The sequence below is a fragment of the Cupressus sempervirens genome, chromosome 2, assembly GCF_028749045.1.
Source record: "Cupressus sempervirens isolate cs-2001-9-10 chromosome 2, ASM2874904v1, whole genome shotgun sequence".
In the NCBI taxonomy this organism is placed as follows: Eukaryota; Viridiplantae; Streptophyta; class Pinopsida; order Cupressales; family Cupressaceae; genus Cupressus; species Cupressus sempervirens.
In genome coordinates, this window is record NC_143119.1 from 159,639,194 (window position 1) to 159,783,372 (window position 144,179).

At 35.1% G+C, this 144,179-nt stretch overlaps 2 protein-coding genes and 1 long non-coding RNA gene across 13 annotated transcripts in view; 2 read left to right on the forward strand and 1 right to left on the reverse strand.

Moving 5' to 3' along the window:
• The first annotated feature begins 14,849 nt into the window (after positions 1 to 14,849).
• LOC149571536 (uncharacterized) lies at positions 14,850 to 68,562 on the forward strand. Of its 11 annotated transcripts, XM_089813042.1 has the most exons (13): positions 14,850 to 15,111; positions 15,234 to 15,309; positions 27,547 to 28,170; positions 28,291 to 28,523; positions 28,635 to 28,787; positions 28,873 to 29,273; positions 29,378 to 29,783; positions 40,761 to 41,104; positions 41,207 to 41,759; positions 43,605 to 43,754; positions 61,939 to 62,142; positions 67,574 to 67,633; positions 67,751 to 68,562. In XM_089813042.1, the coding sequence occupies exons 5-7, from the start codon at positions 28,643 to 28,645 to the stop codon at positions 29,558 to 29,560; spliced, it is 729 nt and encodes a 242-aa protein (XP_089669168.1). In that variant the 5' UTR covers positions 14,850 to 15,111; positions 15,234 to 15,309; positions 27,547 to 28,170; positions 28,291 to 28,523; positions 28,635 to 28,642; the 3' UTR covers positions 29,561 to 29,783; positions 40,761 to 41,104; positions 41,207 to 41,759; positions 43,605 to 43,754; positions 61,939 to 62,142; positions 67,574 to 67,633; positions 67,751 to 68,562. The 11 variants fall into 11 exon arrangements, 9 of the variants coding, with proteins under 9 accessions (XP_089669168.1, XP_089669171.1, XP_089669174.1 ...); XM_089813043.1 differs by lacking the exons at positions 14,850 to 15,111; positions 40,761 to 41,104; positions 41,207 to 41,759 and having other exon boundaries at positions 15,201 to 15,309; XR_016359828.1 differs by lacking the exons at positions 27,547 to 28,170; positions 28,291 to 28,523; positions 28,635 to 28,787; positions 28,873 to 29,273; positions 29,378 to 29,783 and adding an exon at positions 31,183 to 31,397 and having other exon boundaries at positions 15,231 to 15,309.
• Positions 23,849 to 24,651, forward strand: LOC149571537 (uncharacterized). The gene is made up of 3 exons (XR_016359829.1): positions 23,849 to 23,873; positions 23,997 to 24,067; positions 24,190 to 24,651. It is a non-coding gene; the product is annotated as an uncharacterized LOC149571537 (long non-coding RNA).
• Positions 68,563 to 143,338: 74,776 nt separating the features above from the next.
• Positions 143,339 to 144,179, reverse strand: part of LOC149571538 (uncharacterized) — a 1,803-nt gene continuing 962 nt past the window's right edge. The window contains exon 3 of the mRNA XM_089809398.1: positions 143,339 to 143,836. Coding sequence (XP_089665524.1) covers positions 143,506 to 143,836 — 331 coding nt within the window. The 3' untranslated portion in view covers positions 143,339 to 143,505. The remainder of the gene's footprint in view (positions 143,837 to 144,179) is intronic.

Genomic DNA, 144,179 nt, shown 5'->3' on the forward strand with positions numbered 1-144,179 from the left:
AGTATGTTACCTCCCAGAATCCTTATTCAAAAATATCAAGATAAAACATGATATGCATATCTCCTCTACGCAACCCATGAAATCTTTGCAACAAACCCCAATGATAAATACGAGGAGTTAGTAAATCATGTCCAAAGAGACACAAAATGCATAGAAAAAACTTTCCTCCATAAAAAAGGGAACCAATTAGAATGTAAGTATATATCTCCATGGAAAGAATGCATGGAATCCACCTTAAAATGTGACAAATCAAGCCAAAAATCATACAAACCATCAAAAAATGATGATAGATTCACTCCGGTATTCATGACATGATCTTAATATAGAGAGGTAATATAGATTGCAAACCAATAATCATGTACCATATTATTCTCAAATACATTCCCAAGTATGCATCAAAGGTAGAGAGAAAATCATAGACTTGTGTTAATATATTGGTAAGGATTTGCTCACATGAAACATTACAACACCCATTCCTCAAATCATTCCAAAAGTTCATGTCAGAAATTGTTGGACTATATATACATACATACATACATACATATACATACATATATATATATATATATATATATATATATATATATATATATATATATATATATATATATATGAGAACAAGAAATACATCATTTGCTTAAAAAATTATTGCTTTTGATATGAAATCAACAATTTACATTGTTAAATGTAGGTAAAAAGGTTCTCCAACGCCCAAAGAAAATAAATGATGGAAGTGAGATACAATCAAACTATATCCAATCGTACACACAAATACTTGATCAACTAGAAAGGGTAACACTAATTGAATCAACAAGATCTTACACGTATCTTCCTTCTTGCAAAGAATGCCAATGGAGGAAAATAAAAGGACATGCAATAGTACAAGTGTTTCCACAATTTTATACCACCCAAAAAAGACTAAAAGGATCATGAGACATTTTGTTGGAGTGAATTATTATTGTGCACATATCTAAACAATTGATGAATAGATTGAGAAAACAAAAGAAGTCATCAACAATTAGAAGCAAATGAAAGCACAAAGATACACCACATGACATGTTCATAGAATAGAAGAAATTGAAGGTGACATATACAATAATACCTCAATTAATGAAGAAATGAACAATTGAGATGATGTATCATACAAATGAATGAACAAGAACCACTATATTGAATTGGAGTTACTGGTACTATTGACTTAAATAATCTTGTAATGTTAGGTTGACGTGATTTTGACAACAATAACAACTAGGAAAACCACAATGTCCCACTACCTTTGCATGAAACTACACCCAACTTTGTAGGTACAAACAAGACTTATGAATAACATACACAAACAATCATGGATGTGCACACTCAAAACAATAGTTTATCTTTACAATTAGAGCATGCACTCGCTATCATTAGAAATCATTTGCTAGCTATCTTTTCCAACCAACCATTATATATGGTCATACATGGAATAAGAAGAATTGGGAAATCCTATCTCATCAACTACACAATAAACACACTACAAAGACAAGGACAATAAGAAGTAACCCCACTCCTCATTCTTTCTCTAATAGGAATAATTGCATTTTAGTATACAAGCCTCAACAATACATCCAAGCCTAAAGTTCCCAATCAAAGACATGCAACCTTTCCAAGCATAACCATTAATATCTCTCTAGGAAGAGATGAAAAATATAAGATACAGTATCATCGATGAGATGAGCTTCATTGGCATTGGTATCATACTCATAGGTGAATTTGCACAGCTACCACCTATGATGGACAAACCTATCTACACATCTCACACAACTGCAAAACACATAGTGCACAAATTTAATGCTAGTGTAACATTGCAAAAAAATTATAGATAGGAGGCCAATCGAATGCAAGTATAATTTTGATAAAACTTACAAAATATGCATAATGCAAAACCAAAACAATTAGATTGAGAATTGCTAATGACACAAATAAGAACCTAACAAAAAATGAAAAAAAATATTTTGATCTATCCATGCACTTATTCCCAACAAATGAACTTGTGACAACACTATATATATATATTCCAACAACTATAATGGTCTACCATGAGATGGAAAAAACCCAAAAACATTACCAATACAACCAATAACGTGAGGGATTTGTCGAAAAAATTCCTCCATAAATGGCATAGGCTATTACTACACACAAGTCACAAGGCTTGACACTCAAGAAGGCAATGATTGATATTAGTAAAGTCAAACGCAAAGGCCTCAGCTTTACTGCAGTGTCTTGGGTAAAAAAACATATAAGGTCTTTGGATACAACCGCCATTCTCCTTTGACCACTATTCCAAAATAAAAAAGAATCCATACAACATTGTCAGGATAAAAGAAGAGGCTCATCTACAATTGCTTTCAAAATAGCAAGGAAAGGTACAACCAGAAATGTTTGCATCTTTCACAATAATAAAATCATAATTAGCACTCAATTAATACCTATTACTCACTATAATTACTCACTATAATTTGACAAATACTACATTTTATTTTTATAGATCCACTCTCAAACAAAAAGAATAGGGGATGATGAATATTTACGCATAAAAATGTTTGTTTCCTTTATACATTATTCTTTGTTTAATGCTTTCACAAAATGTATTACTCATTTTTCAATTTCAAAATCAATGTTGGAAATGCTTTACAAAACTAACCAAGCATTTAGAAATAAATACTTACCAACTTGTTACATTGATTTTCACTACAAGAAAAAATGGAGATGACTTACATTACAAAGGGCATATAAATAGTTAAAGAACCTAGATTGCTCAGCATTGTATGTCTTCTACAATGGCCACCATAACATCTCTGATACATTCTAAAGGTGATTGGATCATAACCAATATGGTTTAAGTCAAGTGACAAGGAACTACTTTCTCATCTATCTAAGAAGAATCATATAACGACTTTGGATAGAACCATCACACTATTCTCAAGGAGAATTCAAATTGATAAATGGTCGAAACCACACATCTACAGAGATAAAATATCACCTACAATTACCCTACCAATAAAGGTAAGTCATCTAGGAAAAAATAGTTTAACAATATTCAATTGACAAGATTGTATTGTATTATTCTTATTACCTAAAATTGACTATTGCAAATAAAATACTAAGTAGAAGCTCTTCTAGATTAGGTTACTACACACTCTCATTTAGCCAAATTACTCATTTCACCACTATACAAAGCAAGAAAGGGAGAAATACAAGGTTTAATAGCTATTTAAAAAAAAACAAAAATGCCTTGCCACACCATGTTAATACCTCCTCAAAATTTACAAATCATTATTTTAAAACTATTGGAATGACTTTTAGAAGAAACATTTTTGAGGTGACTAACAAAAGTAGGGCAATAACCAACAATACAAAAAGGCATGCTTGAGAATGACGTGATACCAAACAAAATGGTCCCATGTTTACAGTAGCCTACTCGTTCCAAATACAACATATCAAGGGAGACAAAGGTAGCATAAAAAAGTTTCCCCATTAAAAATATTTTCGTAGTATTCATACTGACAAGCTTGTATATTTTGGACTTCTTTATTATTTATTTGATGGGTAAACAACCAAGGCCTTATCATATATAAATTAAAAAATTAAAAAAGAGATCGAGATTCTCCATTCAAATGAACATTGGCAAGAAAGATTGGAGAAGAAAACCTCTAGTCTTGCCTGGGATAGAGGTCCTATATTATTGCATCGAATAAAAGGGATATTACCCTAGTTTACACAAATAAATGAAGGGAATTCCCTTCTTTAATTTTTTATTTTTTGAGAACTAATTTGACATCATTCATAGGTGCCCTTATGCCAATTTAGGGGCTCTCATATTGCACATATTATCTTGCCCACTTTTTAAGCTGAATAACTATATCTCTTGTTAGCCTCTGTGTCAATCAGAAACTCCAAATTCATTGCATATTGTTAGCCTAAATCAATAAACACTTAATGACGCTGAGATAATTGTTGAAATATCTTAATGGAAAGAATGCTTCTAAGAGGTGGGGGGTGAATCAGAAGTGCTAGCTTTTTATCCTATTTTCTCAAATCCGTAATAACATAATATTGAAATGTACATGCATGCATATCAACATTAAACAATTATGAAAAACATATGTGCATCACCACATAACACTAGAAATTTTGGTAACCCAGAAACCCTCCAGGAATAAGAAGGTAAAACTAGGGTGGGGATGATACCCACAAAAATTACTGCAGCAATAATGTTTAACCACTTCTAATGGTCTGCCCTGTTAAAGGCTTTACACTGTATCAATAGTGACCTAGTTAAAGGATTTACAAACACTTTACAAGAAGTGTTACCCTGTTAAAGGATTTAATCACCTATTTAAAGGATCTACAAAGTAGTTGTTAAGCTAACCTATCACCATAGGGTTTCCTTTCTAATACAGTTGCTGGAGAGTATTAGGTAAAATAAACCTGATAGTTTACAATCCTTTGATTGCTGAATACAGGCACTTGATCTACTTTCTCTGATCTTGATCCTCTGAGATCTGATATTCTTCACTCTGAAAAATAGTTTCCCTTACATATCTTCGTCCATCCTCATACAATCAGACTTAGTCTTCCGTATAAAGACATTCGAAGACTTAGGCTTAGATGTGGATCTACGATCCATATTGAATCTATGTTTCTCGCTCATTCCTTGCAATTTTATTATTGATTGCATGCCTTCTCCATTTTTCTTATTGGTTGCATGTAGATTGTATAGGAAATACAAAAGATTTGATCTTATTATTTAATCCTTCGAGATTCGTGATATGTCGGCCATGAAAATGGTTTACATCTAAATTTGTAACGTTACAGACTCATATGTGTATTCTGTATTACTCGGCACTTACTGATCCAGATGCTCAACACATGTAACAATCTGGCTTACTCGGCTCCTTTTGCATTTATGTATTGCTCGGCATCATCTGTGACCCGGCACTCAAATATCACTCGACACTTGTATCATGCTCGACACTTAAAGTCATTCGGCACTTGATCTTCACTCGGCACCTAATCCTCACTCGACACCTGAAGATCACTCGGCACCTGTTGGATTTCCTGACTCGGCTCATGTTGTGGCTTGACATACATAGTGTGCTCAGCTCCAATGTAAAAAATGGTTAAGTGTGATGGCACTCAAATGTCAAAACCATTTTGAGACTAATATTCTCCCCCTTTGACATGAGTGACAAAAACACTTAACTGACCTTATGAGTACATTCAAGTTTTAAAACTTTGATCAAAATTTTGTAATATACAATATATACCTCAAAATTGTTGTAACTCCCCCTGAGTTGATTGTGCCATTATCTGTGCTATCTTGGTATCTAAAATTTTATGCGGTATATCATGCTCCCCTTTTATCTGTCTTCCCCTGTTAACTTCCCCTTTACTCTTGTCTCCCCCTTTTCATCTTGTCTCCCCCTTTTTGATACTGATGTCAAAGGGTTTTAAGGGTTAAGACCATATTTTGCCAAAAATGTGTCGTTTACCTCCGTAATCATCCTGAGAGCTGCATCCCAATTATGCAAAGCAATTTCTAATGACTTGTGCTGGATGTCAGTCTCTGCAGCAAGGTGAATAAGTCCTTCTGAAGTAGAAAGATTAGGATCTTTCTTGAGAACAGTTTCAACATAGACCTGTTCTTTATGGAGTACTTCTAAATGTGGGGTAATGGAAGATTGGAGCTGTATTAGTTTTGCCTTGATGGTGGCCTCTCCTGCTATTAATACAACTATTTCTTTTTTAGTGTGAAGCGTTTGGGCAAAATGCTTCTCACTTTGAGCTGGATACTTGGGTAGCTGCATGCTTGAAACATTCAAATTCCTCTCCAGGCTCATTATCTTTTGGCTAGTTTCCTGTGTGAAGTATGAAAAGTCACACAACTTTGTGTACAATGAGAATATATTCTCAAGTACCTTTTTCACTTTGTTTATTACCTTTGCCAATTCAATATGTGAAAGTGCTATTTCACTAGATATTTTCTCATTAACTTTCCCTTGAAATTTTCTTTCAGACCATTCCATAAGTTTTGCATTTATCTCTTGGTCTGCATTTGTCACTGGGTCAATAATATCTGATAATTGTTCCATGATATGCTTGGACTCATCTGGTGAATGAATACTGAAGGCATCCATAAATATGTCTTTAATTTCATGTAAAGTTTGTTTTTGTTGATACTCCTTCATGGGTATCTCTTGCCTCTTTCTTCTGTTTAATGCTTCCTACACCTCATTGATTTGATCAATGTTTATTGTTTTTGAGTCATAACTTGGTATGACTATCTCCTCATCTAGTTCAAGGTCTCCATAGTGAAGTACCCTTGCAACTTTTCTAGAGCTTGATCCTGGTGCTGATATTTGTAATGGCTTTTGTGAAGGAGTCCTTGAGGTAGGAAAATTTATCAATGTTTGGATTGCCTCCTGCTCTTTAGGGGTTTCCTCTATTTTCTCCTCCTACTATCTTCCTTGATCAATTATTGTAATTTTAGGAAGTGCACCTTGAGTTTGTGTTGTAGGATTAGATGTAATAGTTTGTCCTGTTTGTTCTATTTCTTTGTCTGCTGCTGCACTTGACTTTTGTATTGTTGTGTCAACTATGCCTGATGAAACAACTGTTGGCATTTGAAGTTGACCACTAGTAGCTGTAGAGATGATGGAAGGTGGTTCTTGTGGATTCACCTTATCTCTAATTGTATTTTCTAGTAGTTTTTGTAATTCATCCATACTGACCACTATTGGATCTGCACATAATCTTGCTTGTTGCGTGGATTGGTCAAGGATTCTTTTGAGATCTTCTGTAGCTAATGGATTGATGTTATGAGCAGAAGTGTCAGGAACATCTTGTACTATTACAGTTTCAACAGGTGTGATGGGTACATGAGGAGGGCTAGAAGGTGGCAATTGTGTGTCTTGCACACTCTGGTCATGTTGCTGCTCTTGCTCAACTGTTGTCGTTTCATCTTGCTTTTGTGTCTCCTCCTCTGCTTCTTTCTTTTCTTCTTCCTTCTTTTCTTCTTCTTGTTTCCTTTCTTCTTCCTTATTTTCTTCTTCTTGTTTCCTTTCTTCTTCCTTGCATTCTTCTTCAAGAAAATCTTCAATCTTTTTGTACAAAATCTTCCATGATTTTGTTGTTCTTTGTACAATTTCTTCCATTTTGTTTTGGAGAATGAAGAATGCCTTGTACTTAGGTGTAAACCTAGTATTATGCCTTTTGACTGCTCTCTCTATTTGCTCCTTAGTCAAATCAGGTAGTATGCTTGCTAGGGTTGATTCTCTCATCTCCTTCTCCATTTTTAAACAAAAATGCCATCTGTCTTCTACAATTTTAGACAGTTCATTTGGCAATTGTCCATCCAGTTCAAGAGGAGTATACTTGAACTGTGCCATCATTCCATACACTAATTCTTCTATTCTATTTTTTTCATCTTTAGTGAACTTATTGAAATCAACTTTATTTATGTTGCTTAAATCTCCATTTACAATCTTTTTATATAATGTATCAACTAAAAAATGGCTTACCTTTTCAAATTGATCTTCTTCATTAGTATCAGGTTGAGCCACATATTATCTTCTTTTCCTTGGCTCTTCTTGTGTCTTCTTGATTTTTTTCTTTCTTGTGGCTTCCTCTTTAGCTTTTTGTGCGAAGGCCCTCGTTGCAGCTGGCATGGCCGTTTTCTTTGGTGTGGGCTGAGCTGGAGGCTGTTCTGTTGCCTTTCTCTTCTTTGGCTTAGCTATGGTTGGTGCATCCTTGGCTTCTTCTTCCTCAACACCTTCCTCCTTATCTTCACCTAGGCCTTGAGTTAATTCCATTTGGCCTTGCTCCTGTTCATCCTCATCATCGTCTTCTTCTTCAGCTTCAGCCTCTATTCCTTCACCAAATTTCTTCTTAATTTTCTTCATCAATTTATCTTTCTTTTTCAATGTAGAGGCAGTTTTTAATTTCATATTTATTTTTGACCTTAACACATCATAAGTGCCAAAGTGTGGGGCACTCTTATCTGTCTCTTCTGTTAATAATGCAGTTATGGCTGCAGATGCTCAATCTATGTTAATCTCATAACCAAATGGCCTTAGCCATCTCACCCTTGGAATTGTTGCTTGGATATAGGTGAAGTCAATATCCACTAAGAAGCATATATCATTAATATGTTTTTCCACTAAGGAAACTGGTATTCTCACCCTTTGCTTCATGGATTTCTTGAAATCCTCAAAATAGCTTGTCATCAGGGTATCAAAATTGTCTCCCATTTGTTCTATATATTCATTTATTTGGAATATGATAGTTCAATCACTTCTCCATGTAACTTTGCCAAAAGAGGGAAATTCATTCTGAACATAAAAGAATACACAAACTAGAATTGCTCCAAATTTACATTGAGCACCCTTTGTCCTTCTTATGGCTGCTAGGTTTTCATTTATTTGTTGTAGTTCCAGTTTTGCAAGATCATAAGTATGATCCTTTTTCACCAATTTGTAGCCTACATCTACTGCAATACATGGCACACTGTTGAGTCTACTGGATTGATAAAATTCGTGTGCAAGAACTCTAACAACAAACTCAACTAGAGGATCCTGAATGGTGTGAATTGTCATTCCTCTTTTGTTCCATTGAGCACCAGTGTTCTTTTCAATAACCTCCTTGGATTCACTTCTCAAGGTCTTGTGCCAATCTAGGGTAGGATATCTAGTTACCTTATGAATGATTCTTTTTGTGATTTTGACAGGGACATCTTCTAACCACATACTACCATCATTAATTCTGCTCAACACAAGTCTAATCCATTATGTTTTAAGTATGGTAGGAAAACTCAAAACTCATGTTAAACTCTTCTTTTCAGCAATCTTGAATTCATCTTTCAAGACTCCATCGACACATAGCTTCACATAGGCTTCTCTGATTTCCATGTCTCCTATGGCTCCTATCTTGCAATTATAACATCTCCTCACATTCTGAACCATAACAACATTTGGGGGTATGCAAGAAAGGGCTCCGACAGGATCATTTTTGTATGCAACTTTAGGGATAGGGAAAAAATCAGGTTGCCTAACCTCATTGGATACTAATTGGACTTCAAACAACTCTTTGTCCTGGGTTGTCTTAGAACTCGAAGCCATTTGCGCAAACTAGGGTTTCCTTTTTTACAGAAATGTGAAACTGTGTAACTCGGCACAAATGGAAAATAGCTCAAGATCGATGAAAATGCGTTGTAAGGGGTTGCAATCTGCTTGGAATGTTGGATTCATTGGTATGAAGTCGCTCTGCTCTCTTTCTCTTCTTTGCTTCTTGATCGCGATGAAGAAAAATGATTGAAATCGCGATAATATACCCTATTTCCATCGAATTAAATGAGCTTTTGAAGGATTTTTGACATTACTCGGCATGCACTACATTTCCACTTCACTTGACTTCCATAGGAGTTACTTAACTTAGCATTAGCTATCAACTCGGTCGCTGTTAGGAGCTCGACATGTATTGGAGTTTTACTCGGCATCCAAAGACAACTCAACATCATCATTTAAAATTTTGTTTTGACATCTTGTTTTATGCAGATTTATTCTTTGCATTGCTTCTTCATGGTTTAGGGCTGATGTATGAAACTTTCTTATATGTATCAGACCTATAGTCTCTTTCTTGTGTTTAATTGAATGAGAAATGATCACTTGACCTTGTGGGTGAAGTGACCCTTTCATTGGATGAACTTGATTCATTCTTTTTCTGCCATATTTTCTTCATGTCTATTCTTATGTGTTTCACATCAATCTTTTCTTTGCCCTTGTTTACTTCAATCTTTGGTGCTTTTGACCTTGTAGGACAGTTTCTACTGATATGACCAGTTTTCAAGCAACTGAAACATGTGGTTTGGTTTAAACATCTTTTATAGTTCCCTTTGAAATGTGTTCTTATGCAGTTCTGGGATATATGTCCATATTCCTGACAATAATGACATCTATACCTGGTGTTGTAATCCCAATGGTACTGACTTTCATTTCCTTTTGTTTTTGTTGGTTGATTTGATGCCCACATAGGCTTTGATCTTCATTCAAATGATCTATGTCCATACTTCTTACAATTATGACAATGTGCATCAAATCTTTATGTCCTTGTGACTTTGGATTTACAATCTTGTGTCATATGTCCTTGCATGTTGCACTTAAGACAATAACTCTTGCTCTTGGGTGTGTTTTGTTGATTGAATCTTCTACTCCTGTAAATATTAGCAGTATGCCCCTTTTTATTACAGTAATGACAAATGGGTTTAGGATCCTTACCTTTGTCACCTTTTTGCTCAACATTCTTTGATGATTCCCCAATTTCAGTGCTGTTGTATCCAAGTCCTGATGTATCATGGGTTGATCTTGGAAATTTCATCAACTGTTCAAAGTACTTGATGGCTTCACTTGACTTGTTTAGATTCTCTGCTACCTCTTTTTCTCTGTTAAATTCATTCACTATTTGTTCATTCTGCATCTTTAGAGTAGAGATCTCGATATCTTTCATATTGAGTTCATGATGAAGGTTCATCATTTGGGCAAGTGTATTCATCTACATGTTTGACATTCTTGTCAATTCAGTACATTTTTCTTCACATCTATTTGCAAGATTTCTTTTGTCATCTTCCATCATGACTCTATCCTCAACTGCTCTTTTCTTTTGTTCAGTAATTTCACATAACATTATGGCGTGTGATTCATGTTCCATCTTGAGAGATCTTATCTCTTTTGCTTGAACTTTGTTTTTCTCCATCAGTTCTACTATTGCTGCATCAAACTCTTTAGTGTCTCCATTGGCAAACAGTTTTGTGGTATCAATCTCTTTTTAGTTTATATCATTTTCAGCTATGGCTATATCCTTTCTTCTTTTCAAGGATTTTCTCAATTCCTCCCTTACTTCCTCTGCTTTGTGTAGAGCCAGTTGTACATTAATCACTTGATTGTCAATAATCTTTCCAAGTTTGAAGACTTCCATATTTAGATCTTTTCCTCCAAGCTGTTAGACTTCTTCTTGTGATAACCTTGCAGCTCTGATACCAATTTTTGAAATATCTTAATGGAAAGAATGCTTCTGAGGGGGGGGGGGAGTGTGAATGAGAAGTGCTAGCTTTTTATCCTATTTTCTCAAATCCTTAATAACATAATATTGAAATGTACATGCATGCATATCAACATTAAGCAAGTATGAAAAACACATGTGCATCACCACATAACACTAGAAATTTTGGTAACCTAGAAACCCTCCAGGAATAAGAAGGTAAAACTGGGGTGGGGATGATACCCACAAAAATTATTGCAGCAATAATGTTTAACCACTTCTGATGGTCTACCCTGTTAAAGGCTTGCCCTGTTAAAGGCTTTACACTGTATCAATAGTGACTTGGTTAAAGGATTTACAAACACTTTACAAGAAGTGTTACCCTGTTAAAGGATTTAATCACCTATTTAAAGGATCTACAAAGTAGCTATTAAGCTAACCTATCACCATAGGGTTTCCTTTCTAATACAGTTGCTAGAGAGTATTAGGTAAAATAAACCTGATAGTTTACAATCCTTTGATTGCTGAATACAGGCACTTGATCTGCTTTCTCTGATCTCGATCCTCTAAGATATGATATTCTTCACTTTGAAAAATAGTTTCCCTTACATATCTTCATCCATCCTCGTACAATAAGACTTAGTCTTCCTTATAAAGACATTCAAAGACTTAGGGTTAGATGTGGATCTATGATACATATCGAATCTCTGTTTTCCACTCATTCCTTGCAATTTTATTATTGGTTGCATGCCTTCTCCATTTTTCTTATTGGCTACATGTTGATTGCATAGGAAATACAAAAGATTTGATCTTATTATTTAATCCTTCGAGATTCGTCATATGTTGGCTATGAAAACGGTTTACATCTGAATTTGTAACGTTATAGACTCATATGTGTATTCTGTGTTACTCGACACTTACTGATCCAGATGCTCGGCACATGTAACAAACTGGCTTACTTGACTCCTTTTGCATTTCTGTATTGCTCGGCATCGTCTGTGACTTGACACTCAAATATCACTCGGCACTTGTATCATGCTTGGCACCTAAAGTCATTCGACACTTGATCTTCACTCGGCACCTGATCCTCATTCAGCACCTGAAGTCTGCTCGGTACCTGAAGATCACTCGACACCTGTTGGATTTTTTGACTTGGCTCATGTTGTGGCTTGGCATACATAGTGTGCTCGGCTCCAATGTAGAAAATGGTTAAGTGTGATGGCACTCAAATGTCAAAACCATTTTGAGACTAACAATAATATATATATTTCAGTGATTAATCTGAATACAAAATCCTTTCATTTAAATGTGATATTAATGTTAGTTTGTAATCTTGTTTTAAGCTGGACTTTTAATGCTTGTATCGAGTGATTTAGAAATAGAGCAAAAAATACAAAGAAAGATAAAGATCATTGATTATAGGTATTAATCCACTTTTCCTTTTTGATGAAATAATCATGGTTTATTCAAGAAACTTAGGGATAGGAGTCATATTTGATTTTGACTTCTTTATTACCTAATAGTTACTATTGCTAATTAACTGCTAATTTGAATCTCGTAAAGATCAAATAAAAAAAGGAAAATATTAGAGATCTACTTTGTACCTTCAAAAAGAGAGGTCTATCTCATTTACAATTAGATGTCTACTACAAATTTATAGAAAAATAAATTATAATGGAATTTATTTGTTTTCAATGTAGATAAAGTTTGACACAACTTACAATAGAAGGAAACACAAATTGTAAGAAGTTAGCTCTCCCACAATTCAATAAAATTTGGCATGGCCATAAAACCTCAAAATCTCCCAAAATGAAAAGCATACAAGGTATAGTTTGCTTCTTGAACAAAAATTGCTATATTTTGCAATCATTGTAGTGTCTATTTAATAATTACATATGCATAATTTCTAATATTTTACATTCATTTTAAAAAATAAGACAATTTGAACAAGAATAACAAAAGAAAGACATTACCAAACATGAGAAATCTTTTGGCTTCTTAATGGTGGAAAAAATGGATATGATTTAGAAAAGTTAACTCTGTCGCAAGAAAACCATCAATGATATTCACAAATAAAATTGCAAAACTAAACATTAACTACCACCATATTTCCTATACTTATAGTTCACCAAGTCATTGGACATGGACAAATTCTTGTTTTATTGCAAATCAATTGATGTAGTAATCCTCATGCACAAGGGGAATGTACCCAAGAACATAAATCTCTTTCTTCATACCTGAATTAGACATCAGATTATCTACAATCTATACAATTAATCCTTCCTCCAAGCTATGTACACCAAAGAATTGTCCTTTCTTAGATTGTTTATGGCATAGGATTTTGTTTGACATTGTTAGCCTATAAACTCTTACATCATTTGAGTAGAATTATTATGCATTACATCAAATTCAATGTGCATTATTCATTGCATTTTTAGAGAAAGACATGGTAAATCCTTATATGAGTCAGTATGTTGCCGATCTACATAATCATACTAAGTGAAAGAGTCAAAAGGTCATTCCTTGATAAAATAATAGTTTCCAACCTTGAAATGACTTCAATGTTTACATTTCTACAAGACGATTGACTACAAAAGGAAGTTTGAGAATAAAGGTAATGCAAGTAACTCTACCATGGCTATGAATGCCTAACTGTCAGTAGAGAAATGCCATGTAGAAATTGAGATGATATCATCCCCGGATCTATAAATTCTGGCAACAAAGCACTCTCTGATTTGATATTAGGAATGACCAAACTATGTAGCTTACTACGACAATGGATTTCAAACCATACTCTCTTTGAAGAGGAATGCTTTACTCACATACACACACTAGAATGAATGCGCCATTCAACTCATTTGATGGAATGACATATAAAATCTACCTCTTGATCTATAAATTCGTAGCCTAACAATTTTATACTAATCGTACATATTGGGTATGTCAAATATCATGCATTCTAGTTACCACCACACTCTTCCCCTCATTTGTACGACCATTTATCTTTTCATTCCATGTCACAATTCTTGAACTTTCTTGATTTCCCCTTAATACAAGTAGTTCTTTCTTCTCATCCTTGCACGACCCTTTCAAACCTCATATTTCTCCATCCAAGCCTTGGGGTTGCACAAATATGTAAGAAAAATAAAGATTGTGTAAATCTAAAAAATGTACTCTTCATTGGCACATTCTACAAATAGTGAGTGCAACAATCCATTATAATACAATTGTTCACAAACTTCTTATTGCATAATGAAACATATTACATGCATTCATTTAAAATATATACAAACTATTACTTTAAGATTTAGGGTTATTGCATAATCTAACAGCTACCAGTAACAATAAATATATTTATATTTATATTTGATAACAACATACTATATCATGTCTAAATATTTTAATTTTAAAATTACATTTCAATTACTGACAATTATATTGATATTATCTTAATATTTACTAATTCAACATCTAAACAAAATAAATATCACAAATCTAAATGATACTTAGTTTTCCAAAATCTTGCTAAACATTATAATTGCAAAAAAATTTCATTCTAATTATATAATAATATTTCTTTCAAAGTTGTATAACATGAAATAAATCAATCCTATTCAAAGATTAAAAGAATGCTCAAGAGATCTATGAATCAACATTTACATATTGATCACATAACAAAGATTTTATGTTTAAAAGTTAAGATTAATTAATTCAATCATTAAAATATTCTCAAAAGAGATTTAAATTTACAATAAGTTCGTCACATCCCACATCCCACATCCCACCTCCCACGGCGCAAGTGCAAGCCAAGATCTACATTTAAAAATAAATAAATTTCCTTCCCAATCACAAGGAACCCCAATCCTAGATTTTTCAATGGGGAAGGAACTCGAACCCTAGAATTCGGCGAGATAGAAACCCCGGCCTTGCAAAACCTACGCCATTCGTTTGCTGCAGCTACAGTTTTAGTTTTCGAACGCTTGATGAAGAGAACGGATTGCTAATGGATGAAAATGAAAATGCCCCAATTGCAGCAACCAGGTGTGAAGTTGCACATCCGTTACTCTGTTTTTTTTCCATTGTGTTTGGTGCATATTGCAAAATTTATTAATATTGTTTTTGACAATAATAGGAACCTGAGCTCGCTGAATTTGTTTCAGCAGTTTTGTAGTACGGTTGACGAATCTATCTGGAAGCGATAGTTTTTAGAATGGACGGAATCGGAAAGAAAATACACTGGTATGAACAGTTTTTGAATGCGCATAGATATGTACTTTTATTATTATATATATTTTTTCTTGATTACTAAATCGTGTAGATTCGTGTGTAATAGTCCGTTTTTATTAAATAGCATAGTTGCATTGTTCCAAAGATTATACACAGGTTTATTGGAATCGTTCAGGATAATTACTTGTATATATGTTTATGTTAAAAGTTGTCTAGTTTTATTTTACTAGCATCTTAATTTGTTTGTTATGAATATTCTTGGCTGATAGGCCTTTGTACCGTCAGTTAAACGTAGTTTTCTTAAAAAGGACCAGTTCATGTAGATATGGAGCTTTACTGGACATTAAAAAATTAAAAAAAATTCAAACCAAATTTAGCATTGCAAAATTTAGTAGTTCTTGTCTCACTTAACTGTTCTGTCTCCAGTATAGCCAAAGTATCAGGCAGAACGACTGTTGAATACCTCAAAAAGCTTTATAGAAACGTTTGAAATATCATAGAAATTATGAAAATAATTTAGTAATTCGAGCTGAAGTTGAATAACTCAAAAATCACTACAGAAACTGGGAAATGTCATGGAAAATATCAAGAATAAGTTAGAGCCTGACTACGAGACCAAATGATTGTTGAATATCTCAAGAAGCTCTCTGGAAACTGCAGAAATGTTAGGCCGCGTTTGGTTGCAGGAATTGGACGGGAATAGGAAAATATTAATATCTGCATTGGCCAATTTGTTGTTTGTTGGCAAAATACAAAACTGGAATTAGAATTCACCTATTCTAATTTAACTGCAAAATGGGCATAGCGGAATTCCTTAAAAAAGATGGAATAAGAATAGCTTATTCTTATTCCACTTTTTATTAAAACCAATTTGATGGGTGGTCGGGTCCGTGGCTGCCAAATTGTTTTGCCGCTCAAAATATTGCTTCGTTTGTGAACCATTTTCTCCATCATTTCCACAGAGTTTTCATGAGCAACAAATCTTCATCTTGGCTGTTGATTTTGTTTGAGACCAGTTATTTTGTTTTAGTTTTTACCAAGCCACGGACGTTGAAATTTTTGGAGTTTTGTTTTTCGGAACTGATTTGGGCTTTCCTTGTTTCAGCAGGATTTATTTTCCATTGTCATGGTTTCTCTCCGATAAACCAGGTATGTGTTCCATCATGCGAAGAATGTGCGGGTTTATGGGTGTTAGATTCTTTTTCACTGCGTTTGATGGTGTTTGAGTATTTAGTTTTTGAATGAAGCACTCCAAAACTTTTCTTTTTGCCAATAGAACCTTGTGGATTGGGGTTGTCCACGAAAATCTTTGCAGCTGCTATACGACAGCTCAATCTCCTGTTATTGCAGATGCGGCTCAATCTCCTGTATGGCACTGAAATTTCCCTATAAAAGGGTCTCATGTATGTATAAATGTGTCAAAACATTTCGTCACACACTTCCAAAAAGTCTTAAATGGGTTTGGGCACAACAAATTTACTGTGTTATTATCTAGATTACTGTTTTATTTCCTTTCTTTATTAGGGTTTGGTTTTAATAAACAAGATGAAGCTATGCATAGTCAATGCTACATCTAGACCTCGATATGCACCAATTTTCAAACTTTGTAGCCACAATGTGCGCTAACATTGCCAAGTTGGAGATAATAATTGCAAAGTTGTTTTCAAAAAGAAAAGAAAAACAGCCTAGCTTTTGCTTGGCATTTATGTACTCGCTGGAGGCATGCTACACGGCAATATTGGTAATGAATATGCAAAAGGCAAGTCTTCACACAAATGAACATGGTCACTTGTAACAAATGCTCCTGATTTACATTTCATTTCTACCATATTCTCTAATGTGTCATAAGAAGGATGCTTTATTGGACAGAACATGTATGAATCAAGAACATTCATTTTGTCAACTAGTCATGGAAATTTTCTGCAATTTTTTTAAAGCAAATATTACTCACGTGTAAACAACTATCAGAGAGCATGTGACCTCCTGTGAGGGAAGAGTGACTGGGATTAAGGAGGTAGTAGCACTTCCAATTGTCAACACTGCCAGTCAATTGACCCCTGCTTCTTTTTTGAAATGATTTATTTTGTGCGCCTTATTTTCTGCTTCATTCTTAGCTGAGAAGATTGGAATCACACTCTGACGCTTTGCAACTTTTCAAGTTTTTCCTCTCCAAGTTAAAACAACACTTGTCAGAGCATCTTCAGTGCCTCTTGAACACCACGGCTAAGGGCCATGCTTTGCAAGTGTTCCGCAAGTGCAAACTCCTCTCCAGGATTGACATGACATATCATAAAAACATTATCAAAATTTAACATAGTAATCTAAGCCGCCTATGAATAAATTTGATGGAATGATTGAATTCCTTCACATGGCTACTTAGCCAAGGGAGGGCATATACAAAAAAAATTCAACTTCTGAAAGAATTTGAGGGTCGCCCTAATATTAAAATAGAAATGCCAACATATTTCCATGAATATATATGTATATATAGAAAGCACAGAGATTCAACTGGTCCAGGAGATAAACACCAAATTATGCATAGAGGAAGCACATACATTCAAAACAAAGAGTTGCTAGCTGGAACTAGTGCCTCTATCCAACATCTACCCATATTCAACAATAGATTTCTGCCTCTGCAACTTCATTTCATCATAAAACTTGGCAATAAACAACTTTGCATCACTATCCACTTCCTTTCCTCCAAACTCTCTCATGTCAATCTTCTTCCTTTTTCCTTTCTCTGATTCCTTGCAGCTCAAAATCTTCAATTTAGTCTTGGCTTATTAGACATCCACCTACTCCAAAGCTTAAGTGTCTTCTAGTGATATAGAAAACAAACATTCTTTCCTGTATGAAAACACATTGCATGAATTTAGTGTCTTCTAGTGATATAGAAAAACATTCTTTCCTGTATGAAAAACACATTGCATGAACTTACATATTGGCTGCTGAATCAATTAGAGTTGTTTGCCCATCCTTTTAAGATTTTTGCACAAAGAAAGGATAATTGTTTTATGGTACATATTTAACTACTGAAAGACACCATGGTTAGAATTCCTTGCCCCTGCTAGCACCAAACATCAGCTCTTATTTTTGGAAACCTGTTAATATCTGTGGTAGTCTCAGGTCTATGGCTGAAATCCATGCTAGCGTTGGATGAGCCATGAAATAGATATGACTGGTTTGAACCAGTGTTACGGGACTCGCCGAGTCAGACCAGGACTCTGTGAGTTTGAGGTAGAGTCTCAACTTCCGAGGCAATTTGCCTTTGGACTCGAACTTGGCCGAGTCCTAGTAGAGTCCACTTGGACTCGCTAAGTCCAAGGATTCTCCAGACTCGCTGAGTCCCGAGCCATGGACTCTTGCTGATGACCAAGAAGGAAAAAGGCAAAAAAAAAAAAACAAAAATGCTTTGTTTTATGTTTACCTTTTTGGTTCTTATAACATGTTATTGACCTAAAAAAGTCATTCCACCATTTGCTTGTGCTCACAAGAGAGAGGAAAGAGTTAGAGAAAAATATTGGGGTTTTGAGAGAGAAATCAGCAAACCGGTTGACTCTCCCGTATTGATTGCTAATGGTTTGTGCATCTTTGTAGCTTGCATTAAAGCATTGAGAGGAGCTTAAGGGAGCATTTGGAGGAGGTTTCTACAAACTTGCATTTCCATTGTTTGACTTTGTGCAAATTTGAAGAGGTAAGCTACAAGTTGTATTTCTTTGTGTTGTTTTGTAACATGTTTTAAACTTTTACATTCGTATTTTTTAGTATTTTTACTTCTCATTTTGTTTAAATTTGTTTGGTCTCTACTACTAGTCTACTACTATCAACTATTTTTTCCTTCTCATTTTGTTTACATTCATATTGCAGCAGGTTAGCAACAAACACATTGAAATTTGATATAATGTCTCAGGGTGAGGGAAGTGGAAGTAGGCCTCCATTTAACCCTAATGCAGATCCAAGTGCAATAGCAAGGGATAGAGCTTGGAAACATGTGATAAAGGGCCACACCACCCTTACCCACTCACAATCAAAAGTGCAACAATATGGAGACCAAGAGAAATAAAAAAAATGCTTCACAAGCAATTTTATTATACTTGAAGATCCTTACAACACTCACAAGATGATATCATAGATATGACTTCTTCAAAAAGAAGTTTACAAATTCTTCAACATAAGAGAAATCCCAAATAAGAGTCTTCACACCAAGAGCTTCACCAAGAATTTCTACTTTAAGAGCTACACTTTTAGAGCTTTCACACCTTGAAGTCTTCACACCTTCTAGCTTCTACTTTTCAAGCTTGATTAGAAATGCTCATATGCCTTGCTTAAATAGGCACTTACCACCCAATGCATGACTTATCCACAACCTTCTAGAATTCCACCTACACAATATCTACAATCTTCTAAAACTTCCATAACCTTCTAGAATTACAACTAAGCACCACCATGTGGCCCAATTAGAAAATTACATTTCCTTTATGGATCACAACAAATATTAAATGCAAGATTTAAGAAACTTTCCACAAGTTTCTAAGATGCCACCTACACACCTCGATTAATGTAATGACAACTTTTTTTCTTATTTTTCTATTTATGCCACCGATGCACCTCGAAAATAAAAATCCTCTTTTCCTTTCTTTTCTCCTTTTTATTTTTTTAAAAAATTTCTCCTCTAATTTTTGTCACTTTCTCTCTCTTCCAGATTTTTTTTTTAATTTTTAATTTTTTAAATTCAACATGTCTCCCCTTTATTTTGGATGCAAGATGCTCCTGCATCAACATGCCATCCCGGGGCACAAAAAGGGAGTTGTTACATGTTGGCATTGCGGTGTAGTATATAATGGGGGAGGATTAAATAGATTGAAGTATCACCTAGCACATATACTTAGACGTGATGCTAAAAAATGGAAAGATGTAACCCAAGATGTTATGCGAGATATGCAAACTCTTCTAGAGGAAAAAATGGAGAAAAGAGAATTGAAAAAGAAGCAACATGAAGAAATGGCACAACTAGCCGGAGCCCAACAGGGATCTTCTAGTTTTCGCTCTCCATTATCCCCTACACCTATGGATGCCACTGCTTCTACAAGTGTGACCATTGGGCCTCGCATTTGTAAGCAAAGATCGACACTTGATTCCATATTTGCTCCATGCATGGCTCCGGGTGCACAACCATCGCTTGAGAGCATGGGTTGGAACAATGATAAACATGATTGTGCAAAATTGGCACTTGGAGACTTCTTCATCTATAACAACATTTCATTCAATGCAGCAAAGTACTTATTTATTTAAATTTAAATTTATGTCTTCTTTTGCTTTCAAAGTTTCAACTTTCAACAGAATAATATGCTTATTTTGTTTATTTTAATTTGTATTTTGTTTTCAGATTTATTTATAATATATTAATTTGTTTAACTTTAAATTTTATTCTATTTGTTTTAGGTCCCTTTATTGGCAAATTGGAATCGATGCTGTTGCTGTTTGTGGTTCGGGGTTCAAAGCCCTTAGTGCTAAAGCGCTAGGAGGCCCTATTTTGAACCAAAGGGTGGCTGATGTAGAAGTTGAAATCCAAGAGCAGCGTGAGGTGTGAAAGAGGAAGGGTTGCACCATCATGACTGATGGTTGGATTGATAAAAGGAGTAGAACACTCTTCAACTTTCTTGTCTCCTCATCAGGTAAACCATAATTGTACTTAGAGTCTTAGAGATTAAAAATTTAGAAGTAGAATTTGTACTTAAGGGATTAAGTTTATAAATTATGAATTTATAAATTATGATTCATCATTAATCATTATACTAATTTGTTTCTTTTTTTTTTCTGATGCCATGTTTTTTTGAAATCAATTGATGCTTCAGGAAAAACAAAGAAGGCTGAATATCTTTGTGGGATAATGGATGTGGGTGAGGAGAATGTGGTGTGTAGATAGTTACAGATAATGCAACAAATTATATTGTTGCAGGAAAGCTTCTTATGGAGAGACACCCTCACTTATTTTGGACCCCTTGCGCTGCTCACTGCATTGACCTCATGTTAAAGGATCTTGGTAAAATCCCTTAGATAAAAACAATTATAGAGGGAGGAGGGAGTGTATGCAAATTCATATATAATCATACATGGGTCCTCAACCTCATGAGAAAACACAATGAGGGTGTGGGTGATAAAGGATGTGGGTGAGGAGAATGTGGTGTGTAGATAGTTACAGATAATGCAACAAATTATATTGTTGCAGGAAAGCTTCTTATGGAGAGACACCCTCACTTATTTTGGACCCCTTGCGCTGCTCACTGCATTGACCTCATGTTAAAGGATCTTGGTAAAATCCCTTAGATAAAAACAATTATAGAGGGAGGAGGGAGTGTATGCAAATTCATATATAATCATACATGGGTCCTCAACCTCATGAGAAAACACAATGAACAAAAGGAGTTGTCTCGTCCAGGGGTCACTAGATTTGCAACCAATTTTCTCACATTGAAATCTTTGCTTGATTCAAAGGGAGGTTTGAGACGCATATTTGTTAGTGAGGAGTGGATTGCATCATCATATGCAAAGACCACTGCGAGGATTGTTGTAGCTGATCATGTTTTTGATGAGGCTTCTTTTTGGAAACCGATCGCTGATATTGTGATGGTAATTTTCCTTTTTGTCTTCATTTCAACTTTATTTTGTTTATAAAATTATGGTATAAATTATTGTTCATTTTTTAAAGAAAAAACTTAAAGTTGATTATTTCTTTTCCAACTTTCATAATGATTGCAATTTGTAAAGCCACTTGTTCTTCTACGAACTGCTGATGGAGAGAAGCCCTCAATGGGCTACATTTATGAGGGCATGGATATGGTGAAGGAGGCCATTCGCTCTTTTTTTGCAGGGAATTGAGATAGGTATAGGCCTATATGGGATGTCATTGGTATGGGCACAATCTACTTCACAGGCTTATACATTGTCATGTCCCCTTTTTAGCGGCATAACTTTACTGGGGATTTGCCTATCATCGACTCTCGTAGGCAAAGGGTCATGGGAAGAGGGTCATTTTTGTTTTCCGATAATTACAATTTTTGAGTAAGTGGGGCCTACTCGTCCTGATATTAAATAAAGGTTGTACTCCAACTTTATAAAGTTATTTATTTAATTTTATAAAGTTTTACATCATAAAAGATGATTCCGGAAAACTTCCAGAAACTTCTCAGTGAAGTGAATAAATAGAGGACATTGGGCTCCCATTTGGAACAAGCAGTTTGTGGATTTGATTTCCTATTCCAGTTGGAGCAATTTGTGGTCATGGGTCTGCAAATTCTTCGAGTTATCTCTGGGAACGAAAACTCCCATTGATAAGCAATTGTGAGGGTATGAAATATTGCCCGAATTATTGCATGGCTGGAGGTGACATTGCAGTTACCTCATTTGATTAGAGATCTGTGGCTAATGCCAAATTTTGTGATTCACTGACATCAGAAGAAGTAGCTAATTACGGCGAATTTGGAGGAATTTGGAAAGAGGTTGGAAATACGTTTGAATCCCCATGCTTGGTCGGATTTGCGAGTAAGTTGATCTGCACCCCGACGGCTTGGTCCATAACCGAATTGGCATTGTCAAAGTATTTGTGAGTAATGATCTGCGTTACAGTTTGAATGCTTAATTTTCGAGAGTCAGATCGATGAGCTAATACAACCAGCAAGCGCATCAGGAGCGGATAAACTGAGAATCCGTTTGGGTCCCTTGATCGCACTGGGCGGAGGTATATCTAGACCTTCACACCAATCCACGGGTTCAGCAGGGCGTCACTACCAAACACGATTTAACCTAAATAAATTCAGACCGAGTCAGCTTGAGAATTCCCACTATCAAACGCCGCCGAAATCACCAGGAGTATTGGGGACGCGAAAATGCTGTCCAGACGTCTGTTCGAGTGATTGGGATCAGCGAATTATCTTGCAGATTTCAAACCATTATCACGAAGGGGGCCGACAGAAAGATTTAATGGACAAATTGTAGTTGGTGCACTTGTTGTCCTATCGGCTTCACCTCACGAATTTCCAAATCACCACAGCATCAATAGGGCGGCTTTTCAAACGGTGAACTTTACAAAGGGGTAAGAAATTTTGAGGCCCTTTGGTATCGCTTTCGTTAATTATAGACTGGAGCTTCATTTTCACAAGCAATGTAAGAGCTGCTAGGTTAATGAATGTTGATCAGAATTATCATTGTAAACTCCTGCACTTTCAATGAAATAACTAAACAATCCCTCAAGTTGGCTAATTTATGAGATTTTACTTTATAATAAAAACAAGTGAATAGTGCCCCTTCACGGATTAAGCATTGTTTGTATTAAGATTTTGGTGTTTAAAGAAACAATCAGCCTGTTGAAATTATTCCAGCGGTTTCGAATTTGTTTGCAAATTGCTTGACGAAATGTCTAGGCTTTGAAGTAGTAAGATTTTGGTATTTGGAGGTAGTTCAAGCCGCAGGGGATATTTCATACATGCAGTGACCTACTTCCTTCATCTAGCATATCAATTTAGCCCACTTATTTGCACGAGAGTTGTGCAAGAAAAATAGGACAAAATTGATGCCTGGTAAATACTAAAAATCTTTGATTCTACATCCTAATTTCTAATAGTAATTCTATTACGATATTACAATTTTAATTTGATAAATTCAAAGTTATTGATATGATTCAAAATTTTCTTGTTAGCCAGCCATCTAGTGCATCAGGATGTGAATGTAATTGGAGCCTATTTGAGCACATACACTCAAAGAAGCGCAATAGGTTGGCAGTGAAAAAATTAAATGATCTTGTCTTTGTTCACTACAACCTTCGCCTTCGCCATAGATAGATCTTTGGCATCGATACATCACTGATTGTATTAGAAAATGTTGATCCTCATGCAGAGTGGAACACAGAGAGGGCTGATCCTGTCTTTAGTGATGAAGATGTGGAGTGGGTAGATCAGGTGGATTGAGAGGCTGAAGTAGTAGAAATGGCAGTTGAGGAGGCTAGAGCGCGAGAAGACAGAGTGCAGGACTCTGAGGCTAGGAGTGATGGATCCCAGTTTGATGACGAGGATTATGTGGGTGAGGATGAGGATGATGATAAGGATGAGGATGAGGTTCAGGCTCAGCCTCAGACACAGGGGGAGAGAATGGCTCTAGAGTCTTCCATGACTTACCTTAGGCGCACTCGTAGGAGGACATAGACTACTATGAGCCTTAGTCTTCTAGTTATTATTTTGATATATGTTTTGAACTTTTGAATTTGATACCATGGATTTTGTAATCCATGAATATTGTAGACATTTGAGTCTTTGACATTGGAGTGACACTATGTTTATTACTTTATAGTTTATAACTTTATATTGTGTTATTCAGTTTTTTTCCTTCAGAAATTCACTTTTATACTTATGTGATCTATGCAAAATTGTGTATATGTATTAAGTAGCTTCTATTTATCTCAATTACTATGTATTTGATGTTAATTGACTAAAAGATGCATGAAACAATCATAAAATCCTTAAAAATCTTTGAATTTCATGGGTTTTTCAATTTTTCGAGTCCTTGCTGAGTCCTTGCCAAGTCCGAGTTCGAGTTTGAGTCAGATTTTGACTTTCCGAGTCAAAGGCGAGTCCAAGTCCCATAACACTGGTTTGAACCCAAACCCTTCCATGTCGGGTTGTACTGTTTTTACTAAATTTCTAACTGTTTTTACTTGATTGTCAAGCTTAAATGCATCCTTCAGTTTCTGGATCTGATCATTGTGACAAAAACTAGAAGAGATAAGTTTGTGCATATACTTAATCAAGAAACAAAATAGTTGCAAATGAAAAAATCTCAGTTTCTAGGGTATTCTAACAAGACAATTCATGCTTTACTAAAGATAGGCCTCATTGCTAATGTTATTCATTGAATTTTTTGGTATCTAACATTTCAGAAGTTATTTGATAATTTGAATGTCAGTCCAGAAGAGAGGTAAGAGAGACATTTTCAAGAATTTTCAAGAATCTCGCTAGAGTAAACTAGATATATATTTTTGTTCAACATCTCAAATCTCACAATGTGTTATATGCTATTAATACAAATCTCTGTGCTATTAATACTCTCTCTTGCTATTTTTATGTTAAAAACATTGAACAAATCATACCCAATGATTCATCCTCAAGAACAGAATAATTGTAAATTGGATTGCAAAATCAGTTATATAAAAGGATGGGATGGACTGGTTCTAGAATCCTTTTATATGCTGATTTTGTAACATTTTTTCTTTAATTCTATTCATGGTGATAAAACATTGAACACAAATACATACACAACTTAGAAAAATTCTTCAGAATTGATAGTCTGTGAAAAGCTTGTAGCATTAAGAGCCAAATGTTGGTATCATTAATATTAAGATGGATTATTAAGAAGCATTAGTTGTGAAAATGGGTTATGAAGCACCATTCTATATATATAGATCTGACTTTCCAAATGCCAACTATTTCAGAGTTTTGAAATGGCTGGACATGAAAGATTCCAACTTTTTCAAGCCACACAAACAGATCTACAAACCAATTGTGGGCTAAAATGTGTGATACTAATATTCATGCTTTTGAGTGAGATTGGGTGTAAGTTTATCAGCATCACCATTTCTGATTATACTTAATAATTCATTAGTTCTCTCATCCTAATGATGGATCATTGAATATGATCCCAAACATTGATGTTGAAAAACTCACACACACTCTTTGCTCAAAAGCATGAATATAATATCATTAATTGTGAAAATCATGTTATCGTTAGTATGATATCACTCCCAATGCATCTACAAGATAATCATATTGAATTGAATGGCTCAAAGCTTACCTCAGCCTGTAGTTTACTATTCTCTTCCTTGAGGTTGACATAATGAACCTTGAAGGCCTCATAGTCTTGCTTGAGAAGAGCATAGTCCTTTTCAAGCTATTTAGTTTTCCGCCTTGCTCGCCTAGTCTAAAACCAGAGTGCAATCTACCTTGGGTGGCGGCCTGAACTCCTTGCAAGCTTCAACTTCCTCTCAGGCTCCACCCTCTTCCCCTTCTCAAAGTTCTTCTCCAAAGCCCTCGGCTGCTCCATACTCAACCTCCTACAATGTACCTTCAATCTAGCAAAATAACGACTCTCCTATTAAGATAATCTCAAAAGTCATCTGAAAATCAATTTAGCAAAATAATGACTTTTTTTGTTCATACAATAAATCTCTGCTATGCATTTTGTATAAGAATGCCCAGAAGAGTTTAAGTTGTCAAAATATTGTGTACAATAAATTTTAATGGCATGGTTTCAATTCAGTCTCCATCAAACCCACATTTTGAGCATGGTTATTAACTTATTAGCAGGGAGAGGTTACAACTTTGTCATCTACCATTTGAAGTTTCATTTGTGGGGTCATTTTGTTTTTTATTCTTTTTGTCTATTGTTGTGCTAGTTTGTTGACTTCGTTTGAGAATTTTAAATATGCCATGTGCCATTTCTATTACTATATGACTAAGCTATTCACGCGCTCCATTTTTTGAGCTATCTTACAGTCATAAATTATCATAGTAACGAGAATCGCCCAAAAATCGCTTGAATCGGCGATTTCGCGACCAGATTCATGCTGGGCGATTTTTTTTGCATCATGTATCGGTATCGCCGATTTCTGTGCCATGAATCGCCTGAATCGGCGATTGAGGCGATTCATGTAAAAATCGCCAAAATCGCTTGTAAAAATCGGGTATGAATCGCCTGCGGCATGTAAAAAGGGAAGTTGAAATTTTTTAAAAAATCACTTGTTTTTTTCACTTTGTTTTTGACCTATTTTCTTTGTTATAACCCTAAAGGGCCTTCTATTTGTTAAGCATGAGTAGAAGAGAGGAAAAGTGAGAGAGAAGAAGAGAAAAGAAAAGCCATAGGTTTCCAACCGGCAAGAAGGAAGAGCACCAAAGAGATTAGCAGGCTATTTGAGGAGCCTATCAATTGCTTTGGGAGCATTAAGGAGCCAATATCAACACTCCTCAACTCATTTGCAAGAGGTAAGTGCTTATTTTTTTCTTGCATGTTAGTGTATTATGCATTTTTTGTTAAATTTTTAGTGTATTATGCATTTTTTTGTTAAATTTCTATAGTTTTCAAAAATTTTAGTGTAAATCTTGAATGTTCTTTATTTTTACTAAGTTGCAAGCTAGAGTTTGTTGTTTTCTAATTTTTATTAGCTTCAAACTTTGATATTTTACATAATTTTTTTTATTGCAGCAGCCTTTGCTCTCGTTTTTCGCAAATTCCAATGGGTAAAAAAGATGAATGTTGGAAATATAATGAAGAGTTTCTTGGAAGAACCAAATATCAAACAAAATGCGTGTTTTGTAAAGAAAAAATAACTTCTGGGGGTATTTATAGATTGAAATTCCACATTGCTGCTATACTTGGACACGATGTTACAGTTTGCACTCACCAAACTCTTGAGGCAAAACGCACTTGCTTAATGGCATTAGAAAAAATTGAAAAAGACCAAGCAAATAGGAAAATGCAAGTTGAAAGGTTAAGGGGTATTGGCTCCCATGTTCTCGCATCCGCAGCCGCATCCACATCTGCATCAACTTCCGCATGTGTTGGAGAGGGTTCTTCTAGGCCTCCTTTTTATCTTAGTTCTTTTGCTCATGCTAGTGCTAGTCGGTCACATATTGAGACAGAGTCCCACACCAACCTATTGCAGCCTAGAGTGCGGAAAAACAGAATGGATAGTTACTTTGTGCCCTGCACTACCCCTGGTTCCCAACCCACGCTTGAGGCCATGGGTTTGAACAAGGAGATTCACGATGCTGCTTGAAAGGAGATATGCAAATTTTGGTACTTTTGCAACATTTCATTTATTGCAGCCAGGTAATTGATTCTTTTTTTTTTTTTTTTAAAAGTTAAAATTAAAAGTAAAAGTAAAACTTTAATTATATCTACTTGTTTTATAATTTGAGTCTTTGACATCTAACCTTTTATTTGTGACAGGGCTCCTTATTGGCAGAATATGATAGATGCGGTTGCTATTTGTGGTTCGGGGTTTAAAGCCCCAACTGAAGTTGAGTTGAGCGGATACCTCCTAGATGAGATGGTAGAGGACATGAGGGTTGACCTCGAGGAGAACCGAAAGGAATGGATTGCAAAGGGTTGCACCATCATGATTGATGGTTGAACCGATAGGAGGAATAGAACACTCCTCAATTTTCTTGTGTCTTGTGGAGGTGATTGATCATTCTACTTTCCTACATACATAATTGTAAATTTTGATTTGTTGAATGCTAATTCGTTAATGATCCATTTAATATTATAATTCGTTGTTTTGTTACTTATAGGATATACCATGTTCATAAAATCCATTGATGCTTCCGCACATGTGAAAAATGCCACATATTTATGTGAGGCTATTAAGGAAGTTATAGCAGAGGTGGGGGAACAAAATGTGATCCAGGTGGTGACGGATAATGCAACAAATTATGTTGCAGCAGGTAAATTTTTAACTTTTCAAGTTTTGAAAATAAATTTATTTGAATTTTGAATTTTGAGTTTCTAATTGACTTAAAATTGTTGCAGGTAAATTTTTGATGGAGAGGCACCCCACCATATTTTGGTCCCTTTGTGCGGCACACTGCATTGACGTCATGTTGGAGGAAATTGGCAAACTTGAGTTTGTCAAGTCATGTGTAGAAAGGGCAAAAAACATATGCAAATTCGTTTATAATCATGCATTTGTCCTTAGCATAATCAAGAAGTACACAAAAGGCAAGGAGTTAGCTCGCTCAGGTATCACGAGGTTTGCCTCGAATTTCATCACCTTGCAGTCCTTGTTGACATCAAGGGATGGATTGAGGAGCATGTTTGTTGGGCAGGAGTGGATTTGCTCTTCCTATGCTACGACCACTGTAGGGATAGATGTGGCGGATTGCATATTTGATGAGGATGGTTTTTGGAAACCCGCTAGAGAAATCCTTAAGGTAAATTTATTGCAATTTAACATTTAGTATTTTGCTTTTACTTTAAGTTATATTATTTTATATTTAAGTTTTGACTCAATTTTTTTGTTTTACTTTATATGTAGGTCACTGAGCCCTTTGTAGCTTTGCTACGAACTGCTGATGGGGAGAAGCCCTCTATGGGCTACATTTATGAGGGCATGGATAGGGCCAAAGAGGCTATCAGAGCCCAATATGCAGGAGTGCAGGAGAGGTATGGCCCTATTTGGGACATCATCGATAGGAGATGGCAGAATCAGCTCCATTGACCCATCCACGCAGCAGTTTACTATCTGAATTTGGCATTTCGTTTCCGTCCTGAGTTCAAGGCGGATGCGGAGGTTCTCACTGGCTTATACACAGTGATTCAGAGATTGAGTAGCGATGAAAATAGCACTACTACGATTGTTGAGCTAGACCAGTTCAACAATAAGGAGGGGCCACTTTTCTCTGGCAGGATGGCCATAAATGCTCAGACAACACTACAGCCAGGTAAAAATTAAATAATATATTCAATGTTCATGAGTCTAAAGTCTAAACTTAAAGTTGATTATATAATGCATTAATTTTAGAGTTGTAATTTGTAAATGAGACTTATTGTTTTTGTTTTTTCCTTATTTCAGATAGATGGTGGCAAATGTTTGGGGCCACAACCCTAAACCTTCAAAAAATTGCCATCCGCATTCTAAGTCAGCCGAGCAACACTTCTGGATGTGAGCGCAGTTCGTCCATGTTCGAGCACATCCACTCGAAGAGGAGAAACAAGTTGACAGTGCAGAGGTTGAATGATCTTGTCTTTGTTCATTACAACTTCGTCTTAGGATCAGACAGATTTTGGGCGCTGACTCCTCTCCGATCAGTCTGGAGGAGATTGATCTAGAATTAGAGTGGATCACAGAGACCGTGGACCCAGTCTTCACTGAGGAAGACTGCGCGTGGGTTGACCAAGTGGATGTAGAGGCTGAGGCTGTGGCCAAGGCAGAGGAGGCAACTAGAGCACGTTCAGGCATTGGTAGACGTACACGTGCACGCACAGACGCAGGCCCTAGCGATGTTATTCATGAGACCATTGCCCATGCAGGGGACATGGCTCAGCGGTCCTCTAGGACCTACCTTACATGCCTTTCTCATATGCAAATTGGATACTCAAAGGCTGAGGTTAAGGCTGCAGCAAAGCTAGAGGATGATGATGAGGATGATGAGGCTTGAGCTGGAGCTTTGTTTTTATATTTTGTTTACACTGTATAGATATTGATTGTGATACTGGATCACTGATAGACATATGTTTCAAACTTTCATGGATCTTCATCTTAGAGTTATACATACATTTATGATTTGATGTCTTATAGATCTTCATGATTTCATCTTATTGATTCTATGATTTGAATCATTATGATCATTTGATTTTTATTTACTTCAGCTAGCATACACTTTACATTTTAGTACATAATGATAACATAGTTATGTATGTGATGGATTTTATGTTTCATGTTTATGTATGTTAGATTCTATTGATGATGTTATAGTGTTTTTAAGTTATATTCAATAAAGGGTGCATGAAATAAGTCTTAAATTGTTAAAATTTTTACATTTAAAGGGTTTTTTCAAATTTGCCGATTCATTGCCAATTCACCGGCGATTCACCTCCGATTCACGATTCGATTTGGCCGTGTTGATTCCGATATGATTCAGATTCACGTTACTTTGTAAATTATACACTGTACTTTAGAATATGTTTGTTTTAAATGCAAAAGTAATCAACAATAGAAGACTTGCATTTTGTGTGTGTGTTTGTTATCAATATGCTTTCGTCTGTATATATTAATAAAGCTATAAACAGTCATGAATCAACCTCAAATAAGTTTGAAGGCTAGATTGGGATGCTTTGCAGGTGGAGTCGGACAACCAGTTAGTGCTGAAGCCTATCCGTATTATTGCCCGATGAACCTTGGCACTTTGAGGTCGAGAGCTAGACCAGGTTAGGGTCCAGTGGGATTGCTATGATGAGGTTACGACTTCATGGGAGGATGTAACACGGATGCGATTTCAGTACTCATATTTTTTTGATGAACTCCAGGAGGAAGTTCATACCTAGTGGGGGAGGATGTGAGGCCTCGCCTCGACCCATCGTAGCTTAGTTGATACTTTATTATTTTGCTACTCAGGACTCGATATGTCGGGACATTAATTGATGCATTGAACATATTATGCTATTTTATGATGTGTGATGCTTTACTTTCAGATATTTGATTTCGTCATTTAATACTTTATAAACATGTACGATGATGAAGTGAATGAATGCAGAACTAACACTTTGATTTTTCCAATTTTAATGAATAGAATGAGATAAACAACTGATTTGTAGAAAAATGGATGTTTTAATTTACATGAATTTCTTGATATGTATTCTTACATATATATACACGTGTTTCTTGAACTACTGATGTGTGCAATGAATGTGCAGGAAATTTAGCTGGGAAACCCCATGGAAAGACGAAACTAAACCTCTTGTTAATTTGTGCTATTTTTGCATTATTTTTCTTTGAAGGTTGTTAATTGGTCTTAAAATTCTCCTAGCTTTTGTTTGGGTTTTATTAAGTCTTTAAGGCCTAAAAACATTAAATTTAAGTACCCTAGGGGTAAAGGTATGAGTTGGGAGTACTTTCCACACCTTTAGCCTCCTTGGTTGACTTTTAAGGTCACTCAAAAACCCTACTTTTGGTTGATTGCGAAAATTGATTTGTCTCCTCCATGAGTTGGTGACTCAAACTCCACCTTGGGGTTACTTAAAGTCTAGTTGAGTTAGGGCCATATTTAGAGGCATTTTGGAGAAGTTTTGTTTTTGTTACCCAATCTCTAGTTTTTAGAGAGAAGTTGAAGATTGAAGGAAAGGGAGGATAAACTCTTCTCAACTTGTCATTTTACCATAACTTTTTTTGTGAAGGTAGGGTTCTTCACTCTCTTGATTATGTTCTTCATATTGTTCATACTTGATTTATGCATAAGGCATTGTGTTGTTTTTTTTGTATTGCTTGCATGTATGTTGAGGTTGTTTTGGGAGGGATCTTGACTTGTTCTTGGATGTCATTCTTATGCTTTGCTTTGAAATTTTGAGGGGATTTCATGGGGATTGTTTTGGCATTACTCGCCCTTGGATAGGGAAGACGTGGCCATGTATGGGGGAAGGGCCTTAGTTGGACCTCAATTGTGTAGAGTCTCCTTTCATGGTGAGAGGAGAGAAAGAGGGTAGGGTGTATGGGCCCCTACTTGTCATCCCATACTTTGTATGAAAATTTGAATTTTTGAAGAAAGGAAGGAATGAATACTCTTGTTAAATTGGCCTCGAAAGGGCATTGTAGAAGAATGAAAGTTCTTGAATTTTAGCGCCGAAAGGGCTATGTTATAGTATGGTGATTGATGTCTCCTATTGAGAAAATCCACCTCCCCCCATATTTTGGTTCAATGTTGAACCTATTGTGCAAAATCGGGTTGGGAATGCATGCTTGAATTGTTCATCATATATGTTGTTTTACCTTCGGGTTAGTTCTTGTCTTTCTCATGGTTCTCTTGATGCATTGAAGATATTGGAAAAGATCTCTTGTGAAAGGCCTAGAAGAGAATTCAATTGAATTGTAACATCATGTAAAAATGTATTTAAATTTTGATGTATTTTGGCAAAGATGTCGGGTTTTCTTACTGGTGCTTTCTTGATGGAGCTTTGAACCAGGTTAAAATAATAGAGAGAAAAGATTGAGAGAAACTCCTTGCATTGTATCTTATGTTATTTCAATTCATGTGTATATGTGTGGAAGGATAGATTAAATGGTGATGCATAATTATAACATTTCCTTTCAAATTCTATTATGTTAAGTAAGGAATTCGTCATGTTGAATTTTCAATCAAATTTCATATGTTCTAGGAGATGCAACAATTCCCTCTTGTTGATTTAATGAACTAATTCAATCGTTTTGATATAACATGCTATTGGTAAATCCCAATTAAAATGGAAGCATATACCCTTGTTTTAAACCTATTGCAAAACACAATATTGACAAAAAAATATACGCACTTCATTGTTATAAACACCTATCAAGAAAACAAAATATGCCTCTTTAATAGTTATGCAAGTTTGTCAAAAAAATTGCACACAAGAAAAAAAAACAGACTACAAAAAAAATTAGCTTGAGAAAAAAATGTATCCCCCCAGGAGCTTTTTGCTCTTTGGAAATTGTATGGGGTAACAATTTTAAACCCCCTTGGAAACAGAGAATATGCCTAAAAGATTCTCTTTTAAAAGAAAATTAAAAATTAAAATTATATTTATTATTAATTATAAATAATAAACTAAGCATGGAAAATAAACCATGTCTAGAGCAAATAACAAAAAAAAAGAAATATAAATATAACTCTATCCTAAATTTCAGCTAATTAACTTTTCACATTTAATACCCACCCCTATCCTAAGTTTCTAACCCACCGCCCCCACTCATCATTCCCTAGCCCACGAAATTTATGGCGACATGGCCTTGTACCCCCCCCAACTTTGGCATGGACTACGTGGGTGGGCAGGGAAGTGGGTGAGATGGACAATTGACTCCATGCAAATATATTTGTTTTTAAACATAAACTTTTTAACTCCACACTCCCCCATTCCAAGCGCCCACAACATGGAGGCATAGCGTTGTACGTTATGGGGACAGTCATCTTAAATTGGTATCATGATAAACTTTGAACAACCCCCCCCTTTATGGACTGCGAAATGGACTTGGCCAGCAGCGTGGGTGCAGTCCTGGGATCACGTGCATGACAGGGAGGAGGATCTTGTCGCGCTGAAACAGCGTACTTGCCCTTGGACAGTGTGAGATCTCCTTGAGTTGGCGTTAGAGACAAGAGGCATGTCAGTATTCTTGACATTCTTCCAACCCTTGTTTAACATATTCCCACTCTCTCCTTAAGCGCTCAACTTGAGGCTTGCTTGCATTGGTGTATGGGGAAGCAAAGTCTACGCATGGCAGACTTGGGACAGCGCCAGGCTATCTCGGGATCTGCCCAAGATCTTCTTGGGGTGTGGGATAGGGGATAGGCTACTGGCCAAGTGGCCTATGGTGGTAGGGTGTGTGGGGTAGAGTGTTGTAGGGTTATGTTGCTAGTTTAGTTTAGGGATAGTATAGGCATGGGTAGTATTAAGTGTTATATGTCTTTTTTGTTAAATTTTGTTAGCTTAAATCGCTTAGTGGAAAGTTAGTTTTAGTATTAAAGTTAGTATGGTTTGGATATTAGTTTAGTTGTTTTATTGTTTTAAAGAAAGTTTTAATTTAAGTTAGTGTTAATTTAAGTTAGTTTTAGATTTAATTTTGTTTAAGTTTTAAATTAATATTAGTATCTTTTAAAAGAAAAGTTAGTATTTATTTGAAATAATGGTATAGTTAACATTAGTTATTGTAAGTTAGTTTGTGTTATTAAGATTTAATTTAGTTAAGTTTTGTTTTAGTTAATATTAAGATCAAGTTTGCATTAATTTAGTTTTAAATTAAGGATTGCTTAAATTTAAGTTAGTTTAAGTTTAATTAAGATGTTATGAATCAAATGTTATTAATGTTATAGATTAATTTAGTTTTTTTATGGTAGTGAATATATGTTAAATTAATAGGTAAGATAGTGTGTGTTGTTTCATGGTATCATTGTATTTAGTTTAATTATTTTTGTGTTATAATTTAGGAAATTTTTTTATTCTATTATGTTATAGATTTATATAATTTTGAAATGTCAATTAAAGTTTATCAGAGGATGTAATGTTATTTTAAGCAGAAGTTCTTTGTGAGTTCAAATATTCCAAAATAGTTAATTTGGTGATTATTTAAATTGTTATTCAATAACTTTAAATATAACATTGTAAAAGTAATGTAATAATGAAATCAAATGTTGACACCAATTTAATAACGAGTATTAAACTTTAACGATGTTTCCTTCTCATGATTATAAACTTAAGATGTGAATGTAGTAAATCTATTCCTTCACTTGCGAATCAACTCTTAAATCGTAGTGAACCCATAATTTTTTTTTTTTTTGTGTGTGTGTGTGTGTTTTGCCCTAGATTTTGGGCATGACAACGCGCTCCATTTTCTGAGCTATCTTACAGTCATAAATTGTACACTATACTTTAGAATATGTTTGTTTTAAATGCAAAAGTAATCAACACTAGAAGACTTGCATTTTGTGTGTGTTTGTTATATCAATATGCTTTCATTTGTATATATATTAATAAAGCTATAAACAGTCATGAATCAACCTCAAATAAGTTTGAAACATTATCATATTAATCCTAAGGACATGATTTGCAGAGCCCTTCACTTTCTCATTTTTTTTTGATGTTGTGATGATCAAACCCTTAGGCCTTCTCCATGTATTTAGTTTGCAATCTATCAAGATCATCTTTATTGAGGTTCTTCTAATGCAACACATTGTTGGATTGATATTTGTTTCAGATTCTACTAGCCTCATCTTTGGTTCTAACTTGTATCTGGGTCATTGATGGATCTTGCTAATGATCCAAGGGTTCCACGACCTCATTGCTAGGAGGAGTAGAATCATTCTTGCTGTTGTAGGTGCTCTTGTCACCCTTGCAATGTCTATTGCAACATCTGCACAAGAAGCTAGGAGAGAGGCGTAAGCGTAGAAGAGATGAAATCCCATTTTATAAGAGTATTATTCATTCAAATGAGACTGATTGCCATGACCAACTTCGCATGAGTAGAACAACTTTCTTTCAGCTATCCACTATTCTTAGGCAGAAAGGAAGCATTGGAGATTCTTGCAACATCACGTTAGAAGAACAACTAGTGATGTTCCTCCATACACTTGGGCACAATTTGAGGAATTGTAAGAGTGCTCATAATTTTGGTCACTGAGGGGAGACAATTAGCAAATACTTCCATAATGTCTCGAGGGCTATCTTAGCACTCCATGTTGAATATATGCTGCCCGCTGCCTTAAACACTCCTTTTGAAATTCTTGGGAAGGATCGTTTTGATCCCCACTTCAAGGTATCTCTCCTATTGGCACATGTTTTTTAAGTTGATTATAAATCATAATAATATAAATTTGACTACAAATTTATGACCTATAGGATTTTTTTGGATCAATAGATGGGACCCATATACCAATTACTGTTGATGTGGACAACCAAGCTAAATATCGTGATAGAAAAGGAAACTTGTCTCAAAATGTTATGGGCGTGTGTTCCTTTGATTATAAGTTTCAATACATTCTTGCTGGTTGGGAAGGGTCTGCAGTAGATAGTCGTGTTCTTGCTTCTACTCTATCGAGATTAGATCCACTGGTAGTTCCCCCCAGTATGTGGAATCAACTTGTAAATGTTTAGTTCGTTTGATTTTATGAGATACGTGTTAAGGTTATATCAATATACTTTTTGTGTGTTTGTGTAGGTAAATTTTTTTGGTTGATGCGGGATATCTAGATGTACCCGGATTTAATCACCGACACTCTTCACTTCGAAATACAATAGAGTGTACATTTAGCATTCTAAAGCAACGTTTTCCTATCTTGAGGCGTGCAACATCGTACCAAATATTGACACAAACTAAGATTGTCTTAGCATGTTGCATCTTGCACAACTTCATTGCGACAGAGGATGATGCTCCTTCTGAAGTTGAAATTGAAGAGGAAGAGTGTGATGAGGGGATAAATGTACCAATACTTGAGAGATATGGGATGAATCAATAAGATAGAGATGAATGGGGAAACTTTCGAGATGAAATAGTTTGGAGGATGTGGGAAGACTATAGAGCTCGAGCTTAGTTGTAGTTGGAATATTACATTTTCTATACTTTTGAAAGTGACAAATATTTTTGATATATATTTTTTTGACACTTGTATGGCAGTGAATGAATGAATGATGTGTGAATTTTTAAACATGTTAATCTTTGCCCCATTTTTACGATTTTCATTTGCAATGAACTCTCTCACCATTGCAAGTTGATCTTTGTTATCACTGTCATCTTTGTCCCATTTTTACTATCTTCACAATGTGTTTGTTGGCCTCCTGGCTTAGCATTTCCCTTGATTTTGTGGCACTGTACTTTAAACAGGGAGCCTTCCTATCATGAATCTGTGGAATCCCTACCTCCAACCTTGTAGTTAGCGAGAGAAAAACTAGTCTTGTCTGCAATGTAATCTGCCATTAACTTACGAAGAATGCTGTTAACTCATGAAAGCTACATAATGTATACTAAATGTTTAGTTATTCAAAAACTGCAACATGATGGTACTAGCATTAATTATAATTTATAGTTGGAAGTCACATTGTTTTCGAGTACTAGGCACTTATCTACGAATTTCATGAAATGGTAACTTTATGTGGCAATCAGTCTACAGTTTGATCAAGGATAGACACATTCAGCCAACACACATTCAACTAGGTTTCTGATTGCGAGGCATGAATGTGGCTATACTTATGCCACCTGAGCACGGTTGAAAATTATAATGTCTCTCCATAAATGTAATCCTGTCACCTGGGTTCTTCCTAATGTCTTAATATTCGACAGTCTAAGGAAATTTATCAAGTTTATTTCCCCTGAAATTTTTTGTGTTTTTTTGTTGAACATAATTAGCAATTATGAACTAAAATCCTTTGAAATGACAAGTTCTATGTGTACGGTGCTTGGCAATGTGCATGCATCATCTCTTGAAACAGTACCATTCAAGGCTATTGCTAAATTTACATATTACAAATTGAATATCATCAAAATGGTAGAAAAGTGAAGGAAAGCTCAGGGTATGACTATGTGTGAAGTGGCAGTGGCACCACTTCATAATTTGCCAGCAAATGCAAGTATGTGGTGGATTTGCTATTATCAGTTGCAGGCTTTTTTAAGGTGTATGTTGTGCTAAAAGATCGATTTTGCTGGTAAATGCCGACTTTATCGGAATTAATGGTTGATTTCAGCTACATCTGGAAGTGGACTTACAGATAATGATGGATCTGTCCCTTCCTTTTGGCCCACCACTCCCTACATATGCGGTGTTTAGGGCTAGGTGGGATGTATCTCTCTTTCGAGATCAAAATTCAAAACCCCGATATTTCTCTATTTTCAACCGACAAAGCCCATCTACTTTCAGCGAGCATTTTTCAAACGCTATGCTTGTTCACAAAATAGAGAGGACTGAGGAGTTGTCAGATCCTTAATTCACACAATATCTTATGAAAATGTAATTGTGTAGTGGGAAAGAATTTTGACAAGGTAGCGGGCCAAAGGGAATCCTGTAGATCCTGGCCAATAGGAACAGGTTTTGCCTTTGTGATTGTGAGGGCTGGTCCGCATTTTAGATAAGTTTGTGTGTCCAGTTAAATAGTCATCAGTCACAGGTGAGACCTTCAAATTATGGTACTGTAGTGTTCAAATTTTATGTCTAATTTTGATGATTTCTTTTGACTGCTTGTCTGTGAGTGGAGGTCTTAGAAATATATTTATTGAGTTATGGGTATCAACTAAGCTCCTACATATTGTTGAGTATCAAAAAGATAATAAGAACCTCTGCCTTTTGAAGCAGTGGGACTACTGTGGGAGTAGCGATGAAATTCAAAATCATAATCTGAATTGAAGCTGAATTGATTCTGTAACCAAGAGAGAATTTTGGGGACATCTGTAAGCTTTATTGTTAGTTTTTTTAAAGCATCTCTAAGATGTGGAAGCTTAGGACGCAAAATATTTTTATTGAGCATCCCTAAGATTTGGAAGCTTCAGAACACGAAACAAATGCTATAATATATGGAAGGCAGTAAGTAGAAGGCATAAGCTGAAAATTCAAGGTATAGTATATACTATAAACAAAAGGAACATCTAACAAATTGATTACATTTTTCCTAAAATAAGAAATTCAGTCTTCAAGTAGAAGTTAAATTCAGTAGTATAAAGTTGTTAACATGTTTTAAAGTAAGAGACTTGCTACAGTGGCATGATTGTAAACTTTTAAGCATTTTTATAAAATTTGACGCTTATTTCAAAGCATCAGTGGTAGTTGTTTCAAATAAAGAAATTGCTCCCCTTCACATAGATGTATTAAATAATTTTGTTGAACCATCTGTGAGTCGCTGGACGGGTGTCATGAATTCTCAGGCACCTGTATGAATGTTCCTTGGAGAGGGCGTTTAAGCAATAACCTGATACAATTCTCTCGAGACCTTGAGCCACATTGGCTTCGGAGCCTGTAATTCCCTTCTTCCTGTTTTGTCCTGGAGAGGATTCATAATTATTTCATTGCGGCTCTTCCAAACCTAAGCTTCTTGCAGCCAAAGATTCAAACTTTTTAACAAAATTCATTTCTTCAGGTAGACTCAAATTTCCTTCAAAATTGGTTCAGTGTCTTCAGAAAAGCCTTCCTTAGGCTATAGATTAATTTTTTTTGTCAAATTTGTTTCTGCATCTTCAGAAAAAACTTCCACGAGCCAAAGATTCAAATTTTCATCAATTTTTTTCCCCTGTATCTAGAGATTTAATTGGCTGTTGCCAGTCCTCACAAACGCAGATATCTATCATATGTAAGTTTACAGTCTTTCTTCTTTAAGAGAGAACCCAAATTTCCTAAACAAACTGAACCTTGCAGTAAAGATCGGTTTCACAAAATTTTGACAATTCTCTATAATAGTATATATGATCACTTTTATGATCATTTTAAAGATCGTGGCTAGAATGTTCGACTGCTTTCAGCAGAGCTAATTAATAAGCCTCAATTTGGCTTCGTCAATGTTAGCAATACTAAATGGGATTATGATAACATTATAAACAAATCCATACTTGGTTCAATTATGAAATCAAATATTTGTATGAATGATTAAAGCTTTTGGGACTTTGGCAGAGGGAAGTGGACTTTCATCTGAAAAGGATTTCAGAAATTCAGATTCTCAAGTGTCTAGGTTAAATTGATTCAAAGCTACATCCGAATTCATTTCTATTGTAAATCCCACTCTAATAATATTCTCCTCTTCTATGGGAAGATTGAAATTTGAGACAAAGTGATCCGTTATTATCTTGCATGTCTGTAATATTGGTGAAAGCCTTCTGTAGAATATTGCAAAGTAACTGATCCAAGATGATCTAGGACTTTGATCAACTTGTGGTGGTATCACGAATCAGATGTATCTTTCCCTCTGATTCGTGATACCACCACATTGTAAAGATATCAGATTCTTAATTTTTAGTTTAGAATGCTGATATGGAATGCTGTTGTTGTGGAGTTGATGTTGCTGTTTGCAGTTTACTTTATTTTGGATATGGCTTACAAGTTTGTTGTTTTCTATTTGCTGTTGTTGCGGAGTTCAATGTTTGCAGTCTACTTTATTTTGAATGCTCACTGTTGTTGTTGTCTTTTATGTGCCTTTTGCTGACTACATTTTATTGATGGTTTATATTTTGGATATGGCTTATATTCAAAATGAGTTTTTGTTTGTAGCATGGCTGATAGTACGCAAACCAGCAATGTACCTTCATCTTCAAATAGGGTACTGTGGTCAAGAGAGATGGAATGCAAGTTACTTGACTTGCTCTATGAGCAAGTCCAACTTGGTCGAAAAGCTGAAGGCGGTTTCAAGAAAGAAGCTTGGACTGCTATTGAGCGATGCTTTAATGAAGTTTTGAAGCAAAATTTGAGCAAAGATAATTTGAAAAAATAAATTGAAAACTTGGAAGATGGGATTTAGAATCATGAAGGATTTGAGAAACACAAGCGGTTTTGCTTGGAATGAAGCCACACAATCTGTGCATGCTGAAGACAGTGTTTGGAATGATCTTTTGAAGGTAAAATGCCATATGGAGTTCATTTAAGTTAACTAAAATTCTATTCTGTAAAGTTAGTATTGAAAGTGAAATAACCATTCCATTCATTTTTCCAACATGCAGAGGAAGGAATTTAAAAATGCAAGTCTATAAAAGGCAGCCATTCCAATACTACAACAAGCTAGCCTTTATTGTGGAAAATGACATGGCATAAGGTACTATAGCTGGCATTGCTATAGAAATGGAAGAAGGGCACATGATGGATGAGGCCCTCGATCTAGATGATGATGGGGATTTCCGTATACTGGTTGATGATAATTTGGATGATGACTTTGCTCAATCCACCAATCAATTGCAACTACCAAACAAAGAATATCACCATCCTCCTCAAAGAAGGGAAAGAGGAAGAAGGCAAGCATGGCCGGTTCCATGGATACTGGTCCTGAAGCCTTGAATAAGATCCATGAGGGCATCTCAAAGCCTCTTATATTATCAAAGTGGATCAAGAGGATTCTGATTCAGTTGCGGAGAAAATGTATGATGCCCTCAAAGCCATTCCTGGGCTTACTGAAGATACAATGATAAGGGCATATGATGCATTCTTGGTTGAAACAGCAAGAGCGGAAGGCTTTTTGATAATTACCATCCCGGAGAGAATGAAATACATACTACTTAAGTATGGAAGTCTCTAGAAGCAAGAGAATATATTTATGGTTGCTTGATAGCATTCCTTATGACATTTTTATACAATATATTTTTGATTATATAGATTTACAGTCGTCTTTAAATATGGCTGCTTGATAGCATGCTTTGTGACATTTCTATACAATATATTTTTGACTATATACATTTACAATCATCTTTAAATATGGCTGCTTGATAGCATGCCTTACAACATTTTAATCAGCTTTAAATATCTTCCTTTTTTACTGTATGATTGTATGTACTATGTTATATGCTGATTGAACTATTTTGTATATTTTCTATGTTATATGAACATGTTGCTTATGTTATTGCTGGTATTACAAGTTGAACAATTGGCTCCTACTATGGCTGTAGCAGTTCCTACTAGAATCCATGTTGATGCAAATCCTACTATGCCTGTAGCTGCTCCTACTATAATCCATGTTGATGCAACTCCTACTTTTAGCTGCTACTATGGCCGTACATTTACAGTCATCTTTAAACACATATGCAGCTGATTATATACATTTACAGTCATCTTTAAATCTGGCTTTTTGATAGCATGGCTTATGACATCTTTATACGATTTTAATCAGCTTTAAATATATCTTCCTTCCTTACTGTAAGATTGTATGTTGTATGCTGATTGAACTATTTTGTATTTTGCTATGTTATATGAACATGTTGCCTATGTCATTGGTAGTATTACAAGTTGAACAAGTGGCTCCTACTATGGCTGTAGCAGCTCCTACTAGAATCCGTGTTGATGCAACTCCTACTATGCTAGTAGTTGCTACTATGGGTGTAGCTGCTCCTACTATAATCCATGTTGATGCAACTCCTAGTTGTAGCTGCTACTATGGCTATCTTCAAAGGACAATTTTTTAATGTTTTATAATGAGAAGTCCATTCTCAAGCTACTTGAAAATAAATTTTAACAATTTTAGTTTGTGCCAAAATAATAGTTGTTACTTGCCTTCATTTTTACATTGTTTGGGTGCTTGAAAAATTGAATATATTAGTTTCTTTTTACACATTGAGACCTTCAAATCTATTGTGCTTTTTTTATCAGTCACCAACAATAGCAGTTGATGTGGATATTTTATTTGTCACTTTGATTGCTTATTTTCTTTGGTCTTGTTTGTTCTTAATTTTATCTTTTGTGTGGTTAAGCTGATTGAGAGTGTGTACATTGAATTCAGTTGATTGATAGCAGTCATTCACAAGATAAATGGTGGTTGATCTGTTGACATCGATGTGAGAATGAATTAACTAAGTTGATGGGATCAATTAGAATTTTTTTACAAGGAGCCCTACTTACTATGGAATCATTAGCTACACATCTATGGTTTAGGAGGTAGACTATGACTGGAGTTGTATAGGCAAGAATCATAGTCCTCTGGTCCATATCTTAAATATAAACAAGTTGTTCAAAAGAAACAAAGGCGCACAATCTTGATTTTTAACTATTGTCATGACTTCCCTTTTGATTTAAATTGAATGTTTAATTTTCTGATTGATTGCATAATTGATTGATTGCCTAAATCCTACCTAAGCCTTCTTGAGTTGCCCGATTCAATCATTTGCCTTCTACTCAATGGTAAATGGTACTCTTTCTTCATTAAGTTGCCTTCTCCATTTGATACAACTCTATTGCTTGAATTTTATGACTATGGGATTGCTGTAAATTCTCTTCTAATATACCAAAAAATCTTGGGCAAAAATTTTGGTGTTGCTTGAATATAGAAAAGGTGGTTATTATAATTAATTTAAAAAAAATTAGCATAACAAATAATTAATTATTGTGCTAAGAACTAACAAAGATTTTCTATTGTAGGGATATGATGGGTGTGGATTCAATGGTTGGGCCAGTGATGCACAAATGACAAGTACAGTGTGTGATGAAGGAACAACAAGGTGTGATGAAGAAACAACAAGTACAGTGTGCGATGGAGGAATAGAGTGCAAGTGTTGCAAGACTCAAAAGGTTGAAATCTACTTTTTACGATGTTTACTTTGCCTTGTAATTGCCTTTATTTGTTGGGACCATATGCAAAAAAGTCGATAAGTATAACTTGTATAGGATTTTTCTAAAATGACAAAAAAGATTCATATCAGATTTGAGATCTTCTATCAACTTTTATAAAATTATCTTTACAAATAAATCTTCTATCTAGTTTTTATTTAAAATCATGTTGAAAGATCATTTAAATATGACTTATTTGTTTTTTTTAAAAAATATTTAAGTTTTGATTTTTAATATTTTAATTTAAACTAAGTTGAAATGTCACATTAATGCTATCAAAACTATACATATTTAAACAATAACTTTTTGATTTTTTAAAATAATAAACCAAAATATTTAAAAATCAATTATAAGTAGTTATATAATACATTGAATATAATTTACAAATAATTTTATTTAATTATAAATACTTCCAAAGGTCGTCTTATATATTAACTATAAAGTCATTTAAAAAAAAAAATAGGATACTTTATTTTAAAATAATTACCAAAAAAAATTTAGTTTTCAAAAACAATTTTTATTATATTTAAAATATAACCAGACCTCAAAAAATTAAATTATTAAAACTTAAAAAAAGCTTATTCTAATTCCTATTTTAATTGTTGCAACCAAACACAGAATACACATCTTTCGACTCCTCTTCTAGGACAACCAAACATGTTCAAACGCTATTCTAGAAGTTATTTTAAGAATGTGCGAATTCCAGAAGAGGGTTTATTTCTACATTGACGAATACTGCATTCAGCAATTCTTGCAACCAAACGGGCCCTTATGGAAAAAATAGATGCCTTTAGCCATTTGAATTTTTCATTTAGCACAGTTATAAAAAAAATTAACCTTGAAAAGTTGAAAAGAGAGGAAGCGCTCTACAAGTGGTTTTTTTGAGGATGCTTCTTTGCATCCTAAAAAATCCAAAAATTGCTTTGTTGGCGTATTCTTGGCAATCTTCATGGCTTTCTTTATGTTTGGTGGCCTTTGCTTTTATTGTGTCCCCTTGGGTTTCTTGTTTTCCTTGGTTAGTTTGTGTGTTTTGTCTACCTTTGCTTGTTTGCTTCGTGTGTGAGTGCCATTAATTTTTGTTTCTGAATGTTGTGTGAAGTCCATCCTTTCTGGTTCTCCTGCAGGATTGATCTTTTATGGTAGTTGACGAGGGTACTCCATCGTAGAGAATGGGGATAATAAGGGTACTAATGCCAACCTGGTTGCACAAAATTCTGCAAGCATTCGTGCAACAAAGAAGCTTTTCTATAAGGCAGACATATCCGTTCTAGAGTGTCCAACTTTGGCTTTGTTCAATGCCATAATCTCGAAAGATTCAAATTTGGAACCAAGTAGATAGTTAGGTGTTAGAATTGATGGAACGTAGAAGGTGGGTTGAGTGCAACGTAAAAGATGTAGGTTCCAGAGGACGAGAATATAGGGCGGGGCTCATCCTCCTGTTTGAAAACTCTGTCCCTCTCTCCCAATGATGATATGGTAAGAGCTATTAAGAACGAGTAATCTAGGTTGAAAAGTAGTGCTATTTTTTTCATTTGTATGAGATATAAATTTCTTCTTGCACGCAATTTTCTTGATGACTAGATGAACAATGTTTGGGGGCGTAAACTTGGAATTCATGTGAGTTTTAGTCAAATGATTCAAGTGAGATTGTTTTTTGTTTTTTTGAAAATAATGCTATGCAAGAAAAGATCCTGTCATGCCCAAACTTATAGGGCAAAAACACAACTCCAATTTTTTTTTTTACAACATTTAAATTATACATCAGAGATTTCCCAATACTCAGGTAAGGAGTTCATATTGGCATTAGGTTAAGGTTTTCTTATAATATTGACTGTTACAACTAAGAGTGCAGATATTGAGTTTTGAAGAATCATCGGCCATTGATTGACTGCCTTTCGAGAATCACAATTATCATATATATCCATCTAGGTGGCAAGGAACTTGTCAGTACATCATTGAATAATCTGATTCTTACATTGAGATTATATTTAGATACATATTTAAATCCTTAATCGAGTATTTTATCAACGTAATTTCTAATTGTATATGTGCAAACATGACCCCCTAGACATATTCACATTTACCTTTCATGATATACATCATTATGTTTACACATAGCAATCTCCTTACATTCACATAACAATACGAGGAGCTTAAGTAGGATTTTTGGAAAGTAACGACTAGGGTCCTCTAATATATAGACTTTATACACGTGTCATGATCTTCTTTATTCTAACTATCTCTACTTCTAGGACTATTAATATTAACTATCTTTCAATCATTTTCGTTCTACAATCTATTGCTAATTCCTAAGAGTGCTCACGATATTCATCTATCGACTTCTTATTGGATCCTTATCAACCCTTACTTGTCCACCACTCTTACTTCATATTATTAAAGATATACTAATCTTTAGTTCGTAACAACGTTGAATTTTAAATACTCGTCTTTTTCTAAATTTTTCATACTTCCTAGCATGATCGCTAACAATTATATTTTGAATTCCTACTACTCAATACATCTACTGTCCACTAAACCATTGCTAACACATATACTTACTAATCCGTTACTAATTAAATCCTACCATCCTAGGCTGATTCAGTAATATCACTGAATCTACATTTGCTTAAATCATTAAATGTCTATCAATTGACTTTATCTTACTAACTACTAACCACATTCATATTCCTTTACTAACTCACAAGTGCTAATTTTAAACCACATCCTAATTCCGACAATTTACATGAGGAAGGAGGGGGAATCCATCATTGACGTATGCAAATTTTCAAATTGTTCTGGTTAACATTTATTATATAGTACACATAACTTGCTCCACTTCAATGCTATACTGAGCTTGAATATAAGGTGGCTACTCAGAAGTTATACATTTGCTCATTTTTAAATGATAGATATGTTCAGGATGGCTTCACCTATATATATATGTGTGTGTGTGTGTGTGTGTGTGTGTGTGTATCAAAATAATATTAATATCTTGCCAATATAGAAGTCACCACTTTTAGGTTCATATTACCCTTGTACATCCTATTTCAAATTTATTTATTTATTATTATTATTTTTTATTGAAGAAGATAAATTAAATAAATAGATTATTATTGTCTTACATATACATGCAATCATATTCCTTGTAAATAACATTATCTTTATACATAAGTATTATATTATAATTATGATATATCATTATTTTGTTATTTATTTGACATTTAACCATGCTTTTATGATACAAGTATATATGTTTAATGATAATATACTAGGGTTAATATTAACTCTTATACTAACTTATTTCTCTATTCTTTCCAATACCCCATGAATCCATGATATTACTGCATGTAATGACATATTGAGTTCTAACCTATAACTTAAAAAAAAATATCCTAACTCCAAAACATTACTAACTTCCCACCTAACCACTATTAACTAATACTCTATCCAAACCCATGTATTTCATTAGCACTGAACCCTATATTGTTGCTAATTACTAATCCCTCCCCTATGTAAAAATCGCATGGCAAATCCCAACCTTGACTTACACCTTTCCCAAGTTTTGCATACTACCTAGTGCCTAGGGAGAGGATTTCTAATGTTACAACATCACACCTCCCACATTTCGCTCAAATGAAGACTTTGGAGGAGTGGTCGCCAAGTACATGCGTTCAGTCTTGGCAGGGTGATAAGACATTGCTTTAAGCAATGTGCCCTTTTTGTTTAAAATTTAAACTTCTTCTTGACAATTGCTTGTAATCATGGTGCCTGGAAAGGAATGCCCTGACATGTGTCAGGAGGATGGAAACTCCAAAACAAAAAAAGCGCTCAAGCCTTAGTCTATGTACCACTTGCTTTTGGCATGGTATTTTTTTTGTCTCCCGTAATTTAATTTTTTTGTGTCCTTGTTTTTTTATAATACCCAATTTGACCTTTTTCATTTACTTTATTTTATAATTATTATTATTATAATGTACTATTATTATTATTATTTATGTTATTACCCTAGAGTACTAGCTATGTCTTAGTCTAGTCTCTTAGGTACTTGTATATATATAATTTTTGAGTCTCATCTTTTCACTGACATATTATTATTTTAATAATGTTCTATGTTCAAGATTCTAAGTATATTCTTACTGAATAATATTAGACTATAATGGGCATCCACTATATTTCTCATTCCCATACAAACTCTAGAGAAGATAAAATGCATCTACAACAAGGTTTCACTAAGAGTTTTATTGCATTTCCTCCTATACTACATTTGATAGGATATGAATGTGGGTTTAAATGTGGCTTAACTTGGCTATTCTATTATATACAATTATTGGTTCTATTGAATCCATTTGAAATCATAAGTGAATAAAACTATAATCTAAAGGACTTTTTCATACTAATGGCTAGATATATTACATAAACTCTATAGCTTACATTTGAACAAGATCCATTACAAAATCTACGAGTGTATTCCTTATAATGAAACTCTAAATGAAATTCCTTATCGACTATCTTCTTACATGCGCAACCACAATCGAATGCATTTTAAATCTATTATTCAAAATATAATTATGACTGTTTCTTAACATGAAACTCTCTCATATATGATTGAGAAGATAAACAACTCTTTCTACTCCAATTGAAACTAAGCACATAAAGATAGAGTTTTACAATGCAATTAGTTATGAGAACCTCCAAAATTACTTTCTCTTCCCCATGAACCCATACTTCACAGTGGTATACACAAAACGGAGAATTTCTTCTATAGCACAATACACAAAACAACAATGGAAACTTTGCCCTTACAAATATAATGTTTGATGACATGGGAGAAAGATTTCTCCTTCCAAATACATTACATAATGACATATCCCTTCTTCTTTACTATGCAATCATTCATTGCAACCACATGAACAATATGGAGAGTCCTCCATTACAGTTACAATGCACAATGACAAGTTTTATCTTTAAGAAACATCCATAAGATGATCCTTCCAAGCTTTTCTACTGCTCCTTTGAACACCCAAGTCTGCAATTACATCACAACAAAACAAGAAGGACCATGGTGTTTTCCACCCAACCATAGGCCTCTAAAGAGACCACCCCTGCGCTAGGGGAACAAGGCTCAAACCGGGATACATTAAAGCAACATCACAACCTAAGCATCGACATAGATACAAGAATCTCACAACACATTTACAACCCCAACCAAGGTTTGCACAATGATTCACATATAGAATCATAAACATTGGGTGAAGGTGGGCTCTTCAAGAGGAGAATGACATATCCTTATGCATTAAAAATCTTGCAATTGCAATATACTCAACAAGGCTTTCAAGATACACATGTCATCCAAGACTATCAATAATCACATGCCTTAGCAAGGCTAACCATACATGCTCCCTTCACATATCCTCACTTATACCTCCCATAGAACCATAGAAAGGCATATGGCTTTCAATGGAGCCCATACTCCATGAAAACTATCCCCTCACCAAGAGAGGGATTTCTCAACTTCAATGTAAAGCCCAACTAACCCCTTCACCCCAAGACTTCTCTTCCCTCCCAAGGGTGAGTGAAGCCTTCACACCCAACACAACATTCAATCCACCACAACAATTCAAGAAACAAAACCAAAGGCAAATAGATTCAACAAACACACTCACATACACCAACATTTGCAATATGCACCATATGCAACACATAAATCCTACAAGAACACTCTTACATCTTCCATTCTTCAATTTTCATGAGATGAGAGAAAACATGGCATGAAGCACTAACCTCCTTCCAACCCAATGGTTATGAAATGATGATGAAGAGCTTTCCTCCCTTGGCTTCCAAGATTCTCCCTCCAAACCCTAAGTGTCTCTACAATTAGAGAGTGGGTGAGCAACCCCTAAGTTTGACACAAGCTCCCTAAAAGACCTCCACTTCCATCCCCACCTACCCCTCTTACATCCTTGTACCTTTCTACCAATAAGAACTTAACCAAGTGGAGGGATGAGGAAGAAATCATGTGACACTTTGATTTTCGAATTGACTTGAAAATGACTAGTTTAGAGGGTCTCCTAAGTCTCCTAGATCAACTTATGGTTATATTTAGACCCCCAACCTATTATTACCATGTGGGTGACTTATTTTCACAAAAATAGTACTTGGGAATCACTTTTAGGCTCTCTAAAGTTCCTACCAAGTTTGAATTCGAGTTTCAACAAGATGGAGACTCCTCTTAACACTCTCCAAGGTGGGTTGACTTAATTTCATAATGGGATAAAGTTTAGGTTAAGTGACTTCATGCCCAAAAACCCTATATGACATGTCATTTACACATAGACAACACAAGTGTCAATTGACACACCTTAAAATACTTACACATCACGATGACATGTCTCTAATTAATCATGACCTTTAAATTATTACACCCATGCACAAACACATTATGAAATAAACACCATACAACGAGGTTTTGAATCTTCCAAAGATTCACCTTGGCTTTACCGTGTTCACATAGGTTTGAACCTTGGTCCCCCGTTAGATCCAATGGTCAAATTCTTGCACACTAAACTGGAGCATTAGCAGTCCAAGAAAATCATATAAGCAATATATAAACAAGTGCAATAAATCACTTTCATATTCAACATTAAGCTTGCATATTTTATCATTTTCAATTAACCTTCCCTTTTTAATCATTTTCCTATAAAACAATCAAAACATTAAAATACCAATCCCTGCATACCGCATTGATTCTTATGTAACACGATCACTTTAACATTCTGAACAACCTCATAATTTGTTTTCTATCATAGTGATGGAATATTGAGTTCATGATTATTAATTTACAAGGCATGTGCGTTAGGTTCGTTTGCATATCTAACTCTATCCTTTGGTGCTAATTTTCGTTTGAACATTACAATTTGACATTCAAGTATTTATGCAATTCAGTTTTCCATTAAAGCAATTGAAATAATTTAGAACATAAAATGAAATCATTAAATATATCAATTAGGTTCTAATATGCAGACATAAGTGCGAATCATCAAAATGCAGATATTAAAATTACATAACCGTATAGTCTCGAAGGTATATCAAAACATCAAATTAGAAGTACCATAATGCAATTATGTCATTTATACTATGGTGGATCGGGCGAGGCCTCACAGATCCTTTAAAAGGGATTCTGGAATGTTGGGTAGGCACTTTTTAGGGCCTTCCCGTGGAATCCTAATGGAAATTTTGAACGAGTTCATGCTAGGGCTTCACCAAATTTGTTAGAAGTCAAGAACCTTCAATTGAAATTGTGGCTATTTCTTCCTCAAGTTCTTAGACCCATTGGTTCAGTTTTGCAAGTCGAAGAATCTAGTTTAACTTTGCCCGACCATAACGCTAGTGTTAATTACTTTGCAACTAGAAGTTGATATTCCTGACCAAATTTAGGTTGAATTGGACCATGAGTCTTCATTTGGGAAATCTCTCTTCTTGGAGATCTTACTGCCCATTTTCATTGTAAACTTAATGGCCGTAATAAGAAAGATTGTTCGGCCTTGAAGAGCATTCAAGAAGATTTTTCAGTTAATTTTGAGTTTAAAGATACTCCCAAGGAGTTGGCCGTGTGCCCTCTTGAGGCTAGTGCTAGCCCAGTTATTCAAAGCACCCCTAAAGAAACTTCATAGGAGAGTTCCCCATGTTTCTGGCTTTGTTTCTCTTGCTAACCCACTCTATGAAGAGGAGTATGATGTTATTCAAGCGAGTTCCTCCCTTGATTGTCTTCATGTTAACCTTGCCGATTGTTCCCCAGAGTCCCCCCTTGGTATGGCAGTCCCGTTGCCTAGGAAAAATGCTCAACAAATTGCCCCTGAAACAATTGTTGCAAAGGCTAATAATATTAGGAATGCTAATGCAACATCCTTGATGCAAAGTGATTCCTCACTTTGATCTTCCCCTACTGTTGATCCTCCTGAGGGTACCATCCCCAATGAAGAGGGTTCTTAAATGTGGCTAAAAGGAAAAGAAAAAATTCTGACAAACCCTCTATCTCTAAGGGAGAAACAAATGCAGTTAAACATAAGATTCCTCGAGTGCCTGAATGTCTTAACTGGTTTTATAAGAACAACAAATCTATCTCAAAATGATGAACCTTAATATTCATAGTTGGAATGTTAGAAGGATGGAAATGGTTGACAGGAAATACTTGGTGAGAAAATGGTGCAATTCTCGTAAGAACAAGGATTTTATTTGTCTGCAAGAGATCAAAGTGGTTGGCAAGCAAGCTGCTTCTAACCTCAGCCTTCTCTGGGATAAGGCCAAAGCCTATAGGTCAAACCATGAGAGAGGTAAAGGAGGTATTGCCATTCTTGTTGGGCCTAATTTTAGTAAATATATCATTGCTATTGGCTTCTCCCCTGCCATGCACTCTTATAAAGATGTCCTTAACAAATGCTTGTTGTTGATCCCTAGGAAAATTGATAAGGAAGATGGCAACATCTTGAATAAGAACATATCTATCAGTGAAATTGAAGATGCTATCAAAGATATGATTAATGGTCCTGATGGTATCCTTGTGGAGTTTTATAAGAAAAATATTGATTGGATTGTTTACAAGTTGTTAGATCTCTATGAAGATGCTTATGAGAAGTGCGCCATTGGAAAGGATATTGATAAAGGAGTAGTTAAATTGCTGCTTAAACTTGATGATAAAACAATGGTGAAAAATTGGGGATCCATTACCTTGTTAAATTTTGTCTTATAAAATCATTGCCAAAGTTCTTGCTAGAAGGCTTTCTTCTTTTTTTAACAAGGTGGTGGCTGTTACTTAGACTGGATTCATTATGGGCAGATATATTTTGAGATTCTTACTGCGAGATGGGAATGTATGTATTGGGCCAAATCCTTCGGAGAATAGATTGGAATGGCGTTGCTTGATTTTGAAAAGGCTTATGATAGGGTTGAATGGCCGTTTGTCATTGATGTGTTAAAAGCCTTTGGATTCCCTTAGTACTTTTGCAAGTGGATTTCTTTTTTGTTTCAAGATACTTCCATTGTGATTAAGATCAATGGGGAACTTTCTAACCCTATTTTGCTCAAGAGGTCTATCAAACAAGGATGTCCTATTGCCCCTGCTCTCTTTGTCATTGTTGTTGATGCTCTCCATTACATTTTGAGAACTCCCAGCCTTGACTCTCCCTTGAGAGGGCTTTCTCCTTCCTTAATGATTCTCTCCTTAACTTGCAGTTTGTAGATGACACTAGCTCATTTGTTGAGCTTTTTGCTTGGTTGTTGGATTCACAACTTAGAGTTGGATTCAAATTCGGATCCGATTTGGATCTGAGCTTGGATCCATGAGTATTTAGGTAAGATCCTTGATTTTGCTTGTGGATTTGTCAGGATCTGCGACTTGCGAATATTGACGGATCCATAGGTAGAATCGAGGATCTTGCAGTGATCCTCATGGATCCAAGCTGCAACACGAGGATCCAACATTGATTCACAACAAAGCAAGAGAAAAAAAAAAAAATGGTGAGCTCAAGTGCAATTTTTTATGTTTTCTTTTGCTTTAAACCCAAAAAAGTCTCCTTTTAAGGTATGCATTTCCACCATGTTCTTTAGTTCTTTCGTAGATTATTGATTTATTTCTAGTTTCTCAAATTTTCAAGTTTTTGTTAAGTGCTGAAACATATATATATTTTTTTTCATTTTTTTAGATTGTAAGAATAGAACAATGAGTAGTCAAGGCTTAGTGGGTGGGCCTGGATCACCAAAATTCAAAATTGATAAGGGGTTTGCTTTATAGAGACACACATCAAGAATCACACAATGTCCCGAGGGTGGGTTATACATATGGAAATGTAATTATTGCAATATACAATATAGAAGCTCTTATTCTTAAGTGAAACTACATTTTTTGGGTCTCGCGGGTGAAGTAATTAACACGTATAAGGGCGGTGGGGGAGATGAGAAGGGATTACCAACTACACAAATAGTAGCGTTACCAAAAGAGCAAGAAGATGTTGATAGAGCAATTGCAAAAGGAAATCATAGTGCTTCCAAAAGAACAAATATACCAATGCCACCATCCAAATGCCACCATCCAATCAAACAAGTACAAGAACACATCCTTTTGTGCCTATACCATCTACAAATGATGAAGTTGCAGACCCTTTTCCACTCACCCTCAAGAGAGGCCCACTAAATAGGGCATTCCAAATTGAATTAAGAGATATTATTGATCACGAAGTTGGATGTTATTTAATTGCAAATAGTGTTTCATTCAATTTAGTGAGATCATCTTATTGGAGGGAGATGGTGTAAACAACAAATGAGGCACCCGATGGTTACAAAGCATTTGGTTATGAAAAGTTGCGCACTACCATATTACATGATGAGAGGAAAAAAATGTAGAGGCTAAGATTCAACCAATAAGAGATTCTTGGGTTCAATCAGGTGCGTATTATTTCAGATGGGTGGAGAGATTGTAGAAACCGTCCATTGATCAACGTTATTGTTGTATGCCCTAAGGGGGCAGTGTTCTTGAAGCCAATTGATTGTGAAGGGCAAGTGAAAGATTCAAAATTTATTTCCCACATTCTCATTAATGCCATAGAGTCAATGGCCCCTGATAATGTTGTCCAAGTGGTTACACACAGTGCAAATGTATGCAGAGTTGAAGGGTTATTGGTAGTCTAGATATGATCATATCTTTTGGACACTATGCACCGTCCACTTTCTCAATTTGGTGATGAAATGAATTGGCACTGCAATAGATTGGCTGAAAAAGATATATGAGGATGCTGAAGATATTCAAATGTTTGTGACAAATCACCATATGTCACAAGCAATTTTTAGGAGTTTCTTGGACTTGGAATTATTCAAGGTAAATTTGTAAATAAAAAATTTAATAGAGTCTAGATATGATCAAATCTTTTGAACACCATGCATTGTCCACTCTCTCAATTTGGTGATAAAATCAATTGGCACTGAAATAGATTGGGTGAAAAAGATATATGAGGAGGTTGAAGAGATTCAAATGTTTGTGACAATTCACCATATGTTACAAGCAATTTTTAGGAGTTTCTTGGACTTGGAATTATTGAAGGTAAATTTATAAATTTAAAATCTAATTTATATATTATTGGATTACATAATATTATTATATTTGTTCTTTACATTAACATGTTTTAAATGTATTACTAACTTGAGTTTAACATGTTTTTAGGTTGCTGAAACCTATTTTGCCTCTCACACAATCGTCTTGAGACGACCTGTGAAGGTAAAGGAAGCATTGAAAAGAGGGTCATTAGCCTCCCAATGGGGCATTTGGAAGAATTCCAATACAATAAGGGCCCAAAATGTGAGAAGAATGATATTAGATGAGGATTGGTGGGGTCTTGTGACTTATGTGTTGGAATTCACCAATCCAATCATGGCAATGCTTTGCTTTGTAGAGCATGATGAGCCATGCCTTGGATATTTATGATTCCATGGACACTATGTTGGAAAAGATTAAAATGGCAAGCTCTACATTCTTTTACAATTGTTTATTTGAGAGATATCTAGATTCTAAAGTTTAAATTGACATAATCACTAATTATAATAATTATTCATATCTCATATCCTAGGTCATACAGAGGAGGGAGAAGCAATTGTTCATCATCGATGGAACAAGATGACCACACCTTTGCACCTCCTCGCATATGCTCTATCCTCGAGGTACTGTAGTGCTTATCAAATGTTTGAGCTTATGTTATCCAATGTTCGTGCTATTGATATTTGATAATGTTCAATTGTATAATGTTATCCTCAGGTACTATAGTGCAAATGTACTTTGCCTTTCAGGTAGAACGACACCATTTAGAGATGGAGAGGTTGCAAATGTGTATAAGAGTGCACTAGCTAAAATCTTCCAAGATCTAGAAATTGGGGTGATTATGAGGAAAGAATTTTTTGCCTTCATCTACCCTCTTGCTATAACGGACCAAGTAGGATGGATGCCATTAAATAGTGGTACCTTCATGGGTAAGACTTCACGTACCTCCAACCTCTCGCCATAAAGATCCTATCCCTAGTAAGCTAGTAAAATTTAACGCTTTAAATTAATTTCTTAAACTTAAAGTTAACACTCTAAATTCGTTTAACTTATGTTGATTGTTGTATTGATATTCTTTTAATTCCTCTCTAGGTTGCCAGCTTTGCAGCTGAGTGGCACTGTAGTAGTTACTCCTTTATCCACTTGGTCAAATGCAACCGGTTGGCTGCAAAAAAAGTAGAAGACCTTGTGCTCTTTACAACAATTTGTTTTTCACGAAAGGATCTTAAGTACAAGAAAGGGCCCGAAAAGCTTTGAGATGTAGCACTTGAGATTCCTGATTTAGATATGACCATCCAAGATCTTGCTAGATCCACTTTGGTTGATGTGGACGATGATGAGGAAGATTATGAGTTCACAATCCCCTCTAGTAATAGTGGAGCTGGTTTGGGTTCCTCTGGTGATGTAGACATGACACTTGCAGCTCATCATTACCTCTTTGATGTGGATTTTCTTGAAAATCCATTTGATGATTGAAATCAAAAACTTTAGTCTTGACTTTGGACTCTTTTACGAGTGAATCATGTTATAGACTTTAAGTTTAATGATCTCTATTTTGAATTTTCATTATTTCATTTGTAATTCGATAATTCAATGTGAATGTGTTGATTTTTTTATAGTCGTGAAAATAGGTCAATTATCAAGTATACTAGATTCAGAGATGCATACTAGGATCATAGATTCATACTATGAAATGATTTAGTTTTAGAATTATGTATAGTTCTCTTATTTTGTAGAGTATATAATGCATATACACACACACACACATGTGAATCCTCCACAGATCATAATTGTGAAAAAAAATCCTGAAACCACAGATTTGATTCACGTGCCTGAATTGACAACTAAGGCTTCTTGTGGCAAATTTTGACAATGCCATTAATAGGTTCTAGTTCTTTTGCTCTGCCTGTAGTGCTAAAATTGCACCTCAGAAGTCCATCATTCTTGGGTGGTCTGATGTTTGTCTTGATTCACTTGTCGCAAAGAATTGGCCCTGGGCTGGTCCTAATCATGTTGTGATACTTGGGCATTCCATTTTCTGTTGACCCCTCTACCAAGGACACGTGGAATTGGGTCCTCTCCAAGATTAATAAGAAGCATCTCAAATGGCAGACTCATCTTCTGTCTCTTGGGGGTAGATTCCAGGTTGTTCAAAAAGTTCTCTCATATGCTTTGTACTATTCTTCTGCCTGGCTTTTTTCCAATTATCAGTTCAATCATCTTGAACAAGTGTTGAGAGACTTTCCATGGTCTGATGGTTTGGGTGAAAAGAAAAGGCATTGTTTTAAATGAGACTAGTATACTATTCCTGGACAGGATGGAGGATTTGGCCTCAAGGATCTCAAGCAGTAGGGTATTGCTTTGGCCTCCAAGTGGGTTTTCAATGCTTTAGTGGGGGATGAGCTGTGGAAAGTGTTGATAAGAAATAATATTCATCTCTCTGCATTCAGAAAGGTAAGAAGTGGAAGAATATTCCTATCATTGACATTATTTTGGGGGACTTTAAAGTTAAGATTTTTGGATCCAAAGTGTTATATTCCATTTGGAAAGCTTCGATTCAGGCGAAGAATCTTATTTGCTTCAAGTATGCTGTAGGTGGCCCTCCTACTTATTCTGTTCTGGATTATTCTCTTTGGTGGGGGACTTATCTTAATTCCAAACCTCATGCAGTCACGCAATCTTGCTCAGCCAAGGAATGGGCTGATCTGTGGGTTGTGCTTGTTAGGGACATCCTTATTAATAACTGGCTGGGTTCATGGGAAGAAATTAGGGACAAATCATTCCCGCTGCTCATAAGAAAGCTCACTCCCTCATTGTTAGAGCTGTGGATCCTTGTTTCCCCGGTAAGATCTTTAGTTGTGGATATTTTATTCTGCAGCTCAAGTGGAATGATGGGGAAGTTTTTAATCTTGTGACTACCGAGAAAATCTATAATGCTCTGACTACCAAGGAAATCAATAACATGCTTAATAAACGATAATCATAACTGCGTTATAAACAGGATTAACATTGCATGGAAGATGGACTGGCCGGGCTCTAGATGGACTTTTTACTTTGATTTATTTTGGCACTCACATGTGGAGTCTAAGAAGCTATGCTTTAGATAATTCCTTTTGTTGCAAAAACTTGCTATTGGGTCTGTGTTATCTTCTGCTGGAGTCGATACCATTTTCTGCTCTATTTGTAATTGCCCTGAGTCTTTTCACCACCTTTTTTTTATGGCATTTGTGCTAAAAAATATGGCCTTTTTTTCCCTTGCATTAATAATTGGAAAGATAAACCGGGGCTGTCTATGTCTGATGCTTTAACGGGTCTTTGTGATACTTTTGATTTGCATCTTAGTAAATTTTGGTTTGCTCTTTCTTCTGAGATCTTATGGTATCTTTGGTTGAGGAGAAATGAAGAGACCTTCCAAAACAGCAGGAGTATCCTTTTTGAGTTTAATTCTAAACTCATCCACTTTCATATCATGTCTCGGGTTTCCTTGGTGCTGGATATCCCCAAAGACAAATTCATAATTCTGGTAAGAGAGGGAGTGATGCTGATCAACAAACGGGACGTCCATCAGCTAGTTAGTTTAATGTCTACAAAAAACATGCTTAATCAAGAGGAGCTGGAGTTGCTCAAAGAGTTCACTTGTAGCATGGACATTGATATTCACGTGGAGAACCAGAGAATTGCTGATGAAAGGGCCAAGAAAGCACCATCTTGGGAAGACCCTATTCCTGCTGGCCCTGCTGTGGAGCCTATTCTGGGAACTTTTGAGACAGACAGAACTGATGTTAGCAATAACATCATTGGAGCTTGGGATTAATTTTTCAGTTTCTACTGGCTGATTCTGGTTTTTGTAAAATGTTCTCAATGTATATCTCTGTTCATGCGATGTAATTTTCTTCTCTTTGGGTAGTTGGTTGGTACCTGTGCTAGTACCTGTTATGTCGGCACTTTGATCTTTTTGGTCATTAAACCTGCGAAATTATGCTATGTTGATTTTAAGTTTAAAGTTTTAAAGATAATAAATAGAAATATATTTTTTGAAAAAAACAAAAACAAAACCTTGGCTTTTCACAAAGAATTGGTGATTCGATTTTGGACAATATTCAAGTTAAATCTTTCTTTTGAACTTTTTACTGGATAAGGTGGCACTCTCTGTGCATTAATGGAAGAATGGATTGTTCATGAGCTTCGGCTCTTACTGATTTCCTCAAACTATTAAAAATCATTTTTTACTAAGCTGATAGGCTTATTTTGGGTTAACTTCCACCAGAATGTTCTGATTTTCCAGTGATTGTTTTACACTGGAAACCCTCCCTATAAAATATTCTCCTTGCTTAGACAGAAAGAAACGGTAGGATTGGTAATAGGTTGTTTGCCAGATTGTCTTGCCACATTGTATTTTGCTTGTTCTCCATCTGTTGCAGGAGTGAGGGTGTTCCCAAATGCCAGAGGAAAGTATCGGAGGCCAAAAACACTAGCAATGAAAACTCCAATGGTCTCAGAAGATCTCCTTCTCTTCTCACTAGGTGCTACTTGAGGACTTTCAATAAGAGGGCAAATGATCAGGCTGAAGTGCAGACATAGATTGAGCTGCAGAGAACAATGTGGTGGTTGAAGAAGTGGAAAAGCAAGAGGTGAAAAGGATTGAAGAGAAGAAAAGGCTGAGGAGAGTGGTAGTTCAAGGCAGAGGTGGAGCTTCTTCTTGATTGTCATAGATAACAGGAATGTGGAAAATGGGGTTGCGTGGAGCAAATCTGATGCGTTGCCGCTCTTAGATTTGCACCCAGCTCTGCCTACTTTGCCTGGGACAATCAAGAAATCATGGCCGTGTATGGACTGGCTATGTGCAGGTGGACACTTATCACAAATAGCCGTGACGTTTGTCTTCAGCTGACTGCTCATCTTGTAGAACTATGCTTTTCATTGCAGGATGGAAGGGGTCTCAACATCAGTTGTTATTTACATCACCCCACCCTTTGTTTTTTCATTGTTTCCTCTTCTTCCTATAAGTCACTGAATTATTTTCTTCCACTGATTGATTGATTCTATGTATTATGAATATGTATTGTATTGCTTCCCCATACAAATTCTTTGTTTTACAGTGTTTTGTTTCACTGAAGTCATAGTGATCCATCCCATGTTAGGAATTTCTTGAGTGAAGAACCAAAATTAATTTTGTTAAATATTGATATCTGTAGTGTAATGCCAAATTTGTCCAGAGAATATCTGATAATAAATAAAAATGGGCCCTGTATTACAATAAGTTTTTTATGATCCTAAATCTGTTTTCACTTTTCCTGTATGCTTTTATTCTCTTCTTGATTCATCAGTTTTCTATGTGAACTCCCATTGATTTCTGGCCTATCTTCCACGCCGTTTCACATATGAAAAAAGATATCCATCTCAGCGGAGCTCTGTACCTGTATTTTGTGCTCTCTATTAAGAATAATAATAGTTTGTGCCATGTGTTGTCTTTGTTTCTGCGGAGTTCTGTACCTATATACTTTGTGCCATGTGTTATCTTTGTTTCTGTACCCTGTTTTCACTTTTCCTGTACACTTTTGTTCTCTTCTGCATCCACCAGTTTTTTCCAGGCAAACTCAGAGATAGAGAGGTGAAAAGATCAATAAAGACAAGGCGAAACTTTTGGAATATATTAAATACCTCCGGCCTATTCTAATATGCTTTTTACTTTCTAAATATTATTATCCGTAGGTTTATGAAGCATTTGAGATAGAGAGGTGAAAAGATCAATAGACATAATGTGAAATTTAAAGGATTGATATTTTTGGAGTATTTCAAATACCTCCAGCCTATTCTAATCTGCTCTTTATTTTCTAAATATTATCATCCACAAGTTTATGAAGAATTTGAGTCCATTTTTGGATTTGAATCTCTCAAAAGAAACAAGATTTGGCCTTATATGTTTAGCATAATATTTATCCCTTTTAACTTTCAATTACTATTTTTCAATGCAAATTTTCTTGATGTGATGGAATAAAATTATAAATCAGAATCTTCACGTGTAATGCTATTAAGAGCAGCCATCAGACATCACCCTAGTTTAAACAGTGTTCCAGAAACAAGGTGAGAGTACAAATAGTTGGTCCCATTTGTCCTCCATTCTTTACTTTTTTTTTCAAAAAAGTAATAGACGATTCGATTCTAAAGCTAAAATTTGGTGAAATGCCTGTCATCGCAGTACCCACCATTGATTTTGTTGATTTATCAGAAAAATATTGAAGTACTGATTGCTGTTAAACTAAAAGCATGCAAAAAGAAAGTTTTTGTTTTAAAGTTCTTTCTGTGGGAATTCATCTTGAGCTGAAGTTATGATGAAAGATTTGAAGTAGGGGTGAAAATTTACAATAATTTGTTTACAAATCTTAAGATATGTCAAAAATCGAGGTAGTAGCATAAAGTTGTTTATGTGGGGATATGCTGAATTGAAGACGTGCCAAAAATTATTAGTTCCAAATTCTTTATGTGGGTATTCGTGCTGAGTTGAAGAATTTGTGAAGGATTTAAATTAGTATGAAAAATCAAAAGAATGAATGCCTGCAAGTTCAGGACATGTTACAAATTGGATTATTAGTTTGAATTTCTTTATATAGATACTCATCCTGAACTAAGTAAAAGATTTGAAGTAGGGGTGAAAAATAAAAATAATTTGTTCACCAATTCAAGATTCATTAAAAAATTTGTTAGTAGTTTAAAATTATATTTATGGATATTCATGTTAAATGGAAGAACTTGTGAAAGATTTGTAATATGAAAAATCAAAATAATAGTTGCTTACAATTTTAAGGCATATTGAAATTGGATCATTATATTAAAGCTTATTAGTGGATATTCATGTTAAATTGAAGAAATTGTGAAGAATTTGAATTGGTGGCGAAAAATCAAAATAATGACTTACAAATTCATAATAAATTGGATCTTTGTCTTATGCCTTTGTTGAGAAAAATTGTCTGAAATAGTTGGCCAGAAAGTCATGCACTTTTTTTTCCTTTGTCATTTTCTTTCTATGTGATCTGTCTCTAACTGTCACGTGTCTTTGACATGCAGTGAGGGTGTATCTAGGCAACAACTCTACAGGATTTTCCATCTACATTCGTCATGGAGGATGAAGAAATCGGAGAGCTTTATACATTCTGCAAGGACTGCAGTGTGAAGTGTTTTGAAAGGCATGGCAAATGCCATGATAAACAGTGCTTTGATAGGTCTGCTTCTTGCTTTAAAGGTCCACTTAGAGACTTTGTAGAAAAACTGGTAAGTTTTAAACACTATTTTCTTTCTTTTATATCTTCTGCCTTGCAGCCACATTATCACTATTTACATTTTTAGCCTCCTCTGCCTTCTCCCCTTATATTATTGTTGCTTCCAATGGCCAGACTGCTTGTGCTTATGTTATTGGCTTTCATGCTTGGTTTTGCCCCCAATATTGTGGCGCCTTTCGTCTGTGATATCCCCATCCTTAAATAGGATCTTTAATTATAAATAATAATAATACAAAATAAATAAACTGTATTATTGATATAGTAATGAAAGAATATAATACTAGCAATTGCACCTAAACAGTGCTTTGGTAGGTCTGCTTCAAAGTTCCACTCATAGACTTTGCAGAAAAACTGGAAAGATTTATGCAGCCACATTATCACTTTTACCTTTTTTTTTTTGCCTCCTTTGCCTTCTCTTATATTATTATTGCTTCCAATTGCCATACTGTTTGTGCTTATGTTATTGGCTTTCATGCCTGGTTGTACCCCCAAAATTGTCGTGCCTTCAGTCTGTGATGTCCCCATCCTTAATTAGGATTATAATGATAAATAATTATAAAATAAATTAAATAACAGTATTATTGATATAGTAATGAAAGAGTATAATACTAGCAATTGCACCTCAACAAGGTGCAGTGGTTATGCAGATACGAAGATATACCTAGATAATATATTGAAGGGTTGGAGGAAAATGTTGTTCAGCCAACTAACAACCTTTCAAAGCTTCTATCAATGAAACTATTCAACTACAAACAACAAATCAAATCAAACAACCCGAAATAAATTTTGTAGCACTCAATTGATAAAAACATAAGAAGTATCTCAAATATGACACTTAGTGGTAACATGAATTGAGTTTATCTTATTCGAGTGTGATGGGTAAAACCTAAAGTTGCTTTGGAAGGCTCTTCTCATAAGACCATCTTGAATTTAGACGTTGTAGGCAACCTAAAGAAACAATTGAAGAGAAGTGCGATAATTTAAAACAAGAGAAAACTTTTGAACAAAGATTATTCAAAAGTAGGAACTTCTACAATGGAGACTACGATCAAAAATAAATTGTTTAGACTAAAGTGGGCCTTCTTTCAGTGTTAATTCAATTAGGATTTATATTGTACTATATCAGTCACAAGAGAAAGTTAAAAATTGAATAGATGTCCTTGTGATGAAACAAAGTTTTCTTATGTGTTAAAGAAAAGAAAAGAATATATAGAACCTAAAAATGATAATTTATTCTACAACTCAAATGCAAATTAGAGAAGAGGAGGCATCTCTTAAAAATTGAAGCAACAAGAAACTTTTTTTTTTTTACAAAGTTATTCTACTAATTCCAATAACATTCATCAAGAGTAATAGCCTAATAGGTTTAAAATGGATGCATATGAATAAAATGTCTCATTATGCACTGAAGGAAAACGGCGAGTAAGTCTGTTGCTTGAAGGCTAATAATGATGGTTATTCCAAAGCACATGGTGTTCCAAGAATAATTCTAATAATGCAGTAAGTGGATACTTGATCTTTACAGCATTTTTCAAAAGCTTGCATCATGTTAGTATGTCAATAATTAGGGATGCCCATTTTATTGTTGACATTTCCTATGTTGGAAGAAGGTGGTGTTAGCTTATTTCTAAGATAATAGACGTGGTAAGTTGATAATGTATTAGTGACACCATTGTCTCAATAGAAGAAATATACACAACCTGTGACATTTGAGAAAAATGAAGAGGACAAGGAGAACATATAAAACTTAGGAATATTGGAATCCCAATTTGTGTATAACTTTTGGGATATAAATAGGAAATGTGAAACTATGTAAGAATCTACAAGATATCAAAATAGGTATGACTTTATAAAATATGCCCAAAAAAATGTAAAAGTAAACTTGATTTTTTTTCTTTTAAAAAGCATCAACAATGAGGAGTGGCATACAAAAAACATCAGAACTGGAAGACAAAGGAACAATGATCTCATGTCATTAGTATGCCACTAAAATCAACAAGAACCTATTCCATTCATCCATTCTTCAGACAAATGATTATCTAAGCACATAAAACATCATTGTATAAACGTTTTTAATAACATATGTATTAATGACAAATAATTGCAGCTTCATGCAAGAAGTAAATGCACTTGCTTTTTCAGCCAACATTCAAATTCAGTTCAAATTGCATTGGTAGAGATCTTTGGAAATTAATTACAAGAAAAATTTAATAGTGAACATTTTGCATGATAAGTACTGAACAGAAAAGAACTTGCATCAAAGAAGAATTTTTTTTTTTAATGTCCTGCTATAAGGACGTCAAAACATCACAACTCTTTAACAGATAATAATCCAAATCATCATGCCTTAAGTACTTACAAGGATAATCATCGCTATTTAGATAGTCCAAAGTCCATATTTCAAAGACATAATTCCATACTGTGCAGAGGTAATAGACGCTCAATTAAAATAGATATTAAAGGAAATGTAACAAAAATATAATCATAAAATCTTGAATCGAGATGCATGGGTGTCTGTTGTTGGATACTACAGACCTCTAGGGTTGTTGCCCAATTGAAAGTGTTATACACAAGTAAAAGACTATGATGCAAGCAAATAGAGAAGCTACAGACTTAAAAGATAATGCCTCTTAGAAAACATTGGAAACATCCTTATACACAACATGTACTGGTAATCCTTATACACAACATGTACTGGTAATTAAGATGATATGTTACAATATAAGAAGAAAACAAGAAATGTATGGAAGGGAAGGAATCTTTTATCCCAAGTGAGTTAGAGATACCATCCATTAACGAAACAAACAACAATGGAAATGGGAGTAGTACTTCGACAAACTAAACCTCTGCTACATTTAAGGTTAGGAATTGACCCCCACACATGCATTTTCTATAAATTATATTGGTTAGGTCATTCTTGCAACAACATGAAAGGTAACTGCATAGACCTCAATGAATTTAGAGTTGGTATGGAAATGAAATCCATTATAATCTTCGAGGGACTATGAGAATAGTAAATCCAAAACAATATCTTGACACTGTTTTGAATCTTATAGTAGATTCTTAGTAATCCATACAGCGAGAGACTAACATAAAACCATGATAAAAATGTAGAAGGCATAAAAATTTATAAAACCATGATAAAAATGTAGAAGGCATAAAAAATTATATAGATCAGATCCCTACCTCCCCATTGAGAAGGAAACCAAGAAAGGATAACAGAGCCAAATCCAAAACCTCTCTTATGGTATCCCCTCGCAAAAATCATTTTATTTTATATTTTTTTCCAGATTTGCAGTCCATTTATATGCATAACTATTTCTTCCATTAACTGTATGAGGTCTCAGAAAAATCGAAGATTGAAGAATCCAGTAGTGAGAGAAGCACGCCCCATGCCATTTTTTTTTGCAAAATACCCTGAGGCCAAGGCCTACATATGTTCGGTAGTTTAATTGTTGCCATCCCCGAACTTTCACTTCGACTGCTAAAAAACTCCCGCATGGTAAAGAGAATACATGCAAAAAAAATCGATTCCCAAATACCCAATTAAACACTTGTAAATGCAAACCAATGCATGAAAGAAGATAGAGGCTAATGGTCTGATGTTTATTAATATATTTAATTGACATCCTGCCATTTCCAACGGCTATATAAGATATATAAGAATTTATTCCTACTCTTAATTTATAAAAGAAAAATATTTTAGCAATATACAGATGACAGGAGAATACCGATTAATTCTGTTATGCATAAAAGGGTTGTGACAAAAACATGTCAACATATTGTTATCAAATCAACAATCTCTCTCAATGTCCTTATTCTGCACTCTGCAACCATTATTAAAAAGAATACTTTCAAATCAATCTGAATTCACAGACCCTGCAGAAGATGTTATTAACACTTCCCAAACTGTATATACATTAAAGAGATCAAATTTCCACAATCCATTGTATTACAGTGATTTGTTTCTGGATTCGATTGTGTTAAGATTTCTACCATCAATGTTTCGAATCACACTACGCGATCCATCTTTTGCTCTTCATCCTGTTGATGGATTGCGTAGTGACTCGAAACATTGATGGTAAAAATCTCAACACAATCAAATCCAGAAACAAATCACTGTATTTACATTTCCAGAAACAAATCACTGTATATACATTTTTAACAATTTAAATTCTGAATCCAGCAATCAACTCATGTTTCTATTAATCAATCTGCATCCTCACAACATCATTTTGTCATGAACCTGCAACCCTTCAATGATATATCATGTCAACAAGTCTGATAAAACCATTATTTTCAATCAAATGTTGTACCAACTTTTGTAGCTTTTATCAACCTGCAAATCAGAGAAGGCTAGGCAAGATTATAGACATTCATATCAAAATCTAAAAAGGCTTTTCCTTTATTTTGTCAAATTTCTGCACTTGGATATTTGTGTTGGAATCACTGTTGTTGTTACACCAATGCTTGAACTGTCAATCAATGTTACAACAGCCAGAGACAAGGATGCTTAGGAGGCAGTTGAGCACGTCACAAATCTGTCGGTCTATGCTGGACAGAGGCATCGACCTAGAGGGGATGGAGGCACTGACCTCCTAACAACCACCCCCCCTAGCATGACCCAAGTGATTTGAACCCGCAACCCAATGCTCTGATACCACTTGTTGGAATCACTGCTGCCGTTACACGAAAAGCTCAAGTTGTCAATGAACATTACAACAGACAGAGACAAGAATCCACAGGAAGTGGTTAAACACGTCACAAATCTGTTGGTCTATGCTGGACAGAGGCACCAACCTTGAGGGGATGGAGGCAGTGACCTCCCAACAATTTGGTCTTCATCTTGAAATTATAACAAAAGGGATAAAATGTACCAAATTATTGGTTTATAACATATAAAATCTCAAAACAATTTTACATGCCACTTTTTAATCAGTAGCTGTAAATAGAAAGAGCGAACTCTAAAATTGAACCCATACTAATGAAAGATTATTTCTTAGAGACCCAGATGGACAACTGCTCTTTTGTTGACATCCCTTATGACTTTCAGTAATCTTCATAAAGCCAAAATCTCTATGGACCTCTATTTTTATATCAACCTTGGACTTTCAATACTATATAAACATTGCACTATCACATTTGTTTTTTCTTTTCAAAACATGGCGCATTAACAGACTTCTGTTTACTCAAAAAATGACAATCCCAACTAATTGCATTTTCTTCTTTTATATATATTTCAGCATACACCATTGTTTTTTTTCCAATCATGATCCCAAACGTAAAATAGTTCCCGAAATTGCTTATGAGATTAGATTCAAGTTATTGTTGAATGTATTGCGTGTCTCTGTAATTTTACTTATTTATTTAATTGGAAATTGATTTCTCACATGTTAGAACTGATATGAATCTGCCTTATTCAGCTTTGGCAACTACATTTGAAGCTGCAGAAAACATTGTAGCCTCGTCACTGAATATCAAAGGTATCAATCATAACTTAAAAACCAATATATAAAACAATGACGCATTATTCTTGTCTTCTTAATCTTTTGTCTCCCAATTTCTTGTTTTGACACTCATTTTCAATGTTTTCAATGCAGAAAACGTGCCGAGGGTTTATGATACAACTTGCAATTCAATTCAGAGTTCGTGGAGCATTGGTACTAGTTGAGTTGGATGCTCCATCTTATTGGAAAATTAAGCATAAGGAAGTCTGAGAGAATTTTATTCAATCTCCCTCATGCAGGCTACATTGGTGGTGGGGAATGCAGTAGAGAAGCCATAAAGAATAAAGAAGAACAATGAGTTGATAAGTATATTTTTAAAAAGTACTAAAGCACCGTTGAGATTTGATGGAGAAATCTACGTTTCTAACAAGGTGGGGCCACCCTACAGAAAATGGAATCTAGAAGAAGCACAAAACAGATTATCTTGGTTAGATGAATAAATGCGAAAGTGGAGGAAGATTAATATAACATTCTGTCTAGGAGAATGTGAAACTTATATGTTGTCTATATTGGTGGTGGGGAATGCAGTAAAGAAGCCATTAAGAACAACAATGAGTTTTTATAAGTGTGTTTTTAAGAAGTGGAGTTGTTGAGATTTGATGGAGAAATCAATGTTACTAACAAGTTGGGGCCACCCTGCAGGAAATGAAATATAGAAGAAGCACAAAAGTATAGGCTATTTTTAAGAGAGTCTCTTAGTTTAAAGAGAACAGATTATGTGGTTATATGAATAAAAGGGGAAGTGGAGGAAAGATATACAAATAATTCCGTTGGGGAGAATGTGAAAGTTGCATCGTAAGAATTAATAGAAAAGCTCAACCATTTTTAGAAAATTCTACAGCTCATCAAATATTACACTATTATTTTGTGTTATTTTTAGTTGGATGTTTTTGTATTTTGATCAAGAGTTTTGCAGCTAAGCACAAATGTGGATTTTGGTAACACATGTGCCTTAAAGTGTAATAGCAAAATTCTGATAAAAATTTGTCTGGAAAATTTAAACGAAAAATTTAACATATATAATGCTTACAGCCAACTGTATTACCAGATGTGCTAAATCTAATAATGAAGCGAAAGGAAATGAAAATGAAAGAATATCAAGATACTTGACAAATCTTACGTGAAGAAATTGAAATGTCGTCGTCGCCACGCTTGGGCTTCTTATTTATTGACATTCTTTGGTGTTTGCAGGGGTTATGCGGCACAGGCAGCAAGTTAATGTCATCAGACTGAAAAATGAATAACGAAAAGTTTAATGAGTCACATGCCAGTGTTTATTATATCCTAATATAATATAATATGGTATGAAAACAATAATATTAAGTAAATCAATATTAATATTAATACTCAAATCAAAGTGATCAATAATATTGACTAAATTTACTTAGTCGACTTCAATAGCAAGCAAGTCGATACTGTAAAAGTTCAAAAATAATTTTGAGTCCAGTCGGCTTCATGGTTATGTTTTATGCCATACACCATCATTACCCAGAAAAAAATATGGAAAGACGTAGGAGGAGATGCATCAATTTACGGCAGAAACCGTATAACGAACAAGGAATACTAATCAAACCATCAAGCAGAAATGAATGATCAACTCGTACGATTTGCAGAGATTAATGATCACGATATGTGAAGGAGCAAGGAGGGTGAAAACAGTAATTATTATTTTGGAATCCTGGCAGGGTTGAGAAAAGTTTGTTAATCATTGTGGGCTGGAGATGGGAGATTTTTCTGGTATTCATATACATGAACATCTCCGAGTCATGTTAAAAGGTTCAGATATTTGACAGAAGAGTGTGTTTGAAAAATATTACTGCTGGTCATTTCACGAATGCCAATGTTGATATAGATACAAGATGCCCTCCTGACAAAGTGGTGTTTGAAAAATATTACTGCTGGTCATTTCACGAATGCCAATGTTGATATAGATACAAGATGCCCTCCTGACAAAGTGGTGACCAATTTGGTTCCTGACGAGGAAAATGGCGATCAACGCAGGCATTTCAGTCGTAAATTAACGAGGAATGACATAGCGGGAAAAGCGATGCAAAAGTTTTGGGTTTAAAAAGGAGATCCTATTGATTATTTCTGTGCTAGAGTTTAAATGTCTCACCATATTTTTATATTGTGATCACTCTGGAATTATTTTCAGAATGATTGCTGTGTAGATATGTGGATCTTATTCTATGCTTTTTAGTAGTTTTGTAGATATTATTTGAGGATCTGGATCTTTGAAATTTAGAGAAGTGGACGGATTGCTATCTTGTTTTCCCCTTCCTCTCTGTAAACTGTAGCGTTGTTTTACTCTGGAATTATTTTCAGAACGATTTTTGGGCTGGTCATGGTGTGTATTTGTAATATACAGTTACAAGGATCTGGGTAAAAGATTATTCTTGATGATCAGTATTTAACTGAGTATTTCAGAGTGTTGGCATAATTTATTATTTATTTTTGTTGAAAGAAAGCTCTTCAAGAACAAGATAACGCGAGTAATAAAAGCCAGCTGTGGATTGGAATCAGATCTCGAAAGTTCCAGCAAAAGTTAATAAGGCAAGAATAAAAGTGGCCAAACTGCTATGATCATTACTTTATTGAGTATATTAGGGTGCTATCATAATGGAGTAGATGTTTGATTAAGATTGCTGATAATTTGAGGAAAAGTTGTATCAATAATTTGATTATTTGTTTATTTTTATAATGAATGGTGTTATAATAAAAAGTTGAAGACGGAAGGGGAAAAACCAAAATTGGTTGAACTGCTAAGTTACGAAGGCTATAGTAGCCCGAGTTGATCAATCATAATTAGTCGGGTGACTCCATAATCAGTGGTATACACAAGTGAAATGGCAAGAGCCAAATCATGGAACTTCTCATTGTTTAGTAAGAGACAATCAAAGAAATTACCCATTCTCATGACCTTATGGTTGAGGATACAACACAATGTCAATGGTGTGGAGAGAAATATGAAAACCATGATGGCCTTATCTAGAACTATGATTGTGAAAATGTTGATACTCATGAGGTGGAGAGGCATTTCTAGGGGAAAGAGGGGGGCAACAAAAGGAAGAATGGATGTTTAAGTGATGTTGAATTATAGTATGTAGATAAGGAAGCAACCTCTAAGCCATCTTGTTGGTTTGGATGTGAAGATCTACAACATCACATTATAACATATATACCATATATACGAGATGTATGATACATAGGTAGGTGTATTTAGCTAGTAATTGTAACCAATCATGGATATATATTTTACTATTGACATTATCATTGCACCCCTCAAAGGTGCAAGTGGCACTATAATTTTGTACAAGCAGACATTGCTGGATTCCTTAATTGTTTTACCATGATTAGTCTAAGTCTACAAAACCAACAAGATCGAAGCCTTTTGTTCTTAAAAAAAACAAATTTGAAATTTTGCGTTTCATTTTTGTATTGCAACATTCATTTTACCTTTCAAAATTGAAGTACTTAAGGACAAGTCTCAAATCTTGATTCAAGATATAGAGCAGGTTGGTGTTGGTTAGGTGAGTCAAACTACACACCGTTTTCATCTATAGAATCTCATACAAGCAGATAGTGGTAGATATTTTTGCATTATTTTATAAGCTAGATTATGCTCTAGTTGTTTTTGGAAATTTCAAGCAATTCTCTGGTATGAAAATTAAAAATATTACTTTATTGTTGTACAATTAGAAGACGAAGGATTATATGTCCTAGTTAGATCTCTATAAACCTCAATTTCTCAATGTCATTGTCAGATTATGAAACACTGGGATGTGTCCTGCCCCCTTGCTCATATCACTGTCATTCATTGTCTCCTAAGTTGGGTAAAACCAATTATGTTTACACAAGCATGAATCCATTCGTTTGTTTAGGATCATACAACTCAACACATCCCTTCATTCATAATGGAACAATCACGATATTCCAAAAAAACCTCTCTTCTGCATTTTGTGAAACACTTGCCAAGGAATCCTCATATTACTACACCTAGAATATTATTGCACAAACTCATTCCCTACATGAAGATCAAAGTCACATCCCACTCTATCTATCTCATTACACGAGTCTTTCTACCCTTTTCCAAAGTTACAAGAGCTCTTCCAACTTTGAACAAAACATTTAATGTATATGTTAGTAACATAACCTTTAATAAGTGAATTCCATAGAGATATTTTTAATCCTAATATTTTATCAATAGCCAGTTGGGAATTCTTGATACTACCAAGAAAGTTATACATGCTAACAAATTTTGATAAAGTTTCTCATCTTGGCCATAAAATTGTTTAGTTTAGAGTAAATGGGAATGATTTTCTTGAGTTGCTTATAACTTTTAGATGATTGTATGAGGGGCAAATTCAGAAAGTCTTTAAAATGCCTTCTAAGTTCATATTAAAAGTACCAAACAAACAAGTTTTTGAGGAAGTTTCTCTTATGTAATTTGGTGTTTGTGAGTTTTATGCTTCATGAAAGCTACTGTATTGCTAAGTTCTTCTAGGGCCTACTTGTTTGGTGGAATTAAATAATGCTGGAATTGTCAAATTCAAGTACTTGACAATTCAAGAAGTTTTAAATTCGGAAAATGTTTTTTGGAATATGGTTGGAACTATTGTTAGGGAGTTTTAAATCTAGAAAATGGTTTTCGGAAAATGATTTTCAGAAAATGGTTGAAACCACTTGGTTCACGTGGAATTCATAGTGAGAAGTTGCATTTATTGTTGTACCACTCTGTATTTGCAAAGACTCAATGCAAGATTCAAATCATGAAACCTCTCAATTTGTAAGCAACTAATGGGAGAAGACATTGCCCAATCTTCCAACATGTATTTTGTCTCTCCAAACCTATTCCTCAAACAAACACTCTCTTCCCACAAAAATTAAACCTTCCTTTGGATCATATTCACAGCCCCTAATCAAGCATTGCCAAGGGCAATACCTCCCTTTTAATTGGCATGCAGTTTTGGCATCTCCTTTTCTCTTTCAATCTACAATCCTTCTTATACCCACAAATTCTAAAAACATTTATCAGTCAAATATTTGAGCTCAAAATGAGTTACTAGAAAAGAATATAGAGTAAAGTATTTCCATATCAACTTTGGCATCTCATATGATGTCTTTAATAAGGGGAGAGACTAACTTGCCCATATGATTAACAAATGAGAATCCCAATTACCTCCTAGTTATTGAAGCCATGTGGAGCCATATATATAAGGAATATGCCTACCTCGATCCCCCAATCCATCGATATAGAGGAAAGTAGGGAAATGGAAACACTTGCCTTTGTGGATGCAGTCCTTTAATGAGTTCCCAAGGTGAAAGTATTTATAACCACTAGGAGTTCTTAGCCCAATTATAAATTCATGCCCAACCTAGTTCAGAAGGCCACAAACTAGGATGTTAATAAAATTCACTTTCAACTGTCAAATAATCAAAAAATAACACTGCATATATTACTGAGAAGGAAGAAATGAGTTCCATAATAGAGTGGAGCTAAAACAGAGAAATAAGAGAGGAGCCATTTGCATCATATATCACATAAGTTAAATTCCTGAGTGCCCCATATCCTTATCTAAGATTCTTGGCTAGTATATTCAAGAAAGGGCATCAATCCACATATTTATAATGAACCAGAGCTATACTAAATGACCACAGCCCATTTGCTAATTAATGAGAAAGTTTCGTTGATATTGGGGGAGCTTCTTCCTAGGAAAAAAACTCTCGAAATCATAACAGAGATCAAGAGTCCTATTTTATGCATAAGAACTCGACAAGGGGAGAGGGAAGATACCCTCATGCTTAGATGGAGCCCACCGAAGTGGGAAACTGGCCCTCGTGGAGAAGGGTAATACTTGCAAACATGGTAGAATGCCTCATTAAGATCCATCTAGGGCATGGGGAGAGAAGCCCAAAGTATCTAGTCTGTAATCAGTTAAGCTCAAAGGGGACATGAGAGCAATCTACCTTTATAACACTTCATTAAAGAATACCACAATTCCACTAAGGCTTGAATGTAAGAAATGAGGTGGGATTGGGTGTTGAAGGAGTTAGGGGGCAGGATCTCCTATGCATAAATATTCAAAATAAAGAATTCAAGAGATATTTTAGAGAGGAGCAACATTTCCATCGGCATCTTGAAAATAATGTCTACACAATGATGAATATATAATTTCACAACAAACCACATATGTCCTCACACATAATGAGATGATATCTGTTAAAGAGCAGTTAATGCTTATGTTAGATAAAGTCGGAATGATATGGATTTGTACATCAATAAAAGAAAGGGGACACATTCAAAGGGCGTCCCTGAGAAGATCAAACTTGAGGTTCCTAATGGTTCTTGGGTCTAGACTCTAGACTATGAAGGAATTCCTTTCCATTGTAGGTCGACTCTGGGACTGGACATATTGCAACGTGCTATCCTACAGAATTGAGGAACTCAAAGAAAAGACCTTCTTGGTGGTCTGGGGCTTTGGTTCAACATTACTCTATCCTTAAAGACTCTGCTCCTATGGTTTCCCTCGTGACTATGGTTGTCACGGGTGCTTATAGCTTTGCCTCGTCTAACCAAGCTATTGATTCGTTGTTGGATTTGGATGCCATAGTTGCCCCTCCCTCTGCTGGTCGGGTCCCTGTGGGTAATTTTTTTGGTGAGGTTTTGCTTGTTTCTCCGGTTGGGTCAGATGTCGATGCTTTGGTTTGGGAGAAGGAGGCTTCTCTAGTGAAGGAAGGTTGGACAAAGGTTAAAGAAAAATAAATACAAGCATTCCCAATAGCCCTCTGATCGACTTCTCAGATGTCACTCTTTTGGGATTAAAGGGTCCTAAATGGTTTTATTAAGTTTTATTTGGTGGTAGATGTGTACTGTGTTGTCTGTAAGGCCACCCTAGTCACCTTACTTTGGTTGGTGACTTGCTTCACCTTTGGTCTGTTATATCTTTTGTTCAGGCTCCATTGAAAATATTTTGATGCGTAAAGAGTTTCAAGAACCCTTCAAAACCTATTTTCCTTAATAAAAAACATATTATTAGCTTAACAAACCTTTTTGAGCCATTTTTATATCATTTTCCACATAGAAGAAAAATACTAAACTAGGTGGAGACATGAGCTCTGAAAAACAGGGGTTATGATTAAATACATGCTTCCAAAACTGAACTCATTTAACTCATTTAAACATTACCAATGAGACCCAACCTAGCCTAGACCATAGTTGTCGAGGGAAATAATTTTTTTGTTAACCCGGTTAACATTTTGGCAAATATCCCAACCAGAGACCATGGAGAACCAAAGATATGTATCAAATTTTTAGAAAAATTACTACTGATCCTTCCTCCATAAAACTTACCCCTAATTGGGGAGAGAAAATACATGACCAGCCAAATATAAGATCGTAGCTTAAAGAAAAGAGAAACAATCACTACTTCATGAGACAGAAAATTGGAGCTTATGGGATAACAACAAACCCCTCAAAAAATGAACCCATACAAAGTTAGAGCCCAATGATAACCATAATTTCCTCATTAAATGACATAAAGCCAAAAAAAAGCTTAGCATAATGGAAAATATCAAACTTTAAAATTGTAATGTAATGTGCATATAAACCATGATATCCATTATTAACATACAAGTTGTCTTTAAGAAGTTAGATAAAGTTACTATAATAGTTTTAAAGATGAGATTATCATGCAAAAGGTTACAGTTTGTCAAGAGTAAAACCAAAAAGAAAAACTAGCTACTAGTTTACACTACTCTTCATTAGAAGAAGGGCTGACCTCCACCTTGTTGTCATCCACATGGTCGGCCAGGAGGAACCAAGAAATGTTTTTGCCATTTAGATTGCGGATATTCATGATAGCCAACAAGATCCACTAGTTTAGGTTGATGGAGGGAATTCTTGAGTTGAATTCTGCCTTATTCTTGATAATGAGGATGGGTTTGACTTCAACATTCCTATTCACCACCACAAAGTCGCTGTGATTTGGGATGCATATGTTGGCATCAATGTTGTTTAGGATTACATACAGTTCGACCACCAAGTGAGCCTTAAGGGGATTGTTGCATAGCTCCATAATTGCTTGTTTATCCCCATTGACATGGAGAATGGTAGAGGCAAACATAGCTACTATTTCTGCATTGGATTTAGGCCTTTCATCTAGTAAGGAAAATTCATTTCCCACGATCTTTTTAACTACTCTCACAATCAAACAATGAGAAAAATAATCATACAACATAAATCTTAGTCTCCTCTCCAAATTCTTCCCTAGAATTGCAAAAGTCGCTTGCTTGTCTTCATTCTTATATTGGTGTCCATTTTTATCAGTGAGTGAAATGGGAATGGGAGTGGGTACATAAAGAAATGTTGTCTACAAAGTGTGCGAGTAGTCTAAATCTACTTAAGAGCCAGGGATGACGCCTAATTGAAATTAACAATTAATGATGAAAGCGTTGCCAAAGAAAGGGATCACATTGATCTTTGTACCACTTGTAAGGAATACAATAAATCATAATTCCAAATGGTGATAAAATCCTCTCAATGAGACTCAACCTAGCCTCTCTTATTTTTCGGGTTCTGAGCTTTTTACATGTTGGCCTCATAGTGGGGGTGCGAGTGTGGTGGATTACATCCTCATTGTTGCTTCCTTCCTCCCCTCTATCAAAAATTTTACTATCTCTTGTCTTCCCTTGGCTGATCATGCCCTTCTTAGCCTTTCGGTCCGTGTTTCTTCCCACCCTTTACCACCCATCTCTACTCACCTTGCCCGGTTCCGCCCCACACTCGTTTCTATTTCGAGGATAGTGATCAAGACCTCTTCATTTTCCATTTGAGAAGATTCCTCTGCCCGACTAGCTTCACAGATCACAGTCAGGTGTCCACCATGTTTCACTCACTAGCTACCGCGATTTGGGAATCGGCTCTCCTCTCTATCCCTCACCGCTCCATTTCTAGCACTCATAGATCAGCTCGACGAAATACTTGTCCCATGAATCAATGGTTTGATGATGACTATAAAACTTTCCACCGCTCCTTGCGCTTGGCTTTTGATACTCATTCCCTCGCTTTCACCAATTTACGGCTCTCTTACAAACGCTTTCTTCACCATAAGAAGCGATTATTTATTGCTTCATAGGGCAGATCCCTCTGAGACACGCTTATTCAGTATGTTCCCCAAGCGTAGCCAACCCCAGTCCACCCCCGACCTTCATCTCCTTGCTTCCCATATCTCCACATTGTATGACATCCTAGGTCAGCTCACCCCCCTTCCCAACCCGCTCCCCCATTGTCACTTGTTCTCCACCTCTAGCATTTACAAGGCCATCAGACTTATGAGATGCAGCAAGGCGGCTGATGAGGAGGGTTTTTAGGCAGAGCTCTTCAAACTCGGTACCACAATCTTGGGCCCTTATCTCTCTACGCTCTTTAATAGAGTGGTTTGTTTGGTTTTTTCGAACTCTTGGTCACATTATTCACCTGATCTATAAGTCTGGGCTGACCTCTGATCCCGGAAACTATAGGACCATCATGATTGGGCATACATTTACCAAACTTTATGCTACAACTTTGAATACTATTTTATCCAGTGAGCTTGATAGGAGGAATTACAGGGCTAAGGGTCAAGCAGGATTTAGGATAGACTACCAGACCATAAATCATATCTTTACAATACGAGCTATTATCGAGGAGGCTCGACATCACTCGAAGAAAGTCTACTGTTGTTTTGTGGATTTTCGTAAGACTTTTGATTCCATCCCCAGAGCAGCCCTTTTGCAGAGACTGAGAGATATTGGTATTTCTGAGATCTTATTGACGACTATTATGAGGTTATATGAGATTGTGATTGGGCACCATTAGGGTGAAGCAGGGCTGCCCTCTCTCGCCCACCTTGTTTGGGATCTACATTGATGAACTTGAGGCTTTTCTTAGTGACTCCTCACTTCTAGGAGATGGTTTTCATCTACACCAGGTATTAATCTCCATCCTTCTCTTTGCTGATGATGTGGTTCTTCTTGCTTCCTCTCCTGAAGGTCTTCAGAGGCTTTTAGATAGACTTTCATCTTTTTGTGATATGAGACAACTGGTTGTGAACCTTGAGAAGACTCAGGTTATGCTCTTCAACGGTCTGAAGACTTCACATCTCCATTTTCACTTCTAGGGTCGAAAAGTTGAGATTACATCATCTTACACATACCTTGGGTTTAAGTTTTCTGGATCTCGTTTCAGCTTTAGATTAGCTATTCAGCCTTGGATCAGTAAAGGGTTGGGTTCCCTTGCCATGCTCAAGAGACAGTGCTTCAGACACCACTTTCAGGATACATCGTCTAAGCTATCCCTCCTGGATTCCTTAGTAAGACCCACAGTGCTCTATGGTTCGATGGTTTGGGGTCCTTCTCTTTTAGACTCGGATTGGGCCAAGATCGAGAGTACTCAGATTATGCTCCTCCATCGGATTATCAGATGTCACGGTTCTACCCCCCACAATATTATTTTGGCCGAGTTCAATGCTCACCCATTTAGACTTGCAGACATTTTTGACTTGATCTGGTTTCTCCACTGTCTTCGTGGCTTTGCTGAGTCGGAGGAAGGCCAACACAGATACCCTCATTTAGCCTACTGCTCTTTAGTTGCTATTGCTAGCTTCGATCCTGCCACTAGAGCCCACGATTGGTATGCTCAGGATACTATCCTACTGAGTTCAGTGGGGATCGACATTGATCATCTTCCTCCCTACCAATTCTCATTGGATGCCCTTGCTCATCTACTCCCTTCTCGGCAGGAGTTGAATGGGCATGTCAGACTTGACATTTACAGAAAGTATATCACACGGACCTGGGTGGATCCTCCAGGGGGACTACGTCCAAGGATGGATTTCTACGATGAGCACTTCTTAGTTATCCAAGATGGGATTATTGTACGCCTTGAGTACTTACATAGATACTGGACTCACGCCCTACGTATCTCCCTTGGTTCCTTTAGGGTGGGCTTGCAAAAACTCTAAATTTAGGTCGATCACCATATTGCTAGAGAGGATTGGGTGTGTACACTTTGTACCTTAGCAGAGGCAGAATCTGAGATTCATTTTCTTTTCAGATGCCCCATATACTACGAGATTAGAGGGAGATTTTATTGTCTGTTTAGAGATTGCAGATCCCTCTCAAATTTTTTCAGGTACACCAATCAGCGTTGCATTGCACTCTATCTTCGCGAGTCTTTACAGCTTCATGACCATACTTTACAACTTTTATTTCCCAGGAGTCAGAACTAGGCACAACTTATTACGACCTTCTTCTCGCCCTTAACTCCAGCTCGGGGTGTGAAGCGACCGTATAGTTTCCCTATCACAGGCTATTCCAGATCGGTGAGACCCCGCAGGGGACCTTTTTGCCAACAACACTCCTCTCGTAGCACTCAGCTTCATCACAGGGCTTCTGGTAGCCGCACATATCAGTCACTGTTGGACTTTTTCCCTATGAAGACGGATATCTAATCTTTTCTGTGATGTTTCCTGCTTTCTTCTTCTTTTGTTGTGCTTGTTCTTTTTTGGACACCATTTGGTGCTCCGTTTGTTTGCTTTTTCCTTGTTGTAAGCTTTCAGTCCCATAGACCCACGTTGTGGTCTTTTGTTGGACATTAATAAATTTATCTTATCTTATCTTATCTCAAAATAGTGATTGATAATAATTATGCAAAAGGATAAGAAAGGAAATGACATAGAGGAAATGGATAGGGGTTAAAAAAACATAAGCAATCTTTAGAGATTGCAATTTAGAAATACTCAAGCAAATGGGTGCTATCAACTCCTAAATTGGCTAGGGAGTCTGCTAAACTATTGCCTTTTTAGTAAATATGAATGATTTGATGAGTGTTGATAAGGTTAAATAATTCAATGCTCTTGATAGTCTACAATTAAGGGACTAGTAGAGAGTAATTTTTTTCCAAGGAGCATTTAAAATGATCTGGGAGTTCCCTTCTATGACCAAATTTTCAATGTTTAGAACCCTAGAAGATTTTAAACGTTCCACAAGAGCCTCTATATTAACAACATTATTAGTGGAGGGAGATAAAGGTTTAGCACCACAAGCACAAATTTTTCCACTCCAATCATGTACAATGAACCTTGCTTCAACAATCCTATGATTTTCCCTGGATGCTCCATCAAAGTTAAGTTTAAACCATGAAGCGAGGGTGGAGGGGTCCAAATGAAATTTTGTTGATTGACTTTAGTGGAAGATTCACCTTTACCCCCACAGATCGGGACAATGAGGCTAAACCATTCTTTCTTCATAAGAGCATCCCATTCTGAGAAATTAGTTGGTAATTGAACACAACCTATTGTTAATGTTCTCTACAATGCTAGCCTTAATCTTGTTACAAAAAGAGGATATACTCATTGCAAAATCCTAGAAGATTCTTCGATTGCATTCCTTCCATATTTCCACATTGAGATTGAATGTGTTAATCTCCAAAGATCACATTAAGTATGATTGTTAAATTTAATGGGCCAAGCTTTGAGGTAGCTTAAGAGATTAGGTGGTAAGGCTAATTGATAATGCAATTTGTTACAAAGCCATGTCTAAGATTACTGGGTATAAGGGCAGTAAAGAAGTAAGTGATCCACTGATTCCTCATTCATGTTACGAAGGACACAAAATGAGGGCCCTTCAAAATCAATTCTCTTGAACCAATCTACTATCAAGATTTATTTTGGGTTGCAACCCAGAGGAACATTCCATCCTTTGGGAGGTAGGATTTTTCCAAACATAAGTCTAAAGGAAGTTTTGTTGGGGTCCAATGCATTTGAGATCAAATGGCCTTATATCCTTCTTTGATGCAATAAGTTCAAGTTTTAGCAACTGGCCATATCAGTGAATTGTGCAAGGCTTTAGGGAATATTTGTCTATCCATGAGAGTTGAAACAAGTAGATCTCTTTCCTTTGGGGTAATGGGAGCATTTCCCCATGATTTCCATCTCCACGCAAAAGCTTGGTCAAGGGCATTAAAATTAATATCATCACTAAAATGTGGCTCCCATGTTGTTGTCATGGAATTGACAATATTAGCGGGTATAAATGATTTAAGGGGTGGGGAACAATGAATGGTGGAATCCAAGGTTCAACTCCCATTAACTGCAAATCATTAATGTCTGTTATCAAGATTGTTGATCATTGCCACTATGGATGTTGTGGTAGTGCAATTGTATCCCAGTAGTCCATTGACATAATCGTTTTTCTTGATCATAGAGCACAATTTATAGAAAAAAAACTAGATTGTGATTGTTGGTGGAGGGGTATCACTACTAATAAACTTGTTTTACCTCTCAATCAAGAAGAGTTGTTTGAAATGTATTTCCTTGATAGTCGTACTCTGTATTCTAAAATTCTATTCATGCACCTACTTACGCAAGGTAAGAATGGATTAAAGGATGATGGAGAATAACACCATATAATTGGTCCAAGGAAAGAATGGATGTGAGGAAGATGGAGAACAATGTAATGAAATTAAATAGTTCACTATTATTTTTTATTTAGTACATGTGAAAGGGGATTATATATTTTTGGGTATCATTGTTTTGTATATCAAATGAGAGATCATGTATTTCCATGTTTGACCATTTCATTGTTGTGATGTATCGATGCTTCTTATAAATTATTCATTTTCATTGTCTTATGTTTCTATAAGTCTTATAAAATTTTCACTCTAATTGTTGTACATTTTTATATTATATGTATTCAAATACAACAACTAAATATAATCTCTAAATTGAGATGCATTTTTTAGGTTTAATTTGAAATAGTAAAAAATTACATAAAGTAAGTAACATCGAAATAAACTTTAAAATTTATATGATGGAGTCATTGTGATGTTCAATCCATCCAAAAGAAGCCCTAACAACTAATCATCCTTGTAGGCTCATTTCAAGAGCTTTGCCACTCTCATTATAGAGATCTATGCAATTACACCATTTACATCAAAACCCCAAAAATGTGTGTCTAGTGAGGCCTTAACACTTCAAAATACCAGCAATAGAAAAAAACATTGAAAAATTCTTGATAGTTGCTCTTATGTTAATGAAGCAAAAAGTTGTAGACCTTTGATTTACATCATTTCTACCTTGCCTTTTTTATTTTCAATTTTTCACTATGCATAAACAAAATGAAAGGGTACCCAACCTACATCTAACTAGTCCTCGATGAAAATCCGTAGCCCCTTTGTAAAAGTGTACATAAAATTGATAGGATAACATGCTGCCTTGAAGAGTAGAATCAAAGAAAACTATACCATTCTTTCAAAGTAAAACCCAAACATTAGAGAAATTTGAGAATTTGTGCAAAAAACAAAAAACAAAATTGAAAATGAAATACCAACTACACAAACCACCGCCAAAGAAACATTGTAAGGGGGAAGCTCATCCTGGCTTTAGACTAGTCTTCCTCATCTTTATCTATCTCCTCCATTACTTTCCTAAGCTGGTGTAGTTGTTCCTCATCTTTTCTAGACCAACCCACATGAACTTTCCTTTGTGCAATGTTCATGTCAATTATTGGTTGCATGACTAGTGGTTTTAGGAAATATTAGGCTTTCCTTGCCTCCTTCAAATGTGTGTGCCTTAGCCTTTCATCAAGTCTCTAAATAAATAGAGTGTACTTATTGTGATATTGCTATCCGGATTTAACTGTGTGATTTTGAGTCAAACTCATTGACCCATGTTTCATGAGTAGTGATTCAACATGAATCCATCTCTCATGAGAATAAAGGGTACACTTAGCACTCATTGGATCTAGGTGATGCTTATAGAGGTGAAGCACCAAGACTTCCCGGGAGGTCACCCATCCCAGTACTACTCTAGCCCGAGCGTGCTTAACTACAAAATTTCCTCCATGGTTAAACCCAAAGCTTGCAATCCTATTTGCAAAACCTTCACCAAGTGTTGTGCCTTATGAACCATTCATTAGAAAGCCCCTTAAGCTCATCGATTGATAAGTAGGAGATAATTTCCACAAGTCAAATTGTGATATTGCTCTCAAGATTTAACTGTGTGATTTTGAGTCAAACTCATTGACCCATGTTTCATGAGTAGTGATTCAACACGAATCTACCTCTCATGATAATAAATGGAACACTAAGCACTCATTGGATCTAGGTGATGCTCATAGGGGTGAAGCACTGAGACTTCTCGGGAGGTCACCCATACCAAATGCCTAAAACATTTTCATTCTTTTTTGTTTCTCTCCCATATTGATGCAAATGCAAGGAATTGGTGTCTCCAAGATTTCATCTAAGCACTAGTACATTTGAGGTGAATTTGAGACCAAAATTTGCGACCATTTATTAAAATGTTTTAGATTGGTCACAATATGGAAGGAAAAATCTCTTTTTTTAAAAATCCATGCCCGTGTTGGTCGAAATTTTGACCAACACTTAGTTGAACATGGAAAAATGAAAAAGGGCATTGCGCCCACCCATTTCATTGTTTTGTTAAATAGGGAATTTAACGTGTTGGTCAAAATTTTGACCAACACTTAGTTGAACATGACAAAATGAAAAAGGGCATTATGCCCGCCCATTTCATTTTTTTGTTAAATAGGGTTTAATGGCTGCCCATTTCATTGTTCTGTTAAATTGGGAGGTGGCAGATTAGCGCAAAGGGTATCGCTCGTAGGGCATGCGTGCATGTCGATTTGGATGTGTTAATACGCGCACGCGGGGGAGCTGCACAAACAATTTAGGAGAAGAGGCAGAATCGAGGAAGAGGCAAGGAATCAAGGTGCTTATCACGTTTTTCTGCCATTTTTTGTTCAATCTTAGCCATGGCACCCATTAGGTCATTTTGAACAAATTTTTTCTCTGCAATCTCTTTAGCAATTTTTGCCACATGTATATCACGCTTCATTTCCAATTGATGCTTTCCTATGTATGAGCACCCAATTCGCTTAATCAACCTGCTGCATAAACTTTGCTAACTCTTCCAGGCTCATGTATGGTTGAGAAGAACAAAAATATCTCCTATATCATTTTGGACATTTATGGAGTCTTGGAGTTGTGAGGGGGTCGATCAAAACCAATCGCTAGTGTCCCCTACAATTCTATGGGGCAAACTCTTATTCCTTCAGTAGCGCCTGGCCGTATAGCGGGGAAGCACCATCCATATAGCCTATAGAATGGTAAGGGGAAGCACCATATAGTATAGCATGGATACATAAGCTACTATTCTATAGGCTTCTGGTTATCATAATTCGATTGAATCCTAGGGTCTCAGCGTGACCCCTTCAGAATAGCTATGTTGCTTGAGCCCACTGAACCACTCCAGTTTTGGATGGCTGTGTTGCCTTCCCATATCATACCTGCTGCCTTTCTATAGTACTATAGTATCTACAAAATTCTTCATAAAACACATAAATCCTTTTGTTTCCTAGATATTTCTATGAATGGACACTGATTCTAGATAAAAAGGAAAGGTTTGAAACCCATCGAGTCACTTTTTCAATCATCTGGGTTTTTGGCCTGAACAATTGAGATGCCCACTAGGCATTAAAGTTTTGATAGTTGATATATGTAACAAATGATACTAGTTATATTTGAAGGTTATGTTTTTAGTATTTAATTGTTAGATGGGTTAAACTATTCAAGTGAAGGGATGAGTTTCCCTATACAACTAAATCCAGAAACTCTTGTATCAAATCTTTTAGGTATGTTTTGCTTTAGCGCCACATAGGCCACATAGCGTCAACTCAATGAATATGAAATATTATGAGTTAAATTTTTAAAATAGAAATTTTGGTACATGAAAAATGAAATGGCATTTCAAACACCTAAACAATTGATGGCAATGAGTCTATTCCATCCAACAACGAGCTTTCTTGGCATCAATGCTTTGATTGTTGATGCATTGCATGAATGGCAATAACTAGATTTGATGATTATGTTTGCATTGTCATAAAAGCAAGTGCAGGTGGAGCAACACCCCTGCCTGGTGAGTGAACCTCTAATGAATGAAATAATAATGTATAAAGTCATTTGTGGTTCACATCTCTAAAAAGAAACAAAATGTTTGATAGGTTCTTGAATCTTTATTAATGAAACAATTAAGTTATAACACAGGTATGATAGCTTCAATGACTACACTTACTGTTCTTGGTGTCCCAGTTAAAGGTTCATCATTGGATGAAATGGACTCCCTACTATCAATACTTCAGGTGTTTGAAATGCTAATTCATCTTTTGTGTACCCAATTTTTAAATTTCATTATTTCTTTAAAAACTTCATATTCATTGAGTTGATGCTATGGAGCCTAAGTAGTGCTAAAGCAAAACATAGCAAAGAGATTTAACTTTTGAAATTTGAGTTTTTGGATTTAACAGTATACGAAAATTAATCTTTACAGTTGAATAGTGTACCCACCTAAGAATTGAATTTTGATTCCTTTTCCATGGGCCTCTTTAGCATATTCTGCCATTCCATCAGGTGTTCAATGAGCAGATTCAATGGTTATCTGCAACACAACCAGAATTCAAATATCTTATCAAAATGTGTGGTACCAAATATTGTTGCATTCCATTCACTTAAGAATTTCTTAAAATTATTCTTCAAGAAATTGTGTGCAATTCAAGAAATTGTGTGCAATTCAAATAGGCTTCACAAACCAACCTCATATGAGACAGTAAATGATTTGAGAATTTTTGCAGTAGCTGTCATGACTGGCAGATTAGAATCTGAGCCCATTATAATACCCACTTCTGGGCTACCTATAAGAAATAGGCAAAATGAAGAAATCTTAAGACAATAGTCTATGTATGTATTGAAACAAATTATAGAATGAAAAATAAGACAGAAAATAGTAATGCAAAAGAATAGAGATATTGGAACTACAAAATCAATTGGGACAGATGCCTAAAAATATTGAATAAATAATAAATAGTCAATTCGCAAAACTACAAGCATATGTCATGATGAATGAGTTGATATTGCTGTACATCAAGGGTCTAATAGACCAAGATGATGGAAATGAACTTAAACATATTCATCTGTCAATTGGAATTGCTCCATTTTGCTGATCTACGTGCTGCTAATCCTATGTATTCAAGGTATGATACATTGAGATGTTAGAAGGGAACTCAAGCTTGATGGATTGTGAAGTCTGATTTGCGGTCTCTGTGAGCTATTATCATCCAAAAAATATACCCCCTTTCATTCATCTATCCATGAGCTATTTCTTGTGATTGTGATTGTGATTGAGCTTGTAACTCAATGACCTACTTCGGTTGCTAGTGTAGTTTTAGTCTTTTGCTTACTTAGATTCACTCCTCTATCACGATGTAATGTCCCCAAATCTTATTTGATATACTAACAGATTAGATCTAACAGAGTAAATATTATTCTAAATAGAATAGGAAAAGGTGGATTATAATTAATGAGGACTGTCATCAACATTTATTTTCCAAATATAATTTTCAAGCCTCTTGGAGCATGCAGGGGAAGAAGCTGACATAGCTTATGAAATTATGCTATGCTCTTATTCTACAGAACCAATTTTTGTTGAGGTTGGACACCAAACATATTACCTCACAACCATGTTCATGGTTGATAAGGCATTGTTAGAAAAGATTTCTCAACATATTCATTTTGTTAGAAAAGAGTCAATGCACAAAAAAATTCATCAATGCACATAAAAATTCAAAAATAATTCCTAATGGATATAGAAAATTAATGAAATAAGGGGGATATGATCATATTGTGTGACTTATGAAGATAGATATTGGAACCCTTAACATGAACTAATATACTACTATAACCTTGTTAACATGTCTTTTTTTTACAGCAGATGATCTGTGATGAAGCCACATTGTTCTTCGGCATTGAGATCCCGGTCATGTTTGCAGGCTTCATAGATCAAAATTTACAATTATTTTTCATTGATCTTTGAAGGATTCATAGATTAATTTACAATATTTTCAGTAATCTTCAAGGGCTTCAAAAATAAATTCACTTTGTGTGATCTGTGAAGGCATCAAAGATAAAGTCATGACATTTTCAGTTATCTTTGAAGACTTCATAGATAGATATGTCAAATTTTCCTAAGTTCAAAGATTTTAGAATTTATGTATTTCATAGAAGTATAAATCCCACGGTGTAATTATATTGTTAGTATCTATTTTCTCAGAAACTAATTAGAGAGGAGTATATCATTGAATATATAGATTTTAGTGGCCTAAAATGAAATTCCATGTGGATGCATGGCCAGGATTGATATAATGCCTGGATATCCAAAACATCTCGGGGACAGGGGTATTGCAAAATGTAGTGACACACAAAATGATTACCTAGAGATTCAATATTAATAAAGGAGTGGAAGTCTCAAATAATAGGAGTAACAAACCATGTCTAATAAGGATAAGATTGAAAACTAAGAAAAGATGACAACTAAAAGAATAAAATAATATTCCAATCAACTAGAATGTTAAAAACTTTCAGCAAATCCAATCTAATTGGATAAAATGACTCACCTCTAGATTTTTGAAGCAATGCTGGAATAGAGCAATGCCGCCACCACCCATGACACCCATTCAAAATGCAATTCAAACCTGCCAAAACTGTAAACCTTACAGAAAATCCAATGCAAATGGATATTGGGTCCACCCCTGAACCTCATTTGAAGCTCAATTTTATGAGGAAGAAAAGAAATTATACATACCCCAATTCTCTCCCATTATACCTACATAGTCAAAATACAAATTAAAACAAAACATTAAGATCAAGATTCAAGGATATGGAAGTCAAATCACAAAAAAAGCATTTATAATAAAACCTGGCACTATAATCTTCTCTAATTCGGATATGTATCTACCAAAGGATTTAGTCCACAACATGGCTTTTTTGCTTTATAAACTATTATCCAAACCAAAACTACTCTCATAAGGAAGATAGGACTCAACCTTTTAGACCAATAATTACATGGAAATGTATGTGAAATGTCTGATCCTATAACCCACTTCAATTTCCTGATCATTTTTTTTTGTTCTCTCTCATAAGATTTGGCAGACATTTTTTGGTTTTGTGTCTGGATGAACTAATTTTAGAAGTTTACATTACAATATTTGTGAAATTATCCTTCCAAAATTGAGAAGGAATTCCATATACAGGAGAGATTCTTGGGTGAATCTATCCACTTATTTATAGTAGCTATCTTTATCTAAAGGAATTTGGCAACAAAGAAAACTTGAGGAAATATCACCCTTGTACAAATGGCTTTATGTCTTTAATATGTTGATTTGATTGTACAAAAAGCTAAGTTATCAGTTTGGCACTCATAGTCCCTGGATCTGGGTCTGATATAAAGGTTATTTGAGATCCAGTTCGGTGTAGTAATGCCTATGGGTTAAACCCAAAACTCAAAATGAACCAAGTTGTCCCCTCTCTGAAAGAATGCCTTTATATATCATCTTAAAATGAAAGGATGTTGTTTTGTTTTCCTAGAAAATCTTCTTTAACTCTCTGCTCATGCTTTTGTATAGACTGTTTGTAAGGCATTCTTCCTTGGCCAGGTAGGAGCTAATAAAGCCCTACTGTATTCAACTGTCTACTATCAGAGAGTCTTCCCCAAATCAGGCCTTTTTCTGCTGTGTGTTATCCAATTATTTTCATTGTCATTGTTTTTGTTTTTATATTTCAATATGTGCAGATGGAATATATATAGACATGATGCAACATTAAGTACTGCAAGCAAGATCTTGGTGGGCATCAGTATAGTAGGGTGTCAAATAGTGCCTGACAGGTTGTGATGTGTGCTGGAGAGTTAGAAAGTGCTTAAAACACTTTATGACCTCTTGAACTTCTCAATCGAACCAAGAGCAGCTTTTTCAAAATTGGACCATTGAAAATAGGTAAATACAATGGAAGTTTGTATGAACCAATTTTAATTATATCTAGGATTAAGAAATAGACAACAAATGGTTGTGGGCGTCATTTCTTAACCTTTTTATTAGAGTAGCAATAGAAGAGTTTTGTATCTTCCACTCACCATCATGCTTTTAACTATCCAAGGGCAAATAGGCAAGAGAAGCCATTGATAAGGCATTGAAAGAGATCATTCAAAAGCCTTGTAGCATGGAAGGAGTAGATTGTGAAGACTTCTAGCAATTCTATTGGCTTACCAAATACTTATACATTGTTACTATCAGACATACTTTTCTTTAGTGGATGAGAAGTAGAAATTCTTAGGACATATCCTAAAGTTGGATCTCATCTGCTAGATCCAATATGGATGAGAAAAAAGAGTTGGCTTCCCTTAGTAATGGCAATCCTCTCATCACTTTCCCATATGCCCCTTGAGTTTTGTTTTCAAAGTGTTGCTTCCTAATAATTAGTAGATAATTTTTCATGTTTTGATGGGAATTGTGCCATTTAACTAACAATTCCCACATGGAGTAGTGCCTGCCAAACTGCATGCAAGCTTTTTATTTTCGTCTTTTGAAGTTTTACCTATATGGGTGCATGTGTAGTTTTTAATGTGCATGAGAGTCCCTCATAGAAGACCTCAAGGGGATCATTTTTAAGTTTTTCGAGTTAGTAACTCTGAACTTTTGATCCTCTTTCTTCTCCTTATTATGTGACCATCTTATTCCATCAGCTTGTGTGTTGGTCTAGGTCACAAAAGCCTCAGGCTTATCATCAAAGTAGTATTCTAAATCTCAGATGAGAATTTTTTGTATCATAATCTAGTATTATAAACTAGTATAGGAGTAGTTATGCATATAATTTCATACATCTGCATTGTAATTTTATTTTTATGCATGGTTAGAACACTAGCTATAGTTTCTTAGTTTAGGAATTGAAGCATTATATAAAAAAGTATGTACAATGTAAATAATATTGACAATTTTTTTGCAATAAAGCTTTATGCAATTGTTGCTTCACTCATGGTGTGAGAATGCTTATATCTATGTCATTTGATTTTTTTCCACATCTTGTTCAAACCATATAATGCAATCTCATCTATGAAGCGTATTAAAAGCTAAGGGTTTGGAGTGACTCGTATACAATTCATTTTTTGTCATTTCATTATATAGTTTGAACAAGTGTGGAAAAAATCAAATTTTTATTACGAATCTTCTGTTCACTAATCTATGTTATACTAATCAGCAAGGTCACTTTCCTAATACTTTATGAATGGGATGCTATTTGCAAGGTCAGTTTCCTAATACTCACTATAGTACTTGCTATTTAATTGAGATAGACACGGTTCATTAGTTTGTTTGTATTCTCTTTGGATTTTGTTAAAGAAGACAACTGAATGCTATATCAACTAAAATTTTTGTGGTGTCAATAGGCTTGTGCATCTCTTGAGCCAAATTACCAGCCCCAGTGACATTTTTTGTTGTTCAAAAGCGACACCATACTAGACTATTTGCAAACAACTGTGTAGATAGGCATTCTATAGATAGACTTGGGAACATCTTGCCAAGTCTTCAGTACATAATAAAGCAACTGAATTTCATAAATTGTTTTTTTGATAGTTGATTTGTTTAAATATTGCCCATAAAAAATTACTTAGTACATCTCATCTTTTTTCTGCACAGGAGCTTGTAGTTCTGAAGAATCTGATAGCGAAGAATTTGAAGAAGATATTGTAGCAAAGGTATATTTGGTGTTCTTTTTTAAGTGAAAATGTGATTGGAAATTTTGTATGTTGTCATATTTCACTTGCAGAAAGGTCAAATTGTAAATAGAGGTGAAGTTGTATGGATTTAAGTTTCTTCTTCATCATTTATAATGCTCTCGATTCCTCCTTTGTAGCTGTAAAAATACTTGTTTATTTTCACCTTTCCAGATACCCTTTACCAAGTTCTTCAAGATTCCAAAATATCTTGGGCTGACCCCACTCCAACATGTCCTAACTCCTACTTGGTTAAGAGAGCTAACTCCTTTTTATATGTGTCTTCCTCTTACTACTCCATCTGCAGGTTGCAAACAAATCATCCTTCTTCCACCAACGAGTCATTTCCTTCAAGAAAGACCATTTCTGACGATATCAATGCACAAAGAAATAGGGAGACAATTGCTAGACTATGGTCTAACTTAAAAAGAAAAGGTGATGGAAAATGTTATTGTCCTTGCAAAATGTGTAAGGGTTTAAAGACTCGAAGATATCTAATCACAACAGCTGAGCAACATTGTAGGCAACATGGTCACATTGAAGGGGGAAACGAGTATCACCCATTGGTATGTATTTTAATAGTTTATAAATTACATAAGACATGATTTTATGATGACATTATGGTCATGGTTAATATAAGGTCATCATTTTCATATAGGTCAACATCCCTGAGTTTCATGTTATGGACCATGACAATTTGGAGAATGCAGATTTCCAAATGAGAGAACATGGAGGTGTGAATATTGAAGTAGAAGGTAATGATACCATGGAAGAAGACTAGGATGATGAAGATCACGGTGATCAAAATGATCACGATGATCAAGATGATGATGATGATGACGACGACGCAGAGCTTGATGTGCCTTTACTTGAGAAGGCACAATAGTCCCTATATGAAGGCTCCAAAACAACTCTTCTTGTCGCTGTATTGCTACTGGTGAACTTGAAGGTTATGAATGGTTTATCCAACATAGCAATGACACGTATGTTAAGGTATGCCATCGTCTTTCATTATTTTACTTGTAGTTCCCTTACAATTAACATTAGGTTCGTGTAGCAATTAATATTCTTTAAATTAAGAAATTATATTTTTGGTCGTAGGTTGATAGGTGAGTGTTTTTTACCACGATCAAACATTCTACCTCGCTCGTACCGAGAATTATCTGCCATTATGAAATTTATTGGAATGGAGTATCAAACAATACATGCATGTCCAAATGATCATATTATTTATCATAAACAACATGAATTTGCAACACAATGCCCTACTTGTCATATCAGTAGATATCAATCAGATCGATTAACAAAAAAGGTGCTTTGCAAGGTTCTTCGGCATATTCCCATTATTCCACATTTGCAACGATTATTCAAGTGCAATAGCTTGGCACAATTTATGGATTACCATGCACGCAATAGAAGTCAAGATGACATTATGCGAATGCCTGCAGATGGTTCAACTTTTAAGGAAATAGAGGAAAAATGGCCACACTTTAAAGAAGAACCTCGTAATCTCAAGCTTTCATTGGCAACAGACAGTGTCAATCCTTATGGAGAGATGAGATCTACTTACTTGGTGTGGCCTATTTTTGTTATCAACAATAACATACCTCCTTGGTTGTCCATAAAGAGAGAGCACATAATTCTGACACTGATTGTTCCAGGTATTTTTTTATTTAGTGGTCATCTAAATTAATTTATTATTACTAATCCATCAAATGGTCAAAATAATTATGTAATGTTTTTGCTCATTCAACTAGGTAAGTACCAAGTTAAAGATATCAACGTATATATTGAACCCCTTATCGACGAGTTGGTTGTGTTATGGAATGGGGTTACTATGTATGACATTTGTAGACCAATAGGACAAAGACAATTTCAATTTCATGCAATTCTTGTATGGACAATACATGATGCCCCTGGGCTAACACATTTTTGTGGTATGTTCTCTTCTTGACACCTCTTTTTTGGTATGTCAAAGTTAACACATTTAATCTAATTATACACGATCTTGTAGGTCTTCAGACAAAGGGTAAATTTTCATGTCCAGTTTGTGGTCCAAAGATGAAATCTCGTCATTCAAAAAGTTTAAGAAAGCAGGTGTTTGATGAGAATAGACACTTTCTGCACAAAAATCATAAGTACCGAATTACCGAAAAACATCTTTTAAATGGTTTAGAAGAGACTACGTCAAAGCCACAGAGAATGACACCTCGCCTATGGAAGTTGGCATACAATAAAATAAATCGTCAAGGTAATGTCATTCCATTTGATGGTTTTTCTTTCAAATTTATATTTCGATATTGTGTTTTGTTTACTGATGATGTGATTGATGCTTGTGAAGGTTGTCAAGACATCAATGACCAACTTCCAAAAGGACTAAAAATTTATCCTATGCAATTTACTAAGTTTTCGTACTACAAGCAACTCCCAATTGTGCATTTGTTTGATCCTATGCATATTGGAAAGAATGTAGCAGACTTTATGGAAAATCTTGGATGGAAGGCGTGACAAAGATCAAATTGTCAAAACTTGTAGTAACATTGAAGAATCCAACCATGCAATGAAAAATGGCATTCAATCAAATAATAATGGAGACCAGATTGATACAAGTGCCCTTAGTTGGTTATTGTCAGAGCAGCAGAGCAATGCTATAAAAGAAGTCATAAAAAAAATATGATTTACCACAGGATTTGCTATGAACATAAACAATGTCATATCAAATAAAAGTGAATTTGGGCTAGGGTTGAAAACACACGATTGGCATACATTTATTAAGGTAATTCATGTTATTTTTTATTCACTATATATTTATATACTGCATGTAGTTTCAATTGCATTCTTTTATAAAATATTGACAAGATCATTTTACAAATATTGCAGTGGGTTCTACCTCTATCTCTCCCACGCCACTTCACCAACAATGTCAAACAGGTTATATATGATCTTGGAAAATACATGAGGTGGTTGTCATTTAAAGAAATCAATAAAGAAGATATTAAATATTGGAAGAGAAAAATTCCTCTTCTGATGTGTGAAATGCAAAAGTGTCTACCTCCAAGTTTTTTCAATGCACAAGAACACTACCTCATACATCAAGTTGAGGAGATTGAATTGTGTGGACCTGTACCAATCAGGTCAGTGTGGATGGTTGAGAGGCACTTGAAATTTTTGAAAGGCTTGGTTCGATAGAGAGCACATCCCGAAGGTTCTATGGTGGAGGGATATATGGTATACCAGACCATGGTGTACATTAGTGAATATCTTTCTAAGTTTGGAGCAAAGATCCATGTAGATTGTATTTGGGATCCCAACTCAATTAACAAATTCGAAGGGCAATACTTGATGGGCAAAGGTAGATCGAGGAAAGTGAGAGGTAAATCTAAGATGTTATTGTAATTAATTAATTCTTATAGATCTTCAATATAAGTTATTTTAATTGGTGTATTTTTTTGAAACAGGTGGTCGAGAGTGGGATGCAATACGTTTGTATATTGCGAACAATCTTGATTGGATGACGGAATGGATTGAACGATGTCAACAAAATGGTTGCTCATTAACATGGGAAGGTGTTGCTTCATTGGTTATAGAAGCTCATCGTAATGGAGATTCCAATGTTATGCCGATGGTAGTTGATCTAGTAAAGGGTTTAAGAGGTGGAGAGGTACATAGAAATTTATTAATGATCATAACTCAACGTATGTTTCGTATCAACTCACAATGCAAATAATTTACACACTTCAAAAAATTGTAGGTCAAGCACCACAAAGCTATGTACTATCATGGCCACAGATTTCGCACAAAAAGGTTGGATGACACAAAGAAAACCTGTGATTCTGGGATAACTGCAGTTTTCGAGGTCACCAATATATCATCTAGAAATGACATACATCCTCAACAATCTCAAAATCAATACTATGGCATCTTGGATGATATAATTGAGTGTGAATTTAACACCTTCAAATTAGTTCTATTCGTAGTCAAATGGTATAGGTTACGATTAAATCAAAATGATCCAGATAAAACGGTTATTCAACATGATAATAGATTTACAATGATCAATACAAGGTCGTTTGAGCCAGTTGGAGATGAGCCCTATGTTCTTCCAAGCCAATGTGAGCAAGTGTTTTACTTAGAGGTTCCATATAAACAGGGTTGGTCATTTGTTGTTAGACATGATCCAAGAGGAAGGCTGATAAAGTATAATGTTATGGAAGAAGAAGATATTGAAGATGATGAAGAAGCAGATGATGAAGATCAAGATGATGATGGTGATGATGATGGTGATGGTGATGATGATGATGATGACGGCGATGATGATGATGATGATGGCGATGGTGATGATGGAAATGATGATGGTGATGATGGCAATGATGGCGATGATGATGGCGATGATGATGGTGATGATGGCGATGATGATGATGATGATGAAGAAGAAGAAGAAGAAGAAGATAATCAATGACTAAAAATGTCATCACCCCTTCTATTAATGATCTTGCATTCCATATATTAAGGTAAATTTGTTCATGTTTACGATGTTGCATATTGTTCATGTTGTCTTCTAAGTTATTTGTAGTATACACGTATCATGTAATTTTTAGCTAACTTAAGATAAATGATTAACATATGCAGGAAATTTGATTACATATTTATTGTGTTCATTTCTAATAATTACAACATATGTTATTTATAGTTACCAATGTTTATGTTGTGTCCAATTATGACCCTTTTTGCAAACAGTTAATTGACTACAAGTACATCGTCACCCCTTTTGTTGACGATCTTGCATTCCATATATAGGGGAAATTTTTTCATGTTTGCGATGTTGCCTATTGTTCATGTTGCCTTCTAAGTTATTTGTAGCAAACGTGTATCATGTAATTTTTAGCTAACTTAAAGTAAATGATTAACATATTCAGGAAATTTGATTACATATTTATTGTGTTCATTTCTAATGATTACAACATATGTTATTTATAATTACCAATGTTTATATTGTGTCTGATTGTCACCCTTTTTGCAAATAGTCAATTTACTACAGGAAATTTGACCCGTTTGGCATGGATTGTGCACAGTGACATGGATCAGCAGGTATAAGTCAATAAATAGACATAATTTTCTTATATTCTTCTTGTTTATCATTGAGCACATATGTTATAAATAGACATATTATATAATCATATAATGTATATATAGACAAAGAAGGTCCGTATAGAAATATAACTATATAATCACTTTCAACTTACTACATTTTATATTTGTCACTTTCACTTTCCATTTGATGGATTGCAGGACCCACCAAATAGGTACTTGTCGGATCTATCTACATCAAATGAGGGAAATCAGGAACTGGTAGATGAAAGCTCTACATGTAGTATGACTAAAATAGGGAGATCAACTAGAGGTCAAAAGAATAGAAAAAAATTTGATAAACACATGCAATTTTTCCTTGCTAAGGGGGGGTCATGTTCTTATGATGATGAGACCAAAGGTGACATCAAGGTGCCCTTTTGGTACTCACACATTGAGAAAGAATGGGTACCCAATGAGCTACCTCCAATTAACACAGATTTTTGTGTTAATGAGAGGATATATCGCATTGCTCCATCCTCATTACATGGTTTGGGCCTATTTTCCATGGATGGGATAAAGGTAGGGTACAACAAAGTTGTCAAATTGTTCAAGTATGTCGGTCCATGTTATAGTTACAATGATTGGATGCAGATTGTTCGGTATAAAAAAAGTATGCGTAGGTATGAGGTATCAGCTAATTATATACAACGGAAAAAAAATGATCAAAGTAAAAGATTTTCTATGTACATTGATAGGAGACCAAAAGAAATAGGTAATATTGTAGGTTTTATAAATAGTACGCGACCTTCTTCAACTAGTAAGCAACCCAATTGCATATTTGAGGCGCGTGAGGGGAATGAAGTTTTTGTTTGTGCAATAAAATAAATAAGTGCATGGGAAGAACTGCTAATCGATTACCATTTAAATCGCATAGATGCAAACAAAGTTACTATCATGAGGGCTGTAAGTATTCTTTACCATTTTGTTAATAAGTTTTTTTTTTGCTATCTATTGCTTTTAGTTAGTTGAATTTTTTATGTTTAATCTTTGTGACAGGATGATATGGATCCGACAGATGATAGAGGTCACCAGGATGCTACTCCCACCCCTTCTTCAGCGAGGGTAAACCTTTTTGAAATTGTACAAATTAGATAGTTGAAAAATGTTATATTATTATGTTATTTTATTTATGGTGTAAGTACTATTTACCGTTTTGTTAATAAGTTTTTTTTTGCTGTCTATTGCTTTCAGTTAGCTAAATTTTTTATATTTAATCTTTGTGATAGGACGATATGGATCCGACAGATGATAGAGGTCACCAGGATGCTACTCCCACCCCTTCTTCAGCGAGGGTAAACCTTTTTGAAATTGTACAAATTAGATAGTTGAAAATTTTTATATTATTACATTATTTTATTTACGGTTTTTTAGTTTTTATGATAGTTTTACTGATATTTCTCTCACAATTTGATGTTCAGGATAAGGGTAAAGTAGTATTAGTAAGTGCCGAGCCACTAGCTACACCTTCTGATGAGGATATTGCTAAAACTCCCGATTTCATAAAAATGTTGAAGAAAAAATTTTAAAAAATAAATTTAGAAGCAATGAAATTTTTGGATGAGGCAAATATGGAATCCGAGGAGATGATGAAGAGGCTATCAGATTTGAGAGCGCAAGCTCGTCGTTATGAAGTAAGCTCCAATGAATATTTAGTTATAAGAAAAGTTTAATAAAGATTCTTATTTTATAATCTTTTATGTTGTGAAGTAAAATATGTAATATTGGCAAAAATACTTTATTGATGCAATTTTTTTAAAGAGTTGTAAGAAACTTTAACTACTAAATTCTTGTTGTATAGGAATTTTTGGCAACTGATCCACAACTTGGTCAAGGAGAACGCGCTGAGGCCGGTAGTAGTAGAGCTCTGATTGCCACTGGTAAAATAATCTTTTAGTTGACAAGTTAGAAGGAATTTTTTATTTCAAACATTAAAAACTTCTTAACTCTTACTTTTATTATTTCAAAATGTCTTCGCTAACAATGTATTGTTCAAGTCATCTAGTGCAGGAGACTCCTACGAGGTTGACAAACGCCTGTACGAGATTGCCGACTGCAATGTCGGCAACAAGGGGACATCTAGCTGGTAAATTCTTGTTTTGCTATATTTGGTTTTGTGTTAATTATGAGTTGATAATATGCACTTTAATCTTGGGTGCATCACATAGTGTATTGTTTTTTTTGTGGTAGGAGATGCACCGTCTGGTACTCCGCCAAATGCAGATCATAGTGCATGTATAGGTGATAATTCACCGTCATTTCCTGGAGCTACCCGTATTTCTAGCACGAGAGCTATGCAGACATCATTGTTGATTGACGATGATGAATCAATGCCTTTGAAATGTCCTAAGATTCCAGGTACTTTAAATAATATTATTTTATATTGTAATAAGGATTTTCTTGCAAGATGTAAACATGATAGGAAGTGGTTTGATAGGATCATCTGAATTATCAATGACCTTTTGTCTATACCAGTAATTCTCTAGTTTAGTAATTCGGTACATTGCAATTTCATGCTTTTAGTAGAAGATACTAACCAATTTTTGTATAGAGAACTAAAAGTGGGAGTCTTCTTTCATATTCAATGTTCAGTTTTCAATGATTTCCCACATCATTGCTATTGCCTGTTAGAGTTTTAGAGTGCTCACTTTCAGCTTTATTGTCTATTTTAGCAATATTTGTTTTCCATAATATCCCAGGTATGATCAGTGACAACATCAATTAAGAATGACAAAAAATGAAGGTCATTGCAAGTTATATGTATTATGCACTATATTTTTTTTTCAAGGTATAATGATTAATATAGTCACAGTACATTTTTTAGTTTCAGAACATCAACAATAGAACCCTGGTAGAGTTTGACTGGTTTTAGACATTTTAAATTTTTTTCCAAACTTCTTTTTTGGTCAATTTTGGTCAAGTTGATCCTCCAACCCTAAAATAGATCACTAAAAAGATGAAATGTATCTCATTTTATGTATTTGTTATTCAATATAAAAAGTATTCTTCGCATGATTCATTATAATGGTTCTTACTATTAATTATCCCATGACATTTTTTGCAGGAAACGATACATTTTATAGGAGGCTTTATGACCTCACGCTGCGAAGATTCAGGCCCACCATACATAAAAGGTGGAACATCATAACTGAACTAATTTTATCCCACTATTTTTTTTCATATCATTAATCGGTGCAACATTTTTCCTTTCATTCGGGTCTTTTCTTATACTAGCTATATCTAACAAATTTGTGTTTTTTCTTAAAAGGTGGAACTACGAAGATCAAAAATTAAAAGATGAGCTCATCAAAGATATAGAGCATGAGTTTGGTAGTAATATTTTTGATCATAAGAAATTGCTACAAAAAGCTTCCAAACATCTTAAGATTGTGAGGGACACATATAGAAATAGCCTTGTCCTAAACCTGAAGTACGAGCGTCCTTCCTTTGTTTCAATGAGGGACTAGAATGAGTTCATTTTGGATGCAAAGGAGAAAAAGGAACATCCAAAAGAAATTACACCAGCAAATCCAGAAGAAAGTACACCAGCAAATCCAAAAAGGTATGCAATAGTATTAACTACTAGTACATTAATGAGCAAATTTAGGGTTCAACTTCAGTATCAACAATTTCAACTAGCTCAATTTAATCTATCTATTGATGAAAGGTATGTAATTCATATGCTGACACAATTGCTTATAAATCTCAATCTCAATCTGGGCATAAATCCTACATAAGATATAATTGACACAACTGCTTATAAATCCTAAATTCATATGCTGACACAACTGCTTATAAATCTCAATCTTAATGCTAACACAACTTTATATATCTCAATCTGGGCATATATCCTACATAAGATATAAATAGTGCGCTTATAACTTCACATATAGCTATATTATGTCTTGAAAATATAGTAATGCTCAACTACATGTACCATAGTTATATGTGTTAGCAGTATAGGTGATAAATGATATTTAGTAATTGTAATGACAAGTACAATTTTTTTGAAAAACTTTGCAAGAATTTTACTAATGGTTAGTCTCCTAAAAGTAATAAGCATCACGTTCAATGCCAGAAACATAAGTTAATGACAACAATCATGTTCCTATCTTTGAGGACTGACAACAATGTTGGAATATTCAAATGTGGAAAGAGTACTTATGAGAGGGGGGGGGGGGGGGGGGGGGTGAATCAGAAGTACTAAAATTTGTCCTATAAAACTTTTATGTGGAAATAAATTGCATGCATGTAAATACATTAAGTAAACATGAAACTAACACATGCATCAATAACACATAACACCTGAAATTGGTAACCCAGAAACCCTCCAAGAATAAGAAGGTAAAACTAGGGTGGGGATGATACCCACAAAAATTACTGCAGCAATATTGTTTAACCACTTCTGATGGTTTTCCCTGTTAAAGGCCTACCCTGTTAAAGGCTTTACACTGTGTCAATAGTGACCTGGTTAGAGGATTTACAAACACTTAACATGAAGTGTCACCCTGTTAAAGGATTTAATCACCTATCTCTAGGATAAATGAAATAGCTGTTAAGCTAACCTATCACCATAGGATTTCCATGCTAATACAATGGCTAGAAAGTATTAGGTAAAATGAACCTTATAGTTTACAATCCTTGATTACTGAATGTTGGCTCTGTTCTTCTTCGTCTGATCTTGATCCTTTGTGATCTGATATCTTTTGCTTCTGAAAATAGTATATCGACCACTCTATATCTTCTCCTCTATATCATCATCTTCATCATCTCCTTCTCTATCATGTCTTCTCTATGAGATATCGTCTTCCTTATAAAGACATTCAAGGATTTAGGGTTAGGTCTGGATCTACGATCCATATTCAATCTTCATTTCCGCTTAATACTTATCTTTTGCTGATTGGTTGCATGCCTTTATCATTTTTCTTATTAGCTGCATGCAAATTACATAGGAAATATAAAAGATTCGATCCGATCATTAAATCCTTCGAGATTTCCTTATGTCGGCTGTAAAGACTGTTTTCATCATAGTTTGTGCGATTCCAAACTCTTATGCTGATATCCTGGATTAGTCGGCTCCTAAAATATTTTTGTTGCTCGGCACATGCTGTTCTACTGAGTTACTCGGCACTTACACAAAACTGTGTTACTCGGCATCTAAACTTTTACTCGGCACCTGATCTTCACTCGGCATTTACACTTTACTCGGCACCTACACTTTACTCGGCATTTACACTTTACTCGGCACCTACACTTTACTCGACACCTGAAGATTACTCGGCATCTATTGCACTCGGCACCTATTCTTGATCTTGGTTAAGTGTATTGACACTCAGTTGTCAAATTTATTCTTTAAGCTAACAATCTCCCCCTTTGACATGAGTGGCAAAAACACTTAACCCATGTGACTCAGTAATTAATCCTTCATTCAAACTTTGCTTCCCAAAATTTGCTTTCTCCCCCAAAATTCCAAAATTTTCTTATCTCTGCTATCTCCCTGTCAAAATTTCAAAATTGGCTATCTCTGCTATCTCCCCCTTTTATTATACTTACTCCCCCTTTTATTATACTTATCATTTCATTCCTGTACTCAACTTCTTTCTTTAATTACTTATTCTCCCCCTTTTTTGACACTTATGTCAAGGGTCTTTACAATGAAATGTCATATTTGGCCAAAAATGTGCTATTTACTTCAAGGAGTATCTTCAGAGCTGCATCCCAATTTGCTAATGCGACATCTAATGTCTTATGCTGGATGGCAATCTCTGCTGCTAGGTGTACAAGTCCATCAAATAAAGAAAGATTGGGGTCTTTCCTGAGGACTGTCTCTGTATTTATTTGCTGCTTATGAAGTAATCCCAAATGAGGAGTAATTGATGATTGCATTTGTATCAATTTGACTTTTGTAGTCGCCTCCTCTACTGCCAAAACGGCTAGCTCTCTTTGTGTGTGAAGCGATTGGACAAAATGCTTCTCACTTTGAGCTGGATCTGTAGGGAGTTGCATACTAGAAGTTTTCAGATTGCTTTCCAAACTCAGTATTTTCTGGCTAGTGTCTTGTGTGAATGTTGAAAAATCACACAACTTGTTGTACAGGGAAAAGATGTTTCCTAGTACAATTTTAACTGTTGTAACTTTCTTTGCCAGTTCTTCTTGTGCTAGTGCTATATCACTAGATATTTTACTGTTTACTTTTCCTTGGAACTTCTTTTCTGACCATTCAAGTAATTTTACATTTGTTTCCTGGTCTTCATTAGTCACTTGGTCAACTATTTCAAAAATTTGTTCCATGATTGGTCTTGACTCATCTGGAGATTGTAAGCAAAAAGCTTTCGTGAATATGTCCTTAATTTCATTCAATGTACGCTTATGCTTGTATTCCTTTCTTGGTGCTTCTTGTCTCCTTCTTTTGTCTAGTGCACTCTGAATTTCATTAATCTTTTCTTCTGTAAGAGTGCTAGATTCATAATATGGGATTTTAATTTCTTCATCAAGCTCAGGAACTCCATAGTGAAGTCTCCTGACTGCTTTTGATGAACTCGAGCTTGGTGTTCTGATTTTCAGCTGTAATCCATCTGTGCTCGGTTGCTGAAGAGTTTGTGTTGGAGTCCCAGATTTGGGTAATGCAACCAGTGTTTGTATTGCAGTCTCCTCCTTTTTCTATGTCTCTTTTTCTTCAGCTTGAGTATCCCCTTTTTGAATGCTAGATGGGGTTGAACTTGGTGGCTGTTCAGATTTTTCTTTTGTTTCCCCTGCTGTTGTACTTGGCACTTGGAGTGTATCAGTACTTATACTTGGTGAAGGTGGTGGTGGAAGGAATAGAATACCAGTAGTTTGTGTGATCAAAGGTGGCATTTGTGCTTTTACCCTTGCTTTTGCTTTGACTTCTGGATTCTGTAATTCATCAACACTGACCAATATAGGATTTGAACTTAATTTTGCTACTAAAGATGATTGGTCAAAGATTTCCAAATCCTCTGCAGTTAATGGATTGATGTTTTGAACTTAAATTTCTGTAACATCCTTTATTTTTATGAAATCTTCAGGTCTGATGGTGGCATGAGGAGGACTAGGAGGAGATACCTGTATGTCTTGCATACTTTGATCTTGTGGTTCAGCTGTATCTTTCTCTTCCTCTTTCTCCTCATTGAGTGCCTCTCCTTCCTTTTCTCCTTTACTCTCCTTCTCCACTAGTTTCTTCTCTTTTATTTCTGATGCTCCCTTTTCTTTTATCTTGGCAATTGCTTTTGCCTTATATTCCTCATTATATACATCTTCAGTCTTCTTGTAAACTATTTTCCACAATCTTGTGGATTTGGTAACTACCTCTTCAATTTTATTTTGTAGAATACTGAATGCTCTATACTTGGGAGTGAATCTGTTATTATGCCTTTTTATGGCATTTATTATTTGATCTCTAGTCAAATCAGGCAACAATCTTGCCAATGTTGACTCCCTTATTTCTTTTTTCATTTGTAAACAAAAATGCCATTTATCCTCTATGATTGTATACAGTTCTCTCGGCATAGAGTCATCTACTTCTAGAGGTGTGTGCTTATATTCAGCCATCATAGCATACACAGACTCCTCTAATTTATTTTGCTCTCCTTTGGTGAGCTTAGAAAAATTCAGATTCTTTAATCCTTTCAAATCATTATTTCTAATTTTTGTACATAATTTATCAACATCAATCTGGGGTATTTGTCTTACCTCTTGAGATTGACTGTTGTCTTCTGACTTTGTTTCCTCCTCATCTGTTTTAGGCTGGGGAATGAACTTCCTCTTCTTTGACTCAGCAATAGTCTTCTTTGAGTCTTTCTTCTTCCCTTTAGCCTCTTCTTTTTCTTTTTGAGTTGTGGCCCTTGTGGTTGGTCTTTTTGGTGCTGGGGCAGCTACTTTCCTCCCCTTGGATTTAGGAGCAGATGGAGTTGTGGTCTTTTTCTTGACTGGTGCTTCCTTGGCTACTTCAACCTCAGCACTTTCCTCTTTGTCTCCTTCTGACCCTTGAGTCTGACCCTAAAGTTTGTCTTCTTCTTCTTCAATGACTTCTTCTTCCTTTTTAATGTCATCTCCTCCTTCTTCTGCTGTCCCTTCTTCTTCTACACCAAACTTTCTTTTGATTTGTCTTACCATTTTCTCTTTCTTCTTTACTGCTGAAGCAGTCTTCAACTCTGTTATTATCTTTGATTTGACAACATCATAAGTTCCAAAGATTTTTGCATTTTTGTCTACTTCTTCTGTAAGTAAGGCTGTTATTGCTGCAGAGGCTTGATCAACATCAAGTTCATATCCTAGTGGCCTAAGCCATCTTATTCTAGGTATAACTGCTTGCACATAAGTATAATCTATATCTACAAGAAAGCAAATATCTTTTTCATATTTCTCAGTCATTGAAATTGGAATTCTCATTCTTTGTTTCATGGACTTTTTGAAGTCCTTAAAATAACCAGTCATTTGGGCATCAAAATTTTCACCCATCTGTTCAATGTATCCATTAATTTGTTCAACAATTGTTTTGTCTGGATTCCATTTAACTTTCCCTATAGAAGGAAATTCTTTCATCAAATAGAAAAACATACATATCAAAACTGATCCAAATTTACATTGAGCTCCTTTGCTCTTCCTTATAGCTCCCAGATTTTCATTAATCTGTTGAAACATGAGCTCTGCCAGATCATAAGTGTGATCCCTTTTTATTATCTTGTATGCAACATCAACTGCTATACAAGGTACACTATTTAATCTGCTTGATTGATAGAATTTGTGTGAAATAATTCTTACAGCAAAGTCTAGTAGAGGATCAGTGACTGTGTCGATAGTCATCCCTCTATTGTTCCATTTTGCACCTGTATTTCTCTCAATTACTTCCCTTTTGTCACTTCGCAGGGTCTTTGGCCGATCTAGGGTTGGAATACCAGTAACCCTATGAACGATTTTCTTGGTGAATTTTACTGGCCCTGACTCTAACCAAAAAGCTTCGTTATGTATTCGGCTCAAAACTATCCGTACCCATTCTATTTTGAAGACAGTCGAAAATGCTAGGGTTTTGGTTAATCCTTTTCTTTCTACAATGGAAAACTCATTTTTCAGTACTTTGTTTTCACATAATTTATCATATGCATTATGAATTTCTAAGTCTCCTATGGCACCAATTTTACAATTGTAGCATCTGCGAACATCTTCTACCATAACAACTTTATCCGGAATAAATGATAATGCACCTGCAGGATCATTCTTGTATGCTACTTCAGGTATGGGCTTAAATTCAGGTTGTTTTACTTCGTTGCTGACCAACTAAACTTCATGGCTTTCTAAACCCTTGGTGCTTCCTGACCCGGATGCCATTGTTTTCCAAACTAGGGTTTTATAATTCAAACAAGTTTGTGAGACCTACGTAGCTCGACACTTAAGAGAAATACCTTGAATCGATGAGATCGTTGTTGGAATCTTTCATGAATTGCTTCTGAACTTTTCTTGATCTTCTCCGCTCCTTTTTCGGCTTTGCTTCTTGATCGCGATGCAAAAAACTAATTGAAATCGCGATAATATACCCTGATTTCATCGCATTAAATGCTCAACTGCCAACTCGACTTCTGAAGAAATTTCAACCTAACTCGACGTCTACTAAATTTCCTTTCTACTCGGCTTCCATTGGAGTTTTTTTTTAAACTCGGCATCGGTTATCAGCTCGGTTGCTATTGGGAGCTCGGCATCTGTTTTGAGTTTTGACTCGATATCCAAAGGTAGCTCGGCATCAACATTTAGTTTTCATCTTGACATCTTGTTTCATGTAGATTTATACTTTGAATTGCTTCTTTGTCTTGAGATTGATGTCTGATATAACTTTGTATATCAGTCCCATACACTTCTCATGCTTAGTTTGATGAAGTGTGATCACTTGACCCATTGGGTGAAGTGATCCCTTCACTTGATGTATTGCACTCATCTCTCTTTTTTCAAGTCTTGTTCATTTGCCCCCTTATCTTTTCAATATCAATCTTTTCTTTGCCTTTATTCTCTTCAGACTTGGGTGCCTTTGATCTTGTAGGATAGTTTTTGCTGATATGACCAGTTTTCAGACAACTGAAACATGTGGTTTGGTTCAACCATCTTTTGTAGTTCCCTCTGAAATGTGTTCTTATGTAGTTCTGTGGTGTATGTCCATATTCTTGACAATAATGACAACTGTACCTAGTATTGTAATCCCAATGCCGATGACTTTCTTTTCCTTCTATTTTTGCTGGTTGATTTGATGTCCACATAGGTTTTGATCTGCATTCAAATGCCCTATGTCCATACTTATTGCAATTATAACAATGTCCATCAAATCTCTGAGTCCTTGTGAAATTGGATATGCAATCTTGTGTCATATGTCCTTGCATGTTGCACTTGTGACAGAAACTCTTACTCTTGGGTGTGTTTAGTTGATTGAATCTTCTGCTCCTGCACACATTAGCAGTATGTCCCTTCTTATTACAATAATGACAAGTGGGTTTAGTATTCTTACCTTTGTCACTTTTTTGTTCAACACTTTTTGATGATTCTCCAACTTCAGTGCTATTGTAACCAAGTCCTGATGTATCATGGGCAGATCTTGGAGTTTTCAGCAACTGTTCAAAATACTTGATGGCTTCACTTGACTTGTTGAGATTTTTTGCTACCTCTTTTTCTCTGTTCAATTCATTCTGCATTTGTTCATTCTGCATCTTCAAAGTAGAGATCTCAATGTCCTTCACATTGAGTTCATGATGAAGGTTCATCATTTGAGCAAGTGTATCCATCTGCATGTTTGAGATCCTTGTCAGTTCAGTACATTTTTCTTCAAGTCTGTTTGCAAGATTCCTTTTGCCATTTTCCATCATGACCTTATCATCAACTGCTCTTTTCTTTTGTTCTGTAATTTCACATATCATTATGGCCTGTGATTCATGTTCCATCTTGAGAGATCTAATCTCTTCTGCTTGAATTTTGTTTTTCTCCATCAGTTCTGCTATTGCTGCATCAAACTCTTTAGTATCTCCGTTGGAAAACATGTTGGTGGTATCAATTTCCTTGTAGTGTATATCATTCTCAGCTATGGCTAGATCTTTCCTTTTTTTTAATGAGTTTCTCAAATTGATTCTAAATTCCTCCAAGCTATGCAGAGAAAGTTGCACATCTATCACCTGATTTTCAATGATCTTTCCAAGTTTGAAAGCTTCCATCTCTAGATATTTTCCTCCAAGTTGTTAAAATTTTCCTTATGAGAACCTGGTAACGCTCTGATACCAATTGTTGGAATATTCAAATGTGGAAAGAGTACTTATGAGAGGTGGGGGGGGGGGGGGGGGGTGAATCAGAAGTACTAAAATTTATCCTATAAAACTTTTATGTGGAAATAAATTGCATGCATGTAAATACATTAAGTAAACATGAAACTAACACATGCATCAATAACACATAACACCTGAAATTGGTAACCCAGAAACCCTCCAGGAATAAGAAGGTAAAATTAGGGTGGGGATGATACCCACAAAAATTACTGCAGCAATATTGTTTAACCACTTCTGATGGTTTGCCTTGTTAAAGGCCTGCCTTGTTAAAGGCTTTACACTGTGTCAATAGTGACCTGGTTAGAGGATTTACAAACACTTAACATGAAGTGTCACCCTGTTAAAGGATTTAATCACCTATCTCTAGGATCAATGAAATAGCTGTTAAGCTAACCTATCACCATAGGATTTCCATGCTAATACAATGGCTAGAAAGTATTAGGTAAAATGAACCTTATAGTTTACAATCCTTGATTGCTGAATGCTAGCTCTGTTCTGCTTCGTCTGATCTTGATCCTTTGTGATATGATATCTTTTGCTTCTGAAAATAGTATATCAACCACTCTATATCTTCTCCTCTATATCATCATCTTCATCATCTCCTTCTCTATCATGTCTTCTCTATGAGATATCATCTTCCTTACAAAGACATTCGAGGATTTAGGGTTAGGTCTGGATCTACGATCCATATTCAATCTTCATTTCTATTTAATACTTATCTTTTGCTAATTGGTTGCATGCCTTTATCATTTTTCTTATTGGCTGCGTGCAAATTACATAGGAAATATAAAAGATTCAATCCGATCATTAAATCCTTCGAGATTTCCTTATGTCGGCTGTAAAGACTGTTTTCATCATAGTTTGTGCGATTCCAAACTCTTATGCTGATATCTTGGATTAGTCGGCTCCTGAAATATTTCTGTTGCTCGGCACATGGTGTTCTACTGAGTTACTCAGCATTTACACAAAACTGTGTTACTCGGCATCTAAACTTTTACTCGACACCTGATCTTCACTCGGCATTTACAATTTACTCGGCACCTACACTTTACTCGGCATTTACACTTTACTCGGCACCTACACTTTATTCGGCACCTAAAGATTACTCGACATCTATTGCACTCGGCACCTATTCTTGATCTTGGTTAAGTGTATTGACACTCAGTTGTCAAATTTATTCTTTAAGCTAACAAACAACACTTGTAGATTTATATTTATTGGTATTGTGGAGAGATGATCCAGCCTACACTAGGTAAGACAAACTATTTGAGACTTCATTTGGATGACATTATGTATGTTACCTATAGACCATGGCTAGGAATAGAGCCATAAGATGATGCCTTCTCCTAGCTAGGATTCATGTTGGTATCTTAGCCACTGAATGACCATTCTTCATTGAAGATAGAGAGATTTACGCTAACCCATGTCTAGAGACAGTTCAACTATTAATACAGTATATCACAGGAGTACTGTAGTTACACCTGCTTCACCAAGGAGGTAAAGAAAGGTTGTTCTCCTAGATTGGACCCAATTAGATGTATGGAAGATGTTAGTGGCCTTACCATTTATAGGTGGGACTACTTTCTAGATGTAGTGAATGATGGTGTCACTCCCTAATACATAGAGCATTTGGCCACACATTCATTTCCTCATATAACTGATCCTATAGGGGTAGTTAGTCATGCACCACACCCTGATGTTCAGCAACCACAAGAACATCCTTTGAGGGAGGAGAGACCATTATAATGGCCACTGGTAGTTCTTGTGACAATTCCTTCTCATACTGTTAGATTGGATCATAGATCAAGCAACAATGAATAGGCACATAGGCCTACTCATGTGAGAACTCACAGAGAGATGAGCACCATGGGTGTAGTAGGAGGTGATGCTAGGTGTAATCACCTAAAAATGGTCATCTAGACTATTAGCCCCCTTTTCAACATTTTGGCTAAATTAATTTAATCACTTACCTAAGCCAAATTGCTAATAATCAATTTATTTGATTATAAACTATAGTTTGACTATGCTATCCTAAGTTCATTATTTGATTAAAAGAACATGTCCCCTTTTAATTAAATAAAAGACCCCATTCTTCTAACCCACTTAAAGTGCACACATAAAGTCCTTTTTCTATTTTGCAATTAAAAGAAAAGGCTTTATGACTTTTGTCTTATATGTCAAATCAGCTTATATTCTATTGGTTGACTTGTGTGTGCACATGGATCACTCCTCTTTTTGAATTCCACCGTTGATCATCCACCATCTTCATCTTGATCTCTACCGTCCATACATCTTTAAGAGGGAGAGAGATTTCCCCCTCAATCCATCCTCATTTTTGAATATTGTTATGCTGCAAGTTTTCTAACAAGTTTCTTTGGAGCTTTGTGGAGAACTTCTATTTCTTGTCTACATTCTCTCATCCATGGCATCATGGCATTCTAGCTTAGCTTAGCTTTCATTTTTACATGTAGCTTAATCTCACATAGCTTAATATTTGGTTTTGTAACACTCTCATCCATGCTTAGAATAGCTGCACTTTTCATATTCATGCTAGCTTAATCTTTAGTTGCATTGCATCCTTGAGGAACTCCTCGGGACATTTGCATTCTTGCATCTTGTCTTTGGAACCTCCCATTGCATGGTTTACTAGCAAGAAGAGTATCTCTAAGGCTCATTTAAGAGCCCTTGAATTTGAAATACACTCTCTTTCACTCCATGGATAGGGAGCTCTAAGCTGGCATCCAAGCATTCTGAACTCATGGAATCGTTTGGATAGAATGGTTTAGAGTGTGACACAAATTGAGTGTACATTTTTGGCGCCCACCGTGGGGCCTGAATCAAGTTTCTAGCTCCATTTGCTTTTATATTTCATCTCTAATTTTTTATAGCAGCATATTGGACCTAATCAAGTGCTTTTGTAGGATTATCACTTTGATTTTAAGGCCAACCCATAAGTAGATTGGTTTGAAGGTCAAAAATCTAGTTGGTTTAAAGATTTGATCGTATCTTTTAAACCGCTTGGATTTTGATTTTGAAATTTTTTTTGTAGTTTGGGTATGTATCCAAAATGTCTCAATCTTATTTTTAGAGCATTTTGACATGATTTGCGGAAGTTATGATATATATATATATATTTTTTTTCATAAAAAGTCATTTTTGGTCGCACATCAGTGTCTTTTTCAGAAAAAACTTACATTTCCAGAAAGTTTTTTCAATTCTAATGGGGGTTATTTCTTTGTGTTTTGAATTTTGAAGTCGTATTAAGGATCAAAAACTTGATTTGATAAATTTAGCCTGTTTTGACAAAATGGGTCTCTAGGGAACAAATGAGAAGAATTTTTTGAATTTCTTGCATTTTTGGAAAGCTCTCTAGTTTTTAGCAAGGGTCTATTCTTTGAATTTCTCTTTTTGGATCCAAAATCATAGCAAACAAGTCCAATCTTGTTGACTAGGTCAAAATCAAAGAGTAAAAATGAGAGCATTTGTGATTAACTTGCACCTCCTTTGCATGCACTTGGTTGGAAGATAAATTGGATTTTTGAGGCAACTAACCACTTTTTATTGCAAATTTTTATGTAATTTCACACTAACTTTTGGTGCTAACAAGTTGTGATTGCAGGTTGCCATCCTTATGAAAAAAATTGAAACATTGCATAAAAAGAACGCATGTCAAAGCTTCAAATGCAGAAAGGGCTACTAACGATTGTTTGCAGGGCTGCCCAATGCATAAAAACCCAACTTTGCTTGTTCTTTACTTTTACATGTGCAGAAAATACTAGTTGTTTATTTTTAGGCACATTAAAACTTACAATTCAGATCTTTTGGTGATAGGAGAGTATGCTCTTCACCCTTGTGGTGAATCAAAAATCTTGACTTACTATTTGGTTTCAAGAGTAAGAGGCAAATGAATCTTCTTGGCATGTTTGAGAGAAAATTATTGGAATAGGAGAGTATGCTCTTCACCCTTGTGGTGAATCAGAAATCTTGACTTCCAAAAGTTGATCCACTTTGTGTAGTTAGAATCCTTTAGAGGGCCTGCTCTCGGACAACTTGAGAGGAACGACCCAAGTGGGGACAAGCAGATTACCTGGCTCTTCCAACCCACTATAAACTCAAGGCTACCAAGGACACAAAACTTTGGTAGATGTAGTGTTTGTCTTCGCCTAGTGTGATCGCTTATGGGATTTTGACCATAGGGAGATCACTAGACAAGAATGCTTAAGGTACTCTTGTGGTCGCGAGATCGGTTACTCATCGCAAGGTGAGGTGTCCCGTAATTGGGAGCAAGAGGAACACTATGAACATAAGCCCTATCTAAACACCCTAAGTTAGTAACTACCATTTTTTAGCCGCTCAACTTCTTGGTGCAAGGATCGATCCTAGTGGACTACCCAGATCACCCCAAGATTTACACTCACCATATGTGTTCCCTTAGTTGTGCTTATGGCACTTCTATGAAAAAGCCAATATCTCTTGTGGGCAACCACTTGGTGTGAGGTGAAGGAGCATCAAGCGTGGGCCAAGTTGTTGAGTAATGAACCATGTCCTTAAGGTAGATATTGCTTGAAGTGTTCTCAAATGTGGTATACCAGTGAAAATCTTTTGAACATACACCTGACAATAATTCTAGGGAATTCTTTTGAGATGTCACATATGCTTGTATCATGCAAGGTTGCTTTGTCCCTTGCTTGATTGTTTGAAGAATACTCCATGTGTTACTATCTTGCTTGGAAAGAAATTGCTTTTGAACATCAAACTTGCTATGCTATCAACTATTGTGAAACTTTGTCAACCAAGTCAAAATGTCAAGTGCAAACATTTTCTTGTGTTACTTACTAAGGGAGGTTTCATCATTTGGCTATGATTTGTTATGTCTCTAGTGCTTAAACATGCTTAAAGTGGCTCTTTGGTCTTAGTGCTCTTGGTCTTTTTGTCTTCATGGTCTATACATGCTTGCTAGTTATCCTTTTGCTAAAATGGTTACCTTGATTTCTTGACTACACTCTTGGGTTGGGAAAGTTGTTCACTTGTCACCCCGCTTGCTCTATCTATTTGGCTATTTGGGCATCTTTCCTAGCTATTGACTTGAGTCATTCATGTTGTAAGTTTCTTGGACATATTGTTTGACAAGTCGCTTTAATCTCTCTCTACTATCTTCGCAAGTGAACACTCTATCTCCTATAGTTTCAACATCAAGTTATCTTCTAGGATCTTTTATGCTTGCTTTGCATCTAAAACTATGGGATCTAAACCTTGTGCTACCAAATTTCAACCAAATCTAGATGATCATTATATCCTCCATATCACTAAAGAGTTTCAAGATCTATATGCACAATACAAAGAACTAGAAGAGACAAATGATCTTTCTTACCTTCATCTCTCTAAGTGCATGATGGAAATGAAGTCTAAACTTGAGAAAAGGTTAGAAGAGAAGATTGCATTATTACATGAATCTTCCTTAAGGTCTTTACATGCATGTGAATCACCTTCTTTAAGGTTATCCTCTTCTTCTAGGTCTTCATATTCTACTCCAAGCCATCAAATGTCTTCATCTTCTAGATCTAAAGACCTCTTTAGAGAACAAGAAAGTGATGCATCCTTTGAGCCTATGCCAAAATTTCATGATGGACCTATATTTGACCAAGATAATGATGAATACATGGATGAATACCATTCACTTGAGAAACAACCAAAGGAATATAGACATACTTTTGAGAGAAATTTTACTCCCTTGGGGAATTCTTATGATGACATTTTGAGAACACTTCTTGGCACCAAGCTCATTATGTTGCCTAAGTCTAGCTCCTATGGAAATCCATTCTTGGATACCTATTGTGCCTATCATCAATCTAATGACCATGCTACTTATAATTGTATAGAGCTGAAACATAAAATCCAAGATCTCATTGATGATAAGATTGTTGATCTTGGAACCTCTAGTGACTCATGTGCTGAGGATACTTCTCTTGAGCAAGATTACATTGATGAACCTATGTCTAGTAGTGGCTCCATTACATCTTCCACTTCTTCCAACACTCTTGCATCTCCCAACACTTCAAAGCTTTCCAACATGCCTCCATCAAATAAAGAACCTAATGCTTTCCACATTGACTATGTGTATCCTCAAGGGCTACCTCTAAAAGAAACTCAAGCTAACCTTCACTTGGCTGCAAATCTTTTCTATCCTCCTAATCCTAAAAATCCTTAACCTTCATGCACTACTATGCCTAATCCAAGCACTACTCCATTCACTCTTCATTCTCCCTTGTCCTTAGAAGTGGCTCCATGTCAAGAGGACTCTCAAAAAGAAAAAGCTATAAATGTCAAGAAAGATCAAGATCAAGCACCCGTTCATCTCTTTCAAGATTTTTCCCATCCATATCCTATAACTTGTCCACCTCCTAAGTATGATGAAGATACCACTTCCATTATCTCCCTTAAGCTTACAGAAAATTATGAGAAAAGTTCTCTTCATATGCTATCCAAAGCTACTTGTCAAGATCAAAGCATCCCCTCATGTTCTACTTCTCCACATCCACTTCAAAATTGTGCTCAAGCTTCAAGTGCTTCTATTAAAAATGTTGTTCCTATCAGAGGTACTCATGAGTCTATTGATGGCTTTGACCACGTTGCTCACTCTAAAGATGTTGATATCCCTTTTCACTATCCATTTGCATCTCCTAAGTCTATCCTTGGTCCTTATCCATCAAAGCTAAAGCCTTCAAACCTTCCATCTATATTGGGACCTTATGTTCCTTCATCTCCTACACTTTCCACTCCTAGCTCTCCCATCATACCTCAAGATCAACAAAGACACTCATCCTTGATGAATTTTTACCCATCTATCCATCTAAACCAGTCATATCAGCCTTATTCATCCACAAATCCCAATTCCTTTGGAAGTGAGAATAAACATAAGAATCCATTGAAAAATGAAGATCACTATGTCCCATCTAATAGACATGTGAAATCTAAGGAAGGACAAAAATTCAAGAGACTCGAAAGGTCCACTATTAAAAAAGCTAAATCAAAGAAAATATGGGTTCCTAAACCCATTATTGAAGAAATGTGTTTTGAAGTATCCAAAGGAAAATCTAAAGCTATATGGATTCCCAAGTCTCTTTTAGAAGACTTGAATATTGAAAATACTTCAAAGTTGACATTCAAGCTTCCAAAGGCTTCTATTTCATCTTCTTCCAAAAATCTTCCTAAAAATATTCCAAAGCCTTCCACTCCACTTTTTTTTCCAAATCTTTTCTACCACCTCATACATCTATACCTCAAGCTACTTCATCCATGATTCCTCCATCATTCCAATACCCTTCAAGGTGTGTGTCAATGTTGACCTTGTACAATATTTCAACTACCCTCATGAAATCCTCTAAAGCTTACACTAACTTTCTATACATGAACTATTATCCTCCATATACTCTTCCTACTACCATTTCTCTTTCATCACCCTATCAACATCTTTGAGCATACCTTTCTATGGTCTTGGCTTATCATGACTTATCTTTTCTATAGGAGCATTATCTAGATTCAAAAAGGTTGAGCTCTTTCTAAAAATTCAAAAAAAGAAAGAAGAAAAAATAGAAAAAATGAAAAAAAAGAAAATGTGCCTTAGTGAAAACCACTTCTTGTGGCACCTTGGTAGCAAAAGTAAAGAGAAATAAATCCATCCTATGGTGAAAACTACTTCTTGTGGCACCTTAGATAAGTACCATGATGAAAACCTGGCAAAAAGGCATCATGCGTAATTCTTCCATCATCCATCTATCCCCTCTTCTCTCTTTGATCTTGACAATGTTGAGCTATCTTTGCTTATTGGCTATCTTATCCACTAGATTTTCTATTGTGCTCTCCCATTCACTCATAGCCTCTATCTTGAGCTTTATCCTTATTGCTCTATCCCATTGCTATACTATCTAGTTGACCCCTTGGTCTTGATCATAATAAATGAAACATGGCTCTCATAGGCCTCTTGACATGTATACTCTCTTGGATTGCACGCTTTCATGCTATCTCTCTCATTGGCTTCCATATCTTATCTTATATGCTATCACACTTGTTGGCTTCACCGCTTATCCTACATGCTATCTTGCTCATTTCTTCCATTGCTTATCCAAAACCTACTTTATATGGCTATCTTTCCCTAGCTTGGGTACTCTTGAGGAGTGCTTCCTTGAGGATCACTTTCACTTGCTTCATACTCCTTTCTTATCCATCTTTGTCTATCTACCAACTTTCTCCTCCATCATGTCCTATACCTTGCTAGACATTGGGAGAAAATGATGTGATCTTGCTTAAGAACTAGTGATCTCTAAAACCTTCTATAAAATCCAAAAAATCATATATGATGCTGAAAAAATCCTAAAAATAAAAAAAATGTCCTAAAAAAATATCATCTTAGTGAAAACCTAGCAATATGTGCTTTGATGTATCACCAAAAAAATTTTAAAAATTCAAAAAAATCCTAAAAATCAGAAAAAGTCCTGAAAAAATTTGTCAAGTGGTGAAAACTTGGAAACAAACACTACTTGAAACCCTTGCTCCTATGTCTATCAGTCTCAATCACCTATTTTGCTACACATTTCCTTGCTTGGAATTGTTTCTTGTCTTTTTCTCAAGGGCATAGTTACTTAGCCTATTGAGGTATTCTTGTGCATTAGGGTTTCTTTGACAACTCACAAAATAGTGTTTCTCAACACTTCCCCCACCTTGACATCAAGTGTTTTTCAACACTTTTTAGATAGTTTACCTACAGTCTTTGATGTCGCAATATTTCTCACTATCAGAATCAAGTCTTGAAGAAATGGCCAAGTGATTTGCACACACACACTTTAACACTTATACGACTGAGCTATGCTAATCTTTATCTACTTTGTGTGTTGTCTATGATGATTTCTTTGCCATGTGTTCCCTCCCTAATAGTCTTTCAAGGATGTCATTGACTAGAAGACTGGGGGCATGGGACATATTTTCTTGATTTCTACTTGTGGTTATACTTTTGTTTTTCTATACTGTTGTAAGCATTTATGCTGGTCCTATTCAACACGTTGACTTACAAATGTATCATCCTTAACTGTTTTGCAAGACCGCACTCAGGGTTTATCCTGGCGCTTATGCCTTGATACAGGTGTAATCTTGCTAAATTAAACTTAGGAAATCTAATCGTGTAGTTATCTTGACTTACATGTCTCTAATGCTTAGATTGTATTTCCACATACCTATCTAATATCGATCATATTCATATCCTCATAGTTATACTAGTGATGGTTGTATGATCTCATGATGTCCCTAATAAATGCTCAATGATGAAATTAAGAGTCTAAATGTTATGCACTTCTTGCTGGTAAACCACTTTTCATATTAGCTTGCATTTTAGGTTCATTTTCTAGCTTAGTCTTGCATTCTTGCATATGGGGAGAGCTCTCTCTTCATCTTTTCATAGACATATCAGCTAACTCCTTTCATATATTTCTTTACTTTCTTCTTGTTCATGTCCTTTCACCTTCTTAATCTTTCACTTCATCTCTTTTCTATCTTATCATCACATTTTATAAATTTTTGACCTCTTAAATAATTTCAACGTCCTAGATTCATTTTTGGGATCGAAATCCAAATTCGAGTTCATCTTGATGGTCAAAATTGTCTTTTAAAATTCTACTTTCTTCTGAGTAGTTAGCTGACCTTTTGAGGTCTAATCTCTGAATCATCACTGAGGCATCTTCATTTCTTCATGTCTTCATCATTTTGATACTTCATATCTACTTCAATTCACTGTTTCATGTCTAAAATCACCTTTCTACTCGTTTTGACCTAATTTTTATGCTATATCCTTCAAGGTCAACTCTAGTCAAACTGGGCCATTTTATCAGTTTTTTTATAATCATTCTTGGGCTCTAATCATCTATCTGTCATCTTGGACATTGCTATATTCTCGATTTTCTCATATCTAGCTTGTTTCTATGTCCCCTTACCTCATTCCGATTTCGATCCCGAGGGGGCAGAAATACTCTATTGCTGATTGTTATAGCTATCTATTTCTTAGGAGCATTTGTTTGACCTTATCACTTGCTCTTGATCTATTCACTTTGCTAGGTGTTAGAATTCTTTTCAGATCCTAACATCATCTTCCTAGTGTTCAGTACTACTGCTATCAGGCTGTGCATTCAAGACTTGCTATCTATTTCTGCATTTCACTCTTCGGAATTAGACATCTATATCTATCATCGCCTACTTGGCTTCAATTTTCTTTGACATAATATGTTCCTAGATCGATCACGCATTAGTCAAAGAGGGGCAAATGTAATCACCTAAAAATGGTCATCTAGACTATTAGCCCCCTTTTCAACATTTTGGCTAAATTAATTTAATCACTTACCTAAGCCAAATTGCATATAATCAATTTATTTGATTATAAACTATAGTTTGACTATGCTATCCTAAGTTCATTATTTGATTAAAAGAACATGTCCCCTTTTAATTAAATAAAAGACCCCATTCTTCTAACCCACTTAAAGTGCACATATATAGTCCTTTTTCTATTTTGCAATTAAAAGAAAAGGCTTTGTGACTTTTGTCTTATATGCCAAGTCAACTTATATTCTATTGGTTGACTTGTGTGTGCACATGGATCACTCCTCTTTTTGAATTCCACTGTTGATCGTCCACCATCTTCATCTTGATCTCTACCGTCCATACATCTTTAAAAGGGAGAGAGATTTCCCCCTCAATCCATCCTCATTTTTGAATATTGTTATGTTGCAAGTTTTCTAACAGGTTTCTTTGGAGCTTTTTGGAGAACTTCTATTTCTTGTCTACATTCTCTCATCCATGGCATCATGGCATTCTAGCTTAGCTTAGCTTTCATTTTTACATGTAGCTTAATCTTACATAGCTTAATATTTGGTTTTGTAACACTCTCATCCATGCTTAGAATAGCTGCACTTTTCATATTCATGCTAGCTTAATCTTTAGTTGCATTGCATCCTTGAGGAACTCCTTGGGACATTTGCATTCTTGCATCTTGTCTTTGGAACCTCCCATTGCATGGTTTACTAGCAAGAAGATTATCTCTAAGGCTCATCTGAGAGCCCTTGAATTTGAAATACACTCTCTTGCACTCCATGTATAGGGAGCTCTAAGCCGGCATCCAAGCATTCCGAACTCATGGAATCGTTTGGATAGAATGGTTTAGAGTGTGACACAAATTGAGTGTACACCAGGAGACATAGGGTAGAGGAGCCACCACAATAGGATGTGGATGGAGGAGGGGATGATGACATGCCAAATTAGCCTCCACAGGTTTCACCCATAGGAGATGTATTAGCATAGACTCAGGATTCTCTAAGACATGTGAGGGAGAGATTGAGGACTTCTCAGAGGTAGGTGGGCAAGTTACAGGTGCAAGTTATAGTTAGAGATGCATGACTAGCTAGAAGAGGGGAACTGTGAGATAGTAGATCTATGGTCTGAGATCATAGAGCTAAAGAGATAGATAGAGTTAGAGTGATATGAGACTTGTCATCATACCTCTCGGGCTGCTCATGTCAATGATATATAACTTCACACATATAGCTATATTATGTCTTGAAAATATAGTAATGCTCAACTACATGTACCATAGTTGTATGTGTTATTAGTATAGGTGATAAATGATATTCAGTAATTGTAATATAATATAGTAATCATACCTGAGACTTGTAGTTAGAGTGAGATGAGACCTGTCATCATACCTCTCGGGCTGCTCATTATTATGTAGTATATGAAAATGCAGTACCTCTAGCTCAACATGTCTCAAGGTCAGGGATAACTTTAAGGAACCCCCCTCCCAAAATTTATAAAATTGTGGCAAATCACATGTCATTTGGATGAAAACAAAATTAATAGTGTTGGCGAATTATGCGTTAATCGATGGATATTTGGTGGCAATTTTTTTAATAGTTTAGACAATTTTTATAAAATAATGGTGATTATAATTTTTGTTTTAAATAAAATTATTAATATTGATGGAAAATTATGTTTTGAAATGTAATTATGTTAAATGTATTATTTGAGAACTTAGACCGTCTGATGATCCAAGATCAATGGCTGAGGTTTAATTTTGGCCAACATTTCTTGAAGGAAGAAGAATTGTCGAGGTAGTCATCGAAATGTTGACACGTATCAAGGTAAGTTGTACTTTTTTGTAGAGTACAATGTCACTCATAAAAAAAAAATTCACATAGGAAAATGGGAATTTGGCGAATGATGATCATCAAAAGAGACACTCAATTAATTCCGTGGCGAATAAGAGTAAACATTAAAGAGAAATATGGGCGAAGAACCCAACTACCAAACTAAAATTACGTAATAATAGTGGTGAACATTTCGACCACTATATGAGTATTTTATAAAATCTGGGCGAACTGGTCAACTAGTATACGATGTTTTTTTAGCCAATTTCTATAGCCCAATCGGGACATATTAGCCAATTGGTGAATAATAGCCACTAAAAAAATCCCTGCTCAAGGTTCTTTGATTATGCTTGAGCTTTTGATGGTGTAGTGCCTCCTGCACATGCAGATGTTACTCCTCCTCCTCCTCCTGGTGATGAGGGGGAAGGCTGTAGTTAGGTCCATGCTATCTTTTGTTCCTTTTTGTATCTTTATATTGATCATGAGATTCATTGTATATTTGATGTATCATTTTGAGACTTGAGATATTGATAGTGCTCTGATTAGCACTTACTTTTTATCTTTTGATTGTATCACCCCTCTGACATGTCAATGATATATATATGAAACTGGATGTGAATTGTCCACTCTTAGAAAGCATTAGAATTATTGATTCTAGTTTGCCCATTAAGAAAATGGTGAGCTTCTATTTACCTAAATGTCTCTATTTGGAAACTGACACTCAACTTCTGGAACATTTTGCAAAAGTGAAATCGATCAGGAAAATCACCTATTTTGATGATGAAGATTTTGCTAATGTCAAAGTTCTACAATGCTTTCCTTATTTGGAGGAGTTGTGTGTGCATTCTCCATTATTGGCCGTGTCCCCTACAAGTGTAAGCATTTATGTTATTTTAATTTGCATGAAAGCATTTGTTTGCAAGCATTTAAAGTTAGGAATTTTTTTTTGGAAAACTCTAACCCGAATTTCATTTTTATAAATAATGCTGATAATTTTTGCTATTTCTTTCCACTCTATGAAATTTACTGTTTCTTAAACTCTTATACCTTATTTATAAGATCAAAATTATGTGGCATTATTAAAGCAAATGGTTTAAACATGATCACATACTAATTTTCTTAATTTCTACAGTAAAAGTGTTAAAGTTGACTTTTATTTTTTTCTATCCTTAATTCTTCTTTTATTGTGTGACTTTTAAGAATAGTTGAAGCTTATCTAAACAGTTTTCTATCCAAGTGTCAGCTTTTAAATCATTTTTTGTGGATGTAGACTATATGAAACATCCTCCAAACTATGATGTAACGTTTCTGATCTTCTCAAACATTCTGAATGGTGCTCCACTGCTAGAAGCAATCAAAATAAACATAGATTAAGACAAGTCTTAAGTTGTGAGTCTTCTGCTAGAACAATGCTAGGTAGTTCCTATTAGTTGCTAGTTATCTTAGCAAATTAGTGGGGATTTTGTTTCAGTTACAACCACCATTTATAAAATCAGTTCCATGCAGTATGGAGGCTAAAGAAGCACTTGATGCACAAAGGTGATGTCTTTTAAATTGAAAAAAAAAAAAATACTTACTTTTCAGCTACGGGTAAAAAGGAATGCTACTAAAGCAATCTTAAATCTGACATTCGCCCTCAAGTTTATACCTCTTGCAACCTTGGGGATAAAAACACTTTGAGTGTGGAACGCAGGGATAAAAATTTAATCTATAAAATCTACTAGTTGTTTCAACTTTTAGCTTATCGTTTACTTTGTGTGACAATGGATAATATAGACTGTCAAAATTGATGTGTAATTTTATAGAGAGGCATGTCAGAATATGGATAAATACTTAGCATGAACTCCATGGATAAATAGCATGATTACAAATGTCAATTAAAGGTATGATGCTATAATTTCTTCCCTTTTTTCATATTTTTGGTGGAACATGCTACTTTATGCTAAAACCTTCATACCATATAATAATCTAATATTTAGTTCTGATCTTTATATCTATATCATCTAACATATTTCAAAATTTTCATAGGTTGCAGGACACATCAAAGGCAACAAAGGTGAGGCTAGAAAAGGTTGGGCAGCAGAGACTTGGCTCTGGGGGATATTTGAAAATCAAAGCATGTGTTGTAAGTAGCAATAAATGAATTGCAAAGAAAAATGATTTATAAAATGAAAATAATTTTGTTAATTAATAAAAAAATGCAAGGCGCTGATTTTAATCTGGAGGCCACAAAAGAACACAAAAAAATTGCCTTCAAGCAAGGCTATGTAGCGGTGGCTGAATGCCTATGGCAAACTTCCATTGCCCCAACTGAACAATCTCCTGAATCATGTGCATAGGTAAATATTCCAACATATATATTAGAAATTGAATACTTGAGCACCAATTTATTTGATAATAATGTGCATGACATTGCAATGCAGCCTGTTAATCATGACACAGATCATACGCAGCATCATGAAGCCCCTGATGTGCATTGTACTATCGATGGAGGTGCTCATTTGTTATTTAAAACTAATTATATAATTATTAATACAATTTAACATCTTTAATTGAACTTGGTGTAACCTTTTTGTGTTGAGGATATAGAATCATGTTATGTTGAACAAGTGCCGGAGGATGTTCAGACTAATCAGAAGGTAGATCATGTCGCACATTCAGGTAAAGAAAATCTATGTTTTGTTCTTTTAAAATAATTTATTGATTTATAGTTCTTTTACTTAAATAAAAACTCATAATTCACTAATATAAAATGGTGCGAATTTAACTCATGGAGTACTTGTTATTGCAACGGACCCCCCTTTGGTGCAACGGCCTCATGATGTTCCTGAACGGATGAGGAGGAGACATGTGTTAGAACCAATATAGGAGGGGGATGGCGAGGACATTGATATTCCTCTTAGAAATTTTATGAAAAAAAGAAACGGCAAGAGAGAAAAAAAGAAATGATTATTCATGAATGACTTACTCTTGAATATTGTTAATGAATATTGTGTTAATGAATATTATTCATTAATGTTGGGTGTTAATGAATTATTTAGGAATGACTTACTCTTGAATGTTGCATGTTAATGAATTATTCACGAATGTTGTGTGTTTATGAATTTTATGTGTTAATGAATGTTATCATGTGATTATAATGATTGAATGCTATATTTCAAAAATGGATGAATTGAATGTTATTAAATATTAATGGGGATGACGAGGACATTGATATTCCTCTTAGAAATTTTATGAAAAAAAGATACGGCAAGAAAGAAAAAAAGATATGATTATTCATGAATGACTTACTCTTGAATATTGTTAATGAATATTGTGTTAATGAATTATTCATGAATGACTTACTTTTGAATTATTCATGAATGTTTTGTGTTTATGAATTTTACGTGTTAATGAATGTTATCATGTGATTATAATGATTGAATTTTATATTTCAAAAATGGATGAATTAAATGTTATTAAATGTTAATAGGGAATTTAGAGTGATGTTGGGGGGGGGGGGAGGGGCCAAATGAGCTTCCACCTTCACGTGGTTGGCCCTGTTAAGTAGAGAATATTTAACTATTCTCGAAACCAAGTGAAGCTCAAACTTTAAAGATAAGCTTATAGTTAATAGTGACAACCAATTAGCAAGTCGAAATGAAGTTCTTCGTTACAGGTACCTTTTTAGTTTTTAAAGCACAATATCATGTTTTAATATTTTATAGTTTTTTTTCTTAAGTTAAAGTATTCTTTTACTATAACAACATAATTTATGGCCATTTTAGTAACTATTATAACATCGCTTTATGACAAATCTTGTTTTGGCAAAGATGGCGATACATGGTGTTGTCTATTCCTTGGGAGATTGGATTGCACAGGTCTGTACCTCAACATCAACATGGAAAATGGTGTGAAATTGAACTTTCCTTAGTCGTGGTTGCATACCTACTGCACTCTTTCATTTGAAAAATGAATAGAAATACCATATCTAGTAGCTTCTCTATGTTGTATTCATTTATTGGTAATGATTCAATGTCATGCCATTTGATGGTAGCTTCTAGAGTTTCATTTAGTTGTAAGGTGTGTCTTATCTTTTCAAGTTTGTATACTCCATTTGGTAGTTTGGTATTAATTGATGATGTCTAGGATCTTCTACCTTCACTGTAGTCTTCGTCATTATCCAACTTGTTGTTTGGTATTTTCCATGTTATCCTCTATTTCCATGGTCTTCAACATGGTTGTGTATTTTATCTATCTAGTTCAAAGACTCTATGCGCCTAAGGTGGAAGCCATTTAGAACTAACAGTTGGAGAGATCGTGTTTCCCCCTGTAAAACTAGAAAATGTCACGAGTTTAAGGTCAAGAAGGAAGAAGTCGTAACATTTTGAGTAGCAAAATATGCTTAAAATTACATATTTAGTTGATTATTTGGTGAAGTTTCTTATTTAAATTCAATTGATTTTGGTTGTCAACCAAATTCCTAACTCCAATGTATATTGTATTTCAGTGCTACATTTTCATAGGGATCTAAGTAAAATGACAGTTGACTATTATTTATATTTGAGAATTTGTGTTGTGCCTTACTATGATCCTCTGATAATAGAGGACAAATCAATCTGAATTTGTTTCTCATGTCCCATGTTCGATGCTTCTTCTTGTGTAACTAACCACTTTTGATTTGGGTTATGAACTCTAATGCTAGTATGCTATTACACTGCCATTTATTATAGAGTAGATATAATAATTATCTCTAAATATACTGTAAGGGTCTCTAAACATGAGTAAAGTAGTATTACATAACGTAGATCTGAACTCAAAATTCATGATGTTTTCCACTCTAAAAAAAGAGGGGAACTTAATATAGTCGTAACACACCCCATCAGAAGAGATCCATTGGATGGTTTTTGTTGGGGTTTGACTCTCCTGGTGTAGCACTAAGCTAGGCTTCTAGGTGCTAGGATATTTGCTCTTGTTGGTGGTTCTAGACCCGCTGAATGCTCTAGATAATTGTTTGTCAAATTTTGGTTGAAGGAGCTATGCTTGGGCTGTCAAGTCTTATGCAAAGTTTGTCCTATTTTGTGGTGATAACATGAACTTTTATCAATGTAGAAGTATGGTCTATAAATTCTTAGAGTCTCTAGTGCCTCTAAGATTTACACCGTTGGGTGACTAATTCTTTGAAGTCCCTAATGTTTGGTGACATTGAGCTATACCTATGTGAGTTATGTTTGGGTTTTCCTTCCTCATCTTCATTTCACTTTTGTGAGTTGTTTTTCCCGAGGCCATTGGAAATTCCCTTTGCTAGTTCCTAAAATTGGATGGATCTAGTACAATTTTGGGCTATTCTATGTTTGTATTCTAGTTGAAATAGAGATCTCTCCACTTCAATCATGGTTGATGAGAGGCCACGGGAGAAGCATTGAATATGAGGGTTTTCCATTTTGTTGTAGAGATTACATCTCTATAGGATACATGCCTAATGATTGCCATTTTGTGTTGGATAGGTGCTATCACTTGATGGAGGGCCGTGAAAAATGACCATTTGCAATTAGAGCTTCTGATTCTATTTTAGATTTTCCTTTTGAGGACTTGTTTTCTAATGAAGAAGAAACTTTTTTTGACTATATTGATGCTTCTCATGCTGTCGGTCTGAGCTAGACTTCTATCGCTTCCATTCTTGTCACAATTTTGGATGTTAGACCGTATTTCAGGTGTGATGCCCGCTAGCCTTGTGGCCTATGTTGTTGAAGTTACTGCTCCCACTTTTGTTTTGAACAAAATTCTACTGATAATGCTGAATCTTAAATAATCACTCTTGGGCCTTGTTGACAGGTTGTAGTGGGGTTTCCTTTGTTGCAATCCTAATAATAGCGTTGCTTAGACTTTTGTCCAAGTGCATAGGAAAAGGTTTATTTTGTTGTGTTGTTGATGCCCTATGTTTATGCTTTCATCCCTTGTTTGTGTAAAGGTTAACAACCCCTTGTTTTGGCTGTTATAGAAAAACAACATATCAATATCATCCTTTCAGATTGAACAATACTAGAAGAGTAATGATACTATCTTAAAAAATACAAGAAGCCAAGACTACAATATACACTCGTTTGATGAAGCAAATAAAATCCTTCCAACAATAATTAGTCAGAACTATCAAAGTGAATTTTTAGGATTGTATAAACACAATTGGAAAATGGATCAAGAAGATTTCATGTCTTTCTCATGGGTGGCAACTTTGGTTATTATGTGTAAAATTGGCCTCATTCTTTTAACAATTATTTTCATGTTATCCGTAGAATTTTTTTTTATCATTTAAGTTTCTTGTTCTTGCAAAATGAACTACGAGATGCAGTGTTACTGGTGTTTGCAAATAAGTAGGATATTCCCAATGCAATGAATGCTGCAAAGATCATGATAAACTTGGGTTACATTCTCTTAGGCAACGACACTTGTGAGTATTACATTCTTTATAATTTTCAGTATTAAAAATTGTAGATACTAATCATCTATTATGCTACATTATTTCTACTTTGCATATAGTTTATCATCACTCTAGTAAACGAGAAAAAAATTGGAATGTTTAGTGTTGCTTGTGAAACAACTTGTATCATGTCCTAAGGTATATACAAAGCATATGTGATTGTTTGTTAGAAATAAATCCTTTTATTTTAGTTCTTATGGATTTTGTTTTATTTTGCAGGTTTGAAAGATTACAGTCGAATAGGGTTCAAGAATTTTGTATTACAAAAACGTCTTATTTCTTTATTGATACAGATAGATTGAGGATGTAAAAATTCAGTTTTGATGCATACTCATATTTAGGATGCAAACTTATTTTTATGTGGCATTATGTGTGTTCTCGTTCACATTTTACTATCAATTTTCTATCCAATTTAATGACCCAAAACTACTGAGAAAAATTGTGAAGGTCACAATTGCTATTAAAATCTTGTACTACCTTTTTATGTTTATTGCTTACCTATCTGCAACTCCACAATCGATATTGACAGTCTCCTGCCCTCACCGTGCAATTGAATTACTTTAGTTTTATTGATGCAACTAAACTACGAGTGCCTTTTGTGTTCTTGACAAATCGTAAGCTTTCAACTTTTGTGAAGCCATTACGGATGCAAATGAACAACTGGTGAGGTGTCAATTTTAAGGCAATTTTTTGTTTCTATAATGTATAGTTCAATTGCTAGAAATATTTCATCTAGATTGTTAATTGATAGATTGTTAACTTTTCATGTCATTTTCTACTTTGGTTGGGTAGTTCTCCTTGCATTTGTAAATCGTAAATCTTGCTGCAGTCTTTAGCCTAATGACAGTTTGGTATTACATCCAAGGTGATAACATAGTTGACTTAAAACTTTGCATTAAAGAAAACATCTAAGGATAATATTTGAATTGTGGATATTTGTAAATTATGTTGGTTTTAGACATAGTTATAGTTATATATGCGCTCTTATGATGATGTGATTGGGACTGTAAGTTTTTTTTGTCACGTTTATCTGTTTGAAAAATAGATGAAATTATTGGCTTTCATTCTTGATAAATAATTCTTTCCTAATTTTATTCTTCCCTGTAGGAACCAAAATTTAGACGTGTTGTGCCAATTATTGCAAAGGCTTTGCTCTCATAGGAGCCTTTTAAACTGCACAAAATTTGAGTTGTAAAGCATAATTGCTCGGTGGAGACTCAGGATATCATGCACATTTCTTCCTCCTTCCCATTGTTTTGTATGAAATAAATCATGTGACAAATGAAACAATGGCGTGGAGGTAGAAATGTGTATGATACCCTAACTCTCATGCACCGAGCAATTATGCTTTAGAATCAAGTTTTGTGCAGTTTAGAAGGCTCCTATGAGAGCAAAGCTTTTACAATAAATGGGATAGCTTGTCGAAATTTCTACATATCTTGGTCTCAATTTTGACATAAATGCAATATTTTGGTCAAAATTTTGCCGCAAAACTGGTTTGCTTTGGCTTCACTAGTATGGCACCAGCAGAAAAATGTAAAGCTCTTTCGTCGCAATTTCGATGAAAATGCAATATTTTGGTCAAAATTTTGACGCAAAAATGGTCCACTTTGGTGTCGCGTGTATGCCACTGGAGGAGAAATGTAAATTGTATTCGTTGCAATTTCGACGCACTACTATGAAGGTTTACATCAAAATTTCGACGAGCACCGCTGGCAAATGAGGTAATATCACTTCAGCTTGGACCAGGGAAAGCGACGAAATTCGTGTCAGTAAGTCGACCTTTATGTAGTCAAAATTTTGACGCGGAATGTATGTGGTGAAAAATTGACCAAAAAAGACCGACGGCAAGCTTGGTCGCCTTATCGACCTACTCTTGTCAAAATTTGACCTTTTTGTGTCGAAATTTAAGCCTAAATTTACTAGTGAAGTCTAGTAGAGCTTCCCTAAGAACCAACTTAATCATCATAAACTTGGAAATGTCCTTACCTTCTCCCAATTGTAAAGCCCATGCTATAATCATGGAATAAATGTATGTGTTGGTGTGATGACAATTTTCCAATTGGTAGAACATCTCTCCAAGTAGCCAATGAACCACATTTGCAAGTTTTTGGTGGGTAAACTTGAACATTTGTCCAGATAGATTATTAATATGTCCATGGAAGGGATTTTGTTGTTTCCTATATTGGAGGGTGAAAGAGGTTTCCATCTTTTCCAACTGCCACTCTTTTTTTCTTTTTTTTTCTCTCTCTCTCTCTCTCAATCCTTTGCATCTTACAAAGCTTATAAGTTTGAGGGCACACACCTCTATTTTTTAAAGATGGTTATCGATGAAGTGCATTTAAAACTTGTCGCATCCATCATAGTACTTTATGAAGAGTGACAACTCATCAACTCCATTAGTTGCATGTTGCATTAATGGGAGCGAAAATGTGGCTAGTTAAAGGAGTAGGAGAATAAATGTAGGGTTTCTTTCATTCCCCCTTTGGACATAAAAATAATTCTCAACGACAATTTTAAAAATGTTAAGGTTCAAAACCCAGTTGGACATCATGTCAACCTCTCTATTCCCATTTCTTTATATTTATGAGATCTTGTATTCCTCTAAGGATGTTAACTCATCGTTGATTCTCGAGATGTAGTTTTGTGCATGTCATGTGTAATGTCCCCACTATCAAGGTTAGCTTGGGACAAGTATTACATGCAAAATAAATGTTAGAATTAAAAAATAACAAGTCTAAATATACTCTTCTACCCTCTAACCCCAACCTTAAAGATGTCTCCAGATCAAGTTTCCTAATCCTTAGTCATTCCACCCTCTTTTTTGGAGTGCACTCCTTAAGGCTCTTCTTGGATGGGACAATCCCTATCCAAGGCCAATCACATATGCATATGTTGACATCGTCAAAATATTCTAACACATAAATCTTAGGCATGTTGGGCAGATTATATCAATCTCACTTACCAGAATTTTAGAGATGATGACAATCTCAGGCATATCAGTCAAATGGAGATTATCAATCTCACATACCGACATTACATAGATTCCTTAATTCTCAAGCATGTAGGTTAGATGGAGATCATCAATCTCACATAGCCACATCATAGAGATTATAGCAATATAGTTGTATTAGTTAGATGGAGATTATTAATCTCTAATACCGACACTATTAATGTTTAGATCAATCTTTCTCCCATAAGAAGCTATATTGATGTCTTATCAAAATATCCCATATTAATAGATATAACAAAACAATATATTATGTATCTTCAAATCTTTACAATATATATAACCATCACATTAATTTCATGATAATAATGTTCATTCATTTTATATATAAAGAAATTAAAAAGATAAATAAAAATAAAGAATACCATACTTAAATTATGATTTACCTCTTATTTATTCTACTCCTCCTTGAATTATTATTTTCTCTACATAGGCAAACATGAGGAATATTCCTCCTTAATACTTTCTTTTCTACTCCTTAATACATAATAGTTTCTTTTATTTGCTGAAAATGTCCCTTTTTATTCAATGGACATTTTCTTACTTTTCCCAATGTAAAAGGTGGTGATAAACTTTCCTTCTGGCCTACCTTTTTATATTCCTATATATATATTCCATCTTTTTTATGTCAATATTCCTTTGATTGATTTCCTAGTCAAAGGCCTTCGTTTACACTTGAATGTTGATTTAACCTTAATTCCTTTTTTTTTTGACAATCTACGATATGTGTATTATATTATTTTTCTACCTTATTTACCTCTTTCTTATTCGATGCCATTTTTAAACATTTCTCACAGTTTATTTAAATGTCATCGGTAAGTCTTCACATGATGTGTGTGCCCCATTGTACTTCCTTCTCATTATATATAACATGGTTTCTTAGACACTCTCATCTTGATGATGGATCATGGAGTATGATGTAGAACATTGATGCAAAAAAGCTCTCACACAATCTAACCAAGAAGTACAACAATAAAGCATGGTTTCTTTTATTAATATAAATTGTTTAGAATTAGTTCATCTATTAATATAGTTTGATTAATTTGTTTGGTAAGACTATCTTATAAGAAATTAATTGATAATATTTTATTAGTTTAGTTCAATAGTAATATTGGTAGATATAGATTTATCAATCAATTAGCCATTTATTAATTGATTATAGGAAGATTAGTTGTTTAATTTAATTATTAGAGGGGATATTGTTAGATTGTGGTGACTGATCAGGAAAGTACTGTACATACTTCATAAATATAACCCTAAAGCGGTTTAATACTTGTATAAAAAGGGCTTAGGGTTGGGTATTTTATATATGTGGTGATACAAAATTGGTTCTTGCGGCGGTATTGAGCTGTAAGGGATTACGGATTGTAATCAGGTTGTAATCACTGGATTGTAATAAGATCGGACTTGCTGTTTGGTGGACGTAGCCCAGGGATTGGGTGAACCACGTTAAATCTTGGTGCCTTGTGTTCATTTCTGTGTGTTCTATTAATTTTTTGTTATTGGTTATATTTGCATGTAGTTTTTATTTCTGTCCGTGGTTTATCCTAACAAGTGGTATCAGAGCCTAGTTGTTTTTCAGTTATACTCTGCAGGAAAGTCTCACGGTTAAGTGGGAGTCTCACGGTTGAGTGGGAGCAATGGCAGATGATGGTAAGCTGAGGGTTGATAGGTTTAATGGGCAGAACTTCCAGTTATGGAAGATGCAAATGGAAGACTATTTATATTAGAAGGATTTATGGAAGCCGTTGGAAGGAAAAGCCAAGAATCAGGGAACTATGTCAGAGGCTGAATGGGATCTTTTGGATAGAAAGGCACTCGGAAGCATTCAGTTATGCTTGGCACCATCGGTGGCATTTAATATTACAAAAGAAAAGACGACAGAAGATTTGATGAAAACCCTAGCGACACTGTATGAAAAGCCCTCCGCTTCAAATAAGGTATTTCTCATGAAGCATTTATTTAATATGAAAATGGCAGAAGGTGGATCTGTTGCAGATCATTTAAATGAGTTTAATACTATTACTAGTCAATTATCTTCTGTGGGTATCAATTTTGATGAAGAAATTAGGGCTATCTTGATTTTGTGTTCTTTGCCTGAAAGCTGGAATGGCTTGGTAATGGCGGTGAGTAATTCTGTTCCTAGATCTAGTACCCTAAAATATGATGATGTGATCAGTGTTATTTTAAGTGAGGAAACTCGTAGAAAATCCTCAGGTGGATCTACATCAGGAAGTGCTTTAAATGCACAAAGCAGGGGCAGAATGACTGAAAGAGGAAGTAACTCTGGAAATCGTGGGAAATCAAGAGGAAAGTCAAAGGGGAGGAGGTCTCAATCGAGAGGACCAAATGATTGCTGGTACTGTGGGAAACCAGGGCACAAAAAGAAAGATTGCTGGACTCGAAAGAAAAATGAAGGAGATAAATCAGATGGAGACAAAGAGGCAAATGTGGTAAGTAAAAAATCCGAAGAGGATGCTTTGCTTCTGTCTTTAGAGAGTGTTGATGATTCATGGGTTTTAGATTCTGGTGCTTCTTTTCATGCTACACCTCATAGAGGTTATTTCATTGATTATGTCCAAGGGGATTTTGGGCTTGTTTATTTGGGGGATAATGAACCCTGTCAGATTGTTGGAAAGGGAAAAATTAAGATTAAGTTGCAGAATGGGAATCATTGGCTACTACATGAGGTAAGACATGTTCCAAAACTAAGTAGAAATTTAATTTCAGTAGGGCAACTCGGTGATGAGGGTTGTGTAGTTACTTTTACTGATAAAAATTGGAAGGTTTCAAAAGGTTCCCTTGTAGTAGCAAAAGGTGTGAAAGTAGGCACCTTATATCTTTGTACAGGTCATATTGTTCCTTCTACTTTGATTGTTTCAGAGAAAAATGAATATTCAGGAACAATTACTGCAGTTGAGCAGGGAGAACAAATAGCTGCTGTAGATTCTGATACAGCGCTGTGGCACAATAGACTTGGGCACATGAGTGAGAAAGGTATGAAAGTACTTCATTCAAGGAAAGTTTTACCAGGTCTAAAATGTGTGAATATGGATTTCTGTGAAATTTGTGTGTATGGAAAACAAAAGAGAGTGAGTTTTGTAAAGACAGGGAAGGAAAACAAAAAGGAGAAATTAGAGCTTGTGCATACAGATGTATAGGGACCGGCTCAGGTATCTTCCCTTGGTGGCTCTCATTATTATGTTACATTTATTGATGATGCAACTAGAAAAGTATGGGTTTATTTCCTTAGACAGAAATTTGATGTATTTCAAACTTTTAAGAAATGGAAATGCTTGGTTGAAAATGAGACTGGTAAAAAATTAAAATGTCTCAGATCTGATAATGGTGGTGAGTATTGCAGTCATGAATTTGAAGATTATTGCTCCACTAATGGTATTCGTAGACAAAAAACTATTCCAAGGACTCCACAGGAAAATGGAGTGGCTGAACGCATGAACAGGACTATAATGGAGCGCGCAAGGAGCATGAGGTTGCATGCTGGGTTGCCCTTACACATGTGGGCAGAGGCTGTCAATACTGCAGTATATTTGATTAATAGAGGTCCCTCTACTCCTTTGGGCTGTGGTATTCCAGAGGAAGCATGGACTGGTAAGAAGGCGAGTTATTCTTTTCTCAAGACCTTCGGTTGTGAAGTTTTTTCTCATATAGACTCTGAAAATAGAACCAAGCTAGAAGCTAAATCAAAGAAATGTGTCTTTGTTGGATATGGAATTAATGAATTTGGCTATAGGCTTTGGGATTTTGAAAATCATAAAATTATAAGAAGCCGGGATGTCATATTCAATGAAAAAGTGTTGTACAAAGATCTGTTGCAGCAACATGAGAAGAAAGAAGATGATTATGTAGTGCTGGATGATACTCCAAAAGCTGATGTTCCAACCATTCCTCATGATGTGCAACAACTGCAACAACAAATACCACACACACCAGTGAATGTTAGACGGTCAACACGGCCAATTAGACCTCCACAAAGGTTTTCTCCCTCTTTGTATTCTATTTTACTTACTGATGCTGGTGAACCTGAAAGTTATGATGAAGCTGTGCAGGTGGATACTAAGATTCAGTGGGAGTCTGCAATGAAAGATGAAATGGACTCTTTGCTGAAAAATAAGACATGGGATTTGTGTAAGTTACCTGCAGGTAAAAAGGCTTTACAGAATAAATGGGTTTACAGGTTGAAAGAAGAGGAAGGAGGTAAGAAAAGATTTAAGGCCAGGTTAGTTGTAAAAGGATTTGCACAGAAAAAGGGAATTGATTTTGATGAGATATTTTCTCCTGTTGTTAAAATGACTTCTATTCGTACTGTTTTAAGTCTTGTGGCTACTGAAGATTTGCATTTAGAGCAGATGGATGTTAAAACAGCCTTTCTTCTTGGTGATTTGGATGAAGAAATATATATGGCTCAGCCACAGGGTTTTGAGGTCAAAGGTAAGGAGAACTTAGTGTGCAAATTAAAGAAAAGTTTATATGGCCTGAAGCAAGCACCTCGGCAATGGTATATGAAATTTGACAGTTTTATGCATAAGCATGGATATAACAGGTGTCATTCAGATTACTGTGTTTATTTTAAGAGGTTGGATGATGATAGCTACATTATTTTATGTTTATATGTTGATGATATGCTTGTAGCTGGGTCTAACATGGATCATATTAAGGGGCTAAAATGCCAATTAGCACATGCATTTGCTATGAAGGATTTGGGGGCAGCAAAACAAATCCTTGGTATGAAGATTTGCAGAGATAGGAAGAACAGAACATTGACGCTATCTCAAGCTGATTATGTTGAGAAGGTGCTGCAACGTTTCTCTATGGAGAATGCTAAAGCTGTCAGCACACCTTTACCTGGTCATTTGAAATTGACTAAGGAGATGTGTCCCAAGACACAGGAAGCGGAGGATAAGATGTCCAAGGTACCCTATGCTTCAGCTGTAGGAAGTTTGATGTATGCTATGGTATGCACTAGGCCAGATATTGCACATGCAGTGGGAGTCGTTAGCAGGTATATGAGTCATCCAGGTTTTGAGCATTGGAATGCTGTCAAGTGGATTCTCAGATATTTGAGAGGAACATCCAATAAGTGTTTACACTTTGGGGGCTCTACTACTGATTTATAGGGCTATGTTGACTCAGATTTGGCTGGGGATATTGATACTAGGCGGAGTACTACAGGTTATGTCTTTACTGTTGGTGGGGCAGCCGTGAGCTGGGTTTCTAGGCTACAGAAGATTAATGCTCTCTCCACTACAGAGGCAGAGTATGTTGCTGCTACAGAGGCAGCCAAAGAGATGATATGGCTTCAGTTCTTCTTGGAAGAATTGGGACATCCTCAGAAGGATAATTATTTGTTCACAGATAGTCAGAGTGCCATTCATCTTGCTAAGAATTCAGCTCTGCATTCTAAGACCAAACACATACAGTTGCGGTACCATTTCATTCGGTCAGTTTTGGAGGATGGACAGTTAAAGTTGGAGAAGATACATACCAATGAAAATCCAGCAGATATGTTGACAAAGGTTGTCACAAGGGAGAAGCTGAACTCCTCTTCAGCTTCAGTTGGTCTTTTAGACTAAATGTGAATAAAAGAACAACAGAGTCCAGGGTGGTTTGATCCAGTGGGAGCCCCATGCGGTAGTTGTATTGCTACAGGATCAGTCTCCAAGTGGGAGATTGTTGTTTAGTGTGGAGCCTGATCAGTCCCCAAGTGGGAGATTGTTAGATTGTGGTGACTGATCAGGAAAGTACTGTACATACTTCATAAATAGTGGGGTTCGGGGCATCGCCCCGAAATTTTTTTTTTTTTGGAATTAGCCGACATGGTAGCCAACATATTATGGCCGACATATGGCCGACATGTTATAACCCTAAAGCAGTTTAATACTTGTATAAAAAGGGCTTAGGGTTGGGTATTTTATATATGTGGTGATACGAAATTGGTTCTTGCGGCGGTATTGAGCTGTAAGGGATTACGGATTGTAATCAGGTTGTAATCACTGGATTGTAATAAGATCGGACTTGCTGTTTGGTGGACGTAGCCCAAGGATTGGGTGAACCACGTTAAATCTTGGTGCCTTGTGTTCATTTCTGTGTGTTCTATTAATTTTTTGTTATTGGTTATATTTGCATGTAGTTTTTATTTCTGTCCGTGGTTTATCCTAACAGATATCACACCATGCCTCTATGACACCTTAAATAATGACACTAATAACTATTTGTGGGTCATCTTCAACATGCCACTTTGTTGCTCCTAATTGTTTTGAGGCTTTGATTCCCTGAAGAGTTGTTTCATCTTTTGCCACATTATTTGTTCCATTTAGAATATATTTGCCTCCACAAGCGATTAGGTCCCCCTTTACACCTCTGATTATGAAACCTATTTTAGAAGGGCCAAGGTTCACATTAGAGGCTCCATTAAAGTTACACTTCCACCCTCCTCCAGTCTTCCCCATTGGTCCACTTCAAGAACAGGGGGAAGGGATGAATGCTATAACACCCATTCATGGGTAAAAGGTTTTGTGGCAATCTAGGTGTGGCTCAAATTGGAGTTGATGCATAGCATCGAGATCATAAGCCTAACACTACACCTCATGAGTCACCTTCACACCAAATTAGTTACACACTCACCCTTATTGAGATGCATTATTATTAAAAATGTGAATTTCGATTTTTATTTTTATTTTCATAATCTTTAAACAATGCAACCACACAAATATTATTTAAGATTTAGAAATGAATATATAAGTTTTCAAAATAATGAAATTTTTATTTAGAAGAATGTATTTTCTAGTGATTATTGTTTTTGTGGCATACACTATAACTTTACCATAAATAGAGATATGGAATTGCTCTCAATGATTTGCCAAGAAATTATGAAAAATGCACATGAAATTTGACTTTGATGCAAATGAATTTGGTTTAGAGTTTTACTAACTTTAGGGTTCTTTTGTTGGAGCTATGGTGAGACCAAGATTGAACTATTTATCAATGGAGGCAAGAAGAGAGTATCAAATACATCAACAAGAACAAATGATATGAAGTCAAAGAGAATAACAAAATAAGAGACGATGAAGTTGATGGACAAAGGTTCAGTGGAAGAAGGGCAGAAGTAAATTGGACTATTAATTGAAAATTGAAAATTGAAAATCAAGAAGTTACAAATGTAAAAAGAAATAACCATCAACAAACTTTGAACAAATCCTTCAAAATGAAGAAATACATGAAAGGATCCCCAAGTGAAAGAAAAACATCCACCTAATAGAACCATTCAGTTGGATGTTCAAAATGGAAACTCAACATTCATAGAATTTGTTCTAGAATCACCACAACATGCAAATCAAATACAAATGAAAGTTGATGTGAAAGGTACTATGGAAAACATGCCAAACCCAAATGGTATTCTTTAGTTTGAATTCAAAATATTCCAAATGTAGTTTAGACACTAGTTAGATGGTTAGAAGACCCCAAATATATGTTATGTTAGTCATATCTTGGAACGAAATTATATCACACCCATGAAAGTCCTATATGAAACAAGTACCAATGAGAGAGGGGAACTCATAGGTTTTCCTCTTCTAAAAATATGGATCTTAGCTCTCAACCAGAAGAAATTGCAAATTTGACTCAGGTTGAATAGATGTTGATTGCATGTGTTAGCCCTACATTGCAAGGTACACATGCAATTGATGGTCAATATAAGTAAAAAGGATGCAATATAAGTTTTCTTCAACATTTAGAACATGTATCCGAAGTTTTTCCACATATAATTGAGCATTTGTCAATCACTATTGTTTGTAGAAAGCATCAACATTACACATGTTAAAACTTTACTACAAATAGGGATAGTGTGTACAGAGTATAGCATGACAAATTTTACGTAGATATTATAATTGATGAAATTGCTCTCAATGATTTGCTAAGAAATCATAATGAGAATGCTTTTAACATATTGAAGATAATGCACATGAAATTTGATTCTAATGCAAATGAAGACATATTCGTGGGTCCAATCATGGAGACATTTGAAGGTAATATAATTGATCATACAACATCTATGGCTTCAAGTTCATATAATGCTCAAAGAGAATTTAAATTAATCCATGCATGGGTTAATAATATTGATACAATTTCATTGCATTAATTGAATGGCCAACTATAGGTGCATTACCTATCAATGCATATCTCACATCAATATTGTTGGATGTGACATTTCCATTGTCATTTCCAGATGGAAGATGTGATTGGTTAGAGTGAAGAATGAGGCGAGCTCATCTATATAAATTTGTGAAGCATTTGATGCAATATAGGGATCATTGCTTTGGTAAACATCCAAGGTTTAAATATTTCATGATGAACTGATAATGAGATAGTGAGCACAAAATTCATCAATTGTAATTGTAAAAAGAAGTTTTCAAGGCATGCCAATTAACATTAATGAGCTAAATGAACATATGGAAAATATGTCACATAATAATTTGATAGATATGTTAATGCGGTTTGCAACAACTCTAAGCTACATGCGATCATATTGGGCTAAGTGTAAAACATAATTATAACACTTGCTTCACGAAATTGGCACTCATACAATTTTCTTCATATTAAGTGCAACAGATATGCAATGACTTGAATTCCATGTGCTAATGCCGGGAACACCACCAACTGATCCACGAGAGGCTAAAAAATGGAGAATACAAAATGCAATTAACTCTCTTCACATAGTTTCACATTACATGTATTTAAGGCATACAATGTTCATAAAGAAAATACTGCAAAAGGGAATGAATGTCAAAGACTTTAGTGTAGATGCGAGTGACATCATAAGGGTTCACCTCATGTGTATGGCCTCATATGTGGATTAATGGAGCACCAAACATGGACACTATTGACTATTCAAATGAGAAGGAATGAAAAAGCGCTAAGAGATATCTTCATAGAATTCTAGACATAATCCTTATCAAAGAAATGTACAGGTATGACTACTTGGATGCAATTATAAAGGGACAAATATAAGGTATTTTAGTATTCTTCTTTAATTGTACACATGTTAATATACTTGATGAAATTTATTCCAAGAGTTGCTTGACATAAGAATGCACCAACATCTCAACAAATATCATAGTTTTACTGATCACATGACAAAGATCAATATGCTTATGTTTGGACAAATTAAGAAGCTCCAAAAGAGAGGATTCCATGAGAGATTGTGGAGAAGGATGCAAATATAGTTTGATTCCATGTTTCAAACAAACCAATGTTGTATTGAGGTAGTTGAACCAAGGAAAATACAGATACAACCTATGGGATATGAAATTGTTCCTCATATTGTAGTTTAGTATGTGAAATGCTTAAAAGTCCCATTGATCCAAAAGCAGAGAGGTTCATAACATGTGAGGAAAATTATGTTAAGGTTAGATCTCAGCTAAAAGAGAAATACAGGGAATAATGTTTCAAATAAGGAAAGAATTCATAAAGGAGAGCTGATAAAGATTTGGAAGGAAATAGAGAATGCAAAAGAAACACCTCTTGATGTAGATGAGTAGTTACCAACTCCACCATTGTAGTGCCTGCCCCTAGTTCACATTTTGTTTTAATTGCCAAACTCTTTTAGGCTAGTTTTATACTTGATGTTTAGTAGCATTACTTTCAGATTATCAGATGTTGTTTTACACTCAATTTATTATATAATGAGATGACTTGGTACTCTATATTTCATGCATATATGATGATTATTCAATGTTTTCAATTATCGATGATGATTAGTTAGATTGTAAATTATCACATGTGCTTTCTTATGGATACTTACCCCATACTGCATGTGTATGGTGTGTGTGTTTGTTTTCTTTATGTATGGTGTTTCTGATGTGGTTAAGGAAGGGAGTCGTAGTCACCTGCTAGTCGGGATCTACACGATGCACCACTTCCTGCCATTGTCTGTTTAGCTTAGAATATTGTGTCTATACATGCGTGGATTTTATGCAGGTTGCAGGTACCGGGTATTGACTTCCCTGAATTTCCAGGATGAGCATACCCTATCGCATTATCTCAATGGTAAGAGAGGGGAGATAAACTCTTAAGTCCAAATCCTAAACCCTTTAGCCAATTGTCCTAATTGATAATTATGACAAGTATCTAAGTTAAGTACCCTCCGAATGCATCAAATGATGTTATTTCGTGATTATAAGCCTTTGTTTTATTTAGTATGTGTCTTTTTTTATGATGGGTTTTCGTATGTTTCTTTATGAGTCCTTGGTGTATTTTCTATTAATTAAGTCTAATTAAAAAGATTAATTAATGATTTAATTTAATAGAAGATTATTATGATATTTTAATATTTGATTATATTTAATTAATTGAGAAATTAATTAAATTTGGAGATTAAAGTTAAGGATAAATTTAGAACGTGATAATATTTATTTAATTTAATAATAATATATTTAGAGTTCATTTTTAAATAAATGCTAAATAGTATTGTTATTTAAATTAATTAAATATTTTATCAATTAAGTTTCTAAAATAAATTAAAAGTGGAAAAGCTATTAAATTATTAAAGTTTCTAGATCGCATGATGTGAGCTTGAGTTGAAAATAAAAGAAATAAATTAAAAGATAATATAGTAGAAATAATAATGTTATTTTAATTTCATAAAGTGTGCATGGGATTAAAAGTAATAAAGATTAAAAATAGAAGTCAAGTGGAATATTAAATAAAGTTGTTTAATAATTCAACTTAATGTGCATGAAAAGATGAATGCAAAATAAAATAAAAGATTAATAAAAGTTAATTTTGGAGTTAACTCAGTTGAGCAAAGAGTCCTCTTGGGTGAACGCACAATTAGTGCCCCGATTTGAGGAGAAAACTCCTTATCACAACTTTGGGGTTCATTTTTGGGGGACACGAATTTGGACCGTGAATTTTGGAGACAAGAATTTTGGAGAGAGTTTTTGGAAGCAAATTTCAGAAGGAGAATTCTAGGAAAGATTTTCAGAAGAAAGTTATTGAAGAGGAGCGAGTTCTCTTACAGATTTTGGGGATTGCGTATTAGCATCAGGTTCAGGTAGGGTCTGGTATTTTGACCCCTAAATGATTTAAGAAATTTAATATGTTCTGTCTACTTCGTGATTGTAAGAATCTTGTCTTCTTGAATGTATCATTTCTTCGTTCTGAATCTTTTGCTATTCGATTTCATTTGTAATCTAGATTGAAAAACTGTTTAGGAACATCCTTCAACAAAATTAAATTGGGATTTAGAATTGAATTAAAATGGAGTAGAGATAGAATTAATTGGGGAGAGTTTTGAGATTAAAAAGAAAATTCGTAGGGTTGGAATTATTTTCTCTATCAGATTATAATTGTAAATGTTTCTAAAAATAAATAAATAAATAAATTAAAAAAAAAAAAAAAAAAAAAATATATATATATATATATATATATATATTAATAATAATATTAAAATTTAATGTCAAGAAATTGATTAATAAACAAAATTATATTTTAAATGAGTGAATTTAATATAAGTTAAAAGTTTGTTTTTAAAAATAATAATAATAATAATAAAATTAAATTAAACTAAAACAAAAATAAAATATGTGTTATATGGGGGGGGTCGTTGACCCACACCCCCTGCCACTTGCATATCGCAGTATGTACTACTGCGGCAGCAGTACTGCTGCGACAGCAGGTACTGCTGACGCAACAGTACCCTGCGCTGTAGTACCCTGCACAAAGAGCGATTTATTAAATCGCTAGTAATTTTTGTTTTATAAAACTTTATTATATGCCTTTGTTATATATAATTTGATTTTGTTATAAGTTTTAATAACATAAACTTTGAAATTACTTTATATAAATTTTAACTATTAATTATAATTTTATTAATAATTTTTATTATAATAAATTTTATTATTATTTTAATAATAAGTTTTATAATAATTTTTAAGAGGATTAAACTATAAATTTTAGTTGTTAATTAATTAAGTTAATTAACAATATAAATATATATAAATATATTGTTTTAAAGAAAATTGTTAATGATTGTTGATTAATTAATTAATAATTGATAAATAACATTTAATAATGTTAAGTATATTTATCTTTTAGAAAACCGATTTCGAGAATTATGGGAATAAATCCTTATTTTCATTCAACAAATATATGGGTTAACTATAGGGTAATAAGAGAATCTTCTTACTTGAAACATACTTTGAAACACAAACTGAAACTTTACTTTTAAACCTATTGTGTATTTGAAATCAAACCCAAGATATGAACTGTACTGTTTTATTGTTCCGTCTGTGCTTTTGGGGTTTTGGGGATTGTTCTAGCGTTGACCAGTTTAGGTTGTTACCAGAGGCTCGGGGGGGGTTATGAAATTGTGATGATATGATGAGTTGATCTCGATTTTTTTTACCCAACCATGGTAATGTGATGCTATGCTCTATGGCATGTTTGTATTTACTGTTTTTATTGCTTATTCAGTTTTCTTGTGTGAAGCTGAGGTTTATGTTTTTTTGAGTTCCCTGACTTAACCATTTTTGAGTCATCGATCAGTTATACTTGGGTTGCTTTTCAGTTGCCTTGATGGGATTGAAGTGTCTTGCTATGCTCTTGATGATGTCATGTTGTGACATATTTGACTTGACCATTTTGGAGTCTTCGATCAATACTGTGATTTATCATTGATGCCTTCAGATGCTGATAAAGATTTGTTGTGATCATTATGATTATTATTTGAGGCTATTCAGTTGCTCATGGAGAACTGATGTGATGATTATGGATTATATTTATGATGTTTTCAGTCGCTTGTATAGGACTGAGGTGATTTATTATGATTCTTTGATTTGTGTTGTCATGAACCTAGGGTAGGTTATCTATGTGTAGTGTCGGGGAGTGGCTTGCAATGGGGATCGGGGGCCTAAGAGGCTGCCTGGAGTAACCCATTGTAAGTTGTTTTAACAAGTGAAAACATCTCACCTAAATACTGACTTAAATGAACCTAATAAGATAATTGTATGTTCTCTCCCATGCCTTGAGTGCTAGTACAGGCTAGGATGGGGTAGAGAGAATGCTTGGTTACGACCTTGCATTCCGCAGTATGCTTCGTCAGTACGAGAGGATACTAGTGGCCGCAGGGATCACTAGGGACCCGGGATTCCTAAGGGATTGCTTGGGTAACTTCTACGTGACTTTTGCGATGACACTTTCCCGCTTGCATAGCAAGTTTTCTACGTGTCTTTGTGGTGTCTCTGGGTCTAGATGTCTATCTATGTCAGAGCCTTTGCGTTAGTGTACTTTTAGGATTTCTCAGACTTAGAGAGTACTTGTGTTTTGTGTTTGATACCTTGTTTGAGACTTGAGACTATCTCCTCAGCGCGGTGGGAGTGGACCATTTAGGTTCCACGCGGTCGGGTGGTAGTGCTTTTACTCTTACCATTGAGATCCGTTTCGTGGTCACCGTGGCTGGAGTTGTCGTGATTGGCATTTACCTTCACTATGTTCTTGGATTATTATGATGGATGGTTAGATTTTATGATAGATGTTTTATCATTATGGATGTATGGATGTATCATGTATGGTGAATAGTTTCATATATTTTTACTGTACTTTGTATTATGGATTTGAGGATGTTGTATCTTTATCTTTACATATGTATATTCTTTTAAGCCTTTCATACCCTGTGACTTGTACAGTGGATGATTGAGCACTTCGAATTAATTTGCCAAGAGGCATTCAGATCAAATGTATATTGTGGACATGGGACCTTCTGATTATTCTTTCATATGTATGTAGTAGTTGTTAGACTTAGAATTAATTACATTTAAATGTAACTCAACGTCTTGGGATCCTTAAGGAATGTAACTGGTTATGTATGTTTGTTGATGATTACATGTTATTGCTTCCGCTACTATGTGTTTGATGTGTATGATATACATTCTTACCTTTTTAAAAAAAAAAAATGTTTAGCAAACTTAGTGAAACTCTAGGTTAATTCTTTTGGATCCCTTGGCGGGGCGTTACAACCATCTATCTCTATTCCTAGAACTATAAGAAATTATGTAAGACCCAAATCTTCACCTATGAAGAAATCAGCAGTACCATCTACGGACATTGAATCTAAAGTTGAGAAGCCAAATCCAAAACATAGAAGAGGAAAAAACGAAAGAGTATCAAACTGAATAGGAAGAAGGAAAAGGATGGTGATTCTTCCACAGAATCAGGTCAGTCTAGGAAAACGATTAGAATTGAAGGAGCCACATCAGTAATGATTGTAACTGGTATGAATCTTTATACAGTTGATAAGATTCTTGAGAAAGTTATTAAACATAAGATTTCTCTTCAGTCAAAGAAGCACTTTGTGACTATATTCTTTATAATTGTTGATTTTTCTTTACTTTATAATTATATCCAATTGTTTCTTGCTTTATATTCTTAGAAAACATATATAATTTCACAACAATTTCAATAAAAAACAATTATACTATAAAATAGAATTTCAAAATGATATAATAATTGCTATTTAAAATTTTAATCATGAATAAATATAATTTAAAATATAAAATATAATCAAGAACAATTACACAACCACACATTTTTCATTCTCTCTCTTAACAATAAACATTCACTTTCATAAAAGACGAGAAGTAAATTGTGAGCCTCTTATGTTGGAGATTTAGAATTCCAACTACTCAAACTTAACACAGAATAATAATAATAATTAATAAATAATAAATAATCTAGACTTTGACCCATTACCTATTAAAAAAAATTAAAAAAAATTCACTTTCAAAAAATATAAATAAATAAAATTAAAGAATCAAAGACAGGGAAAACTGTTAAAAAAAGACCTAGTCAATTTTGTTTTTTAAAAAAGGAGTTTAGGTAGATGATTACTTAAATGGAAGACAAGTGGCATCAATTTATAAAACTAGGATTCAAATAAATCGTTGATTTTTTTAACTTAAAATTATTTTTCAAGCAAAGTAGACGGGCCACATATATTAGTAGGTGAGAGTGGAACTCAAGACCTCCTAAATGGAGGTCACCACAGTTCACTACTAGACTACTATGAAGAACCGCAAGCATTCAAGCTTTCAAATTTTACAGAATGATCACTTTTTGTTGGAATTGAGATTGAGGAAGTTGTTGTACAGGTGGGCGTACAGGGGAAGCAGCTGTGTAGTCCACATTTGTAGTTGCCTCCATTGATCCCTGTGTTGCTTCTTCCTCAATTGATCTCTCTGTCTGGACTGCACATATATAAAATGCAACTCCCATGGAAGATGAAACCAGTGCAATCACTCCTGCTGCTGCAAACACACCTTCTCTCACCACTCTGCACTCTTCTCTCAGAACATCCCGTCTTCTTACATGCCCTGCTTCCACCACTATTCCTATCCCCATAAGCACACCCGCCAACCCCAAACATATCCTGATATCATAAACATAAGTCACAAAAGTTAAAGATCTTGTAAACAACTGAGATAACCCCAAACATATCCTGATATCATAACCGTAAGTCACAAAAGTTAAGACCTTGTAAACAACTGAGATGAGATTAGCGGCAGGATTGAATTATTTGTTAGCATATCTGGTTCAGAAAAACCATCTTTAGTCAGGTAAAGAGTCTATAATACAATAGTAAATTGTAAGTCTCTTATTGAAAGGTTTATAAACTGTAAGGTTTATATGTGAAAGATCTTGAATTCAAATGTATTCCAACTTCATAAATAATAATAATTAATCACAACACATAATAATAATAATTAATCTTA

Excerpts from the sequence above, each read along its gene's own strand:
- LOC149571536 (XM_089813042.1), top strand. The coding sequence starts at position 28,643 with ATGTTCATAAAATCCATTGATGCTTCCGCACATGTGAAAAATGCCACA. Across the intron at positions 28,788-28,872 it reads AACAAATTATGTTGCAGCAG|GTAAATTTTTGATGGAGAGG; the intron begins GTAAATTTTTAA and ends AAATTGTTGCAG. Across the intron at positions 29,274-29,377 it reads CCGCTAGAGAAATCCTTAAG|GTCACTGAGCCCTTTGTAGC; the intron begins GTAAATTTATTG and ends CTTTATATGTAG.